We start from the raw sequence: 108464 nt of genomic DNA, 5'->3' as shown, positions 1-108464 counted from the left end.
TCTCCAAAATCAGCGTCCCATTCCCTACTAATATTTTAACTCTTTTGTCCCCACCCAATAAACATATATTAAATTTTTTATGTAAATATGTGGTTATAAATGGTATTTAGTTGTAAATAAGTTATATATTATGTAAAGTGTATGTTATATTAAATACTAACACACTCACTTGTATGTATAGTTCTAACACATGTGTGAATATTTAAAATAAGTCAATCTCAAACTTGACACTGGCTAAAACACCCCAGTTAGGGGTGAAAAAAGCCAAAAGAAACTAAGAAGAAGAAGAAAGTGTTTATGCAGCTCCACTGTGAAATCATCTCCCATCTACTAGACTACCTCACAGCAATCATATGGAACTCTATAAGTAATAACAAATAAAACACCTAGAAATAGACGGCCTGAAAAAACTACAAACACTTCAACTAATCCACAAAATAACAAAACGACCCATCAAAGACGGTGACATCTCGCTGACAAGAGTAACTGACATACACAAGAAGATCACAACACTACCCCATACAAATAGCTAAGCTAGGCTAACAAAAACAGGCCAATCCCGACATATGAACAATGGACTAAAAATGTGTAATAACTTACCTCACACTTTCAACACAATGACTACACAAAAATTAAAAAAGAACCAACTTACTTGATAATGTGCAACTATTTACCATAAAAAATAACACACCTAAAGAAACATCTTCCCTATTATCTCCCCCAATCCTTTCCCTTTCTTCCCTATTTTCATTGAAAACTTGTATCCATTTTGATAAATTTATCATACATAATAAATATACATTGCTAGCCTTTTTTGTATTTATTTAATTTTATTTCCTAAATTAATTTTTCTCGCATAAGATAAAATTATATTATTAACTCTTCTAATGTTATTGGTTGGTTGGAAGAAATCGCCATTATTTGACAAAAACTCCGCTAATGTACAAATATGAAAGTTCACAAATAGTTTTAAAAAATTAATCTTCATATCAAAAAGTTAGTGCACCATATATAGAAATTGTTGTCGCGTCCATATTTTTATTCTTTCCAGATATTTGTAACAAAAAATATCAAGGTATTCATTTCAAGGGTATTAGACCAGCTCATGACCTACCAAAAAATGTAAACATAACTTCAGTAAAAGTGCCTTAGTTTTTGATGTACTCGTATTTCCACTTTTATGAATTTCCCAAACATTTACGCCTTAGATCAGTTTCTCGAGTGCCATTTCTTCAAATTTTAATATTTTAGGATTCTAATTTATGTTTCACAATTCCGAATAACTTTTCTGTTGATAACAGTCCCAAATATAACAAATACTGATTAGCTTTGGCGAAAAAAATAAATTAATGCCAGGTCAATGAATTTAAAATAAATCTTTAGGTAACTTTGAAAAAAAATACGTTGTAAACCTGGCAAGTTATCTTAAAAAATTGTTCAATTTATATTGTTTTTAAAATTATATAACATATACTATGTTTTACTTTCGAAAAAAAGATATTGCTTTTTAATGCAAAATGAGCTGATTGTATAATTGTTTCATTTATTAGGAATTCCGATCTAAACAATTGCTTTGGTTTATTAAAGTGAAAAGTGTTCCTAAAATATGAAAATTTGAAGAAATGGCACTCGAAAAACTGATATAAGGCGTAGATGTTCGGTAAATTCATAAAAGTCGAAATATCTCAAAAACTAAGGCACTTTTATTGAGGTCATTTTTGCATTTTTTGGTGCGTCATGAGCCGGCCTAACTTAAAAGGAATACCTTGGATTATGGGACACCTGTATAATTATTTATAAAATGTTCAATTTATGTAGAGTGCACTTAAAGTACTCGTACATTTATGATTTTATTTAATTAAAAGACAAAAACAAAAGTAAAACCGCGGTGTTCCGCTTAAGCACTTTCCAGAAAAATTGTTGGTTTGAGACATTTGAGGTTTTTAAAACCAGGTCTTCAATTTCTTGTACTCTTCTTGAATCAACTTTTTGGCCGTTTTAAAGATGGCAGCTGTCTCTTTGAACAGCTTTGGAAGTTCGCTTTCTGGGTACATAAATCCATGTCCGACTGTCAGCTCCATAGTATAAACAAATGGAATTCCGAGGCTAAAGGCAAAATCATCGCTGCCCCCTGCCCCCGGGTACCATTGCCCCCCGCTCATGATTTTGTACTCATTTCCACTAACCCAGCGAGCGGCTTCGGTGACTTTCGTGGCGAACTCGTGTAATTTCTCCCATTGCTTCGGCAGTATCGTTTCCGTGTATCCGTACGGGTAAACCATATAATTTCCATACGCATGTAGAGTTATGTACAGCATAATTCTGTCCAGGTGATTTTTCATCACGGATTTGACAGCTCTGGTTTCTACTTCTGAAAAAGGGAACGGTCCGGGATATATCTGCGGGTCACACGAGTCGTTGCTCACTCCGGACTCTCCCCAATGGAAGCCGTAATTTCTGTTCAAGTCGGTACCAAAACAACTGCTGTTTGAATGTTTTGATCTGTTTTTTCTCCACATGCGGTCCTAAAATAATAAAAAGAACGAAAATCGATTACAATTTGAAAAAATAATAAAAAATAGTAAAATTAGAACATAAGTCTATTTTTTTTTGGAAAACAATAATTTTATGCGACTGTAGAATAAAACCAGAATTCTGGAGTGGTATTCTGAATCTTTTCTATCCTCTAGAGCAGGGGTTTCAACCTTTTCTTACTCTAGAGCATATTCTTAAATATCGGTAGGGTGGCGGGCACCACTTATTTTTAATCGACAAACTCCTCCCATAACTTCTCATTTTCCAATAAATAATAAATAATAAACAAAAATGTTTCAAAATAGTAAAATTATTATTCAAATTGCGTACACACAGAGAAATGTATTTACAAAACGTAAACAAAAACACAAATATAAAGAAAACATTTTATAAAAAAATATAACATCAGTATGTCAATATGATCTTTGGCATTGCATATCATTGGCCAGTGCCTCATAATTAGGAGAGTATGACGATAATCCTGTTAGCAAACAACCGTTAAGATGCTCATCAGTGACAGTGACTAAATATGTTGAACCGAAAAATGATTCAATTTTATATGACGCTTTTTTCAAAAATGGGAATTTTTCTCTGCCTACTGTATTCCAAAAGTCCTCTGATATTAAGGATTTTAGCAAAATATCATTCTTAAGGTCCAAAATTTCTAACTCTAGTTCTTCTGTCTTTTTCTTCTTCTTCTTTTCCACATCCGCTCCTAAGTGGAGCATGTGGACATCACCAGTTGCCTCCAGCAGTGGTATTCTGATCACTCTCGACACCCACGAGATGATCTCGACTTTCGGACGAGAATATAACGTGGTGTGATTTAGGGATTTTTATTTTTTGAACGCGGTTAAACTTGGTTTTCTATATGGCAATTCTGATGATTACATGTCAAATTACGTAAATGAATTCGAACACATAAAACCAAAAATAATGATTTTCAATAGAAACATTATTTTGACCTTAAGAATGACCCAAAATACTTAATTATGTTGAATTTACCAAACCTCAATCGTTATTTCTCGTTATTTAGACGGTTTTATAATTGACGTTTCATAGTTCGATATCTACCCGCAAGAGCGTGAGTGTCGAAAATGAGAAAATATACTCGTGCGCATGCGTCACTGACGAGATGAATATACCTATTACAAAATATAACGCTTTTGCTATCCTGATGAAAATTTATAACGTGTGCCATGTGGGGTATTTATTTTTTCTACGCGTCAAACTGTACTTTTTATATTGCAACAATGCAAAACATAAACAAACATACAGTGACAGTTCAACTACTTTTGTAAATGATAAGTATGCCCCGGATCTACATGTCCTTAGGGATTTTGTTTATTTTTATAGAACCTCTGTGAAATACCTACTGTACTCTATAGAAACTTGCATACGAACCACAGCGTCCCTAAATGTACATCTTGCGCGACAACAGGAATCATCATTTGAAGGTATGTTTATCTAATTCGGTATTTTAATCAAACTTATATATTGTGTACGGTTTAAACCTACCTTACGAGTTTTTTCTCAAGTTGTTAATCATTATAATATTTATAAATTGTAAAAGGTTAAGAATAAGCTAGTGTTAGTAAAAAATAAACAAACCACCAAGCCGTTTTCCCCGGGACAGCCAGAGGATATACAACACACATGCGTTTGCAGTCATACAAAATCTCATGCATGTGTGCTGATTTTTCCAACTTTTGAAGTATTACCATATCCGCAGTGGTACAGCAATACCGCTACTGCGAACTGTTCGTTTTAATTGTTGATATTCGTAATGTAAATAATTATTATGTATGTAAATACTTATCGTTTCAGCAGTATTTTTGTTTGGTTAAAATCGCAAGTAATATATTAACAGCTTTTATGTTCCCCTTTAATTTTTTTGTTGATAATTAGGCTTCCCGCCCACTAGGCAGCTCGGCTGCCGCAGTCAAAATTTTGCAAAGCCAGTTAAAGCAGCCAGCCTGACGGCCAGTCCAAATAAATTGGACGTGGAAGATGTTTTTGTTTACATTTTATCTCGTAAGAAACGCAAACCAAAAAGAAGATATTAAATTCATCCTTTACTTGAAAGGGTTCATTTCAAAATTATTTTATGGATCTTCTGTATCGAAAGTCATTGCAAATTCGTTTCATAAAATACTTCTGGCTGCTACGACAAGTGCGCGGAGACTGAGGCAGTCACATACATTTGCTTTGTCTCGTTCTGGCTGCAGGCAGCCAGTTGGCTGCCGTGCACGTCAAACGCGTTCTAATGGCTGCCGCAGCCAGGAATTCTTGGCTGCCTAGTGTGCGGTATCTAATAAGCCGTCATATGTAGTATTAGCTGCCGCAGCCAGGCTGCCTAGTGGGAGGGGAGCCTTACAAAGTATTGCCGTACCGCCCGTTCCACTGATGAGATCCTTCTCAAATAATTTGTTGGGTTCGGTCATGCCATCTCTTTTTTGGTCTTCTTTGTTCATTAGTCTTCCTCATAATTAATATTTATTTTATTAGTGGTTTAGTGGTGGTATTTCAATTTTATTTATTCATATATATGTACATTACAAAATAGAACATCTTAATTCACACATATAGAAATAATGAAAATAAAAAGGTAAAATTAGGTATTTATAAAAATAACACAGGTATACATAATATCCAGAAAATAATATGTTAAAAAAGTAAGAGAATCTTGTAACGACAAACTCCCTCAGAGACGTGAAAAATTACAAATGTTTATTAAGAAACAATGAAAGACAATTGGACATGCATACACATAAGATATTTAATTTTGCTAAACCCATCACCCTTTATAATAGCTCACAGCATGTGTTATAAAAAGGATACAATATTATTAAGGTTATTGTAATATAATATAATTTATGTTATGAATAGTGGTGTTTAATTATACCTTTGCACTAAAACAAATATTAAATCAATATTAATAATAATAGTAGTAAATAGTAAGCTCTATAAATGTCTAGACTTTTAATGATATTATCTTCTAAGAAAAATCTCATTCTCTTTTAGAACATCTGTAAATAATTTAACCTTTATAAGTGTATTTTTTCAGATTATATTAAACCAGTAAAGCGGATCTTTCGAAGGGATGATATCGATTAGCTCTTTAAATTTATGCTGTAATGGAATATATGGATATCAAACTATTCGTCATCTGCTTGGAGGTGGGACACATTGTTTATTAAGTAATTCAAGTTTTTTTTGCACTCTTGAAAATTCTCATTTTAAATTGTAATTTACTAAAAAATTAAAGATAAGTGGTACTTAAATTCACAAATCTGAAATAATCAGTAGCAAGATTCGTCGCTACACCTTTATGACTGATATCTTTATTATACAGATAAATCTAAATAAAAAAGGATACAATACTTCAGTTATTATTATAAAAATTGTAATATATATATTTTTATAGTTAAGATACCAGTCTGGGTATTAAAGATGTTGCAAAAACAATGAAATATCACTACCTACACAGTTATTATACATTTGTATATTTAAATATCAATCATCATTTATTTCCATATTAAACTATTTATTAGATTTGCTTTAAATAATACCCAATTTGTTATTTTTTCAAATGTTTTTTTATTACCAAACAGATTAAGAGCCAAAGTACATAAGAATTTTTTAAAAATAAAGTAAGTACTATTAAAATATCTTGTATTAGTTTAAAATTAATATTATATTAAATATTTTCTCTACAGCTCACGTTGGCATGTCCTAACAAAAGGAAATTTGTCACCATATGGAAAATACAAAGTTATACCATTACATATGACATCGCTTATATCATTTTGAATATTTAGAATTAATCAGCTTACACATATTTGAATTGCAATATCATAATCACAATACCTACAGACAACTTAAAAAATATTACCTTTACTGCATAATAATTTGCTCTGAGAAATAAAACATATAAATCACAAAATATAGCCTTCAAAGTTTTCTTTTTAAAAGGTTTAACAATATGCGGAATAATTAGGGTGTTTGATTCTTGCGTGTACTGATGAACTTTTGTACAATATACAAAAATATGTATATTGGCAGGTTTATTGCAATACCTGATGAATAACTTCCAACTAACCTAAATAAGATATATTTTACTATTTTAAGTGCTTATTTTAGGATGTCATTTTGTACTAAATATAAATGTAATTAAAAATGTATTGTAAATTATATAATTTTTTGTTTTTTTATTTTTAGCAAAGAGGAAATATCAAATGTTGCAATTTGGTGTCAATTTTTAACACCTTTATGATCATCTGAGAAAATGGGAGTAAATATGTGGCAGAGCAGAAAAGCGGACTACAGAAATGAGTCTACAACAACTACATTAAACACTCAAACCTTTTCTCACAAATGTAGAGCATTAGCTAAATTCTAGTTAGTTTTTTGTAGTTCTTTTTTATTATTTTATACCTAAAAACTTATAAACTACAGTGCAAGTACTGTTATTGAAAAAATATTTTGTGTTTTAGTTTCCCTTTCATACGTAATTAAAATATAGTCATATCTCACACATAAATATTTAAACACATATTTCAAATATAAGGAACCTTAATGTGATCACTTTCACCGGGAGAAATAAGGGCTCTGGCCAAGAATTGTATTTACTTTAGTTTTAGTTAGTTAGTTTTACGAAAACAGTACATTTGAAATTATTTTTATTTATATTACCTTTTGTTACAAGAAAATGTATTCTCACATCCTCTCAACGCATTTGCTTATCATGCAAGAGGTCTCAGGTTCAGTTCCTGACATGGTAGACATGAAATATTTATTTTAAATGTGATTTTACAGTACAATATTTCATAGTCCCTTGACTGGCACTCCAAGCGTACGATTGATCATCTTTTCTTTAAGCAACAAAAAGATCAAGATACGCTGCGATTGGTGTACCAATGCAGTGCCCTATGCAATTAGGTGCGGAATTGAAATGATGATGATGATTACCTACATTTATTTATTCTACGGTATAAAAATTCACTATATATTTATATATTTTTTTAAAAGAGATTTGTGTTCTTATGATTTACTTAAACATTTAATTTTGAGGGCCATTTTCGACGAGTTGTAAATAACTCTCTATTAGAAAATAGGAATCAAAAAGAATCTAAGAATCTCCAAAGACTTGACCGGATCCAATCCCAAAGTCTGAGACTAGTCGTCGGAGCCATGAAGTCATCTCCAATTAACGCTTTACAAGTAGAAGCTTGTGATCCCCCACTCGGTATGAGAAGACAATACTTGGCGGATAGATTTCTTCTAAAATGCTCTGTCCAAAAAAACAACCTGCTCCTCAAAAAGGTACAGTTTCTCTCTGACTGCGTGACACCCTCATCTTTTTGGTTTCATAAACCACCCCCTTTACTAGTCAACAGTTTTCATTTTTACAAATCTTTCGAATCTAACATTTATCCTAAAGACCTTCTTCCCCTTTATCGTTTCCCATTTAAAACTTCTATTTATGCCCCAAGTATTGAACTCACATTCGGAGTCGAAAGCCACCTACAGCCCCGGTGTACATTCAACCGTATTCGGTCGTCAAGATGGATAGGTTGGAAAATTATCTACACTGATGGATCTCGGTCAGATTCGGCAACCCATACGGGTGCGGCTATATATTGTGAAGACAACAACTTTCAAAGATTGTACAAATTGCACAAGAATGCATCTGTATTTACCGCAGAATGTATCGCAATCCGAGAAGCTGTCAAATACGCCTTAAGCTCACAATATAGCAAGTTCCTTATCCTGTCGGATTCCTTGAGTGCCTTACAAAAAATCAAATCCCCTCCATCCTTTTATCCCGAGGATGAGCTCTGCGTGGAAACTCGATTTCTTCTTTCTTTATCAGAGGCATCCAATAAGAGTATTGTTATGTCCTGGATCCCTAGCCATTGTGGTATTCCCGGTAACGAAAAAGTGGACGCGTTAGCAAAGGAGGCGGTCCACTCCGGGGATCCTGCCTATAGTAATTTACTACCACTAGGTGATCTCCTTGTTATGACGAAGGAGAAGCAACTTCGCACATGGCAAGAATATTGGGTAGCCTCTTCCCAAGCCAAGGGTAAACATCTTTTCCAACTGAAACCAAATGTAACAGAAAAGCCTTGGTTTTCCAAAGTGATTCTGAACAAGTTTGAGACATCCTCCATATGCAGAATGCGCATTGGGCACTGCTGCAATGGTTCTCACCTGTTCAGAATCCATGTCCGGGACTCTGTCATTTGCGAATGTCAGCTAGATGAGGAAGATTTAAACCATATTTTTTTTGGATGCCCCATAAATGATTGTTATCCTGATTTCCTATCCGACCTCTCTGATATTAATATCCCATTCCCTATTCATATTCTAACTCTCCTGTCCCCACCCAATAAACGTGTATTTAAAATCCTATGTAAATATCTAGTTGTAAATGGTGTAAAGCTGTAAATATGTTTTATTATTATATGTTTATATTACATTAAATACTAACATACTAACTTGTACATATTATATTACTAACACATGTGTATATATATGTAAAAAAAAAAACAAAAATACTCGACACTGGCCAGAACACCCGAGTTGAGATGTGAAAAGGCCATGAAAAAACGAAGAAGAATAATTGAGAATGTCAGAAGAATAAGTATATTTCAACGATATGGGATCAAACAAACAGATCTTGCACTGGTTCATTTTGTACTTACACATTCAGAGATTGTGACAGCAAATCTGAAATAAGGATTTAAAATTTATATGTATTTTGATTTGATATTTAAACCTTACAGCTTCAATTATAATTTGAGCAAAAAATGTTCTTGCATGTAATGATTCATTATGTTATCAGTATACAGACATATAATTACAGTATTACTAACCATTAGAGCGACATCTTGTCCCAAGCATTGAAATACAGTAGACTTTCGCACATAATTGGTTCCTGAAAATGTGTGCGAATGTTGAATGTTCGAAAGTCGAGGGATGTAAAAAATATGTATTTTTTAATTAAGTTAATGAGGTGTTTAAGTGCTTTCAGGTGATTCTTTATAAATTTTTCAAGAGTTAGTTAAATACTTCCATATTTTTTGTTTTCTTGATAAAGAGTTCTATATATTAACATGCTGTATTTAATTTTCAAAATAGATAAGGCTTCATTCATATTTTTTACTGTCAAAGACAATTTTATCAGCTTTTTCCTTACATTAACTGTGTATTTCATTTACCAGTTGTTGCAATTAAGCAGTCATTTGACAGAGGTTCTGAGTGATATTCAATTAACTTGTTAACATCTTCATTGTTGAAGTCCTATACTATATTATCTGTGATAGTTTCCAGAGTTTCTTCAAAATTCATCATTTGCGGGCATAATTGTTTACAGGAACCTTTCATTTTTTACTTTTTTATTTCAGCCCACAAGTATCCAATATTGCTTATTGCGTTCCATATATTATAATTCTACTGAAATTGTCTTAATGTAGGCACACCTTCCCTGTCAGTTTCCTTAATGACTTGATTCATTATTTTCCTCATAACATATTATCTTAACATAGTTATGACTAGTTAACCGAGGGAGCACCTGCATGGAAGCGAAGAATGTTTGCATTTTTGATAAAAATCTGTAAAAAACATAATTTATTTAAATGCCTGAAATAGTGAATTACGCAAAAGTAGAAAGTACAAAAGCCGACGGCCGACCGTATGTCTTTGGGAATACTAAACAATCAATCAATGCATCGTCTTGTCATTTAATTAGCTTCAATATGGCAATCTTTAGGAACCTTTATAGCATGATTAAGATGCATTAAATGTGTATCCCGAGTTTCGTACGATAATGTATGTATATATAAATTAATAATTAATATAAATTAGAAACGAATTTGGTGTTGAAATATAATCAACACCGACTGACATACTCGAACTGTGCCAGATCTAGATCGAGGAAAAAAGACCTCAAATCGATCTGACTAATATTTTGACAATATAGTACGTGTTTAAATTGATTAAATTTATTAATTGCGAGTACTTACCTGTATTAACTCCGTTATTTTTGACAAAGACTAAAAATGTCCAGACAAATTTAAAAAAACTTACGAACCTCCAATTTATGAGCACAAATGGATTTGTCGTAATTTGTATAATGGCGTCTTTTGAGTTTTTACAGATGACGCAATATATTTAATTGCCAATTTAGTAGCTCACAATAAAAAATAAACATACATTTTTAAAAACGAAACATCTCGCGGGTCGCATGTTTGACGTTTGCCAGATTTACAAGGTTAGTTTATTTGTGTGCTGTGCGCATGCGTGGTTTTAACGATACCTATTACGAGATTCGTTCAGGATACCAAAATGATTTTAACGAGGTAGAGAGGCCCACGAGAGTGGTTCAGAATACCACCCCTGGAGACCCTATGCCAGCCAGCACTCTCGCTTCTTCCCATGTCAATCCAGCGCCCCTTAATTCCACCGAATAACGATCGTCATAGACGGCCTTCCAGGACGGCGTGATCCCGCAGGTTTAAATAAGAGGCAACTTGGGTTTAGGTTCCCCCGAGACATGCGCAGCACGTGTCCAAGCCAGGTTCACCGCCTTCTGTCTTACCCTGAACAAAATCTGCAATGCATGCGGCCATTTCCATCACATTTATTTGACAAATAAAAGGATTGATCCAGAAGGAAACAATTGGCTCGATATGTGTAAACTGCAAAAGTCTCTCTTCAAACTATTTTTTAAACACTTGAAGATGATTAATCAATAATAACCCGTTTAATTCATTGTTACCTAGCTTTTCTTCATATGTGGGAAATGCTCAGGCTCGGCTCAGTTCGTGGCGTTCGTTCACTTCGGGTTTTCTGCGCGTAAAAGGAATGATGTGCAAATAACACTCCCCGTTCCAGGCTAGCGTGAAGAATGCAGTCTGACTCGCCGCTAGACAAGTTGCGACAAGTGACAGTACTGTCAGCAAAGGAACCACTCATACATACAATATCGCAAACATACGAACGTATTTAATAAACCCAGGCACTCAAAAAAAAAACTGTAACAAATAAATAAAAATAATTCACATTCTTAACCCTTACGCTGCTACGCAGTTTTTCAAGAATCTAATCAGAAATCCTCTTATTTATACATTTCAAAAATATTTTATCGAATACGTTGTTTTCCAAACACACTACTGTTTTATCAATTAACAGCGATTCCAAGAAAAATCTTCCATTTCATAAATATCTAGTTCAAACCCAATGGAGTGAGCAAGATAGAAAATTCGTGCCGCAAATAGACAATTTTCGTACAGGGGTTGTAAACCCTTTCTAAATTGAAAATAAAAACAAACAAAACTGATCTCGTACTGCAATCTAAAGGCGCATTGTTATTATTGAAACGAAATAATTATGATAGTTTTTTTGTTGATTGCGGGGCAAAGTGCTCTGTTATATATTATCAAACCTACCACTTCCATAGATGCATGCCAAACGAAAATTGAGTAAAATATATCTTGAAATTTGTAAACCGGTAAATGAAAAATATTCCGTTTCACTAATAGCTAGTTCACGCATAATGGATTGAGCGAGATAGACAACAGTTGCCGAAATTACAAACAGCTGAGGTAAATTACATATTTTTTACATTTATATATATTTTTAATCTTACTTTGTTACTTTAACTAACAATTTAACTCTGCAAAGCGTCTTTTTTATTATGAATAAATTTACAAAATATATCATTCAAAATGATAACGGATAGTAAAAGTGATAAAGAAATAATAGTATCTCGCCGAGAAACTCAGAGGCTTAGCAGCTGAACCTATTCCGAAAGTGAATTAGACAATAATGATATTTTTTTAAGTGATAGTGATAATAATTTATAATATGACTCTTACAAAGAGCACAAAATCAAAGAAGCTTTTTCTGAAGTATTTTTGGATCAATATCGAGCTGATATACCTCATTTACGTTTTCTTTGTAGAATAGTTTGTAGAATAGAGTTTGTATAGTAATAATTACGTTTTGTTAGTAGAGTAATATTTACTACCTAATGAACAGCTAAAACATTTTGATTTCCCATTACTGTGGGTACCCATTATAATAAATTAACAAATGATTTTTTTAATATTCAAACCTCCTAATTGACAATCATTAGGTTCCATGGTGAATTATTTTTATGTTTTATGGCTCTTTACTTATTTGTTTATATTCTTAATTATGGGGTTTTCCAGTGATATAGGGACCTCACTAGATAAGATTTTTTATATTAAAGGTAAAGTATACAAATAGTTATTCATTACGGAAGTACATCAGTATTTTCGTAATCACTGAATCGGGTTTAATAGCGGGGAAAACACCGAATATAATTATTTTCCTCAGATGTCATATAAGTGATAAAAAATCTTACTATTAACATTGATTTATTCTTTATTTCACTGTTTCTGGAATGTAAAAAAAATCACTGTTTCAGGTCCCGACTAGCTAGAAGTTTCCTGTGTTTAGTCGTTTCTCTTTTCTTTAAAGCACTGTGAATTTAAACATCACAAGTAAATTTATAATGAGGATGTTTAGTGGTTTAAAAAAATAAATTGTTAATAGACGAACCTTTTTTTTTCAATTTTTATGTATCGTATTTTCAGCGCTACGATCTTTTAAAGTTTTGTATTTCTGACATTAATCCGCGTGTGACGTCGCAAGGTCTCTTCCGCTTCTTCTCGGTTAGTTCTGTTGATTGGTTTATTGGCGATTAGCAAACCGGAAATCTTAAACAACCCTCTTATCATTGGTTGATTCATATGAACCAGTGACGTCGTTCAAAAATGTTCGTTTTCATTAAAATATTTTTAATTATTTTTTATTCATTTTCAAGAAACTTTGCTGTACAATTTAATGCTTAAATTTTTACTGCGCGTAAGAAAATATTTTTTGTATTAAATTTTCCGTAGGCCTGAAATAGGTACGAAACTAAATAATAACCCGTCGAATAAGTAATTTTTATGTTTTGAAAATGTTATATACCACTGACGGTTAAGTGCAACAAGCAGTTCGCGAATTCATTTACCCTTTTGGGGATTATGACGTCAGCATCAGTCTAGTTAGAACTTTATGATAGGGATTAACAACAACGATATATCGTTGTTTAGCAGTATAAGGGTTAATTAATGTTTTTTTTTAAAATCTGTCTGTCGAATATTGGCGGGCACATACAAATCGTTCCGCGGGCACGGGGTTGGGAACCTCTGCTCTAGAGTATGATTAATTTGGGGATTTATATTTTTTGCATGTGTTCACATTTTGCTTCATAACTGGCCACACTGATGATTAAACGTCAAATAAATATAAACTCGTGAAATCAAACATTGTTTTATTTATTTTATTTTATTATGATGATTTTAATTTAGAACATTATTGCATTACCCAAAACACTTAATTAGGTTGAATTAACCAAACCGCATTCGTTTATTTCAGTTTTTTTTTTTACGTTTAATTTGACGTTTAATCATCAGTGTTGCCATTATATGAAGCGAAGTGTCGTCGTATTAAAAAAATAAAAATCCCTAGATTAATAACTCTCTAGGGGGTAGAGAAGATTCATAATACTAACAATAGACGATTATTCTCATTTTAGACTCGACGCCTACTCTCATGTAAAAATCTCAAAAAAAGAATCTGATGGAAATTTACTGAGATCCTATTGGTTTGACACTGCAATATAAATATCATTGTTCCTGGGCTGGAACCTAATGCGTAAGACTAATCACCTTATTTTTGATGCGGGCAGGCTGGCGACTGCCCGAGGCGCACTGCCTAAAAGTCTTAACTGAAAAAAAAAATCGTTTTCCATTTTTTTTGGCTTTTGGAATGGATATTCGATAGCTTGATATATTTACGAAAACTAGCTACGACGCTGCTTCCATGTAACACAAGTCATCAAGATGCGCTGCATTTGGAGTGCCTACCAATGCAGTGCCCTTTGCTGATTACGAATAGGGTAGTGATGATGAAATATAGAAAAAAAGCAAATGGATGGCGAAATAACGGCGGATGATGTAAAAAAATCTACAACACAATTTCTATAAGATGCCATAATTGGCTTTTTGCTGCCGTTTTCTAATGAAAACGGCAGCAAAAAGCCATCAAATAAGAAGAAGTATGCAAAGACAGAGTGATAAGGCATTCTATTCTCTCCGCTTACCCTACGGAAAATGAGGTGATGAATTTTCTTACATCTGTTCAAATATTGTGAACAGTTCATTTATTTACTTACGAAATTTCTCGAGTATTCGTACCCATCTGGGTTCACCAGAGGAATGATGTACCAGTCGACTCCACTTAAAAGGTCTGTGTTGTTTCGAAGCAGACTGTTTACTAGGGTCAAAATTACAGCGGTGGAAGCCCATTCGCGAGCGTGGGTTCCGGCGTCTAGCAATATTGCTGGATTCTTGGCTTCAAAGTTGCTGGAAATCCTTGCAAAGACCTGCAACATTATAACGATTCCTAATGAACTAAAAACAGTTTTTACTTAAGAAGTAAATAGTCGTTGTTAACGAAAAGGCGGACTGTAATGGAAAAACGAATTTCATTCAGTTTTTTAAGAGGTTGGGAATATTTGAATAAAGGATAGGAACATGGAATGGACATTTACCTTTGATATGAAGTGAACGTTCTTCAATTTCGGGCACTGGATGATGAAATACACTATGATATAATATGTAACCAGAGATAATGTAGAAGTAACTGTTTATGTAATGTTATTTCAAAAAGTTGTGTATTTTGTTCCAAATACAAATTTTCTAGTTTTGAATTTCTTCTATCTTGATGTCAGGTAGGTACCGTGAGAATGAGCCAGGGAAAGGGGGAAAAAAAGGTAATCGGTCAGGAATAATATTGATAAATGCTTTTATTTACTAAACAGTAGCAAAGTACAGATATACAAGGTTAACACACAATTAGATTACTAGCTTTTACCCGGAGAGTTCTTCGCCGAATCTGTGGTCCCGTGAAATATGGAGAAGAGAAGCGCACTGAGCAAAATGCTGAATCATCAAAAGCATATATGAAGCCCCTCGTGTCTTAACAAACATCAAACTGGTCAGGTTGAGATGGGCTGGACTCGTACAAAGAATGCTAAGTGCGCAAGCACCTAACAGAATCATGACTGGACTTTCAGGGGGTAAAAGAAGGGTCAAAACACCCAGGCTGAGGTAGAAGGATAACGTCTAAAAAGATGCAGCACAGCTTCTGCAAGTTATGAATTGGAAAACGAGTGTTGAAGACAGGCGGAGTTGGAGGCAAAAGTTGGAGGAGGCTAGTAGTCGGAGAGGCTCGATTTAGGCTGTAGCACAATCGAAAAAGAGAGATCATTTTGACAGCATTCAGCCTACTTTCATCTTACACATAAAATATTGAAAAATTAATATTTAATATGAAAATTATAAAATATTAATGTATTTTGTTACCATATCTCGACCTTCATATGTCTTCGCAATTTTTTCAAGTTGAATCTTCTTATCGTGGTGTTTTTGCAGTTCCTCTAAATGACCTAAAATCTAAAATGTACATTTATTAAAATAAATTAAATACTTAGAATGCGTCTAAAGGTACTGAAGAAATTAATTCCCCCCCTCTTAAAGGCCACCAAGATTGATGTAACGCACACATTGCCACGTGTTGCGCTGGTTTCGTCTCCTGTGAAGCCACATTCAAGCAGACCCAAAAAGCTAAGTCGGAAGGTCGGAGCATGACTGCATCGACTCCAAATCAACTTCTATGAAATTCTTCAGGAAATGGACTATCCACCTGGTTCAAATGGTCAAGAGAGACGAAGTTAGTCGGTGGGCAGAGCGGAGAGTAAAACACGCGCTCACTGTTTAGAGACTGGATCTCAACTGATTTATTATATCTAATTACACACCTTATAAAGCGTTGCATGTTGGGCTCAGGGAAGCTAGCCCTAAAGCTAGGGTTTCCTAGGACAGCGGTGCCCGTATTTTAACGGCCGTAGTGAAAGGTGATGCGGTGGACAGCCGTCGTAACGATGACTAGAGTGTGGTTTCCTAGGAAAACGGTGTTATCAACACCATTTAACACAATTTCCCTATGAAACCACTCTCTAGACGACGTTACGACGGCTTCCCACCGCATCACCGTTCACTACGGCCGTTAAGATACTTGCACCGCTGTCCTAGGAAACCCTAGCTTAACGCTGCGCCGAATGGCCCAGAGTGGAGGGGGTACCACTACCCCCACCACTCAAGGTACTCTGTCGGCCGCAGGTCTCGTAGACAGCATCACGCTTCGCCCGCACGATAGCTGCGCGACGTTTGCAACTCATACAACTCAATAAACATTTTTACTGTTCTTTTTAGAACTTTATACATGGGCGAATAATTTAATAAAATATTCTATACGCCAATTTTGCCACGGTATTGCTGAGGCCAGGCCTGAAAGTGAAACTTTATCTTTATTGAGGGCATAAAACTCAGCTGACAATTACTGGGGTTCTTAGTTAGTACATTCACGCAAAAATATTTTTATTATTAACAGTTTATTTGCTCGTCCGGAACAATCGACACACATTACAAATATTGGAACATCCATAAAATACTAAAATTAATACCTCGCTATAAGAGTGATACTCATTCAGTCGGAACTCGTCACTGTGAAAAAAAGAAAAGATTATATAATATATCATTTACATGTTTGGAACAATAACTTTGTGGTTTTTCAGTATAATTATATTCATTTAATGATATAGAGTCAATCTTAAATATTAAATATAAAAAAGTTAAAGTAATATTGACTATATATATGTTCGGCATACTAAATGGTATAATCGATGTGTCATCATTACCTACTGGGACAGGTAAAATTCAAAAACAATGAAGACTGTAAATCGATCAGCATAGAAAAAAATATGGCCTTAATTCTCCAATGACCCGTCTTTGTCGTACTGTAAATTCAAGACATTTATTTTATGGACATTTTTGGTGTAAGTTTACAACGATTTAAACGAGCACTAAATAAATAGTGCAGATCTTGTCTCGATGTCCCTTATGTTTGTCAATGCTTCTTTTCTTCTTTATCAATGCTTTTAACTGTTCTTTTATTGTAATATATATCCCTATGAATTGTATAAATGGACAATGTCCGTAAATAAATAATCAACTCTTTAAAGAGCATTTAGGCCGCTGGCTCAAAAAATACGTGCTTTTGACGGTGGTGGTTCAGATTAAACCCAGTTTTAAAAGCCACTTTTGGGGATTTTCAATCCTCAAAATATGTTTTGAATCAGTAGAAAGGCATGTTGTAAAGTTTTGTTTACGATTTTTCTTGATTTTTCTAAACGAATAACACATAAAAAAATATTTCCATATACTATTCCATAATTTTAAATACTTCTGGGTCTAATCGAACCCATCACCAGTAAGTTAAAGTTGAAAATAAAATAAAAGAGCTTTTTTCCACATATTTAATTTTTGATTTTCCACCGAGTTTGAAGCTACAAGCTTCCTTATCAAGGGTCACATTTGAACACTCATACCCGTATGCAGAGACAAACCTTAAGGTGAGGAAAGTACATTCTATTGTCTTCACCTTCGGGTTATTTTCTGCATTTGAAATTAGAATGTACTTTCCTCACCTTAAGTTTTGTCCCTGCATACGGGTATCAGTCTATATTTCTATAGGTAAATACTTCAAATGTCGTCAATTTCTTTTATTGGAATAGAAAAAAACTAACCTTTTCTTTGAAGATGGAACATTTTCAGCATATGTTTGTGTGCATTCTGAAAAAAAAACTTCAAATGTGATAAATAAATTTATATCGTAATTTTTATTTATACAGGGTGTTCATTAAACCCTGTCACATCCGAAACCACGATGATCAGCAGGAGCAAGAAGACATATTGGCACATTAAATTATTTTTTAAGAACGAATAAAATTTAAAAAAATAAAATATTAAAAAAAGCAAATGGTTGCTTACTTCTGCAGAGGAGAATCGAGGAGGGGGGAGTCTGATAACTGCGCCGTGCTCCTCTCACTGCTTCCTTGCAGAAGTTAGCAACCATTTGTTTTTTTTTTATTATTTTACTTTTAAAGAATTTCTTGTTTCTAAATATTTTTTTAAATATGCTAATATGTCTTCTTGCCCATACTGATCACTGTGGTTTCGGATGTGACAGGGTTTAAAAAACATCCTGTGTATACGCCAATAAAGGAAAGTAGAAAGACACAATGTAACATAGAGAGTAGACTCGGTGGGAGTGGAAGCGGGAGAGGGGTGTTTATAATTGAATTTGATTCAGTGATCGTTTGAAAGAAGACAACTTGTTATCAAAGAAATCAAGACTGGTATGTTTGTTAGCTGACCTGAGAATTCTGGGCATAGGGGAATGAAAATCATATTTAGTTCTATAGTTATCGGCATGAAAGAGTAAGTTTTGTCTGAGGTTTCTAGTTGGGATATTTAATTTTATCGAGCTCAGTAGTTTAAGCGCATCAAGGAGTGAATCGATAATTTTAAATAGGACTAGAAGGTCGGATTTATTTTGACGGTCTTGAAGAGAAGATATATTTAAGCTAGTTTCTAACGTTTATGCATTGAGTATTTCAATTTGCTCTTTGAGAACGAATTAAAAAACGCCGACTTCGATTTACGTCTATAATGCCTAGAAACACGACAGACTTTATAATTATTATTATGGATAACTTATACAGCGCCATTTTCGTAATAAAATACCTCAAGGGCGCTTTACATAGTGATTCTATTGTTAAATTAATTTAATTGAAGCTTTTAAATTTGTAATTTAATCAAAACAATTTATTTTGTTGTCACATGCTACGGATTTATTCAAATAATTTAGAGAACAAGTGGGTTTTAAGTTTTTTCCGAAACATCACTTCACTTTCACAGCCTCGCACCTCCGCTGGTAGAGCATTCCATGCCATAGGGCCTGTGACCGCAAATGCGCGTTCACTAAATTTAGTGCGCTGTTTGCGTAGAGGTATAATAACTTTTCCTCTCGCCGTAGACGTAGCTGATCTAAGCGTGAGACGCCTGTCAGCTAGTTCATCTGGAATGCATAGTTCCCTTAGATATTCCAGAGCAGAGTTGTGCAGACTTTATCTATCTCTTTAAAATAATTAACAATTTCACTAACATTTTATAAATTTCATCCCATTATTATGAATCTTTTTGCGAAAGTAGAGAGTGGACATTTGACATTTCATCATTAGACATTATAAAACTACTTGTAATTTGTGTATCTGGGAAGCATGTTTTCAAGAGATAGGAGAGTAGAAAAAGATGTTGAAAGGAAAGTGAATGCGGGCAACAAAATGAACGGCGCACTAAGCACAGTAATTGCTAATAAAATTATGTCAATCAAAGCTAAACTGGCAGTGCACAACGGGGTTTTAGCCCCAAAACTTATGTATGGAAGTGAAACACGGAACTGGCAGAGGAAGGATGAAATGTGTGGGAAATCAATGTATGACAGGGCTACAAATGATGAAATCAGACGAGAGTGTAAATCTGAGTCAAGTATAATTGATAAGATTAAGAAAGGGTCTCTGAGATGGTTTGGTCATGTAGAACGAATAGACGACGAAAGAATGGTAAAACAAGTCAATATAGCGAAAATTAACGGTAATGTGAGACGAGGACGACGAAGGAAGACGTGGCATGATCAGATAAACCAAAATCTTAAGTCTGGTCATGTCAAAAGCAGACAGAACTGAAAGGCGTGTATGACAAAATGTATGTATGCCAGGATAGACATATGTGGCGGTCCATTATCTCTGCCTACCCTTATATGCAAATAATTTATAAATAAATTGCTCTCTTGGCCTTCTTAAATAAAAAATATGACATCACCTTTTAGGAAAACAAAATATTCAAATATATTTTATTTACCTCTCAGTAAAAAAATCAGAAAACACAGTTTCAAAAACATAATGGTATTGTTTCAACTTGATAAGAAATTGTACTAAATTGGTCAATTGGAAGTTTGATACGGTAAAAATGTTATTAAAACAAATAAAATTTATTGATAAAAGCCAACCAATAGAAAAAAATATTGAAAAGAACTATAATTCAGTGTGAAATAAATCTTTTGTATAATCTACTTGGTGATTTTATTGTTGCTAAACCATTTTTTCCAATAATAATGTACAATAAATATAATAACTGACTAATAATAACAGCGGCCTCCGTGGTGTGGTGTTCAAGATGCTCGACCCATGCGCGGAAGGTTCCGGGTTTGATTTCTGGAAATAAGACAATTAAATGTGAATTTTCTCAAGCCTGGGTGATCTTTGCTGTAATTGGGCCTCCTGGCCTGTTGTGGTGAAAAAAAAGAAAATCGTCGAGGGTAATCCATCCCAAATTTTACTAATGCAGAGGAGAAACATTAAAATATTTTTCTTATGTGTTCAGTAAAGCTACAGATTTTTTTAAACATGAACGAAAATAGATACATTGCAACGTGGTCCGTCTTAGTCCGTTGTCCTGTCCTCCAAATTTCCCGCTAGGACAATAGGTCTGTAGCTAAGACATGATAATATTGTCCTGTCTTCATATGAACTACGCAAGGTTTAAAGAAAGGTAGACACATTATGTAAGATGTTTCTAGAAAACACAAGAAAAAGCTGTTTCATTATTTTAAATGTATTTTAAACCAATAGCGGAAGAATATGTGCGAAGGTTTTCAAGGTCACTGTTATCAATATATTTCTTTTTTGGATGATACCGTGTGTGTTGGATTTGTTCTGACGTGATAAAGGGTACATATGATAAACAGGTCGCACAGCAAATAAAAACATAAAAGGAACACAAAAGAGCGTGTAAACTTGGGCACCCTGACAAATCTGCAATAACGGAACACTTTATAGACACCGGACATTTTTTCACCTTCGAACCGAATATTTGACATAAACCTAGTAATTACGAATAATAATAGAGGCAATTGAAATACACGGACATCCAAATAACATAAACAAAGACGACGGGCTTAAATTAAACTCAACATGGTTCCCAACACTACATACTACAAAAATTAATAGAAATGTGCCTACTGCCGACGGCGACTCGGTACAAATAATTGGTAACTAAACAAACACTCAGTTTACCCTGAAGATGGCTCCTGCAATGATAGCTGAAACGTCGGAACAAATTCAACACATACGGTATCACCCAAAAAAACATACCAATAGCAGAAGGATTTGAACTGTCTATTGACTAAAATTCTTTTTCTGGAATGTGCATAAGACATATTTAATTAATTTGAAATAATAAATGCCTTTTCCAGAATTGCAGTTTGAAGCCTTTGACCTGAACATGGTTGAAAGGTTGTTTTTTCACATATTATAATAAATCATTCCAAAGTCTCGTAGTCTGAACCAGCCTGAAGAGTGAAAAAATTTATAAAGTACAAAGTTTATTGTTGAATAATTGATGTCGTCAGTATTATAATTTTGATAGGTAAATATGTAAATAAACCCTGGAACCCGGGATGACATTGTTCATTTTGAAATTTACCCCTTTTCATCTGTCAAACTGAGTAGATACTTAATCTAATGTTTTTTTGAGAGTGTAAGCATTCCAGTGAACCCTTAAAAATATAGCTTATTCAAAAATAGTTAGAAATTCCCTACGATTTCTTAGCTAAAGGGTCAATTTCGTGTGGCAAGATTTGAATAAAAATTAGCCATTGATAAATTGTTCAGCAGCGGTAAAAATTCGAACTAAGCTGATGTCCGCCATTGTAACATATGTCCTGGCTCCTGGCATGACGAGTCATGTCAATTTTATTTAGAAATTCAGAGAATATCAAATGGCAGATTCTTTTTTCGGTTTCGACACGTCTTTATCGGTGAGTTTGCTCAATCCGTCGGATTTTGCACAATTTTCGGCGCATTTGTACAATTTCAGGTGTCAACGGCCGCGAATTCTGCCGTGCTAGAAAATAACGACCATGCCATTTTGACAATAAATAATCACGAAAAGCTCCAGACGCCGCACGCGCGACCACACTGACTTGTTTGCAAACGGATCGACGAATTTACGTCACTTTAAAAAGTTATTTTGTCGTTTAAATGGAGGAGTTTTGAGCAGTGTTTGGTGTTCGTTGTTTTTGAAAAATCGGTTGAAATGTTTTTATCTTGCGGGGTGGTAAAACCCCAAGTTTTCACCCGATTCCCTTCGCATTACTTGTATAAACGTTGTGTTCGGATCGTGCCGTTGGAACATCAGTAAAATGCTCGCGGCTACCGTGTGTTTTCACGCTTTCCTCGAGAGGTTTGGTTCTATTATTTCTTTACGCTTTTTGCAGAATGTAAGTGAAAGGGACGACGGTGGAGGAAGGGAAGGCTCCGAAGACGAGTACGATGCGCTCAATGACGAGACTTTTGGCGGATCAGGTAAATACATAATCAAATTCCCATCAAAATACGACGTTTATTTGTTGCGTACATAACCTCAAATTGTGCGCATTTCAACTCCTCGAAGACTGTGCTAAAAAATCCCTCTAAGACCGCGCTGTAACGTCGTGTTATATTAAACAAAAGATGACACGTTTATAATTACAGATAATATTTTAATTTTATTTGAACTCTATTTTATCGCTACAAAATGATTGACCAGAATCTGCTACGAACATAGAATGTTAAGGATCTGGGCGTTAGATTTGTGAGCACCCTGACATTTCATGAATACATAGAGACAATCAGTGGTAATGCATTGAAGATGTTAGGATTTGTTCTGTGTGCTGCCGGGGTTTTCGAAAATACCCGCGTACTGAGAACTCTTTACAACTCCTCGGTGCGAAGTAGACTCGAGAGTGGCTCGACGATTTGGAGGCTGTTATGATAGACAAAATCTAAAAGAAGTTTCTGAGATATCCTACGTGATAGAGTATGAGATGGAGTGCGGGTATTATCCTCGGCTCTACCCGACCGAGTTTCTCCAGGGTACACTCGGCTACAACAGTTTAAGAGACCAGAGGGAATGTGTATTTGACTTGGATATACATGGCCTCTGTTATTTCAATACTTTTTAAATTAAAACTCTTTATTTACTGTTAATTAGCTGCGTACCTATGTTAAAATTTCTTGTTTGATTTTCCTTTGTTATTTCTTTATTTTCTGCTGACTTTACGTATCTATATTTTCTTCAACAATGTTTTGAGTATGTCCAAATGTTTGCAGACAGGCTGATTTCCTCCCTAGTTAGTTATTCAGATCTAAATTTGTTGCAACAGAGAGGGAAACATTTTTGAGAAGAAAATATGGAAGTCTAGGCATTTACATGGCTTATGACCTGTCTTTAAGTGGCCACTTTACACTCTGCGTAACATTCAATTCTGCCTATGTCTGAACATCTATACTCCTTCAATTCTTCCAACTGTTGATTTTAGTGAAGTTAATTCCAATTTTTTATCCATTGTAAAAATCGCCAAACAACAATTTTCCGTCTCACTCAAACAGACGCTGACAGAATACTGAACATCCGATGGCCGTCAAACTTTGACAGGTTGTCAAAAACAGTGCTGCTAACGAGACTGCATGTTTAAACATCCACATTTCCTCAACTCTTCCATCTGTCGACTTTTGTGAAGTAAAAGAGCTGAAACCTTTATCATGCGGGTGAGATTCATCCGGCTGAACCTAGATCTGAATGACTCCCTAGGAAGGGAATGCAGTCTGTCTGCAAACATTTGGACATGATATTGACATTTGGACATTTGTGAGTTGAAGTACTCTCTTATGGTGGAGAAGGTTCAGAAGAAATTTCTTCGGTTTCTCTACACGAGGGAGTGCGGATATTATCCATGGCTTTATCCCACCGAGTTCCTCCAGGGTATGCTCGGTTACAGCAGTCTGAAGACTAGAAGGAATGTGTATTTAACAACGCACTTCTTTCGATTGTTGCGCGGTATTATTGACAACCCTGAAATTATGCGGAGCATTAGCTTTTATGTTCCGGATAATTACCTTAGGCAGCGTCAGCATAGACTGTTTCACATTCCAATATACAGGACCGACCTGCCAATGGTTGTGCCTGTTGGAAGGGCTATCTCTATGTTGAACAATATCACTTTGAACATTGTCATTTTTCACGTCTCTGAGATAGTTTTTCGTTACAAGATTCTCTTACTTTTTTAACATATTACAACAACAACAACAACAAACCATCACGCCGTTTCCCCGTAGGGGTAGGCAGAGAGGATAGAACGCCATAACACTCTATCTTGGCATACAGACCTCGCTTCCTCTACATTCATACATCTTATGCACGCACGCCGATTATTCCTACTTTTGACATGTCCATCTTCAAGTATTTGATGGACTCGATCGTGCCATGTCTTTCTCGGTCTTCCTCGTTTTCTGCATCCATCAACATTTGCATCGTAGATCCTTTTAGCCGTTCTTTCGCTGTCCATTCGCTCTACATGTCCAAACCAACGCAGCACCCCTTTCTTGATTCTGTCAATAATGCATATTATTCTTTGGATATTATGTATACTAATGTGTTTTTTAAAAATATATACCTAATTTTACCTAATTATTTGAATTATTTCCATATGTATGAATTAAGATATTCCATTTTGTAATGTACATACATATGAATAAATAAATAAAATTGAAAAAATTGAAATTAAATAAAATCAATTGAAAACATTGTCAAATCAACTAAGTGGTAAAAGAAGAAGCATACAAATTGGAGAATTGTTTTCAGGCGTTGCCTAGTAAGTGGATTGGTGAAATCCAGTCCTCTACAAAAATTAGGACAAACTGGAAATGCTGTTTTGAAAATAATGATAACACTTTTATTTTTCAGGCGAAGAAGGAGACTGGGAACAGCAGCATGAAGAATTGTCTATGCTCACTGAAAGTGACAAACATCAATCGGATTTGGGTATGTATTTCACCTGCATTATTATTATTATGGATAACTTATATAGCGCCATTTTCGTAATATAATACCGCAAGGCCGCTTTACACCGGTATTCTATAGATAAATACATTTAATTGAAGCTTTTAAATTTGTAATTTAATTAAAACAATTTATTTTGTTGTCACATGCTACGGATTTATTCAAATGATTTAGAGAACAAGTGGGTTTTAAGTTTTTTCCGAAACATCACTTCACTTTCACAGCCTCGCATCTCTGCTGGGAGAGCATTCCATGCCATAGGGCCTGCGATCGCAAATGCGCGTTTGCGTAGAGGTATAATAACTTTTCCTCTCGGCGTAGACGTAGCTGATCTAACCGTGAGACGCCTGTCAGCTAGTTCATCTGGAGTGCATAGTTCCCTTAGATATTCCGGAGCAGAGTTGTGCAGTGACTTAAACATAAGCCAACAGAGTCTGTATTCCACCCTCTGTGGAAAACGTAGCCAGTGTAATTCCCGCAGTGGAGTGATATGACTGAACTTAGAGATTCCGTAAATAAGTCTCGCTGCAGCATTCAATACAGACTGTAGGCGAGTCATTTTGTTCATTGGTAGACCTGCGTAGATACCATTACAATAATCGACTCTTGACACTACAAACGTATTTAATAATTGACGGGCGGCATCAACCGGCAAATTTTTGCGTATGCATTTAATCTGTCTCAGCTGGTAGAAAGAAGCATGAACTTATCGTTCTACTAATTTGAGCGTCAAGAGAGAGGTCAGAATGATAGAAGACTTCCAGTAGTTTAACGGTGGGTAAAGCGGTACTCCTTACATCGGGTAGTGCCGTCTGGCTGAAGCCATCCATAGTCGTTCCGTTTTAGATGGGTTAAGTGTTGGTCTATTTTCAGCCTAGTTCAGTTCTGTTAGTACGTTATTATTGTAAAAGAACATTTCAAAAGCAACAAGCGTTACCACCATGTGTGCTGGTTCATCACCCGCGTCTGCCGCAGTCCGGTTTCCCGGCGTAAGTGAGAAGCCGCCCTCCCAAACAGTCACAGGCAAAGTCGGAAGGTAGGGGCACAACTGCGCCGACCACGAGTCAACCTCAATAGCCCGAGTGGTGAGAACTAAAATCCAAAATGTAAAATCCTTTTCCCTCCTCAAAAATGTTTTCTTTGGCTGTTGCAATAAAAAATTTAGATCTTTATAACTCCCTGGGAGTAGAATCCAGCCTGTCTTCAAACGTTTGAACATGCTCAAAGCATTTTGAATAATATTATTATATTCATTTTAAGCGAGCAGCTTAAAACTGATATGCTTAAATCTATTTAAACAAAATTTTGTTGTTGGCGCATTTTAACTTTTCCCAAACAAATCTAGTCCATTTTTGAGCCCATTGAGACTACACATTGAGATCAGTTCTTGTGGCAGCTTATTCCGACAATCAACAACCCTATTGCTCAGGAAATGGAAAGGCTTTTTTAAATCATCTGTTATTTGTTATTGAATGATCTTTTTACAAAATTTCACAGTGTTATGTTATTTTAATGATTGTAAAATGGCCCCTTACTCTGTTTAGAAGCCTTCCTGTCTCACCTGGTGCTGGAGGAGTATGACGAGTATTCCTCGGAGGCGACCAGCCCCTGTCCCACGCAGCCCTCGGCTCTACCCAACCTAGCGCAGGTATTTATTACTGTTTCTGTGCGAGGGTGATAATAATAATAATGTTTGGATAATTTATATAGCGCCATTTTTGTGAAAATCACCTCAAGGGCGCAATAATAATTGTAGGAATCAATAATAATTGTAGGAATTGCCGGAGCAACTTTTAACACACTGCGTGTTGTCTGGAACTCGAGTCTATACGCGGTCAAAATCAAATGCAGATTATTTAACTCTTGTATAACGTCATTGTGTTTGAACATGTTATTTTCTATTTATATTAGGGTACTTATAGTTCTTAAAATATAGCTTGATTAGAATTACATTTGTCAGAAAAAGTGACGACATAACTTTGTAGTAACTTCAAAGGAGTTATTTATATTGACACACCAAAAATCATTCGTATCTGGCGTGTTAATTATTTTTTTTAATACAATGCTTGACACATAAATCAACATTAATATATAAAATCAGCTTTAAAACTAAAAAAACTAAAATAAACCTAATTATTAACGACGTTGGACTGACGACCCCCTGGACTGAATCAGAAGCGTGAGACCGACCATCTTGTCTTCCTGCATACAAGGACCGAGATGTGCAATCGAGGTACCGTATTCATAAACAATCTTTCTTCACAGGCCCCTCCCACGCCGGCATGGATGAAGAACGCCCTGTCCGTGGAGGAGCTGGAGAGGAACATGATGAGGCAGCAGCAGAGCATGCTGGTGCCGCCGCAGCTGCAGAAGCTGCAGCACGCGCAGCAGAAGCTGTCGCCCGGCCAGCACAAGCCGCCGCCCGGGCAGCACAAGCCGCCGCCCGGGCAGCACAAGCCGCCGCCCGGCCAGCACGGCCCGCCGCCCGGCCAGCACGGCCCGCCGCCCGGCCAGCAGCCGCCCATGATGCAGCACCCGCCGATGCAGCAGCAGCAGCACGCCAACATGCCCATGTTGATGCCCTTTTTTCAGGTATATTTATTTCATTACTCGTGACGGAATTATTAGGAACGTCCGGTCATATTCTACACAGCTATAGAGATTGCTGAAATGTTTTCGATTAGATTCAATGCGTACTGGCTACACATCGCCGGGAGGACGGGGTTAATAAAACCATATTTAAATTTATTTCAACAGAGAGGGAAAACATTTTTGAGAAGGGATATGGAAGTCTAGGTATTTACAGGGCTTATGACCTGTCGTCGGCTGGTTTAAGTGGCCACTTTACACACTTCGTAACATTCACCATTCTGCCCATGTTTGAACATCCACATTTCCTCAACTCTTCCATCTGTTGACTTTTGTGAAGTAAAAGAGCTGAACCAAATCACCTACTAGGCAACGCCTGAAAACAATTTTCCAATTTTTATACTTCTTCTTTTACCGGGTAGTTAATTCAACAATGTTGAGTATGTCCAAATGCTTGCAGACTGGCTGGATTTCCTCCCTAGGGAGTTATTCATATTTAAATTTATTTCAACAGAGAGGGAAAACATTTTTGAAAAGGGAATATGGAAGTCTAGGGATTTACAGATCTCATGACCTGTCATTGGCTGGTTTAAGTGGCCACTTTACTCACTGTGTAACATTCACCATTCTGCTCATGTTTGAACATCCACATTTCCTCAACTCTTCCATCTGTTGACTTTAGTGAAGTAAATGAGCTGGTGAGATACTCAAAAATGTTTTTTCTCTCTGTTGAAATAAATTTAAATATGAATAACTCCCTAGGGAGGAAGTCCAGCCAGTCTGCAAGCATTTGGACATACTCAAACATTGTTAATAAAACCAGTTCACTGCTGTACGGGGATGTAATGGATGATGAATTTCAATGATTAAAAAGGGTTGTTTTTTTGTATTGTTGCAGAACCGATTTCCTACAAACATGATGCCTCCCCCCATGATGGGCCACCGGCCCCCCTTCCTGGCGGGGCCCCCGCCCCCGATGCACCCCTTTGGGAATTTCAATGTAAGGACACTCATATACACATATTCATTTGTTTCGAAGCGGCCACTTTGGGGTGGCGATTTATTTGGTGGAATTATTTGATAGAGTTGTTGATTTTGCGGGATAAGAAATTATGTTGTAGGTAAAGTATCATAAGAGAGCACTTCAGTTCATGTGGCCCCCAAATCATCGAGCCACTCTCGAGTCTACTTCGCACCGAGGAGTTGTGAAGAGTTCTCAGTGCGCGGGCATTTTCGAAAACCCTGGCATAATGCAGAAAGAATCATAACATTTATCTATTTATTAAGGAAATCATACAGTCTTTATATAAAACAACGTACAAAAGAACAATTAAAAAAAGTAAGACTATTTACAGATTTCCCACTAATTTATTATGAATGCAGTAGGAGAGGGGAAAATAATTTAATTCTAAAAAAGTAAAAATATGAATATTAAATAAAAAGTACATAAGAGGGAGAAGACATTGTATAGCTCCCTCTCTCTCTGCTTCCATGAACGTTTAAATTTCTTTGTAAAAATTCACAACTAACAATAATTTATTAGATGCAGGTAGTATATGTACATATAAATAAGTATAAATTAAGAGTTGAAATCAAAAGTTAAAATTAAAATCAAAAGTAAAAGTTAAAATTAAAAGATTAAATTTAAATTAAAGTTAAAGGTTTAAATAAAAAGTTAAAATAAAATTATAAGTTTAAATTTAAATTCAAGTTAAAAGTTCAAATTAAAATTAAAAGTTTAAATTAAAGTTAAAAGTTTAAATTAAAAGTTAAAATTAAAAGTTAAAATTAAGAATTAAAATTAAAAAGTCAAAATTGAAAGATAAAATTAAAAGTCAAGCAGGAGATAAATTAAAAATGTCTTTAACAGATCTGATAAAAATATGGTATTTACAATGTGATATGTCGATGTCAATAAAACTGTCATTATAGGTAATCTGTATTCTTCAAAGAGTGCTATTTTTCAAATAATTAGTTAACATTAACATCTTCAATGATTTAACACTGATGCCCTATGCCATCGTGAAATGTCAGGGTGCTCGCAAATCTAACGCCCAGATCCTTTAACTTCACAAACATCAACAGATGAAAGAATTGAAGTAATATAGATGTTCAAATATAGGCAGAATGGTGAATGTTACACAGTGTGTAAAGTGGCAACTTAAACCAGCCAATGACAGGTCATAAGCCCTGTAGATGCCTAGATTTCTTTATTGCCTTCTTTAAAATGTTCTTCATCTCTGTTGTAATATGTTAAAGTTATATTATAAGTTTAAATATGGCGTTCTACAAAATAAACATTAATATTATTAATGAAAATAGAAAACAACAATGGACCCAGATTAGAGCCTTGCGGGACACCCGAGAAAGTATTGAAACACTCTGGCACGAATATACCGTTATATTTATTTTATTATAATAAATCGTACTGGTCATATGTAAACGGCCCTTTTGTTGTATTCAAATATTATAAGACTACGATATTATCTCTATTGTGATATATTTTTATTAAATGCTAATGATATATTTTGGAATGTTCCAGCAATTGCCGCCTAACAAAATGCCTCCGGGATTGCTACAAAGACCTCCGCACACCATGACAAACCTGCAAGCCATAGAGCAGCAGCAGCAGCAAAACAACATCCACCACATGAACATGAACCATCAAATGGGGAACATGAACCACCAAATGGGGAACATGAATCAACCGATGACGAATATGAACCCGCCTATGGGGAATATGAACCAACCGATGGGTAACATGAACCAACCGATGGTGAATATGAACCACCAAATGGGGAACATGAACCAACCGATGGCGAATATGAACCACCAAATGGGGAACATGAACCAACCGATGGGGGGCATGAATCAGCCGATGGGTAATATGAACCAACCGATGGGGAACATGAATCAGCAGATGGAGAACATGAACCAACCGATGATGAACAAGCTGCCGAATAACATGGCGCCTTCCCAACAGCATCCCGCCATCATGCTGCAAAACCAGATGAACTTGCGGAGTAACCAATCGCAGCCCGCTGGGTTCAAGCATCACAACAATGTTCAAGCCAATAACCAACCGAAAAAGGTGAACGGTACCGAAAGGGTGTTCTCCCAGGAAGAAGTTATGCAAATTATACAAGAAACGCATCCGCTTTTAAGCCTTCAAAAGTTCAGACGGACGAAGACCTTGGACGAGTTTATGGGGAACAATCAGGTAGGTAAAACTTATTTTTAAAACTGGGTCGCGGTTCCGTGGTAATGTCGCCGTCTCGAGGTCCCGGGTTCAAACTCGCACTCGGCAAATCCAAGGCTTTATGAAACAGCAAAGCGTGGCCCTTGAAAAACGGAGAACATTTTAGAAGAGGAAATATGGAAATCTGGGCAGTTACTGGGCTTTTTTTTTTTTTTTTGTGGCCACTACACACTGCGTAACATTCATAATTTTCTTTGGTTTATATAATTTATTTACAATTCTTGTAGTGACCGACCGAAACAAGATTTCCAGCCGAGCCTTTTTTGTTATACAATGGCAATACAAGAACACATTCCGACTGCTGGTTTCGGCTGAGCCGAAGTTTCGGCTAATTTTTGGCCGGAACCGAAACCGCGACCGAAAATGGTTTTATTAGCCAAAACTTGTGCTATAGCCGAAACTTGTTTTATTAGCCGAAACTTGTTTTATTAGCCGAAACTTGTTTTATTAGTTGAAACTTGTTTTATTAGCCGAACCTTGTTTTACTAGACGAAACTTGTTTTATTAGCCGAAACTTGTTTTATTAGCCGAACCTGACCAAAACCGAAACTTCGGTCGGTCACTAAATTCTTGATGAAATTCCATTGTAATAATTACACTTGTACTTATATGTATAATGTTTATCTGCCCTTTGCCTATCTTTAAACATCCATATTTCTTGAATTCTTCCATCTGTTGATTTTTGTAAAGTTAGTGCTGAAACCTTTATTGATGTGGGTGAGATTCATTAGACCGAATTATTTTGCCTACATACTAGTGGCGCCTGAAAATATTTTTCTATTTATATTCTTCTTGCACCAGTTGGTTTAAACAAAAATATTTTCTTATGATTAATGAAATATTTAAATTTTGAGGGCCATTTTGAACAAGTTGTAATCATGTTATGAATCTCGGACCTCTGAGCCGTGAGTTTGCGATGCAGCCACGGGACCACATTTCAGTTTTAGATTTTAAAAGGCTCGCGGGGCGGGTGAGCGCGTGCCCAGTGGGCGATTTTGTTTGTGCTTTACAACACTGTTTGTGTGTACAGTCGGCGCAGAGGAGAGGCGACGGGGACCAATACGGCGGGCTAATGTCGCAGAGGGAGAAACAATGGCTACTCAACATCCAGTTGATGCAGCTTAATACCGGGACACCCTACATGGACGATTACTACTACACGGTATGCAAACCCCTTACGTTTTGATAATATACTTTTTTCATTTACCCGTTTCCTCCACTCCCCTACTGTTTTCTTATTCATGCACACATCATTATCATCATGTCCCTATCTGCATCCAGTGGTGCATAGGGCAATGCCCACATGAATGATCACTACTGCACGGTATGCAAAACCCTTACATTTTGATAATACATACTTTTTAATTTCCCCTTTTCCTCCACTTCCCTACAGTTTTCTTACTCATTCACTCATCATCATCATGTCTGAGAACTGCGAGTCTCATAGTGAAAAGAAATTAACGGGCGTGTATCTCTGTTAGTGTGAGAGACCACCACTACCTTTGGTAAAATGTTGCTGTTTGATATCAAGCACTGCTTATTCCTTTAATTAATATCACTATGATATCTGTAAGGCGGATGCTTCTTATCAATGACCTTTGTGCTTTTGCTGCTGGGTCCAACTCGGTGTTTAATAAATGAATTCATGCAATCTTTCTTGGGGATGTAAATTTCAATGAATCGACATGCCTTGCAGGTGTTCCTGGATAGACAAGCCAAGAAAGAGAAGCAGCAAGAGATGAAGGAAGCCCACAAGGCCAACCAGCAGAACCACCCCTTTAGCCAACAGAACCTCAACAACATATATGAAAGATACAACGGTAATTCATTATATTATTTTTTACTAGCAGCAATGGACATATTACAAGGATTTAAAAATGAAAAAATATGTCTATGGGCGTCACAATAGGCATTGCGCTCAAAAACATGTTGCGCTGAAGGCATGCTGATTCTGAATCCAAAAATGAGTTGGTTCTCGAATCAGAAAATAAGTCGATTCTCGAATTATAAAATGTGTTGATTCTCAAAACAATTGAATACTTGAATCAGAAAATCTTAATGGATTCTTGAATTGGAGACACGAGTGGGATGGGGGCGTTATGTCGCATTTTTTTTTAAATGTACTGAAAAATGACGATTTTATGTACAGCCTTTTCACACGTAAAGCTGACTACACAATCAAAAAGGAGCAGGAAGCCGATTTTGAGAGCTGATGAAGGTGTTATTTTAACAACAATTGTACTGGTGTTCAAAACTTAAACCATAGATATTTCTGCTTTTTGTTTTTGTCACATAACACTCATCAGTTGAATCAGATATTGAGTGGATTCTCAAATCAGAAAATGAATGGATTCTGGGATCAGAAAATGAGTCAGTTCTCAAATCAGAAAATGAGTCAGTTCTCTAATCAGAAAATGAGTGGATTCTCAAATCGGTAATAAAAAGATTCTGGGATCAGAAAATTAGTGGATTCTCAAATCAGAAAATGATTAAATACTTAAATAAGAAAATCTTGAGGGATTCTCAAATCAGAAAATGAGTGCATTCTCAAATCGGTAATGAATGGATTCTGGGATCAGAAAATGAGTCAGTTCTCGAATCAGAAAATGAGTGGATTCTCAAATCAGAAAATGAGTTAATTCTTGAATAAATAAAATGAGTGGATTCTCGTGTGTCATGTCACATGTGTGTAAATCACACACCGTTTACTCTGAAGATGGCTCCTGCAATGGTAGCTGAAACTTCGGAACAAATCTGAATCTTGACACGGGAAAACCCCAAAAAAAAGATACATATTGATAACAGTGACCATGAAAATGTACGCACCTATTGAATGGATAGTTATTAGGATCTCTGTCATTTTAGAATGTGTTTAGCTGGCTTTTTCTGACTTCATACTTCATGTTCCCAATTTTCGCATTCCCGTACAAGATTTGAAAATTTTGTTTTGTTCCAGCGAATTCCGGGGAAGGCAAGCGGGAGAGACGCAACACTCCGCGCAGTGGGGCAGACAACGCGTGCGCGAGTTCCGAGGGCCCGCGTCACTACGTGCCCACGCAGTTTGAAAACTCTCTAGGGAAACTGCAGGTACAGTAGCGTTACTCGAACCCATTTCGAGGTTCCGTTTCATCGATGTCTGGGCGTTCATTTACTGGGCTTATGACCGGTCATTGGCGCGTGCAACATTCACCATTCTGCCTATGTTTAAACATCCATATTTCCTCATCCCTTCTGTCCGTTGACTTTTGTGAAGTAAAAGAGCTGAGCCTTTATCGATGTGAGTGAGACTCATTTGGCTGAATTATTTCACCTACTAGGCAACGCCAGAAAACATTTTTAATTTTTATTCTCCTTGGACCAGTTTGACAATATTTTGAGTTTGTCCAAATGTTTTAAGATAAAGACTTTCACCCCTTAGGGAGCTATAAAAATTAACATATTACAACAGAGATGGAGACGCTTTTAATTGTGTCCTTATGATGTACCCAAATATTTCAATTTTGGGGGTCATTTTCAACGAGTTGTAAATAACTCACTATTAGAAAATGGAAACCAAGTTGTGGTAGAGCGGGGTGTGAACCTCGGACCCCCGATTCATGAGTCTGCGACACTAGCCACGTCACATCGACCTGGCTATTTTTAAGTTAAATCTTAATCGCTCCATGGGGAGTGAAATCTAGCCTGTCTACAATGATTTGGACATACTCAAAATAAAGATAGGCGTTTCGGTTATTTTAATGAAGTTACTGTTTCAATTTTAACTGTTTTGTGGAACTGTTAAATAACTGTTTATAGTCTGTCCAACACCGTTTTCTAAGAAAAGTGGCATGGTTGCTCGGATTACAAAGGGGTAATAATTCCTATTTTGAAACAGCAATCTCTTAATCTGTCTTCATTGGAGAGAGACGTAGAACTGAGATGGACCTTATATGCATTTTCAAAATATTTAATGCTGTAAGTGATGTCCCATCTCTGTTGCAATCAATTTCTTTTCATGTTCCCAACCGTGTCACCAGAAGTTAAAATCTGCTATTTATAAAATCTTCTAAGAGCAACTTTGGTTTTTATGCCCCAATGTCCAGAATGTGTAGATTAGTCAATTCATCACACGACTTGGAATTCTTTGGGATAGATCTTCCGGCTTTTCGTAGATCTCTTCGCGACTAAACAGTGTGGGATGAAGTTGGATTGGCATGGTTTAGCTCGTTTTTATGAATATATTGTATACAATTATTGTTTTGCCCTTGTTTGTCTTTGCTAAATAGTTTTATGTTATTTTTGTTCAGTTTCTTGCATTTATGTTTCTTCATGTAACTGTTGTAATTGCCTTAGGCCGTAAATATAATGAATAAATAGCAGCGTGGGCCAAAAATCTGGTACAAGCAACTGCTGGAACAGATTTCAAAAAAGTTATTTAAGAAACAATTTAACCAGTATTTCAATTATAGTTACTTACTGTTAACTAATTTTCATTATTTGTTTTTAACAATAATTTGTTGATACCATTTTTTTTATACTTATAAGTATATGAAAATGTATTTATTTTTTTGTTTGAATTCTTTACAAGTTATTTACAATTTGCTTTTTAATTCAATTACTTTTATTATATCCATATAAAATTATTTTTTTCTTTTTACTATGTAAAGTTTCACTTTTAATTTTGCATGGCAGTATGCTTCTTATTGTTTCTAAATGTATACAAAAAAGCATTGTTTATCTTTTAAATTTTTACGCACTATGTTTGTACTTAACTGTATATTTTTTGTAAATGCCCCTTGGGCGTATTGTAAAATTAAATAAATAAATGAATAAAATAAATTTCATTGTGGGCACTTTAAAAATGTTTTTTTTTTAAACTGTTTTATTTGACACATTCGTTAAGTTTTCTTCACAGTAACAGTTTAATTTTCTCATGAGACTGTTACAGCTTTTTCCGAAAATAAATATTACTGTTTAACTGTTTTTTTTTTTTTTTTTTTTCCTAGCTGTTTTGGCAAATAACAGCTTAATGTTTTTCGCTACCTTTTACTCAAAACATCATTGACATATCAGTAATGGTGAATTGTGTCTCCAGTGTGGCTCGGTGACGGCGCCGCGGAAGATCATGGACATGGAGGTGGTCTCCGAGTCCTCGGGGGGCCCCGCCGCCGGGGGTCCCCCCCGCCAGGGCCGCCAGACCCTGCTGGCCATCGAGGCCCTGTACCGCCACCTGCTGCTGGTGGAGGACCTGTCGGAGCCGCTGGCCATCGCCAACGCCCTGGTGCTGAAGGTAGGTGGATCCCGTACCCCTGGCTAGTTCATAATATAAACGCTAATCATGAATTACAGTATTTTTCGGACAATCCGCAGTGGAATCCGCATGGTAGGTTAAGAAATATGAGTTAAATTGCTTAATAAGGAAATATATGTACATTGTTATTATTCGAATATCCTTGGCAAATAAATGCTTGTCACAAGAGGCAAAATTGGCAGTTCACAACGGAGTCCTGGTCCGATCCCTGATGTAAGGGAGCGAAGTATGGACTTGGAAAAACAGTGATGAAAGTAGGCTGAATGCTGTCGAAATGCGATCTCTCAGGCGAATGTGCGGTAAAACTATGTACGATAGACGCACAAATGTTGAGATCCGTACATTATGTAAGGCTGAGACAAGCATTATCGACAAAATCAAGAAAGGAGCTCTGCGCTGGTTTGGACACGTAGAACGAATGGACAGCGAGAGAACGGCTAAGAATATTTACAATGCGAATGTTGATGGATGCAGAAATAGAGGAAGACCGAGAAAGACATGGCATGACCAAATCCAACAAATACTTAAAGATGGACATGTCAAAAGTCGGAATAATCGGCGCGCGTGCATGAGAAGATGTATGAATGTAGAGGAAGCGAGATCTGTATGCAAAGATAGAGTGTTGTGGCGTTCTATCCTCTCTGCCTACCCTTACGGAGAAACGGCGTGATGGTTTGTTTTGTTTTGTTGTTTTAGTTATTATTCGAGCTCACATTAGAACATGTTTGTGTGCGCCCTGTTTCAAGATTAAAAATACAAATAAAATACATAAATAATATTATTAAAAAAATAATAATGTTATTAACAATATTTTGAGTTTGTCCAAATTTTTGTAGACAAGGACTGGATTCAACTCCCTAGGGAGCTGTTTATATTAACATATTACAACAGAGATGAAGAACATTCAACACTTTTTTTACTGCTTCTTTGAAAAACGTAAAAAGGGGGTTTTACTACTCTACTAATTCTACTACCATCATGCCATTTCCCGTAGGGGTAGGCAGAGAGAATGGACCGCCACACACATCTATCCTGGCATACATTCCTAGCTTCTTCCACATTCATATATCTTGTCATACATGCCCTTCGGTTCTGTCGGCTTTTACTGTATCTGCGTTTTAAATTCAGAAAGTAGTGCCTATGTTTCTAAGCGTTTATTATAATTTCAATAACGAGCAAATTGAGTCAGTCCCATCTTCCTCGTAGTAACCGAGTTTGAGTGTAGTCAGTTTTGGAAAAGACACCTACAATTTTGTTTTCCCACGAGCAGGAGCGGGAGGAGAAGCAGCGCCTGCTGCAGGGCGAGGAGAAGCCGGAGGGCGCGGGGGAGGGGACTCCGGCGCCCCCGCTCGCCCCCGCCCCCAACCGGGCGGAGCTGCTGGCCGTGCTGCTGGCCAAGCTGCTGCACGAGGACCGCCTCGCGTCCTTCCTCACCGTCCGCAAGGGAAAGGTAAGGAATGAAGAGAGGGAAAACATTTTCGAGAAGGGAATACGGAAGTCTAGGCATTTACTTTAGGCTGGTGTAAGTGGCCACTTTACGCACTGTGTAACATTCACCATTTTGCCTGTGTTCAAACATCCATATTTCTTCAATTCTTCCATCTGTTGATTCTTTATTGTTGCGAAGAGATTCGTGTTCCTAACTACTAAAACTATTTTCCAAGGTGCCCGTACCAGTGCCTCGATTATGATGGGAAGATAAAGACGTCATACCTTCACTTTGACGGTTTAGTTGAAGATAAATTTCCTCTAGCGATTAAAAAGATATACTACAACCCCCCACCTTCAAGTTTTGGGTAGGTACATCGATATGAAACAAGGGGAAGCGTACGTCACGGTACACATATTTATACTCTAAAATGACATAGCTTCAGTATGACATCATAGTTGAAGATAAAAGTCTCCCGACCGACTACAAAGGTATAGTACCAATACCCCCACCATCAAGTTTTGATGGAAGTACATCGTTTTATACCGACGGGTCTAGAACCTCGATACGTTTATCTACGCATTAAAAGTGTCAAAAATTTTGTTCCACAGAGCAATTTTTCCTTCAATTATGATTTATTAAATTTTTTAATCGTTTTGAGGCTGGCAATTTTTTTCTTAAAAGCTTAAATATGAGAGAAATACTTAAGTTTTGAAGTCAAATTAAATTCCGAAATAACTGCCACTTTAATAAAACGAACGCCTAGATGTGAAAATAATGTCGCTAGGTTCCGTCCTATTAACGAATCAGAGTATCTATGCGTTAGAAAGTTAATACTAAAAAAATAATATAGTTATTATATTTTTCCATCTGTTTTACTATCTTTCCGAGTGTATGTATCGAGGCGTCGATCGGTGGATACATACAGACGATCGGTAAGCGTACCGTCTAGGTGATTTCCAAAAGTCATACAAAATTCACGTTCAAGCGAGCATTTTTTACTTTAATTGGGATTAATTGGAGTTTATAATCGCTTTGAAGTGGGCACTTTCTATCACAGAAGCCTATTTAAAATAAAAATGAGAACTATTTTAAATGTTAATGACGTAAGGAACGTGGAGTAATTGTTTGTGGTCGTTCCATTGGCTAGTTTCGATCATATGATGTGGATATGACAAGTAGGTAGAACATACCGAGGTAGATAGAGATAGTATAGAAGTTAAGTATACCGTCTCGATATATACAGATGACGATAGCGTTCATAATCGAGAATTTACAGTGTAATATGTCGATGTCACCAAAACTGTCATTATAGGTAGCCATTCTTCGATTCAGTATTTGTTTGTGTTGCGCAGTTGCTGGTGTCGAGGATACTGGCGTGCACCACCCCCGTGGAGCGCTGGCGCACGGCCCTCGGGCGCCTGTGGCCGCGCCTGCTGCGCTGCCTGCCCCTGGCCTGCCGCAGGGACGCCCCCTGCCTCGCCCCCCTGCTGGACCACTTCTCCAGGTACCGCACCGCGCTCCGAACCTCACGTCTCGAATCCGACCCGCGACGCATACTTTAATACATTTTTTTGCAGTTACCTGAATGGTACGGAGGGATGGGCCCCCGTGTCGGACCTGTGCACTGTCCTCACTGAGGAGAGCTCCGCCCCCCGCGCCGGCACGCCCGCCATGCAGAGGGGGCTCATGCACTTTCTCCTCACCACGCAGGTATGCTATTGGACTACAGAAATAAAAAGTTCATAAACCCACCCTCACACACATGCACTTCTACATATATTAATATCTAACTGAACTGGATTTTTATGATTGTATTTATCTGGAAAACTTATTTGGCTTTATTTTATGTTTTTTTATAATGTTGTATATATTTTTTTGTATTGCTGTTGTTTTTCTGAATAAACAAAATAAATAAAAATAAAAAAAAACAATTCTCAAAAATGAACCAAGTTCTAGCCTCTGTCTCTGACTCACTCTAAAAAACCACAAACTTTACAATCCACTATTTTTTTTATTACCTCCCTTCATTGCCCTTTTTGCCTACCTTCATTGCTTTTTTACCTGCGTTTATTGCCGTTTTTAAACCTATTTTCAATGCCTTTTTTTACCTACCTGCCTTCAATGCCTTTTTTTTTACCTACCTGCCTTCAATGCATTGTTTTTTTTTTTTTACTATCTTCAATGCTTTGACTATTTTTTTCATCATCATTCCCTTTCTGTACTAAATGATGTGTAAGGCACTGCATTTTTACGCCGATTGCAGAGTATCTTAGAGAAAAATGGATACAAAAAGATATAGGCAAGATGGTGAACGTGTCTTAAGGTGCGTCTCCTTCCAGCTGGGGCTGTCGCTGCTGGTGGCGCTGATGGAGCGCGCCGGGGCGCTGCCGCGGCCGGCGCCGCCCGCGTGGGGCGCGCTGCTGCGCTCGGCGGCGCGCCAGGCGCTGCGCGCGCCCGCCGCCACGCACGCGCCCGCGCGCCCCGCGCGCCCCCTGCCCCCGGCGCACCTGGCCGCGCTCGCCGCGCCACTCGCGCCCGCCGAGCTCGACGCGCTCGAGGACCTGCTCTGCTGACCTGGCCAAGGGCCGGCCGGACCCTCGGTGGTATAGGAAAATATTCAAATGGACATAACATAAATGCAAATGGTCTGTTCACTCGGTTTCTCCGATAGCCAATAGAGTACCATAAATGTACACGTTACAAGCGCATTGTAGATGACATAAAATGTCATCTACATTCCACCACATTCTCTAACAGACTATCATTGCGATCAGACGTACCGCTTTGCTTGACAGCATCGAACTGTCTGTTCGAACCTCTAGTAGCATTTATTTACATGTAACATGAATGAAAATCAATTAATGTTAGTAAATAGTGTTTGCTGACTTTTTATGTCTACCGGTTTCGAGACGTACCCGTCTCTTCGTCAGGACACTCACTACACCAACATGCAAATACTAAAATACACTTTCAGCTTCACCGTCACCGTGGTATACATTATATATATATGTTTGGATAATTTATATAGCGCCATTTTTGTGAAAGTCGCCTCAAGGACGCTGTACAGTAAATAAATATCCCAGCACGTCTTGCAGCTACAGAGCACATGGACAGTAAGAAATCTAGCCCCTATTTATATATTTTTTTTATTTGACAATGAAGTTTAGAGTTTTAGAGATATTTTAAAAAACGAAATAAAAAACAAATTTATAAAAATATAAGTTAGATTACAACAAGTCTTGCAGCTACTGAGCGCATGGTTGGTTGAAATTAGTATTTACGAAAAAATACATAAACTACATGCGGAGTTAAAGGGGTTGAAAACACCACCATGTCCGAACATGCACTATAATTCATCATCATCATTACCTTTCCGCACCCAATGGTGCATAGGGCACTGCATTGGTACACCAATCGCAGTGTATCTTGATTATTTTTGTCGCATGAATGTAAGATGATCAGTCATGCGCTTCAGGTACCAGTCCAGGGACTATGAAGTATTCTAGTGTGAAATAACTCTTTTAAATAAATATTTTACATCAATCATGTTGGGAATCGAACCCGAGACTTCTTGCGTGGCAGGCAAACGCGCTGACCACTGCACCACTAGGCCGACAGTATAATTAGGTTAATAATATTTAGCGATTTGTTGCAAAATGTGTTGGGGTGGGTGTTCGGAAGGGGAGCGGCTAAGAGGTTGAACGTTACACGATTCGTTAATTTTTTAATAAAAAAAAACGGGCTATATTGAAAAGTTATTTGATTATTTACTATGGGAATAATATTTTTTGCAGCTTTTTTAATGTGAATTACTTACATGTTGTTTAATTTAAGGCCTTTTTTATTATTTGCATGTTGGTGTAGAAAGTGTCCTGACGAAGAGACGAATACGTTTTGAAACCGATAGACATAAAAAGTCAGCACGTGGGTTATATACTTATATTTACCAACATTAATTAAATTTTTTGACCTCAAAGTTAATGCTTTGAACATAAATAATGAATGAAAATAGTTTTTTCAGTTTTCCTCAAATCAAAAAGTACGATGAATAATTTTCTTACAAACAATCTCCTTCAAAGCGCTTATTCAAGGGAATAGTTGAAGATAAATTCTCTTCGAGTGATTGCGAGCGCGCGCCGCCGGCGAGCATTTGTCATGAATATTCACGAATACTCTAGAAAAAATTATTGTTTACGCATTTCTTTCATTTTTTTTACGTATCATGAGAAAGTATTTGGTATATTTTAGCGTAATTTTGTACTCCTTAGTGTATATTCGTATATTTTTGTAGAAATCAGATGCGTCTACTTAATATTAATATTATTTTACATTTTCATTCTATTTGACTTTTTAATGAATTTTATTGTAACAATTACGCATTTTATAATTAATTTTTGTATTTTGTTTTATGTAAATATTTATTGTGTAAAATAATTAATCGCCGTTTGTCAATTTTTAAATCTCTTTTTTCATTTTTTTTTTTTCATAGTTACTGTTGCAGAGTTGTTTATTATTATGTACTGTCAATTTATTATTTGAAAACTCCCAAATTGTATTCTTAATGTCGCTTCAAAGGTAATTTTTATTACAGAAATACTTAATATATTAATCATGGCTCACTAATATAAATCTTAATTGCACGTGGTAATATTTTATATGAAACCATTGCGTAATAAACATTGTAATATTACTTGTGGCAATGTTTAAATAAAACCACAGTAAAATCAATTGCCCATGGGCGATATTTAATAAAAAAACCACAGTATTGTAATAAAACCATTGTAAAATCAATTTGACAATATTTAATGCAAAACCATTATATAGGTATATTCGATTGCACGTAGCAATGTTTTAATTGAAACTTATAAAATCAATAGATTTTTGCAACATTTAACACTGTGTAATAAATATTGTAATATTACTTGTGGGAATGTTTAAATAAAACCACAGTAAAATCAATTGCCCATGGGCGATATTTAATATAAAACCACAGTTTTGTAATGAAACCATTGCAAAATCAATGTGACAATATTTAATGCAAAACCATTATATAGGTATAAGCGATTGCACGTAGCTATGTTTGAATTGAAACAATTGTAAAATCAATCGCACTTTGAAATATTGTAATATTACTTCTGGCAAACTTTGAAAAATCTGTGAACTCAATCGCTTGTGGCAATATTTAATGTGAAAACATTGTGTAATAATACTTGTGGCAATGTTTGAATAAACCCACCATAAAATCAATTGCCCGTGGCTGTATTTAATATAAAACCACAGTATTGTAATGAAACCATTGTAAAATCAATCGCACTTTGCAATATTTAATATGAAACCATTGTGTAATAAATATTGTAATATTACTTCTGGCAACTTTTGAAAAAACTGCCGTAATCTCAATTGCTTATGGCAATATTTAATGTGAAAACATTGTGTAATAATACTTGTGGGAATGTTTAAATAAAACCACCGTAAAATCAATTGCCTATGACAATATTTAATAGAAAACCACAGTGTTGTAATGAAACCATTGTAAAATCAATTTGACAATATTTAATGCAAAACCATTATATAGGTATAATCAATTGCATGTAGCAATGTTTGAATTGAAACGATCGTAAACACTGCAATATTGTAATATCAATTAATCTACTATAGAAATAAAGGACAAGTGATAACCAGTGACCAGTTTCACCGCTTTCGCGACATTATCGAGACTGTTATCTTTATTATATATAAAATTCACTGTATTTATACAAAAATAGTCAGGATAGAGAATCCAAAATTATATAGTAATTGAATTGAATTATTTTTGACTGAAGGACCTATTTACAAAGTGTTGCGGGGTAAATACAAGAGTTTATATAATGTTATTTTAATAATTTATTATAGAAATAAGATACTGCGTTTGAATACATTAATATATCATTGAGGCTATGACTGCCGATTCGATGTCCTGAAACCGATGAAAGCGGTCACTGGTTATCGTAAATTTGTGGGTATCTCTGCCATTTTATTTCTATAATAAATTATTTTGACTATCAATCAATAATCAACAATTTTGACTAACAAACTTAAATGATTTACAATGGGGGAGTTCAGTGCCTAGGGAAATTGGATATAAGCTATGTTTTCTTACACGCGCTTAAAATTAGAGCATTTTATTGTACGGATAAATTTCTCTAAACGTATGAAAAAATTAATAAAATTGATTTTAATAAAATTTTACCACTCTAAAAGACTTCACAAGTTCTTCTAAATCATCAAGTGACAGAGTGTTGTGATCTCAGAGTAATAATGCGCCAAGCTATAGGGGAGCCCAAACAATTGGATATTATCAACAATATTTTGAGTTTGTCCAAATGTTCGTATGTGAAATAATTCAGTCAGATGAATCTCTTCGCAACAATAAAGGTTTCAGCTCTTTAACTTCACTAAAATCAACAAATGGAAGAATTGAAGAAATATGGATGTTCAAACATAGGCAAAATGGTGAATGTTACACAGCGTGTAAAGTGGCCACTTAAACCAGCCAATGACAGGTCATAAGCCCTGTAAATGCCTAACTAACTAACTAACTAACCATCACGCCATTTCCCCAGGGGGGTAGGCAGAGAGGATAGAACGCCACACCACTCTGTCCTGGCACACTTCCTTTGCTTCCTTCACATTCATACATCTTCTCATGCACGCACGTCGATTATTCCGACTTTTCACATGACCACTTTCAAGAATTTGTTGTATGCCTAGACTTCGATATTCCCTTATTTAAGGTATTCTCCATCCGTGTTGTAATTTGTTATCTTAATGACTCCCGAGGGGGTGAAATCCAGTCTTTTGTCTACGAACATTTGGACAAACTCAAATATTGTACATAAAGCTATTTTTTTTTTTTAAACCACTGAACTTCTTTATTGGCGATCGTATCGGGAGTTGAACCCGAGACCTCTTGCATATTAGGCAAACCAATGACATCGTGTTTAAAATAGCCTAGTGATTATAATAATATATTTTTTTGACTCTGTCCGTTAAAAACACAAAAGACCCACTGATTTTCTTCATCAAGGCACAGTTATATTTATGGTGAAATTTGATATTATGAAAACCACTTTGTACAAAGCAATAATTTATGTGAAACAGCTTTACGGATAGTTGTTGGTCTTAAACGTCGTTCTAAAAAATAAATTTTATCGCGTAATCCGCGAATTGACAAAAAATTTTAGCCACTAAAAATAAAATAGAATATAAGCATCTTATTGTTTACTGTTAATAATTATTTTGTGGGATGTAAATATATTTTGTATTGATTTTAATTTTGTAGGCGTTGAATTGAATTCGCGAACACAATGTTAAAAATGTGTTAAAAAATACATTGTTGTTCGCAAAATTAGCTATAAATACTAAATTATGAAAATTGTTACGGTATCTTTTTCACTGATTGTACAGATTAAAGAATTAACATACGCTTACACGAAATTTGTCTATATTTATTTAAGCTGTTTTAAAAGAATTGGTATTAATGTTATAATTAGAGATGAAATGAGTATCCTGCCTTTTTTTAGAATGGAGTATCTGGCCGTATATTTGTTACAGCATGGCCAGATACCAGATACTGAAGGTAAACAAGGCGTAATTTTAATCACAAATTTATTTTTAATAATTAAATACTTGGGGTTAATTGCGATGAATAAATACAAAATTTTAAGTATTTGTTGGCAGTAAACGACTGCGCTTTTCTAGCTTCAGAGAAAAACCTCAGCTACGCTCTGACGGATCGGGGTTCTGTCTGTTGCATTTCGTTAATTTCGGTATCTGTCCACCGGAAATTGGTATCCGACCGCCGGAAATTGGTATCCGACCGCCGGATAATTGGTATCTGGACGCTGGATATTCGGTATCCGACCAAATCACTGTACGTTTTATCTCTAGTTATAAATACATTGTGGCGTCTCCTTAGGACATTAGGTTTAATATTAGTGATAAATTAGAGATAAAAATGGAATATATTATAAATATATATGTATGCATATATATTATATAAAAAATGAGGGCCCGTTCTTTGATATATGTTTAAAAATGAAACAGGCCCAAAGAGGACGATGTTCTCAAACTATATTGTAAACATTTATAATTTGTAAATAAATTTTAAACTGGTCAAACTTTGTTTTTCTCATCCCCACCCGCAATGGTCGCTTAACCGCTCGATTGCCAGACTAGCGAGAGCGCAAAATGTACCGATTCTAATAGCAGATACACTTTTACTCGTTGTTTTATTCTATTACCGTGTACGCGAGCAGCCTATTGTGTGAGTGAAATAGTTTCTGAGTTAGTTTTAAAAAGGTATAATTATATTTTTTATTTTATTATTGTTATAATGTTTTCTCAGTGTTTCCATTTCAGCTCTTTTCCTTCACAAAAGTCAACAACAGATGGAAGAGTTGAGAGAATGTGGATGTTCGAACATAGGCAGAATGGTGAATGTTACAGTGTGTAAAGTGGCCACTTAAACCAGCCAATGACAGGTCATAAGCCCTGTAAATGCCTAGACTTCCATATTCCCTTCTCAAAAATGTTTTCCCTTTCTGTTGAAATAAATGTAAATATTAATAACTCCCTAGGGAGGAAATCCAGCCAGTCTGCAAGCATTTGGACATACTCAAACATTGTTTAACTCAGTACAGACCATGTTTGTAGGCATCTTTTAACATTTTTATATTGGTTGCTAGTTATTTATCTTCATAAAGTGTTGATATAATGCGAATTAATATACATATTAGGTACTGGTGAATAGCAATGGTTTCTTAGTGAGCCTCGGCCTCACTCGCTTCATATGCTCCTTCGTCCCCGGTTAACAAGGAATATTTAGTGATGGTTGCGAATTATGTGGGTATGCATTTTTTATTATTGTCACAATTCAATATCCTTTACCCACAACAACTGCTCACTTCCCACCTCCAGTATCCTTTGATAACCCGCTGCAACAGGACCCCGTGTTGTATATTTTTTCGCCAAACGTGTGCCGCATCATTGTTTCCACCAACCACCAGTGCTCAGCTCCAGATCGGGGGCCTGTCCTAGTGTTGGTGCCGCTCGCAATCGACCAGTCGGACCGCAATTCCATCTAGAACAAACCGGGTTAGTGGCTTCCATTCCTGATCCATTTCATTTGTTGGGGTTGTGACTGATTGACATTGCATACCGAATATCAAAGATATTCACCATATATATTAAAATTTAAAAATACAATCCACTATATCGTAGAAGCCCTAGGGCTTCGCCCCCGCTATTTCTCGCCCCGCACCCGCGTGGGAATTCGTTTTCCCGACCAAGCGTTACTATTATTATTATTTCATATAACTTATATAGCGCCATTTTCGTAATATAATACCTCAAGGGCGCTTTACATAGTGATTATATTGTTAAATAAATTTAATTGAAGCTTTTAAATTTGTAATTTAATTCAAACAATTTATTTTGTTGTCACATGATACGGATTTATTCAAATGATTTAGAACAAGTGGGTTTTAAGTTTCTTCGGAAACATCACTTCACTTTCACAGTTTCGGACCTCTGCTGGGAGAGCATTCCATGCCGTAGGGCCTGTGACCGCAAATGCGCGTTCGCCAAATTTAGTGCGCTGTTTGCGTAGAGGTATAATAACTTTTCCTTTCGACCTTGATGTAGCTGATCTAAGAGTGAGACGTCTGTCAGCTAGTTCATCTGGAATGCAGAGTCCCCTTAGATATTCTGGAGCAGAGTTGTGCAGTGACTTATACACAAGCCAACAGAGTTTGTATTCCACCCTCTGTGGTAAACGTAGCCAGTGTAATTCCCCTTCGGGAGTACTTCTAGTGGAGTAATATGACTGAACTTAGAGATTCCAAAAATAAGTCTCGCCGCGGCATTCAATACAGACTGTAGGCGAGTCATTTTATTCATTGGTAGACCTGCGTAGATACCATTACAATAATCGACTCTAGACACTACAAACGCATTTATTAATTGACGGGCGGCATCAACTGGCAAATTTTTGCGTATGCATTTAATCTGTCTCAGCTGGTAAAAGCATGAACTTATCGTTCTACTAATTTGAGCGTCAAGAGGAAGGTCAGAATTGGATGAGTCCCAGTAGTTTAACGGTGGTTTCTATATTACCTTCTATAAAATATTCTTCATCTCTGTTAAAATACATCAATAAAAATATATTTTCTTGAAAAAAAGAGACAGTGGGCCGGGTATCCGGCTATACCGCTCAGGGGCTCGCCGAATATCCGGTATCTGGCCAAAACCCTATCCGTTTCATCACTAATAATAACACGCGTTTCGTGAACTTTGTCAATTTATTATCAGTTTGAGAGTTTGTTCATTAAAAATGGACAATTAAATAACATCTAAAGTAGAAGAGATTTTAAAAATGGCAAACGACCTGGACGTTGCGCGAATATCCAAATTAAATCTACGAGAAGCTACACGGCTTAACAGCCCAGAGAAGATCTTTGACGTTTTCCACCAGCTCCCAGGAAATTTGGGATAATATTTCTTTGGCTTCCTCTCCCCCGTGTCCTGCGATCAGGCTGTACACATCCGGATAGAACTGAAATCAAATTACAAGTGTTTTTAACAAGGATATAATGCTAACATAACACCCACTCTCCTCTACAGATGCGAATCGTGGCACCATAGAATTAAGAATAGTCCAGAAGGAGCGTAGAATCATATTTAAATACATCGGACTGTGTCTATTAATTCCTCCACTATGCCCTACTTTCTCCGCGCGCATTCGTGAGGTCGCAGCGTATGTTGCTTGATGGGAAAAAAAAAAATCATAACACAAATGTAAGGTAAAAAAAAGCAATCTGTTAATTTCTCTAAAATTTTATTGCGCACGCGGAAACATTGATTGACACAACAGAGTAGATAAGTAAAGGGTCATTTAATAAGACTAATTGAATTAATGAACTTTAAACTTAAAATATAAAACAAATTTTATTTTACACGAAACGGATATTTTTATTTCATGTTTAATAATATTTGGTGTTTTGAAGATTATGTCGATCAAATGTCCACCAGAGTTGTTTAACCTGAGATACAATTTTCATTAATTCTCTCACTAGATGAGCAAAGTAGGGTAAAAAAAATTACTACCCTGGCAACACTAATGAAATTTATATTTTGTTTCTTCGACAATCTGACAGATGGAAAAATAATTCAATTTTTAAGTAATGCATTTGCTACTTACACATGAAATGTGATCCCATCCTGTTTCTTTAAGATCCTAGCAGGATTTCTACACTTTAAAACGACAACACGGCATAGTTGAATTCAAATGCGTACTGAGTGACGTCTACAAAAAAACTAATGGACTAAAATGTAAAAATAATCCTTTAAGAGTAGTTAAGTCGCCTTATGTTTGATGCAGTTTCTGGACTATTCCTAATTCTATTGCATTTTTAGTACAATTTGGGTTTTTTGTTGAATTAAGTCATTTATTTTATCTTCGAAGAGATATGCTCGAGTGCATGTGACATTACATTGTGTGCTTCGTCAATGTCATCATTCGAGCCCGAAATGATATATGTATAGTGGCATATCATCAGCGTATAAAGGTGCAAACGGGGGATACGAATATGAACAAAAAAAGGGGCGATGTTCTAACTTACAGCCAAATCAGGTATGGGGTCCGTACTGTACTCGGCTGAGACTTCCGTAGCCTCTACAAGAGTCGCCCTCAACGGCGTCACATGGAGAATCTCAAAAGTCTGCAACAAAGTCCATTTATCAAATGCTATAGTCCTTAAAATATAGCTTGATTTAGAATGACAGTTGTCAGCAATAGTGATGACATAACTTTGTAAAACATAATTATATATAATCAACTTTAAAACAAAAAAAACTAAAATAAACCTAATTATTAACGACGTTCTTACAAGGTTACATCATTTTGCAAAAATGTTAGAGATGTAACAAATTCATCAATGTAAATTGATCGAATAAAATAATAATTTATTTGATGTTAATGAAAAAAGTATAAATGTCTTATTTTTTGGTGAATAATTGTGTTAAACACACTATAATAGGCTTGTTTTTGCGTTTTTATATCAATTTTCGGAAACAGAGTTTCATGTTTGGATGAAAAAACTGATAAAATCGATTTGATCGGTACATGATCAGTGATCAGTAATTTCCCATCGCTATTGACATTGGCAGCTGTCATTTTAATCAAGAGTTAATTTAAATCAAGATTGAAATGTCACAATCTAAATATTTGAGATGTACCTTTCTCCTTCTTATTTCCTTCCCATCTCCTCTCCTCTCTTCATAGTATAGTGTTAATTATTTTTTTTAGTTAATTTTTGTTTTTAATTTTTTATAAAATTTTGATTTTAATTAAAATTTTTTTTTTTTCTACAAATGTTTGAGGTCACCACCGGAGTTCGTCAAGGTTGCGTCCTTGCACCGTTCCTTTTTATAATCCTCATGGACTTCATCCTAAGGAAGTCAATTCCACTTGGTCAAAGACTATCCATCTCCTCCTCCTTACGAAAACTCTGCTACCTACAGTATGCTAATGATGCGGCTATAATTGATGATTCAGTCAGGGGTCTTCAGGCCACTGTAGATAGCCTAAATAGGTACTCCGCATGCATGGGTTTAAAAATCAATATTGCAAAAACCCATGTACTGTGTGACACTTCACGCCTTGATGCCCAAAATCCCCTGACTCTGTCAAATCAAATCATCGGAAGGGTCGAGAGTTTCAAATTTACCTGGGAGTATATGTTACGGAAAATGGCAGCTTTCAAAAAGAACTGGGAGTGCGGCTAGGAATGGCAGGCGCTACATTCACCAGCATACTGATACCTTCATAAAGGCTGTCTGGAGATCGTATATTTACTCAGTGAAAACCAAATGCCGCCTATATAACTCCTGCTAACACCTATTCTCCTCTACGGATGCAAATCGTGGCACACCTCACTAGGGCCCAAAACAGAAAAATTCAGAGTTTTGAGAATAGGTGTCTCAGAAGAATCTCGGGTGTGCGGTGGTTTGACATTGTGCGGAACGAAGTAATAAGAGAACGGACGCAGCAAACTCCGGTGACAACTGTCATCAAGCGGGGGCGATACGGTTGGCTTGGCCATGTGCTGCGGATGCCTCCTGAGAGCCTTAAACACGCTTGCCTATTTTACAAGGTATCAGGTTCTCGACGTCCACTGCTGACTGTTCGTCGGCAGTTTATGTCAGAACTTCGGGACGAGAACATGACTTGGGAGGATGCACAGGAGCTGGCAGCCGACAGAGATGCCTGGAGGATCTTCGTAGACACCATATGCAATTTTAAGATTCAGTATAATTCCTTCGAATAAGTTCATGTTTTTGTAATTTTCTCAAACTGAACGGTTCGGGTAGGTAGGAAGAAACGCCCTTATATGTATATACAGGGTGTTCTAAAAAACCAGGTCACATACGAAACCACGATGGTCAGTATCGGCAAGAAGACATATTAGCATATTTAAAAAAATATTTAGAGCGCAGAAATTTTTTAAAAATAAAATATTTAAAAAAACAAATGGTTGCTTACTTCTGCAGGGGAGAAGCGAGGGGGGCGTGGCCATGTGGTTGACGGTGTATCAGACTCCTCCCTCCTCGCTCCTCGCTTCTCCCTTGCGGAAGTGAGCAACCATCGTTTTTTTTTTAATATTTCATTTTTGTAAATTTTATTCGTTCTAAAAATGTATTTTAATGCGCCAATAGGTCTTCTTGCTCATACTGATCATCATGGTTTCGGATGCGACAGGGTTTAAAGAACACCCTGTATGTTGCATATGTATATAAAGTGTTAAATAATAGTAATAACTTCCTTGCTTTCAAAATTTTAATTTTTAGTGCGACTGGGCCTTGGAAACTCACCTCAATATCCGACAGCAAATATTCTCTAACTTGCTGGACAACGGCTCTCCGCCCGGCACTCACATTCCACCTGCAAAATGTATGGAGGGACAGCTTGTAGTGAAAATTCGATGGTTGTAATAGAGAAATATTACAAAATTTATTCATTTCTCCTTTATATTTTAAATAGGCTTTTAAGAAAGAAAGTGCCAACCTCAGAATTATTAAAAATTTAAATGATTATTTATTTCGAATACGAACAGATGTACACATTAAATTTATATATTTTTTTAAAAAACTATATAAAATGTATACATAGTAGGGCCTGCCATCCAATTATATAATTGATGGCAATTTTATTGATTATTAATTTATTATTATTTAGTGAATACATATGTATTCACTAAATAATACTGTAAGAAAGCGACGACGGCTTGAAGTTTAAACTATATAAATAATAAATATACTATATATTAAAATAAGATAAATATGGACAAAACAAGGAGATAGTGGAAAGGAAAAGAAGGAACTTGATAAGGAGCGGTAAAGGATGATTGAAGGAAAGTGAGAGTGGAAAATTGCATTTGATTTAAATCAATCATTAATGATTAAATGAATTATGAATGAAGAGCATGAATCAAGCCTATTAATTCTCTTCTGTACATATTGTATGAAGTGTTAAATACATCAAGACTATTAATTTTTTTGTTAAATGTTTCACATATACGAGGGATCGTAGAATGTTTCAATTTTAATTTTACGAATATAGAAAATATCAGAGAGTCAGTTGGCCTGGAGGGGACACGGTAAGCAAGTTGATTAATGAGTTCCGGGGAATCGAATTTATTATTTACAATTTGGTAAAGCAGGATCTGATCAAACATATCTCTTCTGTGTGCTAATGAATCAAGGTTATAAAATTTTAATGAAGCTAAATAATCTGGAAAATGCAAATGAAATTTGTAATCTAGTTTTTTCAGGAATTTTTTTTGAACACTCTCGATTCTAATCGTAATTAAAGGAAAAATTGCTCGGTGGTTGTCACTTTCAACGCGTATCGAGGAGTACTAGACCCGTCAGCGTCACGCGTCGGTACTAGAGGTGGTAAAAATTGCTGTTTTAAAATTGCTGTTGGTGAGGTGGGCTTACCTGGACCACTGGAAGTTGTAGGCCGTGCAGCAGTGCGCCATGCAGTGGTACAGGTGCTCCTCCATCACGGGCAGCTTGGGGCAGCTGCCCTCCACGAGAATGGGGGCATCCTCGGTCGGGAACATGTCGACGCCCCCGGCTTGCAATCTCTGCACAAAAACAACTAATTCTGACGAGGGGATTGCCAATTCGCATCTTCATCTACCGGACATTGGTCCAATTGTGGCAGAAGACAAAAAATAATTTGATTATTTTTTTCAATTCAATTTTTGTTATCTTTTATTTCTACATAGTTTTCTCTTGCAAACTATCATTAATAATAAAAATAATGTGACCTCACTGGAGACTGGGGTTACCCGTGCCGAGGACACTTAAAAATATACTTTTTATTTAAATATTTTTACATTTGAGAATAAACAAAGAAGACTAATTTAATAAACAGAGATAATTAACAAAATGTTCAGATTGTTAAATTACTACGTACAAATGTAAATCTATATTATTTATATTACAAAACGCACAATGAAATTAATAAAAACCTAAAAAACTAACTAAACCACAATATTGGTTTGGGCAAATTATCCACTTTTTTAGAGCATTTTTAAACATTTTCTCGTTACTAATTGTTTTAATAGATGGTGGAAGTAGGCTATAGATTTTAATTGAATAATACTCTTCTTCTTCTTCTTCGTTTTTTCATGGCCTTTTCACATCTCAATTCGGGTGTTCTGGCCAGTGTCGAGTATTTTTGTTTTTTACACATATACACATGTGTTAGTAATATAATATGTACAAGTTAGTATGTTAGTATTTAATATAATATAAACATATAATAATAAAACATATTTACAACTTTACACCATTTACAACTAGATATTTACATAGGATTTTAAATACACGTTTATTGGGTGGGGACAGGAGAGTTAGAATGTGAATAGGGAATGGGATATTAATATCAGAGAGGTCGGATAGGAAATCAGGATAACAATCATTTATGGGGCATCCGAAAAAAATATGGTTTAAATCTTCCTCATCTAGCTGACATTCGCAAATGGCAGAGTCCCGGACATGGATTCTGAACAGGTGAGAACCATTGCAGTGAATAATACTCAAAATCCCTTTATCCGAAAGTGGTATTAGTTTGTATTCATTTATTTGAATACAACATATACATTACAAACATATATTCAATACGTACATATAATAAAAAATAAAAAAATACATTCTAGAGACTCATGTCAAAGTAGTAGGAGAATCCTGCTCCGGGAAACCCCTTCGGATACATAGAACAGATCAACATTCAGAGCGATGTTGTTCAGCGTAGCGGTAGCCCTTCCAACAGGCAGGGTAGTCCTGTATATCGAAATATGAAATAATCTATGCTGACGCTGTCTTAGGTAATTATCAGGAACATACAAACCAATGCTCATCATAATCTCAGGATTATCGATCATACCGCGCATCGCGATCGATAAAAATGTGTAGCCAAATACACATTCCTTCTAGTCTCTAAACTGTTGTAGCCGAGCACACCCTGGAGAAACTCGGTCGGGTAGAGCCGAGGATAATACCCTTCGTACATCCTTTTATCGCGGGGTAATGCCTTATTAGTAAATAACAGCATTTATCTATATTATTCCAGTAGCTCAAACACAAATAACTGTCGACGTGCTAATAAGCGACGTGATAACAATTTGTCACCATGGTTGATTATCGTATTCACGATCACAATACAACATCCGTGTGAACACCTAATATTAAATGTCAAAATATTACGTTTCGCGACGTATAATCCTGCTGCGCAATCACAAATTTGAATTTCACCGGTGTAAATATGGAAAATATTCCAAAACTGCTTCTTTCATTTATTTATTTATTATTTATCACGCTGTTCATTGCATTTAGCCGGCGCGGCGGTTGGCGAGCCAAATGTCAAGAAAAGCAGTCGCCATAGTAATTGTAATTAAATTTTCACTTTTTTATATTAGATACTCCTTACTATTTTGCAAATGCAATATATTGTATTATTCTTTATAGCAAACGCCGATTTTTCGCCAGTGAACTGTTTTTATTTACGAGGAAAACAAAAAACAAACCGACACGAGCGTTGACTTAGAGATTACACACGCGTTGACTTATGACTGCGATAACTTGAGCATGAGCATTGTTGTTCATTGCTTATCGCTCAAATGCTTAGCATGTTTTTAAGCACGTCGATAGTTATTTGTGATTGAGCTACTGGCCGATTACCTTTCTTTCCCATCCTTATGGTACCTACCTAACATCAAGATAGAAGAAATACAGAATTAGAATATTTAGATTTTTAACAAAACAAACAAAATTTGAACATTATTTATTTTTTTAAACTTTTTTTTTATAATAAAGAAATATTAGCGTTCTTATAATTTACCAAAATATTTCAATTTTGACGGCCATTTTCAACGAGTTGTAATTAACTCACTATTCTCTTCATTCTCAGGTGAATAAAACGGTAAGTGCTGGTTTCTTCCATCTCCGACAGATCGAATCCGTGCGGAGAAATATTCCTAAAGACGCAACTAAAGCTCTTGTAAATGCTTATGTCGTTTCGCGTCTAGATTACTGTCATGGAATATACGCAAATCTCCCAAAATATCAAACTAATAAACTTCAATCTGTTTCCAATGCAGCAGCGAGGCTTATTACGGGAGTAAAAATATATTCTCACATCTCACAACATCTTCGAGATTTGCACTGGTTAAAAAGCCAGGAGATAATAAAATACAAGCTGTGCTGGACAGTATTCAAATCCCTTCATGAAATGGCTCTAAAATACCTATCGGACCTTTGTATTAGGGAAAATACATGGCAAAGAAAATCTACTCTTAGGTCAGCATTTGATTCAGGAAGAGGAAAACTTGTCGAAATCACTACACTAGATTTGGAGATCGTGCTTTTGCCGCCGCCGGCCCCTCTGCCTGGAACCGATTGCCTTCAAACTTACGAACCATCGACAGTCCCAGTCAGTTCAGATCCCAACTAAAATCCCACTTCTTTAGACTATCATATCCTCAATTTTAAATCTGAAAATATAATATATCACTTAAGTTTAGTTAGAATGTAAGTTTAGATATACAATTGTAAAGCGCCCTTGAGGTGATTTTTTACAAAAATGGCGCTATATAAATCAGCCAAATATTATTATAATTAGAAAATGGAAACCAAGTTGGGGTAGAGGGGGTTCGAACCTAGGACCTCTGATCCGTGAGTCCGCAACACTAGCCACGGGACCACAACCCGATTAAAGTAAAATTAGTACCCTATAGTGCGTAAAATTCTTGGATTCGTCACGCAATGGCAGTGCAAAGTGGACAGCATTAGAATGACTTACGTTGATCAGCTCCTTGAGGGTGAAGGTTTTGCAGACCATGTTCTGCAGAGCCTTGGTGGCTCCGTTCTGAATGGACTTGACCTTGATCCCGCTGCTCAGTACTTCCACCTCGAGGACTATAATGGCACCCATAATTGTCACCACAACACCATCGCTATAAACACAGCAATCAAATAGTTTAAATGAAAAAAAAATCAAATTAAGAATACGGGAAAAATATCATTTTATTATTTTATTTATTTTATTATTTTATTTTATTAGGGAAATCAACAGTTCTACATACATATTTTTAGTAAACAAACAGATATAGTGTATAAACTCAGAACTAATAACAGATTTCCACATAGTATACAAAGTTAGTAAAGAAAATATATTACATATCAAATAAATACATACAATTTATACATTCAAAAATGTTATTTTCATGTACTCAATAATCAAAGATTTTTAAAATATTTATTTTAAGAACATTAAGTTACTGTAAATTGGGCGGGATAAGGACAAGAATGCTTGAAGAGAGGATAAGGAGGGGAGGGGAGATGTACATATTTATTATTATAATGTCTACTAAGTTACATAATACATTTTTAGTGTAAATTTTAAATCTGACAGAGTGATGTTTGTATAATCTATACTTTTAAATTTTGTATTGTACATTGAAAAAGTCCTACGAAAAAAAGCATTTTTAACATACGATGTTTTACTTATTGGTACATGAAACAGGTGGTACCGTCTACAAATCCTGGCTGGCACATGTATTGTTATTAAACCAAGCAGCTCTGTACAGTCAACCATTTCTGTCATAATTTTGTAAAGCAGTAGTTGGTCCGCACACACTCTGCGGTATTGTAGAGAAATGATTCCACGGAAGGTGGAGGCAGTGAGAGTAGATACACAAGAAATACCGGTTTTGTATTTAAGGTACTTTATAAATTTGTTTTGAATATTTTCTATTCTACTTATATATATGGCATCTGAGAGGCGTACTCCAAATGGCTTCTGACAAATGTATAATATAATGAAATAAGGGCCTTTGGATTATCAAAGTGTTTACTCATTCGAATTATGAAACCTAACATGCTCAATGCTTTGGAGGTAATTGTTTAGAACATTTTGGTGTGGAAGCGGGTCTTATAATAAATGCAATAAAGACTAAAACTATGCATGTTAGATCCCCTCATGTACCAGCACTGAATCAAATTAATATAGTCTCTCATAGTTTTAACTGTCTTCATAATGGTATGGCCATATTATGTGAAAACATTGGTGTAGTTAATGAATATGTGTATTTGGGCATTACTATTGATATTTTTTTAAATGTGATAAACATAGAATTAAGAATTTCAGAAACCGCATACGCACATCAAACAGAAGGCGACTCAACAACTCATAAATGAGTAGGTTTACGTTTTGCCCAATTAGTTTCATTGTAGACGTCGCTCAGTACGCAACTCCTGATTTGAATTCAACTATGCCGTGTTGTGTCCTTTTGAAGTGCAGAAATACTGCTAGGATCTTAAAGAAATGGCATCACATTTCATGTATAATTAACAAACGAACGTTTAAGTAGCAAATGAATTACTTAAAAATTGAATTATTTTTCCATCTGTCAAATTGTCGAAGAAACAAAATGGAAATTTCGTTAGTATTGCCAAGGTAGATTTTTTTTTAACCCTACTTTGCTCATTTTATAAAAGAACTAATGAAAATTAGACCTCGGATTAAACAACGCCGTGGGGGACATTTGAACGACATTATCTTTAAAACATCAAATATTATTCAACATGATATAAAAATATTTGTTTTGTGTCAAATAAAATTTGTTTTATATTTTAACTTCAAAGTTCATAAATTGAATTACTCTTATTAATAATCATTTAAATGACCCTTTATTTATCTTATCTGTTGTGTCAATCAATGTTTCCGCGTGCACAATAATTTTTTTTTAAAAGTAACAGGTTGCTTTTTTTTTTACCTTACATTTGTGTTATGATTTTTTTTTCCCATCAAGCATCATTTTAAAAAAAAAAAAAAAAAAGAAATATTTGCGTTCTTATGATTTACCCAAATATTTAATATAGAGGGCCATTCTCAATGAGTTGTGAATAACTCACTATTAGAAAATGGAATCAAGTTGGGGTAGAGTGGGATTCGAACCACGGACCTTTGGTCTGTGATTCCGAGACACTAGCCACGGGACCACAACCCGACACATTACCCGGTGACTTTACGTATGCGCGTGGCGAAAGTGTGTCTAAGTGGGGGAATTATTGAACACAGTCCGATGTATTCAAATATGATTCTACGCTCCTTCTGGACTATTCGTAATTCCATGTTTTTAAAAAAATTAAAGTATATTAAGCCAAATATGTTAGTATTATAAATTTTTGTAAAAGGCAGATTTGCCGTTAATAAAATAAAAATAAAATAATCCTGAGATGGTTTGGTCACGTAGAACGAATGGACGACAAAAGAATGGTAAAACAAGTATATATGGCGAAAATGAACGGCAACATGAGACTAGGACGACCGAGGAAGACGTGGCACGATCAGATAAACCAAAATCTTAAGTCTGGTCATGTCAAAAGCAGACAGAACCGAAGGGCGTGTATGACAAGATGTATGAATGTGGAAGGAGATAGGAATGTATGCCAGGATAGACGTGTGTGGCGGTCCATTCTCTCTGCCTATCCCTACGGGAAAATGGCGTGATGGTAGTAGTAGGAGAAATAAAATAAAGTGACTGTTGAGTATCTTGTAGGCCACTATCAGGTCGCTCCATTCCCGCCGTTCCTGCAGCGTTGTGAGACCGAGAGTCTCCTGTCTCTCCACATATGGAGTACAAATGGATGTACATCTCTGCTGGCGAGCTCACTTATTAAAGTATTACTAATTCATTAGAATTAAGCCGCAAAATATTGTTCAGTCTACACTCACTTAGAAGGTTGCAAAAATTCTTACCCATTTTTAAAAATTTATTTATTTACAATTTTAAAAAACCCGTTAGGGTTACATTAGAAATTTAATATTGTCAAGTCATTTTATGTCTCGTCTAGTCTAGTTAGTTCAGTCATCATGTGCTTTTTCAGATAGATTTTAAATTTGTCTCCAGTAAAAGTTTTCAAGTAGTAAGGTAGGTCGTTGTAGTGTTTAATTCCATTATGTAGTATTTTTGACTGTCCTGTGTTTGTCTTTGCTTTTTCAATATGATAGTGTTGTTGTTGTCTGGTGTTATATTTGTGTATGTCAGCATTTTTGACTAATATTATGTCGTCGTCTTGTATGTTTCCCAGTGTTATTTTGTGCACAATTTTTAAGGTCTCAATTTTAGTCAAGTAGTTTATGTCAAACGGGTGTGTTTTTTTGTACAGTTCAGTCGTAGAGGTCAGGTAGGGTAGGTTGTATGTTAGTTTAAGAAATACTAAACGCACCCTTGTACAAGCATTACTACTACCCATTCTAGATTACGCTGATGTTTCCATGACTGATTTAAGCTGTGAGCAACTCGATAAACTCGAACGACTTCAGAATACATGCATAAGGTACATTTTTGGTCTTAGGAAATATGACCACATTTCTGATTATCGTAGGCAACTGAAATGGCTCAAAATTAGACAGCGGAGAGACTGTCACTCCCTCTCACTTCTGTTCAATGTACTTCATAGTCCTAACGCTCCTATATACCTCCGTCAACGCTTATCAGTTCAAGGTTTACCTCTTCGTTCTAATTCTCAAGGCACTCTCTTAATACCCATCCACAATTCCTCTTTCTTCTCTAACTCATATAGTATCCATCCGGCTTGACTGTGGAATCATCTCCCATCCACCATCGAAGATGTTGCTACATTATCTCTGTTTAAATCACGTCTGAAGAAACATCTCCTTTCTCTTCCTTAATCTCTCCTCCTTTCCTCTTTCCTCTTTTTTTCTTTTTCCCATTGAGTAATAGTTCTGATTTAAGGTAATTTATAAACAAATACGTTTATTTCAATTTTTAATATATTTTTAGCTTTTTAATATTTATTTTCTATTGAATATGTTCTGTAACTTGAATTATAAAAAAAAAACTTTTATTTCATTGGTTGGTGGTAAGAAATTGCTATTTGGCAATAAGCCCGCCAATGTACAAATAACATTGTGTACAAAAAGTTAAATAAATAAATAAAAATAAATATGGAAGCCGTTTTAGGCTCGGCGACAACTTTGAAGATCGTCTTTGGACTCTTTCCAACAAGTTAATATCTTTTTCTAGTTTGATTATGTCCAAATGCTTGCAGACTGGCTGGATTTCCTCCCTAGGGAGTTGTTCATATTTAAATTTATTTCAACAGAGAGGGAAAACGTTTTTGAGAAGGGAATATGGAAGTCTAGGCATTTACAGGGCTTATGACCTGTCATTGGCTGGTTTAAGTGGCCACTTTACACACTGTGTAACATTCACCATTCTGCCCAAGTTTGAACATCCCGTTGAAATAAATTTAAATATGAACAACTCCCTAGGGAGGAAATCCAGCCAGTCTGCAAGCATTTGGACATAATCAAACATTGTTGAATTACTACCTGGTAAAAGAAGAAGCATAAAAATTGAAAAATTGTTTTCAGGCGTTGCCTAGTAGGTGATTTGGTTCAGCCGGATGAATCTCACCCACGTGATAAAGGTTTCAGCTCTTTTTCTTCACAAAAGTCAACAGATGGAAGAGTTGAGGAAATGTGGATGTTCAAACTTGGGCAGAATGGTGAATGTTACACAGTGTGTAAAGTGGCCACTTAAACCAGCCAATGACAGGTCATAAGCCCTGTAAATGCCTAGACTTCCATATTCCCTTCTCAAAATCTTTTTCTAGTAATTATAATTTGATCTTACCGAGAGGCGTTTGGTTTAAGTTCCCATCCTTGGTAAGGCAGATTGCTATACTTCAGGGTGGCGAAGCCAATTGGATCTATAAAAACATTCAAACAATTTCATTTTTTTATTTATTTATTGACAGCAAAATAGTTTAACAAATTACAACAGCGACGGATAACATTTTAGAGAAGGGAATATGAAAGTCCAGGCATTTACAGGGCCTGTCATTGGCTGCTTTAAGTGGCCGCTTTACACACCGTGTAACATTTACTATTCTGCTCACATGGGCAAACATTTGGGCATCCACATTTCCTCAACTCTTCCATCTGTTGACTTTTGGGAAGTAAAGGAGCTGAAACCTTTATCGCGTAGGTGAGATTCATCCCTTATTCACTTGCTCACCTTCTACTTATAAACATTGTAGCTGACAGACGCTTTTTATGTCAGAATCCAACATGTTTAAAACCCTAGGGCCCAATACTGCAAAATGCCTCTGAAAAAAGGCAGTTCTACTTTGATTTACCCCAGCTCATTGCATATCTTGTTTTAATATTTTGTTGTGTATTTTGTTGTATTTTTTATTGAAGACCAGAAATTCGTAAGAACTTCCCTAACATAAAGTTGTCTGACAGTTAGGAAATTTGTTCTTTCAAATAGAGTATGAGAGGGATGGGTGGCAGGCGCGTTCCGTCCATAGATACTGTGAATGCGGCGCATCTCTTGAAATTTAAAAAATACTATGAATTTTACTACAAAAAAACATTATAAATACGAAATAAAACCTTCAAAAATGTATTCCTAAAATTCTCACTGAGTACGTTCGGGTGAACGCGATTCAAACAATATCTTTAGTATACATACCTAGCTACATATGCGTATTTCCTATACCAACGTACGTACTGAATATCTAGGTATCTTGTTCTTGACCTCTAACCTTCCAACTCTAATGTATGGGAGCGAAGTATGGAATTGGAAAAATAATGATGAAAGTAGGTTGAATGCTGTCGAAATGCGATCCCTCAGGCGAATGTGTGGTAAAACGATGTATGATAGGTGCACAAATGTCGAGATCCGTGAAGTGTGTAAGGCTGAGACATGCATTATTGACAGAATCAAGAAAGGGGTGCTGCGTTGGTTTGGACATGTAGAGCGAATGGACAGCGAAAGAACGACTAAAAGGATCTACGATGCAAATGTTGATGGATGCAGAAAACGAGGAAGACCGAGAAAGACATGGCACGATCAAGTCCATCAAATACTTGAAGATGGACATGTCAAAAGTAGGAATAATCGGCGTGCGTGCATAAGAAGATGTATGAATGTAGAGGAAGCGAGGTCTGTATGCCAAGATAGAGTGTTATGGCGTTCTATCCTCTCTGCCTACCCCTACGGGGTAACGGCGTGATGGTTTGTTGTTGTTGTTGTTCTTGATAGTATTTGTTGTATACGCGGGATGCTGCTTGTCGACTTGCGTCTAGTTCCCATAGCATTTGTCCAAATTTTTGCGCATGCGTTTTAGGTTCATAAGGTTTTAGATTTCTCTTTCGAGACTCGGAGAGAAAGAAGCATCCAACTTGTATAATGCAAAGAAAAAACGGCTCTAATAACGTTTATCATAAGGTTTGAAATAGCGCATCATTGACACTTGGCCCAAATTTATGAACGATTGTCTCGGGTCTTAGGTGTTTTGGTGTTTATATTGTTATCTCCTTTTCACGCCTACGGGCGCCGTCCCGGAAGACCACCGATGGCGATCTTTCAGCTTTGTTCGGCGGAACTAAGGGACGCGGAATTGACGTCGGAGGAGGCGAGGTGCGGGCTAACGATAAGGTCTCCCGGAAGCGTCTGGTGATGTCCACATGCTACACTTGGGAGTGGAAAAAGGAGAAGAAAATAAGAAAATTGACAGCTTCACCCCTAGACGCGCCCACCTGTGCTCCGTCAATTTATTGATTGTCAACTATGAATTATTATTACTCTGATGGACAACTTAAATAGCTTATTAAATAATTCTGGATAAACCTGCTAACATAAGGAATATGATGGTATTTTGTAAGCATCCTTACTGATAAAAGTCACCGCATGCGCCTGGTAGGCGGGTGGCAGTTTTAGCATATCCAGCAGTAGAGAGAAACAGGCTGATAAGAAGAAGAAGAAGTACCTGAATGACAAATAAATACGCAAGAGCGGTACTCACTGATGACGCCGATGCGGAAGGTGAGGGTGAACTTGTCCTCGTTATACTTGAGGTCGTGGACGTCTGCGGTGCTCCAGGCGCCGCGCTCCTCCTGCCAGCAGCAGACCAGCGGGGGCTCCAGCCACAGGACGGTCTCCGGCAGGCTGGACAGACGAACATCATTATTAGGTATTAATTTTGAAACCAGTTAGGGTTATATGAACATATTTTAAGGTCGAGGTGACCTTTCAGTGTTGTTTCAAACCTTACTACATTAATTTGCTTCTCGAGAAGAGTCGACTGCAGCATACCAGCGGCGAGTTGTGATTTATTTGATGGGTAATGTACAAAAATGTTAATTAATTTGTACCCGAATATAAGTGGGTAAAACTACAAATGATTGGCACTGTAAGCGTATTGATTGAGTCAATATTTATTTTAAAATTAAACAATCATCATTTCTAAAACATTTAAGTTTGTAACTGAAAATTCTTGATGGAAGTTCATTGTAATTTATTACATAAATAAAACATATTACAACAGAGATGAAGAACATTGAAGAGAAGGTAATATAGAAGTCTAGGCATCTACAGGGCTTATGACCTGTCAATGGCTGGTTTAAGAATTGAAGGAATATAGATATTCAAATATAGGCAGAATGGTGAATGTTACACAGTGTGTAAAGTGGCCACTTAAACCAGCCATAGATGCCTAGACATATTACCTTCTCTTAAATGTTCTTCATCTCTGTTGTTATATATTAATATAAACAGCTCCCCAGGGAGTTGAATCCAGTCCTTGTCTACAAAAATTTGGACAAACTCAAAATATTGTTGATAAATTACCTGGTCCATGAAGAAGTATAGAAATTGAAAAAATAATATTTTCAGGCATTGCCTAGTATGTAGGTGAAATAATTCAATTAGATGAATCTCACCCGCATAAATAAAGGTTTCAGCTCTTTAACTTCACAAAGATCAACAGATGAAAGAATTGAAGGAATATAGACATTCAAATATAGGCAGAATGGTGAATGTTACACAGTGTGTAAAGTGGCCACTTAAACCAGCCATTGACAGGTCATAAGCCCTGTAGATGCCTAGACTTCTATATTACCCTTTCTTAAATGTTCTTCATCTCTGTTGTAATATGTTAAAAATGTAATTATCTCACATTTGTGTAATGATTTTATTTTTCGCAATCTGGCAACATTACGAGGCGACTTCACGCATGCGCGCAGTGAAAGTGGGGCAGAGAGGGGGGATTTTTAGACACAGTCCGATTTATTCAAATATGTTTCTACGCTCCTTTTGGACTATTCTTAATTCTGTGTTTCCAATTTATAATTTTTCTTTTTAAACTTTATTATAAATTATAATAACATAACTATCTATTATATTATATTGTATTTAGCATGAATTGGGTTTATTTTTCTGAAATGTTCTAAATATCTGAATAAATAAATTAAATGAACTAACTAATGATAAGAAATCCATGAAGTATATCCGGTTTTCTTACTGTAAACGAACCAATCGGCAGGACTGACAGAGAAGAACCTGTGACGTCACTCGCGGAGTCATTTCAGAAATACAAAATTTAAAAAATCATGGGGCTTATAATACGATCTTTAAAAAAAAAAATGGCTTTGTTTAAAAGTCTATTACAAATAAAAAAAAAATAAAAAAGACACAGGACTTCTTTATTCAAACCTATAAAGCCCAAAATAAAGTCATTGTTAATAAATTTGCTGAAAGCTTTGAAGCTTACTTGATATGCACTAATATGAGCTTCTCCAGGGCGGCCTCCTGGCGCCGGATGTCGGCCTCTATCTCCTCCGGCAGGCGCGTGGCGCCGGGCGCGGGCGGGGGAGGGGGGATGTATTCCTCGCGGAACAGGACCGGCCTCAGGGCCTCTTGCGCTTCCACTGTAAACAGAAACACAAATCTGACAATGGCAGGGCGTAATAGTGTACTTACTTACATACTTCCCAGATACACAAATTCTTCTACCCGATTCAGAATATCTCCGCTCACGCTGATCTCACATTTAGTTATATTTTCATCCCTTTCAAAAACCATCACTTTCGATTTATCAACATTCATTAGCAAATCGCTTTTCTTGCATACATCGTAGACTTTACCAAGAATTGTGCTACCTTTGCTGCTAGCTAACTGTCTTCTGTATGCTTTGAAGCACGGCATCATCAGCATACAGAAAACAGTTAACAGTTATTTTTTTTATTTATTTAAATCTTAAAATAGGGCACACATATCATACATATTGTTATGTGTGTTCTAATAATAACATTGCAAATATATTTCATTTATAAATTGTTTATCACATATGTCTTGACCATTATTTTAAATTTTGATATGTTTTTTTCTTCATAAATATTTTTTTCCATTTCGTAATACTTTTTAATTGCTTTAAATAAAATGGAATTTTGTGACTTTGCCTTTTTCCTAAATGGAAGTCTAATTTTGTTCTTTTCTCTAGTATTGTGATCGTGTTCATGCTGGTTCCGATCAATTTTTTTCCAAAATTCTGTTTTTTTATTAGAGTTTATAATTTTATGAACAAATATCATTGTTAAACTTCTTAGATTTTCACGGCCGTTAAGATGCACAATAAGTTTTTCTGGGTTATTATGCCGTGTGTCGTTCGTACTCTCTACCGACGTTTCGGATCGCGGTGGTGGTTCTTCGGCCTGTCGGCAAAAATAAGAGATTTTCTTAAATCAGCAAAGGACCGGGATCCTCTCGAAACCGACGGCATTTACAAACTGGATTGTAAAAACTGCCCTAAGGTTTACATCGGGCAGACTGCCAGAAATATAACAAAGAGAGTAAAGGAGCACATGAGTGCATGCAGGCTCGGCTACCCCGAAAAATCGGCCTTGGCCGAGCACCACATAGAAACGGGGCATAAGTTTTCCTTTGAGCCGATAATCTTAGGGAGGCTGAAGAACCACCAAACACGACTAGTAAAAGAAGCAATTGAGATTCACAAACATCCCGACAACATAAACAGAGATGATGGGATGCGATTAAAAACATCCTGGTACCCAGTCATAAAGAAATCGCATAAAGATTGCAATGTAACACAGATTTGTGATACGGTATAGATCCTAAGTACATAATGGTACACATTAATCTAAACGACTACGACACGGTACAAGTCCCAAATACATAACATCACACAAAAACGACTACGACACGGTAAAAATTCTAAGTACCTAACGTAACACATATTCATACACAAATTACATCAACCCTGATGATGGACGCTGTAACGCGATCCGAAACGTCGGTAGAGAGTACGAACGACACACGGCATAATAACCCAGAAAAACTTATTGTGCAAATATCATTGTATTGTAAAATATTCTTTGTTTATATGTTAATAATTTCCTTTCATTTACCATTTAGTTATACCATTCATTTTTGCTCCCATTCTTAAATCTTTCAGTTCTTTCATACAGTTATCGATGTATGTTGTATTGCACAAAAAGCTTTATTAAAAATTATCTTAAGAGTCCCAATGAGAACTAGGTCCCTCGGTATATTTGAAAATCTGAATGTCAAATCTATAAAACAACTTTATGTAAAAGCTTTGTTACTATACGCACGTAAACATTATTCTCTTCCTTCCGTTACAAATACGAGAGTTACTAGATACTCCACCCTGATGCTGCAAAAAAATAAAAAAATAAATATCATTTTATTTCATTTTTTTTGCACCACAACAGGCCAGGAGGCCCAATTACGGTGGTGAATTACATTACAGAAAAACCAGGCTTGGAACCACCGGGAATCGAACCCGGAACCTTCCGTGCGTGAGTCAAGCGTCTTGACCACTACACCACGGAGGCCGCCTACAACCTTCGGCCAAAGAGGATTGACCTGCTACTCGGTTTAAGTGTACAATCTACTTCCATTATCCATAAGGACAATTAGTAAGTTCTCACAATATAAAATTGCTATTAAGAAATGGATAGTAAAGGTGGGTTGCGCACGGATCGATGAGTGTATCAAGCCAAATAGGTAAAATGTATGCACTGTTTATGATTTTTTTAAATTGGTAATGTTTTTTTTGAATATTTTTGTTTTTTATTGTTAATTATAATTAGGTTAATTGGATTAATTACGTTTTTTTAATTGTTATTTTTATGTTAACTTTGTTAAATAGCTAATCTTAGGCATGTTGTGTAAAATGTTTCCCTCGGACGGGACACCCCAGTGAGGGAACATTATTCTGTATAGAAAAAGGAATACAAACAATGTAAAAGTATAAATAAATAAATAAACATGTTGAACAACCATGGTGACATTACACATCCTTGTTTGACTCTTTTAGGAATGTTAAACCACGATGTGAATGACCCGTTCATCTTCACACATGCTGTGATGTCCTTGTACAGTGACGCAATAGCCCTTGTCAGGTTACCATTCACTCCATACTCCGATCAGACCTTCCATAATTTCTCTCTGTCAACTCTATCTGTCAAATATTACTTATTACTTGTCGTATATAGCCCAATTCATTGAACCTAGAAACATTATTTAATGTTACTGAATTAACTCTGAAAAGACTGTGGTAAATAATCCCTTGGCGTGCGGTGATGTAACTTAGTGTTACCACTAGTAAAAGACGGAATATTATAAAGTTCAGACATTTGAAAAAAAAACATGTGGACATACTGTTTATTAATTCATTTTCCATAATTTATGCGAAAAAACGTATAATTTAGTCCTGTTATGGCAAAATAAATTAAAAATCACAAATTCGCCGTTCATGTTACGCGCGTGCGTCCCCCGTCACTGTCATCAGCCGACTGAAGAATGAATCTGTTTTAGACAAAACCCGCCGCAGAACGGCGTCTCTGTCTTCCTTGTGACTTCTATCTTTGTGCTCTCTCTTGTATAAGGTATCTGTATAGATGTGTTGCAGAATTAGCGGACATTCATTCTTCGTTCGCGTAGCGAGGATAAATATTTTTTGTATTAAAATTTAGCGTAGTCATACAAATTTTACTTTCCAAATCGGGTGTGAAAATGTCCATTCGAAGATTACAAAAAATACGAATTCATTATTTTAAAAAATAAGAGAGATATATCAAATTTTGTGTCGTATGTCGACTAGTATTATATTTTGGGATTTCTACAACATATCACAATGAATTCCATTAGTTAGATATTTTGAGCGAGAAATGTAAAACGCTTTCTCCCCCATACACAGCGTTTAGACGATGCAAAACGGAATGAGCTTTAACGACAAAAATTTTCGAGTCTATTTCATTAACAAATAGAGGTCAAATTCCTATCCGCCAATTAAGTCGATGGTTAAACATGCCACGGCACCAAGAAAAACTTAGGGTGGATTCATGAATAATATTTTTATTCATTATTACATTTATCAATAGGCGGGTAAAATTACGAAACCGTACACAATGAGTGACTTGGGAGGACGCAAAGGTGTTGGCAGCCGATAGAGATGCATGGAGGCTCTTTATGGATACCATATGCTCCAACTAGGGAGCGGAAATGAAACGATGATGATAAAAGTGTCATTATTTTTGAGGGGTCAGGGCATAGAATTAAGAATAGACCAGAGGGAGCGTTGAACCACATTTGAATACATCGGACTGTGTCTGAAAATCCACCTACTTTGCTCCACTTTCACCGCGCGCATGCGTAAAGTCGCCACGTAATGTTGACATATTGCGAAAAATATAATCATAGCACAAAAAGTAAGATAAATATATTTTTTAAAGTTCCCTTAAATTTTATTGTACACGCGGAAACATTGATTGACACAACAGAGTAGATGAGTAAATGGTCATTTAATAAGAGTAATTGAATGAATGAAGTCGGGTTGTGGTCCCGTGGCTAGTGTCTCGGACTCACAGACCAAAGGTCCGTGGTTCGAATCCCACTCTACCCCAACTTGATTCCATTTTCTAATAGTGAGTTATTTACAACTCGTTGAGAATGGCCCTCAAAATTAAATATTTGGGTAAATCATAAGAACGCAAATATTTCTTTTTCTTTTAAAAAAAAAAAAAAAAAAGAACTTAAACAAATTTAATTTTTCATAAAACAGATATTTTTATGTCATGTTAAATAATATATTATATAGTATATTAGCGTAAAAAATTTAACTACTCTGGCAACAACAACGAAATGTCCATTTTGATTTCTTCGACAATCTGACAGATGGAAAAATAATTAAATTTTTAAGTAATGCATTTGCTACTTACACATGCATTTGCTAATTGGATATGAAATGTGATCCCATCCTGTTTTTTTAAGTATCAGCAGTATTTCTACACTTTTCAGTTTCAGTGCTGCAGAGCAGCGTTTATTTTATAATTAAAAAATACATATAAGAATTTGCTACCCACTTTTCAGTGGGACACATTTTTTTTTATGACAGGTTTATATTACATTTATTTTATTTATATTTTACAAATTTATTTATAAACAGGCACTATAAAGTATCTAGAAGATATTTCTTAAGTTCTTTTTTTTCATTTAAAGATCTTTCATGTTAATGATGGTTTGTGGGAGATCATTGAACAATCTTGGAACAACGCAATTTAATGTTCGCTCTCCGAAGTAATTTGTAATTCGGGGAACAAACAGGGAGCCCTTAGTTTTTAATCTAGTGTTGTGAGTGTGGGAAACTCTTTTTTTTATATTCCGGATCAACGAAGTGATCTACAATCAATTTGTAGTCACAAAGTTGTTTTACCGGCAGGACATTACAGAATTTAAAATAAACACCTTCGCCTAAACGACGATTTTAAAACGACACAACACGGCATAGTTGAATTCAAATCGGCAGTTGCGTACTGAGCGACGTCTACAAAAAAACTAATGGGTCAAAACGTAAAACAAGTTTAGTCGCCTTCTGTTTTATGCGCGTACGCGGTTTCTGGACTATTTTAAATTCTATAGCTCAGGGCATATCTGTGTGTTATTAATATGTCAATGTTATAATCACATTTAAGATTTGAATTGACTTTATATCCTTGAATATGATAAGATAAAATAGCTACCTGTTCAACAGAATCTGATGTTATGCAAAAAATATTAAATTGTCCGTCTGATAACTGATTACATTATCTGGCAGATAGCAAAACATTCAGTTGTTGTTGCGTGCTATTGTCAAACTGACAGTTTGAATCGCGGCCATTTTGTATTCAAATCAACATTGAACCATATTGAAGGTTAAAAAAGTGTTGTGCAGATTATTACATTCAACATTACCATTGTTTTACTGCAACTGAAGGTTCATAGGGCACTGCATTTGTACTATAATCATAGTGTGTCAGCGATCGTTAATTTGTAGGTAATACACGTTACACATGAAGGCATGACGGTCTTACGCTTCAAGTATCTGTCCAGAAACAGACCGTTCAGTGCCTATAGTCCTTAAAATAAAGCTTGATTAGAATGACAACTGTCAAACTAATTTCATTCGTGATGGGAAATTACTGATCACTGATCAAATCGATTTTCATGCAATCATGAAACTCTGTATCCGAAAATTGATATAAAAAACGAAAAAACAAGCCTATTATAGTGGTGTTTAACACAATTATTGACATAATCCATGTCCGGGACTCTGCCATTTGCGAATGTCAGCTAGATGAGGAAGATTTAAACCATATTTTTTTTGGATGCCCCATAAATGATTGTTATCCTGATTTCCTATCCGACCTCTCTGATATTAATATCCCATTCCCTATTCATATTCTAACTCTCCTGTCCCCACCCAATAAACGTGTATTTAAAATCCTATGTAAATATCTAGTTGTAAATGGTGTAAAGCTGTAAATATGTTTTATTATTATATGTATATATTATATTAAATACTAACATACTAACTTGTACATACTATATTACTAACACATGTGTATATATATTTAAAAAAAAACACAAAAATACTCGACACTGGCCAGAACACCCGAGTTGAGATGTGAAAAGGCCATGAAAAAACGAAGAAGAAGAAGAAGAAGAAGAAGAAGAAGAAGAAGAAGACAGATTAGATGACAAATCAATTTACAACGATCAATTTGTCCCATCTCTAACTTTTTTGCAAAATAATGTAACCTTGTAAGAACATCATTAATAATTATCTTTATTTTAGTTTTCTTTTTAGTTTTAGAGCTGATTTTATACATTAATGTTGATTTATGTTTTAAGCATTGTATTAAAAAAATTAATTAACACGCCAGATACAAATGATTTTTCGTGTGTCAATATAAATAACTCCTTTGAAGTTACTACAAAGTTATGTCGTCACTTTTTCTGACAACTGTCATTCTAATCATGTTACATTTTAAAGACTATAGGAAAATCGGATGTAAAAAATGTTTTCTTACACGCGGTAAAAATTGCTCCCGGCACTCACCCTCCTTTCAATATCTTTCTCAGTCTTTCCGCCCCTAGTAAACATACTCCCAAATATACAAAATCTTCTCCCTGATTTAGAATCCGTATTCCATCCTCTTTAATCTAGAATCTTATCCAATATATTTATTAATCTAAATAACTCCCCGAGGGTGAAATCCATATATGCTTACAAAAATTTTGACAAAATCAAAATACTTTTTATTCCAGTAAAGTTTAAAGGTTCTACATCGCAATAATTGAATGTCACAAGATTACAAGCATCGTACCTTCGTGACAAAAAATATTTAGATAGTTAAGCTGACATTTGATTACCAAGCAGTGCCCTATACACCAATGAATGCGATAGGGAAATGATGATGGTAAAATAATATGTAGGTACACAGTGAAAAAATGTAAAAATAAAACAAAATATGTAATTTTAAAATACATATTCGCAAAATGGACAAAACTGACACTATTAAAAATTGTTCGCACGAATGCAAGATGGACATAAGTCGAATAATAAATATTGACGCGAGATACAAAAATGCTTTCAATATTTCGAAAGATGTTTGGCAAATTAGTCAGTTGAATTCCAGTGAAATAGCAGCCTCAATAAGAAAAAAAGTGTCAGATATGCAGGTCAAAAAAGTGTCAGATATGCAGGTCAAAGAAGTGTCAGATATGCAGGTCGAAGAAGTGTCAGATATGCAGGTCAAAAAAGTGTCAAATATGCAGTTCATAAAAGTGTCATTAATACAAGTGATTGTTTTGTTGTTAATATTGATGTCCGTCAAAATCGACGCAGAGGGATTGCCCGAAGACGAACCGTGCCTGTTGGGGTCCTTTACGGACGTACAAAGTTGGGTGCAAGCGAACGGGGAGTTGCATCCATCTTTAAGTAAGTATTGCAGTACAAAAATAAATTTAAAAAATAAAATTTGTTTCAACAGAGAGGGAAAACATTTTGAGAAAGGATTGACGCCTAGGACTTTACTTATGACCTTTCATTTTTGCACTGAACTTCCTCATTAGGTGAATCAAAGCATAAATTAAGAGTTCAGTGGTTTTTTATTTGTATTTATACTGAACCAAAAAGATTTTATTATATCTCGTATTATCTATTTGTCAACGGGTGTACCTCAGGGTACCCTTTTGGCACCCCTGCTTTTAATTTAGTTAATTTACGATTTTGCTAAATCATTCTCTACGTCTCGCTTTTAGCTATTCGCGGACGACAGCAAAATTCTCAAAATAACTCAAACTTTACAAAACTGCTTTCTTCTTCAATCAGACATTAACTCTTTTAACCAATGTAAAGTCAATAAATTAGAATTAAATATTAAAAAATGCAAAATAATGCATTTCATAGAACAAAACAACCGATTTAATTCAAGTACCTAATAGGAAACTCCAAAATTGATGTAGTTAAGTCCATCAGAGATTTAGGAGTTGTTTTGGACTATAAAATGACATACAACGAGCGTATAGATAAAACAGTAAATAAATCACTGAAATTACTTGGCTTCATTAACAGAATATCCTCAGATTTTACTAATGTCCGTACAATCAAAACTCTTTATTGCTCATCTGTTCGCCCTTTTCTAGAATATGCCTTCTAGAATTGTGGTCTGGTCTCCATTGTATGTCAATCGCATAAATCACATAGAATCAGCCCAACGTCTCTCGCTTCAAAAAGTAGCGCGGATGCTTGGACTAGAGAGAGGTAATTATTCTTATGCCGATGTACATAGAGTCCATGTTAAATATTTCTAGTCTACAAAAACGTAGAACTAATATTGATTCCATATACATTTTCGGAATACTAAATGGTATAATCGATGTGCCATTATTATCGGGACAGGTAAAATTCTATATTCCGACTCCCAGTAGCTCAATCACAAATAACTATCGACATGCTAATAAGCGACGTGATAACAATTTCTAACCATGGTTGTTTATCGTATTCGCGATCACAGCAATTGCGCAAATCAATACAGTGATGATTTAGATTTATTTTATACCACGCCGCTGATGATCAAGTCCTGCGCTTTTAAAAAGAATGAACAATTAAAAATTCAAATAATGATTAGTTCTTCTTTTTTGTTTTAACTCTTTACTCTTGTGGGTAAAATTAAATTTCAAATTCATTATTGTTTAGTATTAATAATTATATAAACCACGAAGTAAACTTTTTAACTTTTCTTTTAAAGCACATTCTTTTTTTTTCTCTTTTTTTTCTTATCATCTTTTTTTTAAAACTGCGATTTTCTTTAACATACATTTCTTTTATATGGGCAAATATTTATATTGGTTACAGATATAATATTTATTTTTTTATTTAAATATACTGTATCGGACATCGCCGCGCGTGCGGTGAGGGAACGTACAACGCGGCCTGTGACGCGGCGAACGAGCGCCAAACATTAGGCACCGACACCAAGCCGAGCGGCCCTTTTGCGGGCGCCCAGGCGAAGATGGTAGCTGCACGGGGAAAATGGTGGGAATGACCACGGAGAGGCGGTCGAACCCCCGGCCGCGACTGAAGCTTCCCGAGTGGCCGCTAGGGCGACGAATGGCGCTCGGACGAGAGTGTGCGGTGCCAGTGTTTCTATGTCAATATTTGTATGTAATGTTTTCCTGTTTATTTTCGGCTAGGAGTCTCGATTTGTAATCTAACTAGCTGCCCCTTAAATAAAGACGGTTAATTATGTCACTCGCAGGGGCAGAAGTAAGAATATCGAGACCCTAGCCACATATTTGTATCAGATTGCGGGGAAACAGACCCTGTCAAATCCTCTTATAACTCATGTCACCCTTTTTCTCAGTATGTAGGACCTTTCCCTGTATCATTTGTACATTAAATAAGATACGGGGAAGAGGCCTACATACTCTTTTTATATGTCAAACTCATCTCGAGGGAGTTATTAGATCTCATAAGCATAAGTGTAAAAACAATATATGAAATTGTCCAGCCAATAGGAGAGCGTGCTACGGCGTAAGCCGGGAAAGTCCGACCCCTTCTCACTCTCCCTTACGGCCTATGTATGCTGTCTCGTACCGTGCCCGACTGCGGCACGGTACAAATTTCTTAATAGAACCCCTGCTTTTGTCATGAATAAATTGTGTATAGTGTATAAACCAAGACTGTGTTTTATTGTATCTACGCCCTCTCCGCCTTCGATGTCGCCGCCTGCCCCTTCTGAAGAAGAAAACTGAAGCCTCAGCCTGAAGAAAGCTATCACCCGATAGCCGGACAAATAGCAGCTCCAGACCCACCTCCTATCTACAGTTCAACTGTATGCACGGCGAGGTGTCGTGTATATATACTGTTTACCATTTTATACTTTTCACGATGTTTTTGTTATTTTTTAATATTATGCTAATTTTTTTTCACTTGTTTTATTGTAATTATGTAAAAGGTTCACATAACCGTAAATAAATTAACAAATAAATTTATATATTTTTTTGGTATTATGAATAGCTTTTTTAACTTCTAAGATTTCCAAGTTGTCTAATTTTATTTTCAACATGAAGTACTTTGAATCCAGTGTCTTTATTGAGGTTATGATTATTTTCTATCAGATGGTTTGCGAATTCAGAAAAAATATTATTATTTAGACCTTAAGTGTTCTTTTACTCTAATATTAAAGTTTATTTTAGTTTTTATAATTTAGATAGACGTGTGGGGCGGTCCATTCTCTCTGCCTACCCCTACGGGGAAAATGGAATGATGGTAGTAGTAGTAGTAGTAGCAGATTCGGGGACTTTGTCTTTGTGATTTTTGAACAATGTTCCTAGCTAATTATTAGTTGTGTAGATTGCAGGTTTAGGTAAAAACATGGTCGTTTTTATTTATTTTATTTTGATAAATTAAATTTATAATTGTATTTTCAATTCAGCCCAGTGAAAACTTCAAAATGCCTATGTTTATTATTTATTTGTTTGCGCAGATGAATCCATCAGCATGGACATATCTTCGAATCCGGGGAAGGTGTACGAGCTTCGTCTGATGCTGGTCAATAGTTCTGCGGTCAACATAAACCGCTCTGAGTACGCGCAGCTTCAGAACTGGTATCCAGAACTTCTCCTGCCGGGGTGGACGCTGCCCTTCACCCTGGAGCGTCTGGAAGCGACGGTCTTCCTCAGCCTGGCCAGAAACGGGCTCGACAGGTAATGACAATTTACCTAGCACGCGGGCTGCTCAACTATCTGGGCTCGGGGAGGCGATTGAGTAATAGATATGAGTGGAGACTCTAGAGACCCGATGCGTTTTCCGTTCGGAATGCTTCGGAATCCACCCGAAGCCACTTCGTAAACAACATGTGTAACTATCGACGTGCTAATAAGCGACGTGATAACAATTTTTCACCATGGTTGTTTATCGTATTCGCGATTCGGAGAAGTAGCGTGGATGCTCGGACTAGAGAGAGGTAACTATTCTTATGCTGATATAGAGTCAATGTTCAATATTTCTAGTCTACAAAAACGTAGAACTAATATTGACTCTATATATAGGTGTCCCAGACTATAAGCGCAATTTTTTTTTTACAGATTGAGACACGCATACCCTTCCTCTTTAGATTTGCGAACATATAAAGCCGGCAACAGTTTTCCATCCCAGTGGACAGTTACAGTATCTGGTACATCGTTTTGAAAATTAAGCTACTGCGCGCTGTTTTCGCTTATCTCTACGAATTCTTTGGATGGAGGACTTGCTTATAAGAAATTCGTCAGTGTTGTGGCCAAGTGCTTCAATAGTTGCTTCAATAATAAAGACAGAATCTCTCAAACTTAACTGACACCTGTCTAATGCCGCCACCAGTTTCGGAGTAACGAAATTTTTCTTCACAGAAGTTTTAATAGTATCGGGCTGTTTCCTCTCAATTGGAATGGACAAATCTTCTTGTAAGTCCGTTACTTCAGAATCAGAATATGAAGTTTCTTGTAATGGCTCATGAGAAGACGTAGAGAGTGTTATGGATGACAAATAAGTGGCCAGCCGCTTTTGCTCCTGGATATTTCTAAGAGTCGCCTTTTCCTCCTTTTCGGTCAATTTTTTGTCCACTCCAGCTAAATGACCGGGTCGTCCTGGCTCTCTCTGCTTTTGTAAGAAAATCTTATCTTCATTTATCTATATTAATTGAAACGCATCGGCATGTGCAATATCAAACATTTTTTTTGTATTTGTAACAAACTCTTGTCGACGCTGCTCAAACACATCTTGAATTTTGTTTGCATCTTTTTGCAAATTTCTCCAATCTTGGCAACAAGTTAGGTAAAGATTTAGTCGGTATACGCGCCTTTTCCCAATAAATAATGCACTCACGAATAGTAAGATTTGCACTTTCATTGACGCTTAAATTGACTTTGCGAATATTATAAAATAAAACCGCCAGCACTTGTCCATTAGAAGGAAGTTTAGAACCTGTAATTTGATGTTTCATATCCCCAACCAAAAATATTTCCTTTTTAGAACTGCGTAACTCCACAGACATGTTGACACAACGAAAGCAATGCGTTCACTAATATAAACAAACACGATATAACAAGCACATTAACACTTAGTTCGCGCGCGCCGTACTATGTAAGTTCTGACAAGTTCCGATGCAAGTCGGCACGGGTTGCCGTGATTCAATTTACGTGAAATTTTATTTATAAGTGTTTTGACATCATTCAAACAAAATTAGAGGGTATGCATTGAAAAAATAAAACTTTAATTTTTCTGGGACACCCTAATATATATGTAAGTTCGGCATACTAAATGGTATAATCGATGTGCCATTATTACTGGGACAGGTAAAATTCTATATTCCGACCCCCAGTAGCTCAATCACAAATAACTATCGACGTGCTAATAAGCGACGTGATAACAATTTCTCGCCATGGTTGTTTATCGTATTCGCGATCACAATGGAACATTCGTGAACACCTTATATTAAATGTCGATATATTAAGGTTTCGCGACGTATAATCCTGCTGCGCAATCACATATTTGAATTTCACCGTTGCAAACGTGGAAAATATTCCAAAACTGCTATTTTAAATTATTTATTATTTATCATGCTATTCATTGCATTTAGCCGGCGGTTGGCAAGCCAAATGTCAATAAAAGCAGTCGACATAGTAATTGTAATTTAATTTTCACTTTTTTGTATTAGATACTCCTTGCTACTCGTATTTTGCAAACGCAATATATTGTATTATTTTTTGTAGTAAACGCCGATTTTTCGCCAGTGAACTGTATTTATTTATAAGGAAAAAACAAACCGACACGATCGTTGACTTAGAGATTACTCACGCGTTGAGTTATGACTGCGATAACTTACGCATGTTCATTATTGTTCATTGTGATCGCTCAAATGCTTAGCATGTTTTTAAGCACGTCGATAGTTATTTGTGATTGAGCGAACACAAATGGAACACAAATCCTTCTACTTGTTCAAGACATTCGTTGTTTACATTTATTATGCAATCACAGACCGACAACCAATAAATGAAATACTCTTTTTTTTTTATACATACGCCCAATGGGCATTTTTAAGGACATATTTATACATCTAAAATTATTATAAAGGAAAGTAGAAAGACTTAATGGTATATAGTAGACTCGGTGGGAGTGGAGGCGGGAGAGAGGTGTTTATAATTGAATTTGATTCAGTGATTGTTTGAAAGAAGACAACTTGTTATTAAAGAAATCAAGACTGGTATGTTTATTGGCAGACCTGAGAATTCTGGGCATAGGGGAATGGAAACCATAGTTAGTTCTATGGTTATCGGTATGAAAGAATAAGTTTTGTCTGAGGTTTCTAGTTGGGATATTTCATTTTATTGCGCTCAGTAGTTCAGGCGCATCAAAGAGTTAATTGAGAATTTTAATAGGACTAGAAAGTCAGATTTATTTCGACGGTTTCGAAGAGAAAATATATTTAAGGTAGTTTCTAACTCATTATACGTATATTGGTCTCTGGATAAGCCCAACCTCCAGCCTGTCTTTCTTAAAAATCGATGTTGAACTGATTAAATATTTTTGATGTGAACATCATAATATTTATTTATTTATTTGACTTTTTATACATAATGTTATTTGTACATTGGCGGGCTTATTGCCAAATGGCAATTTCTTCCAACCAACCAATAATATAAAAAAAATATTTTTATAATTCAAGTTACAGAACATATTTAATAGAAAATAAGTATTAAAAAGATAAAGAGATATAAAAATACAAATAAACGTATTTGTTTCTAAATGGCCTTAGCCTTGATTTAAATCAAAACTATTACTCAATGGGAAAAGGGAAAAAAGAGGAAAAAGAAAAGGAGGAGAGATTAAGGAAGAGAAAGGAGATGTTTCTTCAGATGTGATTTAAACAGAGATAATGTAGTAACATCTTTGATGGTGGATGGGAGATTATTCCGCAGTCGAGCCGCATGGACACTATATGAGTTAGAGAAGAAAGAGGAATTGTGGATGGGTATTAAGAGAGTGCCTTGAGAATTAGAACGAAGAGGTAAACCATGAACTGATAAGCGTTGAAATTTTTCACGCAGGTATATAGGAGCGTTAGGACTATGAAGTACATTGAACAGAAGTGAGAGGGAGTGACAGTCTCTCCGCTGTCTAATTTTGAGCCATTTCAGTTGCCTACGATAATCAGAAATGTGGTCACATTTCCTAAGACCAAAAATGTACCTTATGCATGTATTCTGAAGTCGTTCGAGTTTATCGAGTTGCTCACAGCTTAAATCAGTCATGGAAACATCAGCGTAATCTAGAATGGGTAGTAGTAATGCTTGTACAAGGGTGCATTTAGTATTAATGGGTAATAATTTTTGCAACCTTCTAAGTGAGTGTAGACTGAAAAATATTTTGCCGCTTAATTCATTAGTACGAGCTCGCCAGCAGAGATGTTCATCCATTTGTACTCCGAGATTTTTTACGGATTTCCTGTATTGAATATTGGTACCATTGACATTAAGAGGATTAAGTGAAAATACGTCTAACTTACTAGGCAATTTTTGACTACCCGCAAACATAATTTGTGTTTTAGATGGGTTTATCAGTAAACCATACCTTTTTGTCCATGTTGACACGCAATTTAGTGTATTAGACATCGATATAATAATATGAAGACATAAGACAAACATTAATAAACATAAACATTAGAAGACATTGATGGCGTAGCCCATATACTACAGTAAAAGTAAGATAGTTCATGTTGAGTGTCGATAGCAGGCGCTACTCAGGATCGATTTTGTGGTGTTGCAAAATTGAACGGTGCTTATCAACCCTTCCGGGCCCAAGGGGGGTATCAAGGGTACCCCAGATAACATATTTTTTTTGATAACTTTTTTATAAATCATCGTATTGATTTAATTGTTCGCATAATCTTACCCCATAATGTTAAGAATGTACCAAAATATAATAATTCTTTCAATAATAATTCACATATGTCTTGGCTTCCCCCCCACAAACAAACCCTGCGAGAAAAAAAAAAGTGGTTACAAACGGTAAGTTGTCGTACGGAAAATTCAAATTTACTTTAAACCGATACTAGATACTATATAGTAAAAAAAATGCAGGGTTCAGTCTCCGTTTCTCAGAATTCACCGTTTATTCTCTATTTGTGTTAATTTTAAGCAAGCCATCCCGTTTATTCAACTTTTGCCAGTAGCTGACTGTCAAATAACAATAAGAGATTGTTTTTTTGGTCTGCTACCCCTGTATATAATTACTTGTCGCTAGATAGGTCCGTTAGGCTTGTCGCTTGACCAGCAGGACGCCCAATCGCTTGTCGGTCGCTTAAGCCCCGCGCCCGCCGGCGCCACCGCGCTAGGCCTGCACCCTGGACGAGCCCTAAAATGTAACTATGAAGCACACAGTCGGTGCTACAAAAATTCATTTGATTTTCAGGATACCTCTCTTCTACCTGAACAGCAACGGGACGAGCACGGTGCACTTCCGCGAGCTGCGATTCCTCTCCTTCTTCGGGAACAACTTCGGCCAGAACTCGGCGATGCAGAGGACCAGCAGAGAGTACGTCGTCATGTTCAACGCCGACGGCTTTACGGAGCTGCCCAAGAGCAACGGCAACTTCGACATGAATCAATTAGGTGAGTTCGCAGTGGCGCATAAGAAGCCTGGGCCTGGGTGGTATTCTGAATCTTCTCTACCCCCTAGAGAGTGATTAATTTGGGGATTTTTATTTTTTACAAGCGTTTACACTTTGCCTCATATCTGGCAACGCTGATGATCAAACCTTAAATAAAAATGAACACGTGAAATCAAACATGTGATCCAAAACACTTGATTAAGTTGACCAAATTGTATTCGTTTTTAACAGTTTTATACATAATTTGACGTTTAATCATCAGTGTGGCCATTGTATAAAGAAAAAATTAGCAGTACGTTAAAATTAAATATCCTCAAATAAACCTCTCTCTAGGGGGTACAGAAGATTAAGAATACCATCCCTGGGCTACAGTGGCGAATGGTGATTTTATTTACAGGTAAGCTATAAAAAATGACATAAATTTGTACCTACATAGGAGGTTCATAATAAAATGTAAGTATTATATACTATAAATTGATATTTTTCTGTGGTTCTGTGTGATACAACAACTCTCATCCATGAAATCAACTCAAACTATGTAACTTCGTGATATATTATATTATATAGATATATTATCCATTACTTTAATATATAATTCATTAAAAAATAATAAAAAAATACCACTATGAATTCAGTCGATGTTAGGTATTAAATTGAAATGTCAACTGGCCGCATTGTTCTAGTAATTACTAGTGCTAAAAACGGCCGCGTGGAGCGCTTTATGTCCCGCAATATGACGCATGAAAGTAATTATGGTCTTATGTCAAAAGTACCATGTCAAAGAAAAATAGTCCTTAAGAAACAATGTTTGAAATACTGTTTTCCAAATCAAGAATCTTCAAATAATTTGTGTAATCTGCAAGTTTAATCTAGGAGAAACCCGCACTGGGGTTAAGACATTAAAAATATAGTATACTTATTTGTATGAAAATATAAGCTGGAATAATCGGCTAGTTTCTTGGCTCACCGCAGGCGCTGGGCGCGCTTTATTAATATTTATATTTATATTAGGATAAAAATACAAACGGTGGAAATGATTTAAAATAAATGGTAATTATTTATTTGTTTTTCTGTAAATAAAGTTACAATAAAACATTATTATGGTAAGTCAAATATAATGGTAAGCTGTGCATAATCACTTCTATACACGGTTCGCCCCTGCTACACACTATTAAAACTAATTAATTTTACTACATTTGTACATCCGTATTTTTGGCATGCGACTAATCTGCGCTTCATCTATGGCCACACTGATTATTAAACGCCAAATAAATTTTACTTTTTGATTATTTTATTTTTTCAACAACGTTTGATTATGTCCAAATGCTTGCAGACTGGCTGGATTTCCTCCCTAGGGAGTTGTTCGTATTTAAATTTATTTCAACAGAGAGGGAAAAAGTTTTTGAGAAGGGAACATGGAAGTCTAGGCATTTACAGGGCTTATGACCTGCCATTGGCTGGTTTAAGTGGCCACTTTACACACTGTGTAACATTCATGGATGTTCAAACATAGGCAGAATGGTGAATGTTACACAGTGTGTAAAGTGGCCACTTAAACCAGCCAATGGCAGGTCATAAGCCCTGTAAATGCCTAGACTTCCATGTTCCCTTCTCAAAAACTTTTTCCCTCTCTGTTGAAATAAATTTAAATTTTATTTTTTAATTAAACAACAACAACAACAAACCATCGCGCCGTTTCCCCGTAAGGGAAGGCAGAGAGGATAGAACGCCACATCACTCTATCTTTGCATACAGATCTCGCTTCCTCTACATTCATACATCTTTCATGCACGCGCGCCGTTATTCCGACTTTTGACATGTCCATCTTCGAGTATTTGTTGGATTTGGTCATGCCGTGTCTTTCTCGGTCTTCCTCTATTTCTGCATCCATCAACATTCGCATTGTAAATATTCTAAGCCGTTCTTTCGCTGTCCATTCGCTCTACAGGTCCAAACCAGCGCAGAACTACATTCTTGATTTTGTCGATAATGCTTGTCTCAGCCTCACATAAGGTACGGATCTCAACATTGTGCATCTATCGTACATAATTTTACCACACATTCGCCTGAGAGATGGCATTTCGACGTACGTTAATTAATGTTAGCAAATATTAGTATTTAACCACTTATCGACTTTTAATGCCTATCGGTTTCGAAACGTACTCGTCTCTTCGTCAGGGCACTCACTACACCACCATGCAAATACTAAAATACACTTTTACCTTAATCATCACCGTGGTAAACATGGTATTTATGAAAAAATACATAAATAACACGCAGAGTTGAAGAAGATGCAAACACCACCATCTCCGAAAATGCACTAAAATGAAGTAAATAGCATTTAGTGATATGTTGCAGAGTGTGTGGGGTGGGGTAGGAAGGGGAGGGGCTAAGAAGCTGAACGTTATACGAAGGGTTAATTTTTAAATAAAAAATGGGCTATATTGAAAAATATTTGATTATTTCATCACCATTCCCTTTCCGCGTCTAATAGTGCATAGGGCACTGCATTGGTACACCAATCGCAGTGTATCTTGTTCATCTTTGTTACATGAAGGTAAGATGATCCGTTTTACGCTTCGGGTACCAGTCCAGGGATTATGAAAAATTCTAGTGTGAAAACAAATTTTTAAATAAATATTTCATATCAAACGTGTCGGGAATCGAAACCGAGACCTCTTGCGTGGTAGGCAAACGCGCTGACCACTACGCCGCGAGGCCATTTGATTAATTATTAGGGGAATATTATTTTTCAAAGCTTTATTTGCTTTTTTTATTATTTTTTTAACTTTTTGTACATAATGTTATTTGTACATTGGCGGGCTTATTGCCAAATGGCAATTTCTTCCAACCAATCAATAAAAAAATAGTTTTATTTTAATAATTCAAGTTTTAGAATATATTTAATAGAAAATAAAGATTAAAAAACTAAAGACATATAAATAGAGAAATAAACGTATATGTTTATAAATTACCCTTAATCAAAACTATTACTCAATAGGAAAAAGGAAAAAAGAGGATAAAGGAAAGAGGAAAGGAGGAGAGATTAAGGAAGAGAAAGGAGATGTTTCTTCAGACGTGATTTAAACAGAGATAATGTAGTAACATCTCTGATGGTGGATGGGAGATGATTCCACAGTCGAGCCGCATTATATGACCGCACTATATGAGTTGGAGAAGAAAGAGGAATTGTGGATGGGTATTAAGAGAAGCGTTGAAATTTTTCACACAGGTATATAGGAGCGTTAGGACTATGAAGTATTGAACAGAAGTGAGAGGGAGTGATAGGCTTTTCAAAGCGTCAAATATTAATTAAAACGTTTGATCACAATGTTAATGCTTTAAACATAAATTAAATTTAACATTCTTTATAAATCAATTAATTGTGTGTTATATGAAAAATCTGCCCAACGCTATTTTTTTATTTCAGGTAATACAAACTGGGTCAACGATTTGAAAAACTTGAACCTTCCGGAACTCCTCGAATTGGACCTGAGAAACTGCAGCATCTTCACTCTCAAGCCCAACACGTTCGAGTCCCTACCGAGCTTGCGTCGGCTCTACTTATCTCACAACAAGATTTACCAAATAACCGACGGGTGTTTCTCTGGCCTGTCGGAGCTGGTTCACCTGGACCTCAGCTACAACACGATACCGGAAAACGAAGACAAAAGTAAGGACGTCATTGACGGTATGAGCATGGGGAATAAAATATTCGAACCTTTGAAGAAACTGGTGTCGTTAGATTTTTCTTTCACGAAGATCGTACAAACGTGCGCCAAAGTGTTCGGCTTTCTCGGGCCCACCGTGCAAAGGCTGTCCGTTTGCTACACGCGGTTCCCGAAAGTGGGCAGAGGCCTATTTACAAACACAACCATGAAGTACTTGGATATTTCTGGCAATTTCGCTCTGGACGGTCTCGGTATCGAGGTGTTCAGCGGGATCGAAACTTCGCTCGAAATCCTGTTCGCGAACCGCGTCGGGATACACGACATCACCTTCATCTGGCGGCTGGCGCGCTTGAAAGTCCTGTCGATGAATAACAACGACATTTCGACAATCGAAGACATCAAGTTCGCGAATCTAAAGAACTTGATGATCCTAGATCTAAACAACAACAGAATCACGAACTGGAACAGCCCGATACTGTATAATCTGAGGAACCTGCACATTCTACGGCTCGCTTCGAACAATTTGAACAACATGACGCCGAGGATGCTGGAGGACTTTAAATCTGTACAATTCGTGAGTCTGGCGAACAACGGCTTCGTATGCAATTGCAACTTGAAAGGGTTCTACTATAAAATCACGGAAAACGGACTGAGCAGCCTCGAACGGGAACTCGAAATATACCCGCACTGGTTCATCAACGAAACCGACAATTCCTCGCATCTCCCGGGGCACGAAAACACCAGCTTCTCGGATGTGAGCGAGGGAATTTTATTCCACAACGCCTTCGTTTATTACAGCAAGGTTCTGGAGACGCGGAACAGAAATTTCAACAAGCTAAACGACTCTGAGATGTACAACTTCACGGAGCATCCGTTGTTCCCAAGCTTGGACGATGGTATGCCGAACTTCGAACATTTGCTGAACTTCTCCACAAACCTCTTGGACAAGATGGACGACCCGTATCTTTGCAAGGAGTATAAAACCAACAAGCCGAGTAACTATTACGGCATCGCAGAGTGCCAGAAGAGTTTGAAGTCGAAAAAGGACCGGAAAGAAATAGACGACTCGATGCATCTGGTGCTGTTCTTGATAGCGCTGGCGCTGGTTGTGACTCTGGGCGCGTTGGCCTTCTGGAAAAGATGGTACATAAGATATTTCTTCATGATGTTGAAGAATGCGGCTGTTTTGAGCGTCATGGGGAAAGACAATAACATAAATGGTAAGCTTTTTATCAAAACCTCATAATCCTATCGTAATATTAAAATAATTTACAAAAAACATTGACTATTTCCTAGTAATAAATTATACGCAGAGAGTGGACTCCTAAGTTTTAGAAAATTATATTTATTTCAGTGCCTGAAATATGCTTACTTGAATAGGGAATTGTTTAGTAATAATTATAATCGTATTAGCAATAGATCCGATAGTGTACTGTCAGTTCCAGGTTGCAGAACTAAGTTCGCACAGAGGCACTCCTCACATGTTGGTCCAAGATCCTTCAATCTTCTAACTAAGGAACTACAAAACATTAAATCACTGGTACAGTTTAAAGCAGGTTCGAGGTCTTGGATTAGCATGGAAGGAATAGATAGACATATTCAACAAAAAAAAATGCATACTGCAACTAAATCATGTTTTCGTAATATCAGCATATGTTAATTTGGTTTTTCTTTTCTTTTCTTTTCATGGTCATGTCATACCATATTTATATGCTATAAACTTTTTAATAATTAAAAGGAATGGCCCACGCTCAGACGCTGAAGTCTTTGTGGGCATTTTTTCCAATTCATGTTATAGCTTAATTTTAAGATGTATTTTTCCAAAGTGTATTTTTGTAATTATATATATGTATGGAAAATAAACAAATAAAAAAAAATTGTAACAAAAAATCATCATTCCTCTTCTTTCTTAAGAAATCAAATCAAAACCCATAAAACCCGTGCGCTGGAGCACCTGGATTGCGCCGCGTCAAACTACAAACGCAAACGCTCCCCACTGTGGCCAAGCACTCAGTCATTCGATATGTCATTACAAACATGTTTGTGCAAGAAGCAAGATAGCTTAGTGGTTATAAAGTGAGTTTTTACGATGTTTTTAGATACGGAAAAGGTCTTCACATACGACGTGTTCGTCAGTTATTGCGACGAGGATCGGCCGTGGGTGCTAGAAGAATTACTACCGGAGGTGGAAAGCAACACTCCGGTTAGCGTTTGTCTTCACGAGAGAGATTTCCAGGTAAGGATGCTTATTTAATCTTTCCTCACTGCCATGACCGAGGGTGACCCTTGCCAAAGGAGCTTTTCACCATTTACGCATTAACATGTATTAAGAATGTGCCAGCGTACCCACCACAAACCGCACACCACATCTGAGGACATAAGTCACCTTGGCGGTGCCCACATACAAGGGGGAATTGCCCGTTACCGAACGAGAAAAGCTGACCGATGGAGCTCTCTGTATTCTGGTAGCTAAAAGGCCATCCAGAAGTACATAACATGTACTTCATTTGATTAAGGAAAAGATGGAACGTCTTTCACTAGAGCCTAAAAAACTCTATTTTTTCGCTTAAAAACGAATGACCAGAATCCGATTCGACCATCCAATGTTAAGGATCTGGGCGTTAGATTAGTGAGCACCCTATCATTTCATGAACACATATAGTGGTAATGCATTGAAGATGTTAGGATTTGTTTTGCGTACTGCCAGGGTTTTTGAAAATACCCGCGGACTGAGAACTCTTAGACTCGAGAGTGGCTCGATGTTTTTGGGACCACATGAACTGAAGTACTCTCTTATGATAGAGATAATCCAAAAAAAGTTTCTGAGACATCTCTACATGAGAGAGTGCGAGTATTATCCTTGGCTCTACCCGACCGAGTTTCTTCAGGGTATGCTCGGCTACAACAGTTTAGAGACTAGAAGGAATGTGCATTGACTACACATTTTTATTGATTGTTGCGCAGTATGGTCGATAAGCCTGAGATTATGATGAGAATTGGTTTGTATGCTCTTGACCTAAGACAGCGTCAGCATAAATTGTTTTTATATTCCGATATACGGGACCGCCCTGCCTGTTGAAAGGGCTACCGCTATGCTGAACAACATCGTTCTGGATGTTGATCTGTTCCATGTATCCGAAGGGGTTTTGCGAAGCAGGATTCTCCTACTACTTTGACATGAGTCTCTTTCACGTATTTTATTCTTATTTATATTATGTACGTATTGAATTTATGTTTGTAATGCATATGTTATATTTGAAAAAATGAATTGAATTGAAAAAAATTGAATTGAAAAAAACGGAATTGAATTCTTCACCAACTGAGATATAATTGATTAGACGTGGTCGATTCGCATTAAAAGTCTTGTAATTCCTTTTGGAAGCCACCAGATCTTATTAAAAGCACTCACCACATACCCGAATTCGTTTTAAAGACTGGGTGTCTTTCTTCGGATTCACTCAAACAAGCGAGCATTATATTTTATTGCGAATTGATAATATTTCTTCCTCTACCAACCAAATTCAGTGAGGAAAAGCGCGAACAAATATTTACATTTACAACTTTTAATGTCCCTTTCACTGTCGCTCTAAGCCCCCTCATCGTCTACAAGGGAGGGACAAGGGGAAGTATAAATAAAATAAATAAACAAATCCACCACCCATTTCAAACCCCCTTATGTCGACAGTGATAGGAAACGTTGGTTACTACTCTCTGGAGCACCAGGACGCCCCCAGGTGACCCTCAAGGCCGGTCACCGGCGGCGCACCCAAAAACAGCAGACTTACCCAAAGACTACTGGTTGCTGATCAACTTTTGTCACCACTCAAAGAGGGAAATAATAAATGTGTCTACCCACCCTAATTTTACCGGACCAAGTAGATTGGCAAAATCAATCATCTTTAGAATAATAGTATAATTGATTCTAATAAAGTTTTGGGGTTTTCAGGTTGGACTATCAATTCTGGAGAATATAATATCTTGTATGGACCGATCTCGCACTCTTATGATGGTCGTGTCGAATCAATTTTTATTGAGTCACTGGTGCCAATTCGAGATGCATCTTGCTCAACACAGGTACATTATTTCACTTTTCATTTCTTCAATGTTCCTAATCAAAATACATTACGCGTACCAAACAGACGTCACACCATAGAATTATAATCAGGGGGGGGCTGCAGGGAGCTTGGGCGAGCCTCTCGTTAAATTTGACTTGGGCCGACGAGCCCCTTGTTAAATTAAGAGAAATCAATATTCTCAGCTCAAAGTACATAAATGCTATTTCAGTGGATGCTTTAAATGTATTATAAAACATAACGGTTTTAACGATGGTTTTGCTCTTACATAGAAAAAAGACTTCAAACCATAGTTGCAGTTGGGTTTGTATCTTTATTTAAATATGTCCTCTCAGGAGTTCCCCAGGGATCGATTCTAGGTCCTCTTCTTTTTAATATTTACATAAATTATATTTTTTACTGCTTTGAATTGGTCTTTTTTCCCTGTACGCTGACGATATGAAACTAATTACTAAAATTAAATCTTAAGAAGATATTGACAACCTCTAAAGAGAATGTCTCCAAATGCTACAAAGTGACCTTTACCAGAAATAAGATAGTAATACCATCCTTTTATCTTATAAATGCATGCAAAATTACTGAAGTAGACTGTATTAATGACATTGGAGTATTTAAATTTATTTCAACAGAGAGGGAAAAAGTTTTCGAGAAGAAATTTGGAAGTCTAGGCATTTACAGGGCTTATGACCTGTCATTGGCTGGTTTAAGTGGCCACTTTACACACTGTGTAACATTCACCATTCTGCCCATGTTTGAACATCCACATTTCCTCAACTCTTCCATCTGTTGACTTTTGTGAAGTGAAAGAGCTGAAACCTTTATCACGTGGGTGAGATTCATCCGGCTGAACCAAATCACCTACTAGGCAACGCCTGGAAACAATTTTCCAATTTTTATACTTCTTCTTTTACCAGGTAGTAATTCAACAATGTTTGATTATGTCCAAATGCTTGCAGACTGGCTGGATTTCCTCCCTAGGGAGTTGTTCATATTTAAATTTATTTCAACAGAGAGGGAAAAAGTTTTCGAGAAGAAATTTGGAAGTCTAGGCATTTACAGGGCTTATGACCTGTCATTGGCTGGTTTAAGTGGCCACTTTACACACTGTGTAACATTCACCATTCTGCCCATGTTTGAACATCCACATTTCCTCAACTCTTCCATCTGTTGACTTTTGTGAAGTGAAAGAGCTGAAACCTTTATCACGTGGGTGAGATTCATCCGGCTGAACCAAATCACCTACTAGGCAACGCCTGGAAACAATTTTCCAATTTTTATACTTCTTCTTTTACCAGGTAGTAATTCAACAATGTTTGATTATGTCCAAATGCTTGCAGACTGGCAGATGGAAGAGTTGAGGAAATGTGGATGTTCAAACATGGGCAGAATGGTGAATGTTACACAGTGTGTAAAGTGGCCACTTAAACCAGCCAATGACAGGTCATAAGCCCTGTAAATGCCTAGACTTCCAAATTTCTTCTCGAAAACTTTTTCCCTCTCTGTTGAAATAAATTTAAATATGAACAACTCCCTAGGGAGGAAATCCAGCCAGTCTGCAAGCATTTGGACATAATCAAACATTGGAGTATATTTGGATAAAAAATTAACAGATAAAGAACATATATAGAAGACAGTAAGCAAAGCTTACAAAACATTGGGCTTTATAATAAGAGTCTGTAAGCCTTTTAACAATCCACAGACATTAAAAACACTTTATTTTGCACATGTACGCAGTATTCTTGAATATTGTTCCACTGTCTGGTCTCCTCGATATTTCAAATATATTTAGAGAATAGAAAGAATTTAAAAAAAAAAATTTGAATCACCTAAACTATCGTCAATATTTACATTTCAATAACTATGAAGAAGCTGCAGTACATTATAAAATCGATATCTTACAATCTAGAAGAATCATCGATGATTATAATTATTCTTATGCTGAAATAGAGTCAATGTTAAATATTTCTAGTCTACAAAAACGTAGAACTAATATTGACTCCATATATATGTTCGGCATACTAAATGGTATAATCGATGTTCCATCATTACTGGGACAAGTAAAATTCAATATTCGGACTCGTAGATTGAGAAACAATGAAGTACTGTTCATCGATCAGCATAGAACAAACTATGGCCTAAATTCTCCAATGACCCGCTTTTGTCGTATTGTTAACTCAAGACAAGATCTGGACTTTTTTGGTTTAAGTTTACAACGATTTAAACGAGCACTAAATAAATAGTCCAGATCTTGTCTCGATGTCCCTTATGTTTGTCAATGCTTCTTTCTTTTTTAAAAATGTTTTAAACTATTCTTTTATTGTAATATTTAAACCTTATAAATTGTATACATGGACAGTGTCCGCTAATAAATAAATAAATGATACCGTCTTCCTTTACAAAATATGTAATAATAACTTAGATTGCCCTCAACTGCTTTTAATTATTATGTATTAGTGTTTTAGATAGTTAGAACAAAATGATACACCTCCCCATGAACGGTAACGTGAGAGGAGGACGACCGAGGAAGACGTGGCATGATCAGATAAACCAAAATCTTAAGTCTGGTCATGTCAAAAGCAGACAGAACCAAAGGGCATGTACGACAAGATGTATGAATGTGGAAGAAGCTAGGATTGTATGCCAGGATAGACGTGTGTGGCGGTCCATTCTCTCTGCCTACCCCTATGGGGAAATGGCGTGATGGCAGTCGTAGAACAACCCTATTGCTCAGGAAATGTATCCGTGGATTTAGATCGAATCTCGTTTTCTCCAGCCTGAGACTGTGGCCTCGAAGACGGGAATCTTGTTTAAGCTTGAACATGGTATATTGCAGCCAAATTTGGGCAGCTATAGTGACTGTTGAGTATCTCGTATGTCACCCCTTTCTCGCCGTTCCTGCAGCGTCGTGAGATGGATAGACTCAAAATATTGTTGTAAAAAAAACTTTAATTTTATTGTAACAACTTAAAAGGCAGTCTTTGTGAGGGTTTTTCTTTCGTGGACATTTCAGATTGCTCGAGACGAAGCGGGAGCAGTTGATCCTCGTGCTTCTGGAAGACATTCCCAAGAGACGGAGGCCGAATACTCTGCACTATCTGATGATGACCAAGACTTATATTGTGTGGCCCAAGAGCGCCGGGGAGAGGGGCGTCTTCTGGAAGAGGCTGAGGAAGGCGCTGACTTACGGGAAAACTCTGGCTTCAGAGCGCGGCAGCTCCGCATAATGCGACAAGTTATACGAATTAAATTTTTCCACTCAAATGGTCTTTTTTATTTATTATTATTGTAATTTTATTAACTTGTTGATACATTTGGCAATAAATTCTATAGAGCAATTACAAAACACTATCGACCCTGTTTTGAGGTAAGTAAGTCGCTTTTAACCTACTCTCCAAAATTAATCTAAATGTTCCCTTTCGCGTGACAAGAAGTAAGTATTTGTTCCATCTGTTAGTCTGTAGCACTAACTATGCACAACACTCTTTCCTCTATCGTTCTTGCTCAAACTATAATGTTTTTTTTCATCAATTGATATATTTTACATGCCCCTTAATTTATTTTAAAATAAATTAAGACTCATTCTTTCTGGCTGCGATACGCTCGCATTTGCTATTTTATGATGCTCACGCTTACACACACATGCACACTTACTCCCACACAAACACACCTCTACAATTACTCTCATACAAATACACACAAACACACCCCTTTGTTGTACCACAATTTAATACGTATGATTTTTATTTAGAGACTTCGCTGGAGCCTTATGCTGGAAAGATGCGACATTTTGTCACCTACTCGACTATAATCGATTGGGCATTTCGATTGCTTTGTCATAATGCTATTCGTGAAAACCCCCCAACAATTTAATTACAAAGACGAATGAGAAAGTGGCAACACTAACAAATTCGTATTTATCTATGGCTCTTCTGCCACACGTAAACTTTTATGGTGTCGTGTCAGACTTTTTACGTTGGATATTTTGAGTATGGAATATTACGAAATGTTTTACTGAGACATTGCAACATTTATAATGCCTATTTCTCTTTGACATAACACACATCTACATGTTATTAGAAATATTTAATATTCATTTAATGAATTTTAAAAACATATTAAAAGGGATGTTCTTTCAACCCTGTCACATCCGAAACCACGATGATCAGTATGAGCAAGAAGACATATTAGCATATTTAAAACAATATTTAGAACGCAGAATTAAAAAAAAAAAAAAACTATTTAAAAAAACAAATGGTTGCTTAATTCTGTAGAAGAAAAGCGAGGGGGGCGTGGCCATGTAGTTGACGGAGTATCAGACTCCCCCCTCCCTTCTCCTTGCTTCTCCCTTGCCTCGCCCTTAACCATTGGTTTTTCCCTCAATTATGATTAATGTACATGCTATAGTTCATAAGATTATTTTTATTTTCTACTTAAGTACCTTGAATTATATAACTATATAAGGACATTCGATCCATATAATCTTCACATTCGTTTGAAAATGCCCTAACAAGGCGAAAGTCGCGAAGTTTTTATTTTTATATGTTTATATTTGTAAAAATAAAATAAAGTGTTCAGTAGACTCAAATCAGTGTTCGATTTCTAATATTATAAGTTTAAATATGGAGTTCTACAAAATAAACACCAGGCTTTCAGGCGCAAAAAATGGGACAGCAAAACCTGACGTTTTAGTTGGAAAAAAAAATCAAATCCCGATTTATCAAAATTCCCAGCAACCGCTTATCCTCTTAATTTCCAAATCACGCAAAGCTGTTTTCGATTTAGATGTACATCTAACAAACAAAGGGTAATCCATTTTTGTAAATGATCGTATTGAATATTGTTGGCTAAGGGAACTGACTTGTCTTGAGAATAATGTCTCTCTTCATGGTCTTGGGCCGGGGAGGTTGCTGAAGCAGCTCTATGTGGAGCAGTCCTCCGCAGAGCCGATACTTTCGCAGGTTCACCAGGTCGCCGTCCGCCTGAACCCTCAGCTTGCCCATCGTCTCGGCAAACTCGTCCTCTGAAAGCCGGAAAGGAGGCGTCAAACAAAACCCATTTACCGGGAGAACTGCGCGCGTCTGCAAGGCAGGTTTTCAGTATTTTAGACATTTTCAATCTTCAACAATGTCAACAATATTTTGAGTTTGTCCAAATATTTCTAGACAAGGAACTGGATTCAACTTCCTGGGAAGCTGTCAAAATCAACATATTACAACACAGATGAAGAACATTTCAGAGAAGGAACTGGATTCAACTTCCTGGGAAGCTGTCAAAATCAACATATTACAACACAGATGAAGAACATTTCAGAGAAGGTAATAAAAAAGTCTGGCATCTACAGGGCTTATTTATATACTGTGTAATATTTACCATTCTACCTATATTTAAACATCTACATTCCTTCGACTCTTGTATCTGTTGACGTTTGTGAAGTTAAAGAGTTAAAATCTTTATTTAGGAGGTGAGATTCATCTAATTGAATTATTTCACCTACATACTAGGCAACGCCTGAAAATTTTATTTTTTTCAAATTCTATATTTCTTCATGGTCCGGGTGGACTTATCAACAATATTTTGAGTTTGTCCAAATTTGGAAAAAAAAAATTCAGGCGTTGTCTAGTATGTAGGTGAAATAATTCAGTTAGATGAATCCCACCCGCATAAATAAAGGTTTCGGCTCTTTAACTTCACAAACATCAACAGATGAAAGAATTGAAGGAATAAAAATGTTCAAATATGGGCAGAATGGTGAATTTTACACAGTGTGTAATTTTGTTTTTCTATACTGATCATCGTGAGGTGACATGGTTTAAAGAACAGCCTGTATACAAACAAATGACGGATTTGTAAAAATTAATAGATTTTAACCTTCGTCTTGAAATAGACCATCTCTTGGTAGTACAACAGGTTCTGGATCGGCTATTTTTAGCTCCACAAGTTCGATTCGTTCTGCTTTGAGGACACCGTACCTGCAAATAATTAAATTCATAGATAAATAAATAAATATAGGTAAAACATCGTCATAACATAAATCCGCATTAAAAATATAAAATAAACGTGCAGAAGAAAATTCCTCAAGAAGCTATGTGTGTTATCATTAGATGACGCTCGCGGTCAATAATATATTTTTTGTGTCACCATAAAATGACGCTCGCGGTTAATAATATATTTTTTGTGTCACTATAATATGACGCTCGCGGTCAATAATATATTTTTTGTGTCACCAAAATATGACACTCGCGGTTAATAATATATTTTTTGTGTCACCATAAAATGACGCTCGCGGTTAATATTATATTTTTTGTGTCACCATAATATGACGCTTGCGGTTAATAATATATTTTTTGTGTCACCATAATAAGACGCTCGCGGTCAATAATATATTTTTTGTGTCACCAAAATATGACACTCGCGGGTAATAATATATTGTTTGTGTCACCATAAAATGACGCTCGCGGTTAATATTAAATTTTTTGTGTCACCATAATATGACGCTCGCGGTTAATAATATAGTAAGACCCTAGTGAGAAGTCAATCAGAATATGGGTCCTCTTAACCCATATAAACAGTGTGGAGAAGGTCCAACACAAGTTTTTAAGATTCATACATTTAAAATTAAACATCCCAATTGAAGAGCTAAACTATAAATAAACTTTAATACTCCTATTCGTCGCACTCGACATACTGTATTACTGAGCTACAACAAATGCAACACCAGAGCAGCTCAAAATTCGCTCTTAGGAAGAGCAGTTAGTAACTTTTCTAAAATTGAGAAGATGTACGATTTAGACATCTTTAACGACTCAGCTCTCTGCTACAAACGGAAGCTGAGTCTTATAGATTTTAATGTTTAGTATTACTAATGTTATTATTGTTATTATTGGAGCACATAGGGGAATTTGCTTATTGTGTGCCCTACTTCAAAGTTTAAAGTTACTGTAATATTAGTATCATTTAGCCTCTTTGAAAATAAACAGAAACAATTAATACTAAACTAGGTACTACCAGAATACACACTACATAAACACCACATCTTTGCACATCACTCCATACACCTCACTCCACGCACTACATTTCATACTCACAACAATAAAAACACAATCACTAGTAAATTCACACAAAGCACAAATTCTTCTTACATCTTGTTGTACTGTTAGATAGTTGTTTCATATATTGTGTTGTGTACGTAATTGGTGCTGTGTTAGGTTTATTTTTCGTTCGTAATATTGTCTAGATTTATATTAACATAGCACTGTGTGCACAACATTAAATTTAAACAAATAAATGTTTAATGAAGCAGTTAAAATTAATATGTATTAGTGATAAAAGGGAAATGTCAGATTTAGTGCTGCTTTTCAAGTTATCAAATAATGTTCTTGACAGTCCCGAACTTTTAAGTTGCGTGAATTTTTATGTGAGACAGCGTGGGACGAGACAAAATACTTCTTTTGCTGTTGATTTGCATAGTTCAAACTATGCCAAATACTCACCTATTTCACGGCTCCACATGTTAACGAACAAACATGAAAACTAAGATTTATTTAATTTATATTTATACAAATTAAAATCAATACTTTTTAATCACTTCTTTTCTAAATTATAAAAATGTCCCGAGTGTTATACTTGTTTGACTGTTTATGCTATGAAACATCGCCTCTGTTACTTCAATACTCTTTATATTTAAAGTCTTTATTTATTGTTAATTTGCTGCATACCTATGTTATAATTCCTTACTTAATTTTCCTTTATTGTATCTTTATTTTCTGCTGATTTTATTTTATTATATATATAATTCCTCTGTACGTGTGATGTTACCATACTCCTCCTAAGCGGCTTAACCGATTTACATGCGGTTTTCAGAGAAATATAGATCTTTGCGCTGTGCGTGTTTGTAGATATTAAAATCTTCAATCGAATATTTAAAAAAGAAGTTAAGAGCATAAATATTTCATTCATCGATCTACCGAGGTTGCATTCTCGGAGAATGCATTTTCAAAAAAAATGAAAGATGTTGTTTTTTTGCGTATAAAAAAGTTTGTTTTTGAATGTTTACAAACAGCATTTGTTTTTTGTGGATCTCAATCAGATTCTTTCCTTAAATTCCTTATAATTTCTCCCCATTTATTTCTTTTTATTGGATTTTTGGTAACACTAAAATAATATTAAATTAAATACATTTTTGAAAATCGTTTTCCGACATAAGTACCCCCCTTTGTTGGTGAGACGACCGGAGTTTGACGTTTGCAAAAAGAATGCCATATTTGAAAAAATATTTATTTTTTGTTTTGGAATTCAACCATAAACAAGTACCTAATTGAATTCAATATAAACAATTTTTAGTTTTGGGATTCTATCACTAGGATAAGTAAGTACCTAGGTACTTACTTATCCTAGTGTATCTATAATTGTTTTTCAATATTATTTTATACTTTATCAAAGGCGCAAGCCGTCTAAATAAATATATATTACGAAAGATAGACTTACTTGTCATCGGCTATGAGTTTGTTCAGTTGCTCCATTCTGGCTTTAACCTCAGCGAAAAATGCAGACCTAGCTTTGGCTTGGGACTCCCTTATATTAACCACTTGATTATATTGCATACTGGAGTACTCGTATAAATCTGAAACAAAAATTATAACATGTAATATTATTTATTTAAGGGGGAGTGGCCTGAAAAATGCTAAAATGTGATATTTTGATGGGATACTTAAAGTACTTGTAGTAGTCCTAGCCAAATTTTAAAAATACTTAGTCAAAATTTGAACTTTTTTCTAGGACTCAATATCTTTTGTTTTTTTATTTTTATCTTGTTAGTTAGTGAAAAAAATTCTCAAAGATTGTGAAATCACTGAAAACAGTCATCGTTCGAATATGTATTTAAAGTATTTGTAAATATGGTACGACCTTATTTTTTAGTTTATCGTAATGCTGAAATCTCCTTCTAAGTCTCAATATCTCGTTTTTCTTTTAAATAAACTTTGGGTCAATATATCGTATAAACTGTCGCCATTCTGAGGGTGAAAAAATCCTATACAAATCTTCATACAAAAAAGCCAGATTACAAATGTCGATTTATTCACGTTCCATTGTATGATACGATAGAATTGATTCGAAAAGTATACTTTGATATAAAGCTTTGAAACCGGTTGGTAGAAAAAAAAAGTTGTTTATAACAAAGCTGTTTTTATTTGTTTTATTAAGATGAAAAAGTGCAAGATTTTGTTTGTTTAGGCTCGTCCATCTCTGCGGCCGGTGCATGCACTTTAGAAATTAAAAGACGCATCCTAATCGCAAAAAATGCTATGACTAGACTGACCAAATTTTGGCAAATCTAGGCATCTTGAAGAAAACTAAAATGTTCATAGTGCGTACGCTTGTGTTCCCCAATATTCTTATATGGCGCAGAAACGTAGACAGTTGAAACATGTGAGCAGGAGAGAATAGATGCCTTCGAGATGTAGAGTTGGCGTCGAATGATGACAATACCTTGGACAGCTAGAAGAACAAATGTCTCTATACTGGAGGAACGCAACGTAAAAGTTCGCCAATCGGCCATATGCTGCCAACGTATGCTGCAGTTCTTCGGACACATAGCTAGACGTGACCCAGAAAATCTGGAGAAGATAATAATCACGGGCAGTGTGCCAGGACGAAGAAACAGAGGCAGAGCGGCAGCTCGATGGATCGACCAGGTGAAAATAACGTCACAAATAACGACCCTATATGGAGCTGTGGAGAGGGCGCAGAGCCATGAAGAGCAGAGACGCTTTGTCAATGAAATTGCTGGTGAGAGTACTAATGATCACGACCACTAGAACTGAGGAACGACAGAGAAGAAGAAGATGAATAACCACAAAGTTACTGCTTCAAATATAAATTTTATCATTATTATACCGTTCGAATATTGATTAACATACGAAAATGACCCTGATTTAGCGTTGATACCTCGATAAAAAGGCTTAAATTCCTGTGCGCGAGTATAAGGGGCAGACGCAATCAATCAATTCTAGAGTATTAATTTTATAGATTTTGAAATTTATCTTGAGGTGACTTGAAGGGCGTCGGTGAGATCAAAGAAATCTCCCAAATTCCCTTCTCAATGAGTTCGTTGATACCTTTTGTCTAGCGATATATAGGCAAACAAATGATATTTACTGTTTCCACGAGTGTTGGGTATTTTGTCGGGGTCCTTGTACAGCCGGTTGCGCGGACTCAGCAGATCGCCCATCAGCCACAGCACGCGAAGGACGACACCTCGCCAGCAGTTTCTCCCGGGGAGAGTCAGCGTCACACCGAGGTCTGAGAACTCTATCTCTTCGGGCTCCCTGGAATATAAAAAGTCAAATCTCTGAACCCTGTTTGCAATTATGGATTAAAAAAATTACCATCTCAACATAAAATAAAATTTTAATTGTTATGTTTTGAATTCTTGTAACTCATTATAACAGATTTTTACGGCCATCTCGGATACTGATTGAGTTTATCTGAAGGAGTCGGCCTCGTGGTGTAATGGGCAGTGCGTTTGCCTACCATGTAAGAGGTCTCGGGTTCGATTCCCGACATGGTTGATATGAAATGTTTATTTGAAAGGGTGTTTTTACACTAGAATATTTTATAGTCCCTGAAGCGTAAGACTGATCATCTTACCTTCATGTAAAAAAAAATATCAAGATACCCTGCGATTGGTGAACCAATGCAGTTCCCTATGCACCTTTAGGTGCTTAAAGGGCATGATAATTTATATGATGCTCTTTTAACCAATGTTGTAGTCAATAAATTAGAACCAAATATTAAAAAATGCAAAATAATGTCATTCCATAGAACAAAACAACCGATTTTCTTTGAGTACCTACTAGAAAACTCCAAAATCGATGTAGTTAAGTCCATCAGAGATTTAGGAGTTGTTTTGGACTATAAACTGACATACAACGAGCATATAGATAATACAGTAAATAAATCACTGAAATTACTTGGCTTCATTAACAGAATATCCTCTGATTTTACTAATGTCCGTACAATCAAAACTCTTTATTGCTCAACTGTTCGCCCTCTTCTAGAATATGCCTCCGTGGTCTGGTCTCCATTCTCCATTGTCAATCGCATAAATCACATTGAATCAGTCCAACATCGCTAGCTTCGAAAAATAGCGTGGATGCTCGGACTAGAGAGAGATAATTATTCTTATGGTGAAATAGAGTCAATGTTAAATATTTCTAGTCTACGAAAACGTAGAACTAATATTGACTCCATATATATGTTCGGCATACTAAATGGTATAATCGATGTTCCATCATTACTGGGACAAGTAAAATTCAATATTCCGATTCGTAGATTGAGAAACAATGAAGTACTGTTCATTGATCAGCATAGAACAAACTATGGCCTTAATTCTCCAATGACCCGACCCGTCTTTGTCGTATTGTTAACTCAAGACAAGATCTGGACTTTTTTGGTTTGAGTTTACAACGATTTAAACAAGCACTAAATAAATAGTCCAGATCTTGTCTCGATGTCCCTTATGTTTGTCAATGCTTATTTTCTTTTTTTTATGTTTTAAACTATTCTTTTATTGTATTATTAAACCCTATAAATTGTATACATGGACAATGTCCGTTAATAAATAAACAAATAAATAAATGATGATGATGGTAAAGTTGACAAACCGAGATGACGCTTGCAGTCAACAGATCATTTTAGTGTTATCTAGAGATGACGCTCACGGTTAACGGCACATTTTAGAGTTACTATGAGATGACGCTCAGAGTTAACAGCACGCTCTAGTATTATCAAGAGATGAAGCAACAACAACATTTTAGCGTCACCATGAGATGACGCTCGCGGCCAACGGCCCACTCTAGTGCCACCGCGAGATGACGCTTGCAAATGAGCTTATTAATTGATCTAAATATAGTACATGAAAGTCCTAATATTAACTTAAATTTAATTAGGTCGACCGGATGGCTTACGTCGGTGCTTCGTGCTCTCGAACCATCTTGGGCGGCCCGGGGGGGTAGATCCAGGAGGCCAGAGAATGCGCGCACGCCGAGTGCGCGTGGCGCTCGGCACGCGGCGGCGCGCGCGGCCCGGGAAGAGTAGCCCAGGCTCTAGTGCACGCTTCCAACGTGCGGATCCACTCGACGTTCAACTCCTCTCGGACCTGCAAATATTTGTCTTGAATCGAGGGTTTCTTTTGGGCTTGATAGGTTCGAATATACTTTCCCTTGTATTGTCCTAAAAACACCTTCGAGTTACTGAGATGTGTAGTCACTACACATAAAAAATAAGAGATTTAAAAGGGGAAAAATTGAATATTTATTTATTTACTTTATTAGGTAAACAAACAATATGTACACGTATATTGCCAATTTCTTTGTATATTAGTATAAGAAACTCATGCACACACCAAAAATATTGTTTACAAATTTTAAGTTCAATATAATAAAAGTATTCAAAAGGTTATAAATTAATTTGTATAAAATTTCTTAATATTGTTCTTTAAATCTAGAATACATTATGACATTTATGGTGTATGTAGATGCATGTAAAAATAAAAATTTTGAGTTGCACTCGGGCTGTTTTTTTTCTTCTTTTTTTAACAAACATCACTCTGTCAGATTTAAAATTTACACTAAAAATGTATTATGTAACTTAGTGGACATTTTAATAATAAATATGTACATCTCCCCTCCCCTCCTTATCCTCTCTTTAAGCATTCTTGTCCTAATCCCGCCCAATTTACAGTAACGTTCTTAAAATATTTGATTATTGAGTACACGAAAATAACATTTTTATATGTATTTATTTATTAACGGACATTGTCCATGTATACAATTTATAAGGTTTAAATATTGCAATAAAAGAATAGTTTAAAACATTAAAAAAAAGAAAGAAGCATTGACAAACATAAGGGACATCGAGACAAGATCTGGACTATTTATTTAGTGCTCGTTTAAATCGTTGTAAACTTAAACCAAAAAAGTCCAGATCTTGTCTTGAGTTAACAATACGACAAAGACGGGTCGGGTCATTGGAGAATTAAGGCCATAGTTTGTTCTATGCTGATCGATGAACAGTACTTCGTTGTTTCTCAATCTACGAGTCGGAATATTGAATTTTACTTGTCCCAGTAATGATGGAACATCGATTATACCATTTAGTATGCCGAACATATATATGGAGTCAATATTAGTTCTACGTTTTTGTAGACTAGAAATATTTAACATTGACTCTATATCAGCATAAGAATAATTACCTCTCTCTAGTCCGAGCATCCACGCTATTTTTCGAAGCAAGCGATGTTGGTCTGATTCAATGTGATTTATGCGATTCACATAGAATGGAGACCAGACCACTAATCTAGGAAGTATATTCTAGAAGAGGGCGAACAGTCGAGCAATAAAGAGTTTTGATTGTACGGACATGAGTAAAATCAGAGGATATTCTGTTAATGAAGCCAAGTAATTTCAGTGATTTATTTACTGTATTATCTATATGCTCGTTGTATGTCAGTTTATAGTCCAAAAAAACTCCTAAATCTCTGATGGACTTGACTACATCGATTTTGGAGTTTTCTAATAGGTACTCGAAGGAAATTGGTTGTTTTGTTCTATGAAATGACATTATTTTGCATTTTTTAATATTTAGTTCTAATTTATTGACTTTACACCATCGCATAGGTTAAAAGAGTTAATGTCTGATTGAAGAAGAAAGCAGTCTTATGTATAAATTGTATGTATTTATTTGATATGTAATATATTTTCTTTACTAACTTTGTATACTATGTGGAAATCTGTTATTAGTTCTGAGTTTATACACTATATCTGTTTGTTTACTATAAATATGTATGTAGAACTGTTGATTCCCCAAATAAAATAAAATAATAATAAATAATAAGATTTTATAAATAATACGTTTTTTGGATCAATGTGAAAGCTTAAATAATCTTAATAACACCTTTATATTACCTACCAGTTGGTTGGAAGAAGTTGGAATTTGGCAATGAATCCACAAATGTACAATTTATATATGAAAAAATAAATAAAAATACGTATCCAGTTAAATTTATTAATATATTTTTAAATAAATTCATTCCTTTTCTAAAAAATAACGAGTCAGATTACATTTTAATAATACATAAATACGTGTAAGTATAATAGTATGTGTATTCGTACCTCGAATAAGATCTCCAATTGTGTATCCGTATACCCCTGCGGGTATTTCATGACGTCGTTCAAAACAGCCAGCAACTAAAAACAGACGCATCATTAATAAACACCGTCAAACGGACTTCTTCTGCCTACCGAGGGATGTTCCCACGAAAATGCGACATGAATTTGAAAAAAAACGACCATTTTTTATTAAAACATCGGCGAGAGACGAAGAAAACCTGTGGAAAATGTCATTTCTGCCACCACATCAACGATCTTCGTGGTTCAGTGGTTAAGACGCTTGAATCTTTCACGAATGGTGAGCGTGCATTCATTCTTCGCGAAGCAAGGATAAATATTTTATATATTAATATCCAGCATAGTTATACAAATTTTACTGTCCAAATCAGGTGTGAAAATCAGCTTGAAGATAAGAAAAAATGCAAGTTCGTCATTAAAAAGAGATATACTCGTATCAAGTCTATGTCGACTGGTGTGACATCACAGCCACTCCAGAAGCTCAATCACAAATAACTGTCGGAGTGCTTAACAACGTGCTAAGCATTTGAGCGATCACAACGAACAACAATGAACATTTTTATTTATATCCCTACAGAGATGAGGTAGAATTTTTTCAAATTCAGGATTATGGATATTTGAGCGTTTACAGGGCTTATGACCTGTCATTGGCTGGGTTAAGTGGCCACTTTAAGTAGGTACTACAACATTCCCCATTCCGCTTATTAGCGAATATCCACACAGGTAACATTTTTGAATTTTGTATATATGTTACGAATCGAGAAACCATCCACAAGCGAGTTGGAGCGCCATCTATGTATTGATATTGAAGTTAAGTATTTTAATTAGCAGATTACTTTATTTTATTTAGTACCTACTTAAAGTGGCCACTTAACCCAGCCAATGACAGGTCATAAGCCCTGTAAACGCTCGAATATCCATAATCCTGAATTTGAAAAAATTCTACCTCATCTCTGTAGGGATATAAATAAAAATATATACCTACTCCCCCTTGGGAGAAAATCCAGATTTGTGTGTGTACAAGTACACGTACCAAAAATAATGTTGAACAATGAACATGTTTAAGTTATCGCAGTCATAAGTCAACGCGTTTGTAATCTCTAAATCAACGCTTGTGTCGGTTTGTTTTTTGTTTTCCTCGTAAATGAATAAAGTTCACTGGCGAAAAATCGGCGTTTAATAAAAAAAAATACAACATATTGCATTTGCAAAATAGTAAGGAGTATCTAATACAAAAAAGTGAAAATTAAATTACAATTACTATGGCGACTACTTTTCTTGACATTTGGCTTGCGAACCGCCGGCTAAATCCAACGAATAGCATGATAAATAAATAAAAATAGCAGTTTCGGAATATTTTCCATATTTTCACGGGTGAAATTCAAATATGTGATTGCGCAGCAGGATTATACGTAGCGAAACGTAAATATTTTGACATTTAATATTAGGTGTTCACGGATGTTCCAATGTGATCGCGAATACGATAAACAACCATGGTATGAAGTTGTTATCAAGTCGCTTATTGGCACATCGATAGTTATTTGCGACTGAGCTACAGAGTTAAAATCACCGAAAAATATGGTACAAAAAAGAAAAGAAATATTTGGGTGAGGGTGGTCAAAATTAAAAAAAATAGTAATAAGTATATATAGAAATATATATTAAATAAAATAATTAGTATATGTTGAGATTCAAAGTACATCGGTGGACACTTACAGGTTGTATGGCCACGTCTCTGTCTTGCGTCAGCAGGAAGTCATTGTCTTCCGGTACTTCCTCCCGCCACCGAAACAGGGCGGCACTCAGTTCCGGGGCCTGCCGAGGGTCCGGACTGCCGTCCGTCCTCATGTACACTACCCACTAGAAACGCAACAAAAGCCAACATGTAATTTAGTATGGGACATAGAAGTTATTGTGTGGCGGATGTTGAAGATGGTTGCAGTTATTACGTGGTGGATGTTATACACGTATATGATTGAAGTTATTTTCTATCCTTTTAAGGATGGATTGCCTTAATGTAAAAAAAAAAAAAATGTTAAAAATGTTTAAAGTTATGACGAATGCGAGAGATGGTTAATGTTATTATGTGACGAATGTAAGGGATGATTTAAGTTATTGTGTGATGAATGTTAAAGATGGTTGAAGTTATTATGTGGCAGATGTTGAATATGGTTATAATTATTTTGTGGCGAACGTTAAAGATGGTTGAAGTTATTATGTGGCAGATGTTGAATATGGCTAAAGTTATTTTGTGGCGCTGGATAAAGGATCGTTGAAGTTATTTTATGGCAGATGTTCACTATGGTAATCAATATTAAGTGACGAACGTTACAGACGGTTGAAGTGATTATGTGGCAAATGTTAAATATGGTTTTAGTTTTTTTGTGGCTAACGCAAAAGATGGATGAAATTATTACGTGGCAAATAAAGAATATGGTTAAAGTAATTTTATGGCGATGGTAAAAGATGGTTAAACTTGTTATGTGGAGGATGTTGAATATGGTTTAAGTTATTTTGGGGCGAAAATTAAAAATGGTTGATTTTTTTTGTGGCAAATGTTGAATATGGTTGAAGTTATTTTTTGGCAATGGTTGAAGTTATTATGTGGCAGATGTTGAATTTGGTAAAAGTTATTTTGTGGCGCTGGTTATTGACGGTTGAAAATATTATATGGCAGATGTTGAATATGGTAATAATTATTTAGTGGCGAAGGTTAAATATGGTTGAAGTTATCGTGTGAAAGATGTTGAATATGGTCATAGCTATTTTGTGGCGAAGGTTAACTATGGTAAAAATTATTTTGTGACGAACGTTAAAGATGAAAGTGATTATGTCGCAGATGTTGAATATGGTTATAGGTTTTTTGTGGCAAACGTAAAAGTTGGATAAAGTTATTATGTGGCAAATGAAGAATATGGTTACAGTTATTTTGCGCCGATGGTTGAAGATGGTTGAAGTTATTATGTGGCAGAGTTTGAATATGGTAAAAGTTAATTTATGACGAATTTTAAAGATGATTGAAGTAATTATGTGGCAAATGTTGAATATGGTTATGGTTATTTTGTGGCGAAAGTTAAAGATGGTTGAAGTTATTATGTGGCAAATGTTGAATATTGTTAAAGTTTTTTTGTTGCGATGGTTTAAGGTGGTTAAAGTTATCATGTGGCAAATGTTGCACATGATTAAAGTTATTTTGTGGCGAACGTTAAAGGTGGTTGAGGTTATCATGTAAGATACGGTTCTAGTTATTTTATGGCGATAGTTAAATATGGTTAAGTTAATATGTAGCAAATGCTGAATGTGGTTATAGTTCTTTTGTGGCGAACGTTAAAGATGGTTGAAGTTATTATGTGGCAAATGTTGAATATTGTTAAAGTTTTTTTGTTGCGATGGTTTAAGGTGGTTAAAGTTATTATGTGGCAAATGTTGCACATGATTAAAGTTATTTTGTGGCGAACGTTAAAGGTGGTTGAGGTTATCATGTAAGATACGGTTCTAGTTATTTTATGGCGATAGTTAAATATGGTTGAAGTTAATATGTAGCAAATGCTGAATGTGGTTATAGTTCTTTTGTGGCGAACGTTAAAGATGGTTGAAGTTATTATGTGGCAAATGTTGAATATTGTTAAAGTTTTTTTGTTGCGATGGTTTAAGGTGGTTAAAGTTATTATGTGGCAAATGTTGCACATGATTAAAGTTATTTTGTGGCGAACGTTAAAGGTGGTTGAGGTTATCATGTAAGATACGGTTCTAGTTATTTTATGGCGATAGTTAAATATGGTTGAAGTTAATATGTAGCAAATGCTGAATGTGGTTATAGTTCTTTTGTGGCGAACGTTAAAGATGGTTGAAGTTATTATGTGGCAAATGTTGAATATTGTTAAAGTTTTTTTGTTGCGATGGTTTAAGGTGGTTAAAGTTATTATGTGGCAAATGTTGCACATGATTAAAGTTATTTTGTGGCGAACGTTAAAGGTGGTTGAGGTTATCATGTAAGATACGGTTCTAGTTATTTTATGGCGATAGTTAAATATGGTTGAAGTTAATATGTAGCAAATGCTGAATGTGGTTATAGTTCTTTTGTGGCGAACGTTAAAGATGGTTGAAGTTATTATGTGGCAAATGTTGAATATTGTTAAAGTTTTTTTGTTGCGATGGTTTAAGGTGGTTAAAGTTATTATGTGGCAAATGTTGCACATGATTAAAGTTATTTTGTGGCGAACGTTAAAGGTGGTTGAGGTTATCATGTAAGATACGGTTCTAGTTATTTTATGGCGATAGTTAAATATGGTTGAAGTTAATATGTAGCAAATGCTGAATGTGGTTATAGTTCTTTTGTGGCGAACGTTAAAGATGGTTGAAGTTATTATGTGGCAAATGTTGAATATTGTTAAAGTTTTTTTGTTGCGATGGTTTAAGGTGGTTAAAGTTATTATGTGGCAAATGTTGCACATGATTAAAGTTATTTTGTGGCGAACGTTAAAGGTGGTTGAGGTTATCATGTAAGATACGGTTCTAGTTATTTTATGGCGATAGTTAAATATGGTTGAAGTTAATATGTAGCAAATGCTGAATGTGGTTATAGTTCTTTTGTGGCGAACGTTAAAGATGGTTGAAGTTATTATGTGGCAAATGTTGAATATTGTTAAAGTTTTTTTGTTGCGATGGTTTAAGGTGGTTAAAGTTATTATGTGGCAAATGTTGCACATGATTAAAGTTATTTTGTGGCGAACGTTAAAGGTGGTTGAGGTTATCATGTAAGATACGGTTCTAGTTATTTTATGGCGATAGTTAAATATGGTTGAAGTTAATATGTAGCAAATGCTGAATGTGGTTATAGTTCTTTTGTGGCGAACGTTAAAGATGGTTGAAGTTATTATGTGGCAAATGTTGAATATTGTTAAAGTTTTTTTGTTGCGATGGTTTAAGGTGGTTAAAGTTATTATGTGGCAAATGTTGCACATGATTAAAGTTATTTTGTGGCGAACGTTAAAGGTGGTTGAGGTTATCATGTAAGATACGGTTCTAGTTATTTTATGGCGATAGTTAAATATGGTTGAAGTTAATATGTAGCAAATGCTGAATGTGGTTATAGTTCTTTTGTGGCGAACGTTAAAGATGGTTGAAGTTATTATGTGGCAAATGTTGAATATTGTTAAAGTTTTTTTGTTGCGATGGTTTAAGGTGGTTAAAGTTATTATGTGGCAAATGTTGCACATGATTAAAGTTATTTTGTGGCGAACGTTAAAGGTGGTTGAGGTTATCATGTAAGATACGGTTCTAGTTATTTTATGGCGATAGTTAAATATGGTTGAAGTTAATATGTAGCAAATGCTGAATGTGGTTATAGTTCTTTTGTGGCGAACGTTAAAGATGGTTGAAGTTATTATGTGGCAAATGTTGAATATTGTTAAAGTTTTTTTGTTGCGATGGTTTAAGGTGGTTAAAGTTATTATGTGGCAAATGTTGCACATGATTAAAGTTATTTTGTGGCGAACGTTAAAGGTGGTTGAGGTTATCATGTAAGATACGGTTCTAGTTATTTTATGGCGATAGTTAAA

General features: G+C 36.0%; 4 protein-coding genes and 4 long non-coding RNA genes across 12 annotated transcripts; 3 read left to right on the top strand and 5 right to left on the bottom strand.

Annotated features, from left to right (window-relative positions):
* Positions 1–1809: 1809 nt before the first annotated feature.
* On the bottom strand, positions 1810–15225 carry LOC148273517 (carboxypeptidase B-like). The gene is made up of 3 exons (XM_088238610.1): positions 15170–15225; positions 14792–15001; positions 1810–2525 (listed from the first exon to the last, which is right to left on the bottom strand). Exon 3 carries the CDS (start codon positions 2517–2519, stop codon positions 1944–1946), a length of 576 nt encoding a protein of 191 aa, XP_088094736.1. The 5' UTR covers positions 2520–2525; positions 14792–15001; positions 15170–15225; the 3' UTR covers positions 1810–1943.
* On the top strand, positions 3363–7996 carry LOC148273519 (uncharacterized). Of its 2 annotated transcripts, none has more exons than XR_015824558.1 (3): positions 3363–3992; positions 5603–5714; positions 6757–7996. It is a non-coding gene; the product is annotated as an uncharacterized LOC148273519 (long non-coding RNA). The 2 variants fall into 2 exon arrangements; XR_015824559.1 differs by having other exon boundaries at positions 5603–5735.
* On the bottom strand, positions 8719–10838 carry LOC148273518 (uncharacterized). The gene is made up of 3 exons (XR_015824560.1): positions 10566–10838; positions 9417–10154; positions 8719–9270 (listed from the first exon to the last, which is right to left on the bottom strand). It is a non-coding gene; the product is annotated as an uncharacterized LOC148273518 (long non-coding RNA).
* Positions 15226–22267: 7042 nt separating the features above from the next.
* LOC148273516 (uncharacterized) lies at positions 22268–40603 on the top strand. The gene is made up of 15 exons (XM_088238609.1): positions 22268–22398; positions 22858–22945; positions 25365–25442; positions 27005–27108; positions 27726–28052; positions 28948–29049; positions 30592–31269; positions 32339–32470; positions 33005–33128; positions 34265–34395; positions 36383–36577; positions 37869–38048; positions 39383–39534; positions 39608–39740; positions 40370–40603. The coding sequence occupies exons 1-15, from the start codon at positions 22360–22362 to the stop codon at positions 40601–40603; spliced, it is 2697 nt and encodes an 898-aa protein (XP_088094735.1). The 5' UTR covers positions 22268–22359.
* Positions 40604–44109: 3506 nt separating this feature from the next.
* Positions 44110–45215, bottom strand: LOC148273515 (uncharacterized). The gene is made up of 2 exons (XR_015824556.1): positions 44777–45215; positions 44110–44592 (listed from the first exon to the last, which is right to left on the bottom strand). It is a non-coding gene; the product is annotated as an uncharacterized LOC148273515 (long non-coding RNA).
* Positions 45216–46975: 1760 nt separating this feature from the next.
* LOC148273514 (uncharacterized) lies at positions 46976–49779 on the bottom strand. The gene is made up of 3 exons (XR_015824557.1): positions 49691–49779; positions 48457–48624; positions 46976–47151 (listed from the first exon to the last, which is right to left on the bottom strand). It is a non-coding gene; the product is annotated as an uncharacterized LOC148273514 (long non-coding RNA).
* A 1094-nt stretch (positions 49780–50873) lies between these two features.
* On the bottom strand, positions 50874–104763 carry LOC148273512 (dynein axonemal intermediate chain 7-like; the record flags this gene model as incomplete). The annotated part of the gene is made up of 14 exons (XM_088238603.1): positions 50874–50906; positions 51942–52011; positions 53070–53218; positions 56440–56593; positions 61304–61379; positions 63483–63625; positions 65229–65385; positions 93576–93737; positions 94586–94686; positions 97202–97337; positions 98873–99042; positions 100684–100874; positions 102889–102963; positions 104620–104763. Coding segments are annotated over 14 exons (1761 nt in total), but the record flags the coding sequence as incomplete, so codon positions are not given.
* Toll-9 (toll-like receptor 9) lies at positions 70582–91978 on the top strand. Of its 4 annotated transcripts, none has more exons than XM_088238606.1 (8): positions 70582–70754; positions 72257–72761; positions 75814–76033; positions 80775–80974; positions 84404–85864; positions 86744–86880; positions 88591–88718; positions 91728–91978. In XM_088238606.1, exons 2-8 carry the CDS (start codon positions 72320–72322, stop codon positions 91939–91941), a joined length of 2802 nt encoding a protein of 933 aa, XP_088094732.1. In that variant the 5' UTR covers positions 70582–70754; positions 72257–72319; the 3' UTR covers positions 91942–91978. The 4 variants fall into 4 exon arrangements, with proteins under 4 accessions (XP_088094732.1, XP_088094730.1, XP_088094731.1 ...); XM_088238604.1 differs by having other exon boundaries at positions 70620–70692; XM_088238605.1 differs by having other exon boundaries at positions 70664–70810.
* Positions 104764–108464: the final 3701 nt, after the last annotated feature.

The sequence above is a fragment of the Micrasema longulum genome, unplaced genomic scaffold (genome assembly GCF_059751315.1).
Source record: "Micrasema longulum isolate JH-2025_06_02 unplaced genomic scaffold, ASM5975131v1 h1tg001928l, whole genome shotgun sequence".
Taxonomy (NCBI): Eukaryota; Metazoa; Arthropoda; class Insecta; order Trichoptera; family Brachycentridae; genus Micrasema; species Micrasema longulum.
Note: the sequence above shows the minus strand (reverse complement) of the source record. Positions and strands in the feature narration are given on the sequence as shown.

Excerpts from the sequence above, each read along its gene's own strand:
- Toll-9 (XM_088238606.1), top strand. The coding sequence starts at position 72,320 with ATGGACAAAACTGACACTATTAAAAATTGTTCGCACGAATGCAAGATG. Across the intron at positions 80,975-84,403 it reads CTTCGACATGAATCAATTAG|GTAATACAAACTGGGTCAAC; the intron begins GTGAGTTCGCAG and ends TTTTTATTTCAG. Across the intron at positions 88,719-91,727 it reads ATGCATCTTGCTCAACACAG|ATTGCTCGAGACGAAGCGGG; the intron begins GTACATTATTTC and ends TGGACATTTCAG.
- LOC148273517 (XM_088238610.1), bottom strand. The coding sequence starts at position 2,519 with ATGTGGAGAAAAAACAGATCAAAACATTCAAACAGCAGTTGTTTTGGT.
- LOC148273516 (XM_088238609.1), top strand. The coding sequence starts at position 22,360 with ATGGCAGATTCTTTTTTCGGTTTCGACACGTCTTTATCG. Across the intron at positions 32,471-33,004 it reads TGGACGATTACTACTACACG|GTGTTCCTGGATAGACAAGC; the intron begins GTATGCAAACCC and ends CATGCCTTGCAG. Across the intron at positions 39,741-40,369 it reads ACTTTCTCCTCACCACGCAG|CTGGGGCTGTCGCTGCTGGT; the intron begins GTATGCTATTGG and ends GTCTCCTTCCAG.